This window comes from Euprymna scolopes, chromosome 16, assembly GCF_053919585.1.
Source record: "Euprymna scolopes isolate OS-2025 chromosome 16, ASM5391958v1, whole genome shotgun sequence".
Classification (NCBI taxonomy): Eukaryota; Metazoa; Mollusca; class Cephalopoda; order Sepiida; family Sepiolidae; genus Euprymna; species Euprymna scolopes.
Genome location: NC_136497.1, coordinates 48,486,324 through 48,630,502, shown reverse-complemented (window position 1 = coordinate 48,630,502; position 144,179 = coordinate 48,486,324). Strand labels below are relative to the sequence as shown.

The window sequence follows — 144,179 nt, the reverse complement described above, 5'->3', positions numbered from 1 at the left end:
GACAGATGATCCTTTGACTGTTCATGCTCAATAATTTTGGGATTTAGCTTTCATCAGACTTCAAAACCAGTGACGAAAGTAAATGTTCCAGGAGCATTGCCATCTTTGGCAAACAACCGACAGTAAAAGCAGTACAACTTTCCGTCACGCATCGAGTAAGCAATCCACGATCGTAGCACCCTGTCGCCATTTAACAATGAGGAATAAAACCAGGTTGTAGAAAGTTGACGAAATTCACCTTTAACCTTTAAACCTGGTCTTTTATCCGACTTTAAAAGTCCCTGCTTATTCTGGAGTTGCTCGCTCTCCCTTTTAATGATATCAATTCTTACACTATCATGGATTTGCCACCATGATTTACCGTTGAATGTTGACAAATTACTGGCCATGTTGGCAGCTGATCCTTCAAACTCTTCTTCTGATCGAGTTGCAATTGCTGTATCATAATGATCTTCAATATAAGTTTGTGTGAGACTAACCGTAGCCCTCGGCGCAAGAGGGTCCGTGTGTGCCTGGCGTGTGGGGTGGTGGCTGATCCTGTGGTCGGGGCAGCGGAAGAAAGAGTTTCAAGATGGCGCCTGCCTGCTTTTATTAGAGACGGAATCTCGCAGGATCGTGCGAGATCTCGCGGGGATGCAAATTAGCTAGGCCATCTTGAGTAATAAAAATCGGTCCATTGGAGGTGCGAGGCAGTCGGGTTCTGACGTTTGTGGCGATCAGTACAGTGACCGTTGGGTTCCGTTTCTATTCGTGCAGTCAGCTGAGCTTTGTTAGTTGCCTTCGCGCCGTGGCTGTCATTGTTTGTTGGTTTGCTGTGTGTTGCCGTGGTTCTTCAGTGAAACGCTTCGTCACCCACGACGAGTCTCACCGTCTCCTACACAAGATACTCTTACAAGCTATTTCGGCCTCCCCACTCCGAACTTGGTTTTCTTTTCTTCAATGGCGGATAGGTTCGATCTAAAGTTGATACCGGAATTCGACGGATCCGACCAGGTACTCAGCTGGGTTGAGAAGGTCGAGTTACATTGTCAGTTGTCCGGCGTGAAAAATGTCGAGCGCGTGATTCCTCTGCGGCTGACCGGCGGGGCCTTCGCTGTATATCAGCAACTCAGCGCTGAGGAGAAGTGTGACTACTCGAGTATCAAGGCGGCGTTGTACAGGGCGTTCGCCACTGACCCCGCCACTGCATGGGAGCAGTTTGAGACGAGGTCTATACGCTTGGGCGAAACTGTGGACGTGTATCTCGCCGAACTTAAGAAGCTGACGGTGTTGTTCGGCGGTCTTCCCGAGAGGGCCCTAGCCTACAAATTCCTGTCAGGACTCCCCGCTGGAGCAAAGCAGCTCCTGCGAGCAACCTCTACCATGTCCTCACTACCGCTGAGTGACCTAGTGGACAGAGCCAGGACAATAATGAAGGATGACTCGACGGTGCAGGAACCGGTAGTCGCCGTCGCACAGGCCCCACCAAGTGGCGAAGGACCGTCTCAGGGACCCAGCCCGCAAGGTGATGTCATCTGCTACAGATGCAACGGGCGGGGCCACATGGCAAGAAATTGTAGAAGGCGGTCGACGGCTGTTCGCTGCTACCGCTGTAACAAGACTGGGCACATGGCCCGAGACTGTGCGGGAAACGGGGACGGGGACAAGGTGCCAGTGCCGACCTCTTCCCCGAACAGAAAATAAACAAGGCGCTCCCTGTCATTCAGGTCCGAGTTAATGACACGTTATGTTCAGCCCTCCTTGATTCCGGTTTCTCCCGCACCATAGTGTGTGCGGACTTCTGTCGGGCGTGGAAAAAGAAGAACGTCAGGATAACTACCATCACTGGAAAAATACGAATGTGTTGCGGCGTGGGTGTGGTACACATTCGCACAAGAACTGGGAACTCGTCCAACGTTGAAGCGCTGGTGACACGCGAAAAGCCGCTGAGTTTCGACCTGTTGCTAGGCTACGATGCCATCAAAGCCCTGGGCGGCGTGCGCATAACGCGCGCTGGCGTTGTAGAGTTTCAGGATAGGCCCCCGGTGTGCGCAGCACTAAGAGTCGACCAGCCGGACTTCAGTGCGGAATTCGACGACCAAAAGAAGGCGTGGACCGCCACTTGGAGGTGGTCAGAAGACAAGGAACCGGCCAAACTACAAAACAAAGTGGCAGAGTACCGTATGCCCGACCAGATAAGGCCTGCATACGAAAGCGAGCTCCGTGAATGGATTAAGAACGGTTGGCTGATTCCATACCCCTACGACAAACTTGGACCCCCCAAGGGCCTGATACCGCTGATGGCAGTTGCCCAACCTAACAAGTCAAAGGTGAGGCCGGTAATGGACTACCGTGAGTTGAATGCGCACGTTGATGCGTTCACAGCGGACGCCGACGTCTGTGCCAGCAAGCTGCGAGAGTGGCGCCGGCAGGGGTCCAATGTGTCCCTACTGGACTTGAGAAAAGCATACTTGCAGGTCCGGATCGGCGAGGCGATGTGGCCTTTCCAGACAGTGATGTTTTCCGGGAAGAGATACTGTCTTACGCGACTCGGATTTGGGCTAAACGTAGCACCCCAGATAATGAAGGCTATCGTCAATGCCGTGTTGTCACAAGAAGAATGGATCAGAAAGGGAACATCGGCGTATATTGACGATATATACGTGAACGAAGATATCGTGTCCTCTTCGCGCGTAAGATCCAAACTTGCCGAGTTTGGTCTAAACTGCAAGGACTCTGAGCGGCTTGAGGATGGTGCCCGCGTATTGGGCTTGAGCGTTCAAGAGGAGCGAGGGATCCTGAAGTGGAGGCGTGGAACCGCAGTTCCCGACGTACCCGACGTTTACACAAGACGTGCCGTGTTCTCCCTGTGCGGGAAACTTGTGGGGCACCTTCCAGTATGCGGATGGGTTCGTGCAGCGACAGGCGTCATAAAAAGGAGGGCAAATGCGGTCAGCAAAGGCTGGGACGATGAGATAACCGACGAACTATTGGTTCGAATGTTAAAGGAGACCGTCGCTAGTGTGAAAAAGAATGACCCCGCCACAGGGGACTGGTGCGTGCAGGGAGACGAACTGAGCGTGTGGGTGGACGCAAGTTCTCTAGCGATCGGTGTAGTTTTGGAGAAAGATGGGGCCGTAGTTGAGGATGCCTGCTGGCTGCCCATATCAACCTGGCAGAACTCGACGCTGTAATAAAGGGCATTAACCTGGCACTTCAATGGGAAGTGAAGGAACTGCGTGTGCACACTGACTCACTTTGCGTGCACCACTGGGTGTCGGACACACTCACGAGCAAGGCCAGGGCACGCACCAAGGCAGCCAGCGAAATGCTGATAAGACGGAGGCTCGAGACTGTGAAAAAACTGGTGACGGAGTACAACCTGTCCGTAGACGTAGTGCTCGTCACCTCGGACTACAACCTCGCCGACAGGCTCACTCGGGTACCACGGAGATGGTATGAGGCTATGAAGAAAGTAGCTAAGCCATTGCCTCTGTGTGCTGCCTCCGTCGAGGAGGACGAAATCAGGAAGATACATCACGACAGTGGGCACCCCGGAGTGCAACGGACCTACTACTTTGTGAAGTTGGCTAGACCATCAATACCAAAAAGCGCAGTAAGAGCAGTGGTCAGGGAGTGCCAAACGTGCCAGTCCATCGACCCCGCCCCAGCTAGATGGCGGAAAGGACAGCTGGGAGTGGACGCGACTTGGAGTCGGTTGGGTATGGATATAACCCACTACGGCAGCCAACACTTCCTCACGCTGATAGACTGCGGGCCAACGAGGTTCGCGATTTGGCGCCAATTGGCAAGGCAGGATTCCACCAGTGTCATCCACGAATTGGAATCCATATTCTACGAAAGGGGGCCGCCTGAGGAGATCCTCACGGATAACGACACGGCGTTCTGCAGCAGGGAATTTAGGCATTTTATGGACAACTGGGGGATCCGTCTTCGACACCGATGCGCGTATGTGCCGAGCGGCAACGGCATAGCGGAGCGATGCCACCGAACCGTGAAGAGGATCGCGGCCAGGAAGAAGTGTACGATCGCGGAGGCGGTTTACAGATACAACACAACGCCTAAGGACACCGTGACTGGCGGCAGTGCGCCCGCTGATGCGATTCATCACAACCACGTGCGCGTCAAGGACGTTGAAGTGTGTCTACCCGACCAACGAGAACCCCAGGGGACGTACCAAGTGGGAGACACCGTCTGGGTGAAGCCACCCGGCGGCCGGTGCACCAGCAGCTTTTGGAGGGGGCGGGTCACCGGCGTCATCAGTGAACAGGCCATACTAGTCGATGATACTCCGCGTCACGTAAGGGATGTCCGGCCCGCTCTAAGCGCTGACCAATCGGCAAGCAGTGGAAGTAGCGAGTCATCCGACGATGAGCGATGGATCCAACCCGTGCCCCACGAACCTGGTGACTCAACTGCGAGCAGTGGAAGGAGCGAGTCATCCGACGATGAGCGATGGATCCAACCTGTGCCCCATGGACCTGATGACTCAACTGCGAGCTCTAATGCTGATGCTGATGCTGATGCTTCCGATGCCACTTCTGAGAGCTCCGATGAGGAAGTCCCGGCAATACCCCTCCGCAGGAGTGCTCGAATCAAACGGCCACGTCCGCCGTGTCACGTATGTGATCTGGAGACCAGGGGGGAGTGTGAGACTAACCGTAGCCCTCGGCGCAAGAGGGTCCGTGTGTGCCTGGCGTGTGGGGTGGTGGCTGATCCTGTGGTCGGGGCAGCGGAAGAAAGAGTTTCAAGATGGCGCCTGCCTGCTTTTATTAGAGACGGAATCTCGCAGGATCGTGCGAGATCTCGCGGGGATGCAAATTAGCTAGGCCATCTTGAGTAATAAAAATCGGTCCATTGGAGGTGCGAGGCAGTCGGGTTCTGACGTTTGTGGCGATCAGTACAGTGACCGTTGGGTTCCGTTTCTATTCGTGCAGTCAGCTGAGCTTTGTTAGTTGCCTTCGCGCCGTGGCTGTCATTGTTTGTTGGTTTGCTGTGTGTTGCCGTGGTTCTTCAGTGAAACGCTTCGTCACCCACGACGAGTCTCACCGTCTCCTACACAAGATACTCTTACAGTTTGTTCTGTGGCGCTGTCTCTCGATTGCTCCTAATCACTTGAAAAATGGCTTTCGAACTGTTTTTCGTGCGTTCTACTTTCAGCTACAATAAAATCAGAATTTTTGACAGTTTCTGTTTTTTTTGTATCCATTTCAGCAAAGATCCTTTAATTTTTTAAATAAAATATAATTATTATGACAAAAGCAGTAGTGTTCTCGTCGAGTAGTTCTTTTTTTAAATGATGACATTATTTAGAAAGCCATTCTTGATATGGGGACGGGAGGGTATTGTGTACCTATTCTATACTTTTACCTAACAATTTAGTAAAAACAGGTATCGTAAAACTAAGTTAAACTTAAAAATAATATTTAAAAATAGCGCGGATCAATAAGTGCACTAGTACTAAATAACATTTCACTGATAACATTTTTGTTTATTTTTGTTTATCGCCACAAGTGCTAATCTGAACTTGCACCAATTTTTCTCTTAATAATTACCATAATCTTTGGCAAAAAACGTAACAAAAACAAAGTAACTATCCATCAAACAAACAAACAAGAAAACAGAAAAAAATCACATAACAAAATAATTCGCAAAATAAAAAACATCATTCCTCCCCAAAACAAAAACAATCCGAAAAAGCGCAAAGTTCAAGCCAAAATAAAAATATCTATCCCAAAAAACCAAACAAAATAATCCACACAAGCTAAAATAAAAAGCCATATAATAAATAAGAAAAACTAGGCGTTCCCTGAGTCGAACTGGGTATAACATCGGAGCCGATGCGTATTTCACCAGAGGAGTATCACTCGTGTACGTCCGCCGAATTTATTTACATGAGACTTGAATTAAATTCATTTTCAATTCATGAAACACATTTTGGCTGTTTTTAAAATAGTTTTAAAAGTATACACTTTCATTTTTATCTTGGAAAATTTACACTGTTTTTTGTGTGTCAGTAACTGAGAAACGTGAAAACTAAATTGTCAAACGATTTGAAAGATACCAATTAGCAAAAATAATTTTCATTAGTATTCTGGGATTTATTGCCTTGTATTTCCAGGTAGAGATACATAAAATGAAACCAAAGAAGAAATATCGCCAAAAAGTGTTTTTGCGTAGAGGTGTGAAAAATTTTGAATTCACTAATTCCTTTAATGTCCACTTTACTTGACGCCAACACTTTGAAATTGTTAGAAGATTTTTTCACACTTTATTACCATTGGTTTGCCAATGCTGGCTAGGAGACCCCGGATATATACATATACACACATATATATATATATATATATATATATATAAATTTATAAAATGAATTTAGGAAAACTCGTCCCGGGAAAACTCGTCTCCGGAAAACTCGTCCCTTTTCGCTAGGTAGGAAAACTGGTCCCTTATTGAATAAATATCGATTGAAAACACATTTTATGATCGTTCTTGAAGGAGATATTGTTTTTTAAAATAGACTATAGCCCCCATAATATTTTTTAAAAATATTTTTACTTGTTTAATTTTTTTTTTTTTTAAAATAAAATCGATTTTCTAAGTGTCCGTTTTCTACCTAAGTTCTTAGTGGTTTCACTTCTTTTAAAGAGTTTAATATGTTCATAAACGCACATGTTCATAAACGCATTTTTTTATATTAATATAAAAAGAATTTACTTATTTACTGTTGTTTATAAAAGGGTAAAATCGATTTTTCTACGTCGCCGACTATGTTGTTTAATTTATTTGGAATCGTTTATTCGGTAAAGAAAAAAACACAGGAAACAAACAAAAAACATGTCGAGTGTTACGTGAGAACGAGAAATAATGTCCGGTGTATCACATCTTAGGGGTCTTGATAATCGCTAAAAAATAGAAAATTAAAGAATAAAGAAATTACTGAGGGAGATTTGGTTTTAAAAAGAAAATAATAAATTTTAATATTTTTTAAATATAATTTAGGGAGAGAGAGTGTGTGTGTGTGTGTGGGGGGGTAAAAACTATATCTCCCTCCGAAAAACAACCAACAAAAAATGAAATTAAAAAGATTCTTGATAAACGATAGCGGAGTTTTCAATAAAATTGATTAATAAATTTATTTAGTGATTACCTTTTCTCTTAATGATTGATTTTAGAATTTTGAAGTAAAAATTAAAAAATTTAAAAATTAGTTAACGAGAGATTGTTAGCACATGGCATCTCTTGCGCCAAAAAAATATTTCGTTTTTAATTTATTAGTTAATTTTTGCAAAATTTGACAGGACGACAATAAATGTTGATAATTGATAAAATTATAATTTTAAATAACGCATGAGTGCATTTGGTATGAGAGAAAACAAAAACATAACAAAAAACTATCATAATCAAAAAACCAAAACAAAAAAATAACGAAAAATCGAATCGCCCCCTGTTTTTTAATTTTTTGGTTTTGTTTTTTATTATTGTTTTTATGACTCCAAAAAACATCGTAAAAATAAGAACAAAAATAATTTGTAATTAACTTTAAAAGAAGTGAAACCACTAAGAACTTAGCCAGTAAGGTAGAAAACGGACACTTAGAAAATCGATTTTATTTAAAAAAAAACAAAAAAAAAACATTGAACAAGTAAAAATATTTAAAAAAAATATTATGGGGGGGGGCTATAGTCTATTTTAAAAAACAATATCTCTTTCCGGAGACGAGTTTTCCCGGGACGAGTTTTCCGGGCACCTATAAAATATATATGGTGATTAAGCTACACTGAATATTTCGTGTTTCATCCTCTCTAGAACTCTTCAGGCTTATGTGGATGAAACGCGGAATATTCAGTGTAGCTTAATCGCCATATATATTTTATAAATTACTAACTAACTCTACCTACGTATGGAGCACTTTTGAAGTAAATACTTAAAGTTTACGCATAAATCTATACTTTCGTATATTAATTTTATGTGAGTAAATTAAGTAGTTATATATATATAACTACTTATCTCACATATATGTATATATATGTATATATATGTGCATATATGTGTGTACACATATATATATTTATATATAAACTAACATTAAAAAACCCCTCAAAAACACTAACCTAGATTTAAAACAGATCAAGAAACTAAATATCCAGGCTAAATAGAGTGCACACAAAGGAACAGGTCAACCAGAGGTCAAATAGGCCTTTGTCCGATAAATGCATGCTCATTGGCTGATAGGAAGGGCGCGGCGGATACTAGAAAGCTGATTGGCTAACTAAAATCTCAATAGAAGATGCGCATATAAAAACGACAAACAACCACAAAATTCGCGCATAAGCCTGAAGAATCCTAGAGTGGATGAAACGCGGAATATTCAGTGTAGCTTAATCGCCATATACATTTTATAAATTACTATATATATATATATATATATATATATATATATATATATATATATATATATGATTGCAATGTTTTGTCAGATGAGTGCAACTTCCTCAGGCACTTTAAGTCCATGAGCCCCCAAATGACTTTTTTTTAGTCCTACTGGCGAATTCCCACGCTCAGGCAGACATGACACTGAAGACGGTCAATGGTATACATGCATATATATATACATACACGCACGCATACATATATACACATATATCTATAAACATACATACATATATACATACATACACAATACATAATACACATACATATAAATACACGCATGCATACGCATATACATTCACAATATATACACACATATACAAATGCAAACACACATATACATACATATAAACATACAAATACGTACACATATATGCGCATATACATACATACATTTAGCTACATATACATATACATACATATATATGCATTTATACACATACATACACACATGCATACATACTTATACATATACATACAGACGCACACAAACATATATATATACACACATATATAAATACAAACACACATAAACATATACACACATATGCATATATAAACATATATATATACATATACACATAGATATACATGCATGTGCATACACATGTACATATTTAAACATACATACACATACATATAATGATGGCAGATAAATTATCACATGCTTCCAGCATTTCAAGTCTACTCGTGTCACAACTTTTCTATCGCCATAGTACTATTTTTATCGACAAATGCCCGAGGGAGTATCTCTACAAAGATGATGTTAAAGAGTTTTAGCTTTGTACGACAGCTAAATCTGTCTCTCGATTAAAAATGTTGCGATCCAGCAACAAGCAAGAGCAAGGTAGCCAGCAACAAGATAAAATGCACATCAGCTTAATGCGGGTACTGGTCTCCCGCTGTATGCTTTTTCAAATCAGAGATTTGCTTCTCCTTGAGGGGTTCTCTTCACCACGGCTTACGGGACATGGAAATAAACACATGCATGCAAACAGAATACACACAAACATACATATGCATGTACACACATATGCCAACATACACACAGGGGCACACATATAAGCATACACTTACATGTGCATATATACACGTACACATACATGTAAAATACACATGAAGGAGCGTTCCAAAAGTGATATATTCTCAATGATCAGGTTGAAGGTGATGGGTACAATTCAATGAGTTTGACATGAATAAAGAAAAAAAAGAAAAAGAAAACCAATCCAAAACAAAGTTGAAGAGTAGGAATCAAACGAAAACAAAATCCAACAGATCAGTACTAAAACACCTAAACGTTTTTTTTTTTTATAAATAAAATGTTTGTTTATAAGGCACACATTCTGCTGTAGATAGTGATGAGGAGAGCAAATTTCACACATTATTTTACAAATAAATGGACGTAGAAATCAAACGAAAACAAATATACATATACATACATACATACATACATACATACATATACATGTATATATATACATATATACACACATATATACATATACTAGCATATTTTTTTTTTTTTAAATTTGACCCCTATTATGACCCCATTACCATTTATTGTTTTGGGCTCAAATTAAGTTATTAAGTTAGATCCATGTTCAAGGAACCCATATCTAAAATTGTAAGTGTTTAGGCCCAAAATTGTCGGAGGAGTTTGGTAGAGTTCTTCAAGGTAAACCGTGGAACTATGACCCCTTAACAGCCACATTTCTGACCAAAAACCGATCACAAAGATTTTCCCAAATCTCAGTACCCGGTATTTCAAAGTTCGCGTCTGTAGACTTAAAATTGACAGAGTTCTTGCGTAGAGAAATGTACAAAAAAACAAAACAAAAACAGTTGATTTTTTTAACTGACTCCTATTATGAGCCCTTAACGTTTATTCTTTTGGACTCAAATTAAGTTATTAAGTTAGACCCACGACCAAGGAACCTATATCTCAAATTTAAAGTGTTTAGACCCAAAATTGTCGCAGGATTTGGGTAGAGTTCTCAAAGGTCAAATCGTTGAACTCTGATCCCTTAACAGCCACATTTCTGGCCAAAAACCAATCACAAAGATTTTTCCAAATCTCAGTACCCGGTATATAAAATATCAAGTCTGTAGACTTAAAATTGACAGTTATTGCGTAGTGAAATGTACACATACAGACACACACACACACGTTCACTTATATATATATATATATATATATATATATATATATATATATATATATATATATATATATATATATATATATATACTAGCATTTCCGCCCGGCGTTTCCCGGGTGTTTGTAGGTGTATGTTCAGAAAAAAAAGGTCAATTTTGTAAACTTTGACCCCTCCCCTTAAAATTTATTGTTTTGGGGTCAAATCAAGTTATTAAGTTAGATCCATGTCCAATGAACCTAGATTTAAAATTTCAAGTGTTTAGACCCAAAATTGGCGGAGGAATTTGGTAGAGTTCTCAAAAGTCAAATCGTTGAACTTTGACGCCTTAACAGGCAAATTTTTGGCTGAAAATGGATTACAAAGATTTTCCCAAATCTCAATACCCTATATATCAAATATCGAGTCTGTAGACTGAACATTGACAGAATTATTGCGTAGGGAAATGTACACATCCAACACATACAGACACACAAACACGTTCAATTTTATAGATATACTAGCATTTCAGCCCGGCGTTGTCTGGGTGTTTGAATGTGCCTTTTGAGCAAACAAAAAAAGTGGTAGTAGGAAGGCAGGTTCGAACCCGTACCGTGAAGGAGGAAAGAATGGGAAAAATACCTGACGTCTAAGCTGTTACGACCACCGCCAAACCGGAAGTGACATTTTAAAAAATTCAGGCTAGCCAATCGAAAGGAGAGTATGACTTTCAAAAATATCGATGAAAAAGTTCCCAATTAATGATTTTAGCCAATTTTTCGACATTTGTCGTCTGAAAGGTCTGACTTTAAAACGATACTGATCTTGAGAAAATCCGTCGCCTATGTCAAAAGTGTTAGGCAGACATGCAAACATACATACATACATACATTTATATATTGGTAACTAAAAATTTTCGACCCTAAAAAATTAAAAAGCTTGCCCTATCTCTGAATACCCTTTATGTCAAATTTCAAATGTTTAGAGCAAAAATTGGCTGAGTAATTTGGTAGAGTCCGCAGAGGTCATTTTTAAAAACTTTAACCCCTATCATAACCCCTTAACATTTGTTTTGGGCTCAAATTAAGTTATTAAGTTAGATCCATATCCAAGGAACCCATATCTAAAATTTTAAGTGTTTAGGCCCAAAATTGTCGGAGGAGTTTGGTAGAGTTCTTCAAGGTAAACCGTGGAACTATAGCCCCTTAACAGCTACATTTTTGACCAAAAGCCGATCGCATCGATTTTCCCAAATCTCAGTACCCGGTATATCAAAGTTCGCGTCTGTAGACTTAAAATTGACAGAGTTATTCGTAGAGAAATGTACAAAAACAGACACACACAGACACGTTCACACACACACACACACACACACATATATATATATATATATATATATATATATATATATATATATATATATATAATCATTTCTTTCTAATTTTTATCCAGTTAAAAATGAAATGAATGCCATCAAATGCTTTCAAAAGTACAGGGTTTAGATCTTTCAATAACAATCGTCAAAAAGATTTTTCAATGACTATTTTATGTAAGATTTTGTAATATTCTAAAAATGATTTTTTGTTACTAAAAGTTAAAAATTACATAATATATAATAAATAAATTCTATTTCCGACTATTTTTGAACGTTAGCCTGGCTGAAAAAAAGTTTTTGGGGGGCTAATTTTGTCATCCCCTTATGGGTGTCATCCGGGACGGACCCCTCCTTAACTACGCTAGTGCTTATCATATATTCACGAAATACAGATCAGTCAATGAGTTTTTCCAGTCAACCGGCTAGTGGACGGGGCCGTTCGGAAGAGAGTTGTTCTCTTGCTGTCCATGGAAGTATTTAGAGGGCACAACTATAGAAGATGTAGAAATTAATATAAACGTCTGCAAACTCTGAAAAAAGGCAAATAAAATTGTCTGTGAATTATAACTTAGTGTTATGGCGTTTCTTTGTGAGGAGAAGTATCTCACACCAACTCGACCGCCAGGAAGAAAGTAACTATTCCAGAATGTATATTTTCCTTTTGCCTGGTGCCAAGCAGACGAAGATGTTTACTTGATTACAAGAAAGTATCTTAAACGTGTCTGTCCTGTTTTGTGAACCATCCACTTGAATCTGTATATACACCCGCATACACAAAAAACAAGACAGAAGACGATACGGCCCGGTAACATACAGACGTAATACATATGTTACTGTTCTTTTTGTATAGGCACCTTTTTTTTTATTTTACCCCAAACGAAGTTCTCAGAAATCAAGATGTGATACATGAAAGGGCTGTCTCTTCTCATGTAGGTAAGAAGACATACTAGATAAGTGAAAATGATATTAGCATGAGGTTAGAATCGAACCTTGTAAGCAAGTGTTAAAGATAATAATGGAAAATGGAATGTTAGAAATTCAGTTCATTATTAATTCTATTAGAAATAGTTAAATATTGTTTATGTTGTAAAAAGAGTCGCTTGCCCATTCTTTTAGAAATTTAAATATTAAATATGTCAGTTAAAATAATGGACACTGTAAATTAAAATATAATGTTTAAAAATAGGTTAGAGTTAGAATTGAGGATTCTTTTGTTTGTCAAAGGTGTGTTTGGGCAAACATATATAAAGTCACGGGAAAATTAGTCACGTCTGAAAAACACTTCTGACGTAATAAACAAAGGAGATTTCTCAATATAGGAATCTAAGAGTTCGAAGTTAGAATTCAGTTGATGAGTTATAGTTGGAAGTCAAGAGTTGACGAGAGAGAGAGTCGGTTGAAGAGGAGCATCTTAGAAGTGAAGGGAGAAAAATAGACCATGTAAATCAAGTTGAATTCCTGACGACACCGATCGTTCGGTTGAAAAATAACGAAACCAACTATGTTTGTAACTGTCTGTCTCGTGTAGGCATTCCATCACAACCAGAAAAGGTAAATGTGTTTTTCTCATCATCTTGTAAGAACTCTTATATAACCCCATCACATGTAATGTCTCCCCTCCTCTGTGTTAAGAACTTGCATCGTATCTCCCAGTCCGAATTAATATGAAACCTCCAAGAATTGTCAATCGTTGTCATGATGTAATATATATAAATGTCTTCTCTCCCTCATCATCACTATCGTTATGTCTATTATATGAGTCCTGTTGTATATGTGCCCCAATATGAGCCTCCCCCTATACAACAGAGGCCCACTTCCTGGGGTTAACACTTGAACTCTATATGAGATACATAGATATTCGAATGTTCCATTAAACTTCTTTATCTCTAAAACACTGAGTAAGTAAAGAAATTGGAAAAATAATGTTCTTTTTCCCAATTAACCATTTTCAGATGTTGTATATCTTTCGTCTTGGTCTATTGGTCTTACTGGATTCCAGGACAAGAATTTATCTATTCTGGTAGAGTATCCAGCTTTGTGCTGCTACTTGAGGTAACATCACTTGGAGAAGGTGCATCATTCCTCGTAAAAGCTAGTGTAAGTTAGCCACAGTGAGGTGATCTTATTTGTGCAGCGAATACTATGTGATTCTGAATATTTGGTCAGGGTTTACTTCTAGGGAAAAGTATCCTCTTCTGACAAACCCCTGTACAGAGAGATCTTAGACACTCGAGGATAGTGTCTAGTAGGCATTCAAGTGCTCTCCTGTAGGCATTCAAGTGCTCTCCTTTTTTGTACAGCCACCTTATTTATGTAAACACGTACGAAGGGCGTGCAATAAGTAATGTTCCCGACCATCTTCCCATAGCAGTAGAGCAACGAAACTTGGAACAGTTATTAGTCTCTCTCTACATGGGAACCATGCAGAGGTATGCATTTCTCCAATCGTTTGATGCAGCTCTGGAGACCGTTTTTATAGAACACCACAGGTTCGTCCTCCAACCACGACATGACTTCAGAAATCAAGGCTGCATCATCTGAGAAACGCTTTCCTTTCAAAAACAACTTCATGACTGGGAAGAGGTGAAAGTCAGAGGGTGCAAGATCAAGAGAGTAGGGAGGATGGGGAGGATTTCATAACCACACACCCGTGATTATGATCTGGCGACATGCGAGTTGTGGACCGGAGCGTTGTCCTGCAGAAGGAGGATACCTTTGCTGATTTTGCCCCGACTCTTGATTTTGATAGCCTCCCTTAATTTCCTCAAAAAATGAAGCATAAAAGGCTCCTATAATTGTGGTACCCTTTGCCAGGAAATCTGTCATCACTACTCCGTCCTGGTCCTCCTAGAGGACTGTGAGCATGACCTTGCCAGTGGAGGGCTGCACCCTTGCCTTCTTTGGAGGTGGTGAGTCCAAGTGCTTCCACTGCATTGACTGGGCTTTGGTCTCTGGATCATAGTGATGGACCCAGGTTTCATCCTGTGTAATCAGTCTTTTGAAAAACTTTGACTCATCTTCTTGGCACATTTCCAAATTCATCCTCGAGCACTCGACGCGTTCTCGCTTCTGGAATTGTGTGAGCAACCTGAGAATCCATCTGGCAGACACCTTATGCATATGCAAATGGTCATGAATGATAGTTTCCACAGACCCTGTCCTAATCTTGACATCTTGGGCTATTTGGCGAATAGTAATGCGCCGATCTTCCAAAATGGCAGCCTCAACTTGACGGACCGATGCCTCATCAATAGCAGAAGGGGGCGACCAGGTCTGGGAGCTGTTTTCACAGACTTCCGGCCATGTTTGAATTCACGATACGTTTTACAAGGTCATATGATTGGGCACTATCACCATAAGTTTCTTTCATTTCGTCAAAAGTCTCCTGTGGTGTGCGTCCTTTCAAATACAAAAACCGGATCACTCCCCGACATTCAACAGGCCCCATTTCACACCTGACTAAGTTCAAACACCTGTAAAACAGAAACCACAATTAGTTCAGCGCTGTAATTTGCCACATAACCCGTAGAGATATAAATCATTGCACATGCAAAATTTCAACTAGAACAGACAACTGGGAGTGGGCCAGGGGCATTGTTTATTGCACGCCCCTCGTATGTGCACACATGCATCAGAGACCATACGTATACATGGTTACACGCTACTATGTACATTATAACCGAGATGGAGAAGAATCATAAAGATAAAACAAATATACAGAAACTAATTAATCTAGGGAACATAGGCGAAAATATGAAGTTTTCTTAATGTGTATGTATTAGGTGCCTTCGATAAGTTTCGACTTTTTTTGTACAGGAATTTAAAATTGCGTAGACTCTTAAAAATTCAGTATGTTATTTTTATATAACTTATGAGATGACTGACCAATTCTGACGATGTCAGGTTCAAATCAACAGCTTTATCAGAAATTGAAATACACCCTACTAAAGCCTAATTATCACAACTGGTGAATTTCTAGCATACAATCTGGACGTGAGGACACTTTAGAAGAACCATATGCAATAAAATTCTGTTCTAAATTTGGAAAAATGTCACAGATGTGTATGAAATGCTTCAGACTGCTTTTGGACCATCTTGCATGAATCGAACATGAGTTTTAGAGTGGTATAAGAGATATAAGAAAGGCAGGGAGTCTGTGAGGGATGATGAGAGGTGTGAAAGAAGTAAGAAAGTCAGAGCACCAGAGTTGATTAACCAAATAAAGAATTTCCTGGATAAGGACTGTCGTGTGTCCATTGAGACAATAAGTGCACAGTTTGATGTCAGTGTGGGAACTAGCCACACAATTATTTGCAAGGAACTGAAGATGCGAAAGATTTGCTGGAATGTACCAGTCCCAAACTCCATCCTTGTCACAGACTATTTGATCAAGATGGGCATCAAGCCAGTTCCTCACCCTCCCTATAGTCCAGACCTTGCTCCCTGTGACTTTTGGTTATTCCCTAAGCTCAAGGAAAACTTCCAGATTGTCATTATGAAACAATTGAGGAAATGGAAGATACCGTGACAGAGAGAATCAAGGGTTACTTGTAGTAAGTTTCTCTCGACTAGTAGTATTTATCACTTTTTTGCACTGCTGATTGCATAAGCATGAAACGCTAGTGTCTTTAGGTATAAAAATAATTGTTAATATTTATTTAAAAATATTAACAATAATTGTTAATATTTATTTAAAAATATTAGTTACTAGCGGGGGTACCCGGCGTTGCCCGAGTGTTTGTTTCCGGGACGGGGGGGGAGTTTTAAAAAATGTTATGGTAGGTAAGTAGGAAGGATCAAACCCGGAGTCATGAGTAAAAGTAGGAAAATAAAGTGTGGAAAAAAAAACAAAAAAACATCTGCAACGTTAACAGTTCGGTCACCAAGAAAAGTCCATTCCAGTTGTTTAGGAAAAAAAACAAAAAAAAAAAACGACTACGGTAGGTCGGCGCGAACGTGAAAATATAATGTGAATTGTCCAGCACGCTAACCACTACGCCACAGAGCACTGCAGCTTAGTTTAGTGATTTTAAATAACTTCACATGAAAGAACTACGAAGCCAAACCGGTGTTCTCTTCTCAACTGTTCCTTGTGAACGATCCCCAAACGGTGTTGTGGTGGCAGGGGGAGGAGGAATTTATTAGAGAGAAAATATTTTACCACTTCCATTGATCTCAACCGATTTTGGCCGTGACTTCTCAGCAGAAAAAGTATAGAAATCTAAGATTATCGAGGAATTTGAGAAATAATAAGCCTATAACACACCTCAGATATTGTTCTGCCGTTTGTGCATATTATATTTGCATGAAATATCTTGATTTTTAATCCTATTAATGTCAAAATCATACGGGGAAAAATGAGTTCATTTTATTTATATAGAAGATGATAGAAGAAGAAGATAGAAGAAGATAGATAGAAGAAGAAGATAGAAGAAGATAGATAGAAGAAGAAGATAGATAGAAGAAGATAGAAATAGAAGAATAGAAGAAGATAGAAGATAGATAGAAGATAGATAGATAGAAGAAGATAGATAGAAGAAGAGAAAGAAGAGAAGAGAAGAGATGATGAACTTTTAAGAAATTAAAAATGATCCACTTTATGGAATTAATAAAAAGCGGTCATCTGTTGCGCAAATGAAATATCCCAGCTTCCGTTATTGAATACTCTCTGACTTTTTATTATGTATGTCCGCTGACTGGGCTTCTTAATCCAACAATGTTTTTGAGGGTAATACTACTAAACAAGCTGCTGGAGAAATAAAGAAGCATAAATAAGCAAACTGGCGTGTTTTCGTATACGAACTCTTGTTTCGACTATAGTACACAAATGTTCGCCCGCGTCATTAAAAGAATTTAATGTTTTACGTGGCTAGCTCGTTTTTGAAATGAACGTAATAAAGAAATGATGTAAATGAATGACAAAACATAAATAAAAGAGCGAGAGAGAGGGGGAGAGAGAGACAGAGAGAGAGAGACAGAGAGAGAGAGAGAGAGAGAGAGAGAGAGAGAGAGAGAGAGAGAGAGAGAGAGAGAGAGAGAAGACATTTCAGTTCCATTTTTATTTTAATATTGAAGATTGACGTTTATTTTTCTGGCGTCACGTAATCTTTGTTTTTTTTATTTAAACTAAAATAAAATATAATTTCCTTCTTTTTTTTTTTACATCGATTCCATTTCGAATTAACATTTAAATTCATTCGTGGCTTTTAAGATGGAATGATTGTCGTTCGCAACGCACCGCCTACGTATTTCGACTTCGGATTTTTAAAATCATTTTTCTTTTAACCACCACCACAACCACCACCACCACTACAATTCTCGTCATCATCATCATCATCATCATCATCATCATCATCATCATCATCATCATCATCATCATCATCATCATCAAATCTTTACATTTACAATCTTAGAGAGCACTTTCACCAGAATATTAGCTGGCTCCAGAAATTCATATTTTCTGATGAAGTAATTTTTCGTTGCATTCCCATATCTTTCAAATTACTCAGGCTTTTTTTTGTCGATTGATACAAGAGCTACGACTATCATTTTTGTCTTTTTTTCTGTAGAATCTGAATATTTTTACTCTGAATTTAGAATAACACTGGCTAACATTTTTTTTACTGATTAAATGTCTATTTTTTTCCATTGCTGAATCAGGAAATTGCATTCGCTTCACTCCATCAAGTAATTTTTAGTGCTAAGTTGATTTGAAAAAAATTCAGATCTAATGACAAAATCGATTATAGCTACCCTTATATCTGGTCTCTATCTGCTGTATTTCACTAAGATATAATGACATTTTTGGCCCCTTTCTTTTTGAAGAAGAGATGGTATTCTCAAAATATTAAATACTTCACCCATTCTGGTTGTTTCAAAAAGTAAGTCTATTTTTACTGATTTGTATGTGTGATTATTTTGGGAAAAATGGATATACGAAGATAAAGCAAACTTTACCAGACCTCCTTTCGTTTTGCTCATACGGAACATTATTTCAACACCTGCAATACTATTGCCTTATTATACTCCCCCATACTTATTTACCAGCAATGCTTCATATAAACTTCCTTCCCTTTCCTTTATATATATATTATTAAGTAAACTACCTACCCCTTATATATATATCTAGGGTTATATTCAGGATTCGTTTCTGGGGTTCGGGAAGGAGTGAGTCACTCTCTCGACAACAGCACGTTTCTGCCCTCTTCTTTTCCAATCGACCACACCTGGCCTCTCGCCACCAATGTCACACCGCACAATCCGAACGTCAGCAATACAAAATTCTTTTCAAGAGAAGATGTTCACGACTCTTTTCTCTCTGCCCCGCCCCCGCCAACAGGGAATTTTTCCCTGATTTTATATCCTCCTATCTAGAAAAAAAAGGAAGAGATACGAAAAAAAATAGCTTCTCCCATCATGCTCTGCCTTCCCAAGATGCCCTACGCGTATACAAATGCGCTGGCCATCCTTTCGTTTTTCTTTCCCAAAGAGCGATGCAGATACGCCCGGTACGTTTCTTTTTTTTCCTTCTTTTCTAACTATATACCCCACAATATATAATGAATATGAATAAATCCGGGTTCCTCTGTACAAGAACATCTTGACTGGTTAAGAAGAGACTCTTGGAAGAGATGTCTAACTGTTCCTAGAATCCTCCCGTTAAGCATATTAGCAGCTCCGACCACAAACCCTGTTCAGTAAGGCGACGTACTTGATTATTACAGGAATGCTGTAGTAAAGGCCACTCAGATATTTGATCAAACATATCCCTTTCTTAGAACATATAGATCGCAGAGAAAAATATACTAAAATTTTCTCGTTATTAATGTGAAAATCAAATACGTTCAGCATTTACAATCAGAGAATATACTTTTATTTTATAAAATAACATGCATTAAATTAATTAATATCTGTTTTAGAAAGCTGCCTTTTTGTTCGTATTATTTGGATTCGTCAGAATACTGTTCTCATCTTAAGGGTCATTTTCACAACGTTTCGGTCGATGTAACCTCCGACCTTCGTTAGGTGTATCTTGTTGAACTCCACAAGGACTCGTAGTGCAGTGGTTAGAGTACTTGGAAAAATCAATATTAAAAGTGATATTCTCCTTTCAAGGCTGAAGCTTCAATTCTCATTGTGGGCGACCGAAAAATACAATTGCAAATTACTTAGGACCTCTATCTAGTCATGGCTAATGGAACGATAACATGCTACCTGCGTGAAGCAAATAAAGGGCTCCGTTCGAAAATCCATCCAAATTTCCGAGTTCGGCAAAAAATTCCCGCATTCGACCAGATACACCTGAAGGTTGGACGTTACATCGACCGAAACGTGAAAATGACACTCAAGATAATGAGTAACAAATACTCATCTAAAAATTCAGAGACATAATATCTTTTTGTTGTGACAGAACTACCTTTGTTACCTACGCCTGAACTGATCCATACAAAATAAATACTGGAAGACAAAGTCGTAAGAAGGGAGTCGGTATCTGATGGACTAACTAAGATTGTTCATCGACGAACAACCTTCACTTTTGTATGCTCTTGTTAATACATTTTGCTTCTTTATTCCTGTGTTCTCTTCTTGTAACTCTTTAAACAAGGTTATAACAATGGCGACAAGAATTAGAAGAACTCGCAAAGAAAACTTGAGTTTAAATACCTTAGTGTTCGTATAATAGTGGCGACGAAAATTTGAAGAACTCACGAAGAACACTCGAGGAAACACTCCAGCGTTCGTATAAATCGCAGGAACGAATGTTCTAAAGTGCACAAAACGATATCTTCGTATTAAAACATTTACCAACGAAACAATATTTTGTATTGAAAAACAAAAACAAAAACAAAAAAAGAACAAAACAAAAAAAAAATCTAACAATAACATAAAAAACTAATGACGAAATATGCCTTTGCAATTATAACATGCCCGAAAAAACACAGGGTTTTTTTTTGGTACTGAGTGAACCTTCGCATCAAAACTTAGGCGTTGCCTTTAGCACGAAAGACGATGAAGATGACGTAGCGACATATGCGGTCGTGGTTAATTAGCACTGCGACAAATTTCAACTATCAGGCCTCAGTGTGGACAATTTTAAATATCTAGTATTTGCACAACGATTTACATCAAATCGAGATGCTGAAATCAGAAGACGTATGTTCTAGCAAATTTAGAAAACGAACAGATTTTAACTCTACAAAAATTAATAGAATGCTGATAGAAGGTAGAAGTTATTAAAAAAGATTCGGAAGATATCGATTCTAACATGGTACATATAAAAAGTAGCCAAACAATCAAAAATGCACGTTACAAATAAAAAAGAGACAAAAAAAAATGACCACACAGATCGGCACACATTTAAAAAAGGATTTTCAGGAAAAAAATTCCGTGTCATCAATGTGGAAATATGCATTGGGTCCGGGGACTATATCGGTCAAAAATGTTTGGCATGTAAAAATTAGGATACAGACGTTCCCATTGCAGAAATAATCTATATTTATAAAAGCTAAAATGTGTGTATGTATGCCTGTATGTATGTTTGTATGTTTGTATGTATGTATGTGTGTATGTGTGTATGTATGTGTGTATGTATGTATGTGTGTTTGTATGTCTCGCAAAAACTTTCGACAGACAGAACAAAAATTCACAAATTTGGTCTCATATTAAAGCCTGACTCTCCGGACGACAAATATCGAATTTTTGGCTCAAAAGTTATTCAAAGTTATTCAGAAGACCGTTTTTCTACGGGGGGGGGGCAAAAAGTGACATTTTAACGATATTTATACGTAATTTAATAAACGCTGAGTCATGTCACGTCATATAAAAACATTGCATATAATAAGAGATTCTTATCACTAAAAAGGCGACTATCATACAATTTAAAATATTAACTTGCACATTATGAAAATGTTACCAAAGTTATTAGCAGGTTAAAAATAGTTAGATACGATAGTTAAACGAAAAATAGCAAGCCAAAAATGTGAAGTAAAAAAAAACAAATACGCTTTAAAAATATTAACGATCGGTGTTTTTACAAAACAACAAAGCCAAACACTATATTCTTTTTAGTAACATTATTTGTCTTTAGATTAAGGAAGACGAAGAGAGAGAGAGAGAGATAGAGAGATAGATAGATAGATAGATAGATGTCTAGACAGGAAACGAGATTCCTTTTACTATGTTTTAAAATGTAAACAATGTATCTAAATCATACGTATTACATATACGAAATGTGAGTGAATGGATTTGATCACACCCCAGGCATAAATCCTCCTTATTTTCGAGTAACGTTTGGTTCTCTACAGCTTGAGATCCCTGTTATAACCTCCCCCTTATTTTCTCCGTGAGAGGGAGGATGAAAGATGAGACCGCTTGATTTCTAACAAAAGATACACTTTGATCTTAGCCAAAAGACCAAGTAACCGTCTTATGCAGCTTAATTTTCTACCGAGCATTATCTTCTATTATAAAAAGATGCATAATTTATCGATTACTAAATTGAGACAAGATGTCATATTCCAAAAATCACATCTGAACTAGAAACATTATTATTTAGAAGGTCATCTTTATTTTCGAGTGACGTTTGTTTCTCTAAAGCTTGACATGCAAAGTATGACCTCCTTATTTTCTTAGTGGGGGTGGGGGCGAAAGATGAGACTGCTGGAATTCTAAGAACAAATACTACACTTGATCTTAGCCAAAAGACCAAGTAAGAAAAATGCGTATTATATATTTATCGTATATTATATTGAGACAAGATGTCATATTCCAAACATCACACATCGCTAAACTGCTGATTCCAAATTCTGAAATAAAAAAAATTATTCAGAAAGCCATTCTTAGTATTGGGAGGTTAAATTTTTTTAAATTTAATCTTCAGTTAAGGAGAAATGGTATTAAGGAATTAATATAAAAGTATTATGTACTAGCAGATTACCCGACGTATGTGGAAATACATTGAATGTTTCCTCGCAGAATACCCAGTGTTGCCTGGGATTGGATAAGATTGGTTGATAAATGTACTAGCCTAATACACGGCGTCGCCCGGGATTGTATTACATAGCTGTACTAGCAGAATACCCGGTGTAGCCCAAGATTTGATAAAATTGGTGTATATGTACAAGCAGAATACCATGCGTCGCCCGGGATTGTATGACATAGGTGAAGTATAGGTCCGATTCAACAATTTTGAAGGTGCTTGTACAGTATAGGTCTGATTTGAAAAGTTTTAGGTTGCTTATGCAGTATAGGTTCGACTGGACAATTTTGAAGGTGCTTGTGCAGTATATGTCTGATTTGAAAAATTTTGAAGGTGCTTGTGCAGTTTAGGTTTGATTAAAAAAAAAATTAAGATGCTTGTGCAGTATAGGTCCGATTTGAAACATTTGGAAGGTGCTTGTGTAGTATAGGTCCGGTTTGAAACATTTTGAAGGTGCTTGTGCAGTATAGGTCTGATTTGACAATTTTAAAAGTTGCTTGTGCAGTATGTGTCTGATTTGACAATTTTTAACGTGCTTGTGCAGTATAGGTCTGATTTGGCAATTTTGAAGGTCCTTCTGCAGTATGTGTCCGATTTGACAATTTTAAAGGTACTTGTGCAGTATGGGTCCAATTAGACAATTTTGAAAATGCTTGTGAAGTATAGGTCCGATTTCACAATTGTAAAGGTGCTTGTGCAGTATAGGTCAGATTTGACAATTTTGAAAGTACTTGTGCAGTATAGGTCCGATTTGACAAATTTGAAGGTGCTTGTGCATTATAGGTACGATTTTAAAATTGTGAAGGTGCTTGTGCAGTATTGGTCCGATTTGATAATTTTAAAGTGCTTGTACAGTATACGTCCGATTCGCAAGATTTTGAAGTTGCTTGTGCAGTATAGGCCTGATTTTACAATTTTTAAGATGCGTGTGCCATACATGTCCGATTTGGAAAATTTTATGGTGCTTGTGCAGTATAGGCCTAATTTGAAGGTGCTTGTGCAGTATAGGTCCGATTTTAAAAATTTATTATGTTGCTTGTGCAGTATAAATCTTGTTTGAAATATTTTGAAGGTGCTTGTGCACTATAGGTCCGATTTAACAATTTTGAAGGTGCTTGTGCAGTATAGGTCCGATTTGACAATTTTTAAAGTGCTTATGCACTATTGGTCCGATTTGACAAATTTGAAGGTGCTTGTGCAGTAAAGGTCCGATTTGAAATTTTGAAAGTTCTTGTTCAGTATAAGTCCGATTTGAAAAATACATACGTGCTTGTGCAGTATAGGTCCAATTTGAAAAATTTTATATGTCCGATTTATGAAATTTAGGAGATGCTTGTGCAGTATAGGTCCGATTTGACAATTTTGAAGATGCTAGTGCAGTATAGGTCTAATTTGACAATTTTGAACGTGCTTGTGTATTATGGGTCCGATTTTACAATTTTGAAGGTGCTTGTGCTGTATAGGTTCGATTTTACAATTTTGAAGGTGCTTGTGCAGTATAGGTTCGATTTAACAATTTTGAAGTTGCTTTTGCAGTATAGGTTCGATTTGACAATTTTGAACGTGCTTGTGCAATATGAAAAGTTTTAAGGTGCTTGTGCAGTATAGGTCCGATTTGCAAAAACTTTAAGGAGCTTGTGCAGTATAGGTACCATTTGAAAAAAATGGAAGGTTCTACTTGGGATTACAAAATGCTTTATGTAGATCAACACACTTAAGAAACGTGGAGTCTGGTCATGGATGACTACTTGGGTATGCCAAATGCTTTACGAAGATCAAAGTTAAGCAACATTAGTCTTGTCATTATCAGATCGCTAATTATTTGGGAATAACAAATGCTGTATGTAGTTCAGCAAAGTAAAGCAACATGGAGTCTGATCATTATCAGATGGGTGACTATTTGGGAATACCAAATGTTTTTTGTAGATCACCAAAGTTAAGCAAAATGTAGATTGGTCATTATCCAGCTACTTGGAAATACACAAATGCCTTATGTAGATCAACAGAATTAAGCGACATGGAGTCTGGTCATTATCAGATGGGTGACTGCTTGTGAATACCAAATGCTTTATGTAGAGCACCAAAGTTAAGCAACATGTTCTTGGTCATTATCAGATGGGTGACTACTTGGGAATACCAAATGCTTTATGTATATAACCAAAGTTAAGCAATATTGTCTTCGTCATTATCGGATGGGTGAATGCTTGGGAATAACAAATGCTTTATGTAGATCAGCAAAGTTAAGCAACATTGTCTTGGTCATTATAACATGGGTGACTACTTGGGAATACCAAATGCTTTGTGTAGATCACCAATGTTAAGCAACATTGCCATGGTCATTATAATATGGGTGACTACTTGAGAATACCACATGCTTTATGTCGATCACCAAAGTTAAGCAACATTCTCTTGGTCATTATCAGATGGGTGACTACTGTTGAATACCAAATGCTTTATGTAAATTACCAATGTTAAGCTACATGGAGTCTTGTCATTATCAGATAGGAGACTACTTGGGAATACCAAATGCTTTATGTAGATCAGTAAAGTTAAGCAACATTGTCTTCGTCATATATATATATATATATATATATATATATATATATATATATATATATACTAGCAGAATACCCAGCGTCGCTTGGTGGTAGAATGAAAAGTTTGTCCTGGAAATGGCTTAAACAATTTTCAATCTCAAAATTACTTTATTTGTGAAGTTTATTCCGGATATGGCTGAAACAGTTTACGATCTCAAAATTAGATTAATTCATATATATTGTTGGTTTTTCATGAAAGCTTACTAGGCCAGTTTCTGTAGGGGTGATCCATATTTAAAAAAAAAATGTTTCTATACTTACTTGGAAAACCTGCTCAGTTATGTTCCAGAAATTATATCATTTCACTTAAAAATATGGCATCGGTAGTCGGGAGGAATAGAACACAGTAATGTGGAATTTTGTAGTGAAGCAAGGACTGCCTAATCACTAAACTTAACACATTTGTTATTTGTTTGTAAAACCTACTGAGTAATCTTCAGAAAATCAAGTATTTTTCAAAAAAACATTTGGTGTCAGTAGTGGGGAATCAAAATGAAACACAATAATGTGAAATTTGATAATGAAGCAAGGGTTGTTTAATCACTAACTGTGTCAATATATTTATGCATAAATTTGAAAACCCTACTGAGACATTGTTAAAAAATGTCATAATTTTTCTTACAATTTTAGTGCCGATAGTGACGAAGGAAAAATCCCAGTAATATTGAAATTTATGATGAAGCAATGGTTAGCCAATTCTTAACCAAGATGTATTTATGTACTAATTTGGAAATTCTAATGATCTACTTTCTAAAAATTGTTGCAGTTTTCTAAAAATTATGGTAGCCTTGGTGGTAAGAGAAATTATTTAACATGTTGTACAATACCTGTCGATAGTATGTGAAATTGTTACATGTATTTATTTTAATTACCCGTCCGAGGGTAGGTAAATTATTTTAAATATGTGTTAACTCACAAAGGAAACATTATTTCATATATATAGTATAAATTACTTATCCTAGATAAGGTACAATTATTTGATAGTGTAATACCAGTCCTAGGGTAGGTAAAATATTCTTTTGCTCGAAAAAGCTAATGATACATAGACATTTAAAACTCCTCTATCCGAAGAATAACAAATATGTTCAAAGTCAACTTCAATGTTCTCATTGTTTATACGGTCCCGAGCAACGCCGGGTAGCCCTGCTAGTATTAACATAAAACTGAAAACAAAGACGTACGCAAATGTGTGACGGATAAAGAAATTATAATGAAATTAGACTCGGGATCAGACCATTAAATATTAAATTTAAATACATGAAAAAAATTGAATAGACTCACAATAGAGATCACAAAAAAGTAAAAGCCGTTAATGGCATACAAATTAACTTTGAAGGAGAATTTTTTACTAACGTTACAATATTGGGAAAAAAACTAGAAAAAAATCTGCGTACTAAGAAATACCACAAACCTACTCAACTCGGACTGGGTGCATGAATTTAAATTATGGAACCATCCAATCAATAATTCTTGCAAAAAACTGAAGGTTGGAACGACAAATTAAAAGGAAACTTTCCCTGTTGTAGGCCACGAAAGGCCAAACAGAAGGCGAAAACAAATCAATTCTGTTGTATACCTTACAAAACTCTCCCTAACTAGAACAGCGCCTAACCACAAGCCAAGAAACCAAAAACAGGCAGTGTACTCAATTGTTTACTTTAAAGTAATGACACTCTCTTTAACCGACCAGTCGTTAATGACCATGCGACTTCGGGCGATTTTTTACCGAATACGAAGAGTTCAGTTGCACTACAACAGATATCGATCGCAACTGTTTTCCCAATATTGAAACTTTCTCTACCTACAATCAACGTCAACCAAGAACATTACTTGTAGCAAAGTAATAGTACTAAAAACGGGGTTTCCATAATATGGAAGAACTAACCAACCGTTTTACTCGGCGATAGTTAATCGGGTTACAACACTAGTGGAAACCCCTGGGACAGTATCACCCTTTGACGGATTATTACAAGCGAGGTGGGGGGGTCATAGGTGGGTTCATTGACCCTTATTTAGCAATGTCTGAGTCTACCCACGCAAGTAATCAATTGATTTATCAAATTCTCGTGATTAATTTGAGAAACGGCAATGAAACGTTTCTCTCCTAGGTTAAAAGGAAAAAGAAATTCTCGCTCTTAACAATTAATCCACAAGAAAGTTTATAAACTAACTCATGGTCTATTCAAAGAAACAATGCTGATACATTTTTCGGTGTAATCAGCTTGGGAGGGGGGTGTTGTGGCGGAACTACCTCTGTTACCTAAGAATGAATTTATCCATACACAAGTATTACTGGAAAACAAGGCCGTAAGGCGGGAGTCAATATCCGATGGCCTGACCAAGGTTGTTCGTCGACTAGAAGAACAATCCTCACTTTTGTATGTTCTTGTTAATACATTTTGCTACTCTATTCCCGTATTCTGTTTTCCTTGTAACTCTTTAAACAAGTTTATTACACTTTAACGTTATGAATTAAGCAGCAATATTTGAATACCGTAAATATTGTTTTTCTGTTATATGTGAAAATATTACAAACAAAGAAATAAGGAAAGAAAACAAACACTCTTTTAATAGCGCTTAATATAAAGAGTAAAATTGTTCTATATAAGAACCCTTAGATGAAAAATGCTTGTTTTAACTTGTGACTCACAACTTTGGCCGTAATATACACTTTGTAAAGCTTCCGTTGTTAACTTGATTGCCCCTTCCATGCCCTGAGAATGTACACACAACCCTGGCAAGTCAAACTTGGGTCTATTTAACAATGATTCTCTAAGTTTAGATTCAGCGAAATCTTTCGTAATTAGTGGTTAAAAAATGCCGCATAATGTTCAATCTATCTGATACATTAAAATTAATAGTTGGTATAACTTTTTCATTTGCGGGTATGCACCACGAGTCTATAAACACATGATGCTGATAGCCAAAGTTAACCATTTTGCTTGGTTTAATGGACCAAGAGATATATCTAGAGTCAATTTTACCTCTAGAAATACTTATTGTGTATTCAGATAGGAGTCTCTTGTCAAAACTGAGATAATGTATTTCATCAAATTTCAAAATTGAATCCAGACGACAGCTAAAAGTTGAAAATGAATGTTATGGGACCTTTTACGCAACCATTCATGTTTTATAAAAACGGCTCTCAAAGGTAGTTCATCGTGGTACTAAGAGCAACCAGTTATGTGAAGATTAAATTTCTTTTTCTAAAATTGCAACCATTCCATCTTCACAAACTGTGTTGGCATTAGTGTTATCATTATTAGGAAAAAAAAAACTCCGTGTGTCAGATATTTACTTTCATATGGTTTATCTTTTGAAAAAGTTAAATGTCTTTTAGGTCCCTTAGCTTTTCATAGGTTTTTATCCATTTTTCAATAGAATTTGCTTATATAGCGATATGTCCTCAACCATTCTCCCATCAACTCCAATACATTTTTAACACTTTCGGTATCTCTTTGTTGTTTTCATTTTAGTCTTTACCCTGTTAACTTTACATTTATAAATATTGACTTTAAACCCAAAAACATAGCATTGTCAAGGCTGGTCCAAGATTCGAAAATATGTCCCCTCTGATTAGAGAGCATATCTTGGAAATTTGATTGAACTATAAATTCCTTTTGGATGACTATTTGACTGCATATTTTCTTCTTCTAGTTCTTCATTTGCAGAAGATAAATATGGGCGGGGAGGGAAACATCCTACTGGAGATTTGATGTTGAACTGTTGGTGATGAATGTCAATTTTTACTGAACTTCCTTCTTTCGGTTTTATTTTGTTATTATTTATACTTTTATCTACTGGGGTAAGCTGAAAAGTGCCCGAAACCATATTTTGTCCCAATGATCCTTTAGGTATCGATTTGCATGAAAAATATAATGGAAAAATAGTTTGTATATTAAAAATATGAAAAAGATATAATAGAAAAATGGTTTGTATAATTAAAAATATGAAAAAAATATAATGGAATTTGTATATTAAAAATATGAAAAATTAGTTTTGATATAAAGTACTCTCGCAAAAACATTGGAAAAACAGAAATAGAAAATAACTTACTTTGTATCGTAGAGAACAAGTTCAAATAATGTGGAAAATTTGGCAATTTTCTTTATTGTATTTGGCAATTTTCTTTATTGCATTTTGCACGATAGTCGCCATAACTTAAAACTAATTAATCCAGCTTTTCAATAAATAAAGACTAAAAATTTAACCAGTATTTTGGATAGTTTATTCTACTTTAAGAGACATTCAAGATAATTAAAAACGTAAACAGTAAATACGGGATAAACACGAACGTTTAGGGAAAGATTAACTCATAAACAGGTTTTTAATGAATAAACACTAGCTTTAAAAATATAAACAAATCAGAATAATTATATAATCGATATTCTTTAATAGTGTTAAAACTCGATTGAACACATGGAAATAAATAACTACAACACAAAAGTAAAATAGAACAAATATATTGAATGCAATATTTGCATAGAGCCCATTGGTATAGTCATGGGGAGAGCGTCCATGGAGAAGGTGTCGGCTTGGTGGTTGTCAACTTTCGATCTCGCATCTCTCTGAGTCTCTCGTTGGGTCTCTCTCGTCTTTACGGTACCACCCATATTTATATAGTGGACATTCCACGTATTCTAATTAGGTAGATCCTACCACAACAAATAGTTAAACCTATTTTAATGATAAATTCAACAGATAGTCATGACAATTAAATACGTAAACAGTAAACACAAAACAAAAACGCTTGATTATAGGGAGGTATTTTCAACAAGTGTATACCATAGAAACATCCAATTAATTAAACAACGTATGTAAATAGCTATTTGTACATTAAATTAAATAATATAGTTTTTTTATTTATTCCTTTCTAATTCTGATATTTTCATTTAATTTCTAAAGAAAAGAAATAAACTTAAAAATATATATTTATTTATTTATTGTATTTATTTATTGTATTATTTTCTTTTATTAAAATCCGGATCTTATTTAAGCGACACGTTTTGACATTGAAACGTGTACCGTGATAAAAAAAAAACCTTTTATTTGGTCTTCCGCAAATAAATACAAAGTTCTGAAGAAAAGATATTTCTTGTGGTTACTTTTGATATTAAAATGCGATTCACAAACCTATTTATTTTATGCATACGCTGGATTATTATTATATTACATTGTACACGTTTCATTGAAATATCAGTAAACACCTCTTCAGAGGCAAATAAATAATCTTAAAAATGAACTGATAGAACGTTTATTAGATGGAATGGAAAACTATGTAGTTTGCAAAAACATGAATTAAAAAGCATTTATTTATTGTAATGTTTATAGACATTTAGAAATTTAATTTTGATCTAAAAGAACTTCCTAATGTCTTCTGCTTAATATAATGTCTAACGTCATCATGTTAAATTTTATAAAAATGGAAAACATATTTTTCATATTTCATATTTAGAGTCTAAACTAATAACAAAAATACGAACATTGAAAAAACAATTCCCTCGTTTTCGCAAAGAAAGCAGCATCGAGTTTAAAGAAATAAAACGAAATAATGTTGATGAAAAAAAAAACGCATTAATTTTCGTGTATTTGTATCTATTTTTAAAACGATACACGCGGTGAATTGACCATTATATATTGTCTATTTTCTGGCTGATGAGTTTCTATGTCGAGATAATTATTATCGAACCATATTCCTTACGAAAAACCTTAAAAAAAACAGACCGCTCTCCCGAAATTATTTGCATTTTCAAATGAATGAAACTAACATGTAACAAGGGAGATAATCAGTGGTAATCATACATAACAGACATATGCACGGACTTGGAGTTTACATTCGTAATATCCTTCCCTTGACTAGAGAAACAAACTTAGAAACGGATGATCAAGACTTTATGTGCTTTAGACTAATCATGCAACACAACATTAGCTACTTTTACTTTCTCTACCGCTCTCCCTCGACCCAAGACTGCACCATAATAAACAAAGTATCTGACAGCATAGACACAGCACTCTCCTTCGACACTAGCGCCCAAGTACATGTATTTGGCGACTTTAATGTCCATCACAAAAACTGGCTTGGATTCTCTACTTACACAGATGCAGCAGGCAGCGCAACTCATAGCTTCTCTGTATCTCACTCCCTATCGCAAATTGTTACTTTTCCAACCCGCTTCCCTGATCAGGAAGAACAACACGCATCACTATTAGATCTGTTTTTGACCACAGTTCCTGATGATTGTCTAACGAAAGTCGACAGCCCACTTGGGAACGCTGATCATGCGGTGATAATGGTTGAAATCGCCCTAAACTCTAGACCCAAAACTGAAGAGCCAGTGCTCAAAACAACGAGATATTATAAAAAGGCTGACTGGGAAGCTATCAGAGATCTTATCAGAGACGCCCCATGAGGAAATATTTTTTCTCTTCCTGCTGAACAGTGTGCAACCGAGACCACTGAACGGTTCAAAACTGCAATCGAAGCGCATGTTCCCATGCGGAAATTCTATAGCAAGCCCCACTCTCCCCAATGGTTTACTTCGACTTGCGCAACTGCCATTGCTCAAAGGCAGCATGCATTCCGCAGGTTTAACCGACATAAGTCCAGTTCAAACAGACAGAAGTACATAGAAGCTAGAAGTAACGTTAAGAAAGAAATAGCGACAGCTAAGAGGGAATTTACGGAAACCACTAAAAAACGCATCGTAGCACAAAAATTAGGAATTTGTGACTTCTGGAAAATCTACAACAGTGTAGTAAATAATGGGCAATCAACAATTCCCCCACTAACCAAAAATCACGAGGTTCTTTGCTCAGCAACCGAGAAGGCTAACATGCTTGCCAGTCGGTTTGCCTCAAACTCCACACTGGACCCTCTAAACCACCCCCTACCTCAATTTCCTATGCGGACAGACGCCACGCTAGACGATCTGAAAATCACCCCTGCTCAGGTGCATGCTATCATAAAAAACCTTGACACTTCCAAAGCATGTGGACCCGACCTCATCCCAGCTGTGCTATTAAAAAAGTGCTCAGCCGAAGTAGCTCCAGTTCTCTCCAAACTCTACAACAAATGCCTTAATGAATTTTGCTTTCCGAGCTGTTGGAAAACTGCTTCTGTAGTACCAGTATTCAAGAATTCTGGCGAAAGAACTGACCCATTAAATTATCGCCCTATTAGCCTCCTCCCACTTTTTGCCAAAATATTTGAGACCTTAATTAACCATGCTCTAGTCCATCATCTTACAGATGCTAAACTTCTGACCGACCATCAATATGGATTTAGACAAGCCCGTTCCACGGCAGACATCCTCACTGTAATCTCTGAACGCATATACCATTCACTGGACAAAGCGGGAGAAGGCAGAGTGGTAGCTCTAGATATATCTAAGGCTTTTGACAGGGTATGGCATGAGGGTCTCCTCAGGAAGATTAGATCTTACGGTATCACTGGTAGAATACTTAACATAATTAAATCCTTCTTAGATAAGAGAAAAATCCAGGTTGTCCTCGACGGTCGTACATCTAAACAATATGATATAAATGCGGGAGTGCCCCAGGGATCTATCCTTGGACCTCTGCTGTTCCTGATATTCATAAATGACCTCCCCGACAAGATTGCCTCTGAGATGGGTATATATGCTGATGACACCAAACTCTATAGCAGGCACGACAGGAAAACAAATGAACATATATCTAAAGTAATGGCAGAAACACTAGAGGATGACCTCCAATCAGTAGTGGAATGGGGACAAAAATGGATGGTCACGTTCAATGCCAGCAAGACAAAACGGGTTTCATTCAATAATTACAAGAAACCTTCTCTACCACCTATAGCAATGGCCAACGACTCTTTATCTGAGAGTACGTCTCTCAAGCTCCTTGGCTTAACGTTCACAGGAAACATGAGTTGGAACAATTACATCGAGGGCACTGCCAGGGCCGCTGCAAGGAAAGTGGGCTTTCTCTACCGTGCTAGAAAACTTCTAACACCCGAAAGTATCCTGTACCTCTATAAGGCCACTATTCGCCCATGTATGGAGTATTGCTGTCATATTTGGGCCGGTGCATCGGCTACTAGTCTCTCGCTCCTTGACAGGGTTCAAAAGAGAATCGCAAATCTGATAGGCCCTAAACTGGCATCTAAACTTCAGCCTCTGTCCCATCGTCGAAACGTTGCATCCCTCTGCCTGTTCTACAAGTATTATAATGGTGAATGCTCTGAAGAACTGCAAGCACTTGTGCCCCCACGACGTGAACACCCTCGACAGACCCGACAAGCTGCAAAATCCCACCCCACACTGTAGAGATCCCTAGATGTAAAAGATCCTTCTACTCCAGTAGTTTCTTCCCCAGAACTGCTAGACTTTGGAATTCCATTCCAGGTCACTGCTTCCCCAACTGTACTGACATGCTTAAGTTCAAATGCAACGTTAACCAACATCTCGCTGCCCTAATCCCTACATAGTACCCCAGTAGATGTTTCCCCTGATAGTAGCCCCCTACACCAAAGTGGCAATGTGCCTTGTTTGGGGTGAAAATGTAATAAAAAAAAAAACTAATCTAAGTAGCGTTCCTCCTAAAACTTAAAAAAATGTATAATATTCGATTTTTTAACTGAAATTCAAAACTAATTTCTAAAGCCACACGTTAATTATTCGAAGATACAAACATGCACAAATGAGCGTAATACTTGTTCCTATATTTGTATTTATTTATTTATTTTTTTTTACACAGTGATCACCACTTATCAAGGCCCGGAAGCCACTCAGGGATAAGGGTTATTGCAAGTACATTACGTTAGTGTGGAGATTTGATGAAGTGTTTACTTAAGGGGGCGGTTCATTAGGAATTTGTTAACGTTGGACTTGAACACATCCAAGTTGTAGTCCGGTGGGAAGCAGGCAGACGGAACAGAGTTCCACAGGCGTGCAGTTCTAAGAAAGAAGCTTTGTTCATGGAATCCGCGTTTTGATTTAGGCACAGATATAGAGTGGGGGAAATTTTTTCACAGTGGATTCAGCTAGACGGGTGTTTTTCGTGAAAAATTGGCGAGGGGGGACCAGAGATTGGAGTTCAGACGAGCACCTGCCATGGAAATGACGATAAAACAAGGACAGGCTCGCAACGTCTCTTCTGTGGGAGAGAGGTTGCAGGGTAGAGAAAAGGGCATCCCCCACTAAGCCACGAAGTCTATTTTGTACTCTGTCAAGGCAGGCTTTAGTAGTTATGTAGAATATTTTTATTTCACTTATTTTTTATTAGCATACATGCATATGTTCTCGTGTGTACACACACACACACACACACACACACACACACACACACACACACACACACACACACACATATATATATATATATATATATATATATATATATATATTCATGATGGATATACCCCCACACTAATACATGTTATTGCTTCATAAGGCGCCGAAGAAAATATACTGGAAATAAAATGTAGAAAATAAGAAAAAAAACCTAAATCTTCATAGAATCGATCGTACGCATAATGATTATTAGTTTTGTATTCATGGAACTGAAATAAATAACGTCATACATTTATTTGTCTCAACTTACTCTACTATTGTTCTGTTTGATTTGCGGGTCCAATCGTTGAGCCGATTTTATTACTGCAGTATTAGAGTGTTGAATATGAATATTTTATAACAGATTCTGTTATATTTGAAGGTTTTACAATTGACTATTTATACTCCACTTAAATCTATACTTTCGAATTATGTTTGGAGGTACAACATTTTTAACACATTTGAACATTAGCGGGAATCTCTCTAGCACTCTTTCGTTTATCATCTCATTAGAAGAAAAATCAGTAGCAATGAAAAATAATATTAATGGCGAAAATAAAGAGCAATAAGGAATTTAAAAAAAATATTTTAGGTGTCAAAAAGATGATTAAAATAAACAATTTAATTTTATAAATGAGATAAAATGAGGGAAAACAAGGGAAGTGGTTCAATGTGTCCAAAGAGATTTAACGTTTTTATTGATTCCTTTTGCCTGCACAAAGGTGTTCGAATCGCGATAGAGGCAGATTCCAAAATTTTCAAATGATTTTTGGAATCCGCTCTATGAAGTACCTCAAATCCTTCTATTTCATACTAATTGGCAAGGTTTCTCAATCAAATGCTGGCCAATAGTTTTAAGTTGCAGAGGAAGGGAGACTCACACATCCTACTCAACCCTGTCTAGTCTTGGATGGAACATGCTGGTTTATACGAGTCTATAAATTCAAAGAAGTTCGCCCCGCATAACCAGCATCACACTGACATTTAAATTTATAATATTACTATTTTAGATGTAAGGCAAACTATCTTTGCAATTGATGCAGGCCTTGTAGTATATACAAATGTGAGGAAACAAAGTAGAAGCAATTAATAATATTTCTAACAATCTGACTTGTTAATTTTTCACCATTGTCCCCTATCCATGATAATCTATCATATAAATCTCACCCGTCTGTATGTATGTATGTATGTATGTATGTATGTATGTCTCGTGAAACCTTTCGACAGAGGCGACGGATTTTCACGAGATTGGTATCATTTTGAAGCTCGCCCTTTCGGACGACAAATATCGAAAAATTGGTCAAAACATTAATTCCTTCACCCTCAACTGGGCACTTTTGTTTACATTGTTGAGAGGTGTTTTGGTCACTCGCGGAGGGTACGGGGAAGGGACAACAATGCAATCGCCAGGACTCATTTCTTTTCTTTGGTGACAAGCATGAGGTAAGGATGAACATTTTTGTCTCTTCGTAAAAGTGAGGGGCACCCTCCCTCTTCCTCAATAAAATAAGTAGTTAGTGTTAGTTAAGGATTTTTTGAAAAAAGTTTAATTGTTATGAATTGTTTGTTGTAATTGTCATATATTGTAAATATTTTTGTAAAAAATAAATAGTTAAGATTTTCTTATACATATATATATATATATATATATATATATACACATATATATATATATATATATATATATATATATATATATATATATATATATATATATATATATATATATATATATATATATTACAATTTGTGCTGTGTGTTGTTTAATCTGCTTAAACATCAAGACGAGGTTTGCCACTTCCCGATCCAGAACCCAAACAGAAAGAAGTCATGACCAAGGAATGAAAAACCGTGCGGAAGAATAGTAACACCAAATTCCAGGCATGCATCCACTTTTTGAAGAAGACTTCTAAGTAACTTTACACATAGTTATATAAGGGCGAAAAACACCATTGAACTTTGTTTTCTGGGTTCTCGATAATTCCCAAGGGACATGTATTTGCGAAATTGAAACTTGAAATATTTTGCTGAAATTTTTATAATTTTTAAAGAGAAACTATTTGAACAAATTCCTTATTGAAAGGTTTATTTTGAAATTAAACCGAATTATAAACTTTCCTGAGATGTTGATTGAGGAGAATTTCCGAAAAATTAAATTGATTCTTATGTTAAATTATCCTTTGAGAGGAACAAAGATAAAAAATTTCTCAGTCTGGAAGGAATTCTTCTTCAGTGTAGGTTCAGTGTAGCATGAGAGCTAAAAGATAAATGTTAAATAATTATTTTCTAAATAATTATTTTCTATATAGTAAACGAGTATATATATAGAGAGATTAATAATTGATTTGAATTAATAGAGATTTGACATAGTTCGAAACCTTATGTTTTCCAAGCTGTTAAATTGTACAGAATCATTGACTAATTTGGCTTCCAGATGTGGTGGAAGTAGATTAATTCGAAATGAATTTTTGATGATCTTTTGTGAAGAAAATTATTTCAATAATAAATCAAATACTTTGAAATGTTTTTTTTAATTTTAAGAGAGAGTTAATTATGAATTAAATCACTTGAAATGTTTTCTAAATTTCACGAAAGAAAATAATTGTAACCGAAATGCTTAGAAATAATTCTTTTTGTTCATGCCCCCCCCCCGCAAAAAAAAAAACAACAAAAAAAGAAAAACAAATTGTTAAAATACTACTTCATTGATTTTACGTAAGTCAAGATTCCTGGGTTCATTCATTTTGTAAAAAATTACCCTGATTGAAAATTCCAACTAATTGAATCTGAGAGCCGTTCTCTTTAATCAATCCTTAATAACTATTACTAAACTTAGAAATTAAATATATGTTAATTATATAAAAATTAAATAAACACTTAACAATTATGAAATACTTCGTGGATGGTATTCTATGTTGGTCTCTCTGTAATTAATAAAGATCCATTTTTTGTTTTATTTATCGAAGTTCTCAGAAATCAAGGGGCCCACAACCTGGGGCTAACACTTTAAGTCTATATGAGATACATAAATATTCGAATGTTCCATTAAAGTTCTTTATCTCTCAAGCACTGAGTTAGTAAAGAAATTGAGAACAATTTTCCTCTCCCCAATTAACCATTTTTATACGTTGTAGGATATCTTTCATGTTGGTCACATGGTCTTACTGGATTCCAGGACAAGAATTTATCTAGTGTGGTAGAGTATCCAGCTTCGTACTATTACTCGAGGTAATATCACTTGGAGAAGGTGCATCATTCCTCGGAAAAGCTGTGGGTTAGCCGTAGTGAGATATTATTTGGGCTGCGAATACTATGTGATTTTGAATATTTGGTCAGGGTTTACTTCTATGGAAAAAGTATCCTCATGCCAGATTGTTCTGACAAACCCCTGTACAGAGAGACCTTAGACACTCGAGGATAGTGTCTAGTAGGCATTCAAGTTCTCCCCGTAGGCATTCAAGTTGTGTGGGTCGGCGTGATCATCTAATCCGAAATGAAGTCACGTACCTCCAGCACAATAAAAATAAACTAAAACCAAATTAAACTAGTTGCTGAAGAGGCGTAATCTCAGCTGTAATAAGTGTTTTTTTTTATTTGTCTTTTTTGTCTGTTACAAAATAAATTGATACAAAATAGAACTAGTTGTCTGAAGACGCAATTCCAGCAATAATTTGTACCAAATCGAATTATAGTATCTGAAGACCGAAATACTGGTAGTGAAACAACATAAACCCAGCGAACAACACACCACCTAAGGCGGAAAGAGTGGTGGGAGTGATCTGTATAGAGACCTAGCTAAATCTGTGTGGGTCAACGTGATTATCTAATCCGAGACAAAGTCACGTAATTCTAACCTAATTAAAATAAACTAAAACTAAACAAAGCTGGTTACTGAAGGAACATAATTCCAGCTGTAATAGATGTTTTTATTACTTTTTTGTTGTCTGTTACAAAATAATTGAAGCAAAGTACATCTGTTGCCCCCCCCCCCTCCAAGCGTAATCCCAACGGAAATGCTATGATTAAAAACCAAACCAATGCTGGCAGTAACGAGACGTAAATCCAGTGAATGAACGCATAACAGGTCTTGTTGTGGTGAGGTCTGTTATGTTAGGAGGTGGTTGAAATTCTTTCAGTCCTTTATTCTGGCTCGATGGAGGGTGAGGATGATTACCTTCTCTGGCATAGGAAGCAAGTTCCAACCGTTACACTAGCCCGGCAGAAAATGGAATGGCTTTGCTGAGTTCCTGATGGAACGAAGGAGTATTGGATCATTGGTCGCAGGTGAATGACTGTTGTACCACCCACGGAAATTTAGGGAGTTCTGAAATTTATGAATACTTATAAATTTCAGAGTGGATCGGGAGGAATGTGACAGTATGTTGTAAGTACCATTGTGTTGTCCCCCCCCCCAATAGCCGGGAGGCAATTTTTTAGATATAGGGAAGGGACAGCAATGCAATTCGCCAGGACTCATTCCTTTTCTTTGGCGACAAGCATGGGGTAAGGACGTACATTTTTGTCTCTCTGTAAACGTAACCGTAAAGGGGGATACACCTGATGAGAACCGGTGTATCCTCATGATTATGTTGTATATATATATATATATATATATATATATATATATATATATATGTATATATATATATATATATATATAAAGAGAGAGCTAGCGAGAGAGCGAGATAGATAGATAGATACATAAATAGATAGATAGATAGATAGATAGATAGAGAGAGAGAGAGAGAGAGAGAGAGAGAGGGTGGGAGAGAGATTAGATTGGATTATTTTATTTACTTCCTCTCGAAGAGGTTAGACAGAAAGTTAGGACTGGAATTGATGAAAGTGTTTTTAAAGAATCAATTGGATTCGATCCGATAAAATTCAGTCCGTATCGGTAACTATTTAGTCATCATCACACTTCATCTTCACATAACTAAACGGATGTTACATATCTATCTATCTATCTATCTATCTATCTATCTATCTATCTATCTCCGTATATATATATATATATATATATATATATATATATATATATATATATGCACCGTCTATTATTAATATCTCATTATTTAATCAAACGTATCTTCCTTTTGTCAAAATTTCAATTTATGATTTAGCTTTTAGAAGCCGGATAACCTGAACAGCTCACTTGCCAAAGTCTAATACACAAAGGCGACAATTCTAAAAAAATAATTATATTAGACAACGACCATGTTAGAATCTGTTGGGAAGCAGTCCCGCGATATTGTGTTCCACAAACTGTTAGTTCTACGAAAAACTTATTGTTAAATGTGAATGAAACTAGTTAACACTTTTTTTATATTGTCACTGAATAATTATGATATTCGTATACATTACATCGTTTATGTGTTGTTGAATTGATAATTGTTGAAATTGTAACGTTGTTTTTATGTTTGGTTTTGAAATACTTGTTCCTCATTTTTGTATTTTCTTTTGCTGAATACTCAACCAATCTAATCGATGCCATTATCTCGAAAGTTCAGCGGCAGGAATTCGAACATTGTTCATAGTGAGGGAGGGGGAAGAAAAGTGAGCCGGTGATAGATAGATAGATAGATAGAGAGAGGGAGGGAGGGAGGGAGAGGGGGAGGGAGAGGGAAAGATAGAGAGACTTAGGAATGGAGTAGTGGCTGGGAACTCTGAGTAAGATGCTTTACTTTTCCATTCAAACTAACGGCGTAACTGATATTGTCAGGTATGTCAGAACTGATATGTCATATTCGCCCTCCGCCGACATAAGTTAGCAACTCATATTTGCTTCTCACCCCCCCATTCTGTCTCTCAACCCACTCTCTTCAAGTAACCCTCTGTTTCCTACTAATTCCCCCCCCTATAATCCTCTTTTTCATTGGTCAACATTACTCTCTTTATCGCTCTTCTCTCTCTCACTTCAGTCTCTATTTTACTAACAACACTCCCCCTTAATTTTTGTTCACCCTCTCTCTCCCAATCATCGATCGATCTTACTTTCTCTATCCTTTTTTCTTAACATTTTACTCTCTCTCTCTCTCTTTCTCTCTCTCTCCTTCACACGGTCTCCTCTCTACAATTTCCGCTTCCTGTCAATCTGTCTCCGATAAACATTACTATTTCTCTTTATCTTTGCATTTTGTTGGTAATCAATTTCAACCACCTGTTTCTCTATCCACGCCCTTCTCTCCATTTTCCACTTTTTGTTTACTGTTCTTTGTTTTTCCTTTTTTTTATTCAAAGTTTTTCCATGTTCTGTTTTGGATTTTGCGCGACTTTGTCCATTTTTCGCTTCGTTTGATCGTCCATCCCCTCCCCCATCTGATCCCCTTTTCATTATCTTACCGATGTTGCCTCTTGTTGTGACCAGGTGCCTCCATAACTACACACACGCGCGCGCGTGCCCCCCCCCACACGCGCGCACACACATACAGGCACACACGTGCATATAAATATTCAGCTTTGAATAATCGATCTTAGCCTTTCATATCTATGTATAGATCGATCAATCTATATAACACAATCTTTACTTTTGATCTATTGATTTACTTTAGTCTTTTGATAAATACATTATCTATATATCTATTGATCTATCTATCCTCCTCTCCATTCTCTTAGGCCATGAATATAGAGTTTCTCTTATATAATAGGTACATTGTGTTCATGACATTGAACATTGTTATAATAATATATTGGATGATAATGCCTCTTAGCACTTACCACTGAAGAGCCTTGCTGTCTATGGATGACGATTTTATATATATATATATATATGAATAAAAAGGAAAAAACCTAAAAGAGTAAAAACAAAAATAAAATCAACGTTTCGTCCCTATTTCAGGGGACATCATCAGGATTTCTAGGCGAGGATGTACGGGAAGACGGTCATATATCACATGCGAAAGAGGAGAAGTTCAGTTCTCTTTCTGTTCTGGAGAGAAAAAAATTCATGATAAAAAGAGAATTTATATCTAGTGTGTGTGGAGGGGGGTCGGGTTATATACATATATGCATTTTTTTTTCTTAAAATCCATCCCAGATAGAGCAAAACGGAGACTTATTGAATCTGCTTTAATTTCAAACATTAACACCATCAAACAAAGAAAAGGATTTTATAATGTAGCGCCAATCATAGGTAATATAATAATAAATGAACAAAACAGTAATTTAGATCCTGGTTGATTAAAAAAAAATGCATATATGTATATAACCCGACCCCCCTCCACACACACTAGATATAAATTCTCTTTTCATCATGAATTTTTTTCTCTCCAGAACAGAAAGAGAACTTAACTTCTCCTCTTTCGCATGTGATATATGACCGTCTTCCCGTACACCCTCGCCTAGAAATCCTGATGATGTCCCCTGAAATAGGGACGAAACGTTGATTTTATTTTTGTTTTTACTCTTTTAGGTTTTTTCCTTTTTATTCACATAACGTCTAAAGCATCGTTTATATCTTGCTTTATTCTATTCATATATATATATATATATATATATATATATATATATATATATATATATATATATATATATAAATTACTATAAGTTTAAGGACTATCCACTTATCTTGTGCTTCCTTTTTAAAAGTAAATATATTTTTAACTCTTTTTCAAGATGTTTTTTAACATGTTTTATTAATCATTTGTTCATATATATATATATATATATATATATATATATATATATATATATATATATATATATATACATATATATATATATATAATAGAGAGAATGATATATATATATATATATAATAGAGAGAATGATATATATATATATAATAGAGAGAATGATATATATATAATAGAGAGAATGATATATATATATATAATAGAGAGAATGATATATATATATAGAGAGAGAGAGAGAATGATATATATATAATAGAGAGAATATATATATATATCATTCTCTCTATTATATATATATATATATATATATATATATAATAGAAAGAATGATAGTTTGCTTGAAGCATTGCTGATAAAGAAGTACGTGGTTATTTGTGAAGGCTGAAAGCACTATAATAAAACTGAATGGGACAAGGGAGAATGCACAAAAACAACCGAAGACAATATTTGGTGTATAAATCTTCAGAATTATTTGCTTATTTTTCAATATAGCTTTCATATACCATATCAGTAAATATAAAACTTAATGCAAATAATAATAAAATCTGTGATTGTGTAAGATGTGTAGATATTTCAGATGAAGCACACACTACTCGAAAAAGAAAACAGACGTTGGGTCCGTTTAAGGAAAAGAGACTAATGTCCAATATATATAAGTAAAGTTATATAAACATTAAAAACATATCCCTACGCAAATTAATCTTGGTTTCGACAAGGTTAATCGTCTCAAGTGTTTTTATTATCGAGATGATTAAAGGCGTCGAAACGTAGATCTGTGTAGTTCATACAACTTTACTTATAAAAAGCTCTACACATGTATTGAGCAACTTTGATATATATATATATATATATATATATATATATATATATATATATATATATATATATATATATATATATATTAGGCACCGCCAAAATTGGGGGGGGGGCAGGTAAGTACTTTTTAAAAATCTACCAAAAATCAGGTAATTATCCGATCAATACGAAATTTTCAGCGATTATTAAGAGAAGAATGAACTTTATAACAGTGTACTTATTTTTCATAAACGATATTTATATATATATATCTTTTGCTTACAACCCCCCCTTGTTTTGAGGGGGTACAAATATGCTTAAAATAATCATCTGAAACTGAACACAACATATTGTGTTGTTGTAAGGGACAGAATTATAGATTAAAAAAAAATTGTTTGCATACCTTATTTTGACGTCTGAATATCAGAACTTCGATTGTGTTTAATTATCCCGCTTTTGAGTTTTGAAGTGTGAAATTCGGTGAATATGTTAAGTAAAATAATTAATTTAAGTTAAACAAAACAAAACAAAAAATTTAATATTTATACGAAAAAAGCCATTTCAAAATCTTTGATAATAGATTAACAATTTTTTTTTAGCGAGCCGAATAATGCATGACCATTATTAAACAGGGCATGCTTTGAAGAATCGATACAAAAAAGAATTCGATAAATATTGTGCTTTGTGTTAAAAATAGCATCATTTTTTCGATCCCCTTATGTTACTCAGAAATAATGGATTTTAATAAATGTAATTTCGTTTTAAAAAACAACTTGATTTTTCGGCCATTTTTGGCGGTGCCTAATATATATATATATATATATATATATATATATATATATATATATATATATATAATTAACATTTAGGTGTCGCAAGCAAAATATAATTCATAAAACTCACTATGTCTCTCCGTTTGTCTGTCTGTTTGTCTGTCTGTTTGTCTCCATATTTTCAAACTCTATCTCTTTCGAAACTAAAAGTTACAGAACGGCGCTAGGGGCTTCAAATGATTGTTTTTTTTATGGACCATTCTAATATGGGTCTTTAGTCGATTAAAATAGTTTTTAATGGGCCAAAAAAAAAGAGGTAAAAATTGAAAAAATCGTTATACATTTTGTACATTGATCTTAGTTTATTTTTATTCAATTCACATACGTGGGGAACATCACCAACTTTGAATGCTACAGGTTTGCTTCCGGTTTCTAACTAATGGAAGTCAAATATTATATACCAAATCTGGACAAATTAAAATAGCATATTTAAGCGTATTTTACGACCGGGCAAAGCCTGCTTTCCCCCGCTAGTGATATATATATATATATATATATATATATATATATATATATATATATATATATATATATATATATATGAGAACAGAGATGTAAAGTGGAATTTTACAAAAAGAATGCTATTTCTTCTCATCAGAGGAAAAAATTGTTAGCGAAGTAATCAGAAAGTCACGTTAAAAGTTTTAACATTTCTATGTATTTGCAGACAAAACAAACGAATAAATAACCTACACAAAAAAGCGTACAAGAAACAGTTCATCTGAAAGAAAAACTCTGTCTGTCTGTCTGTCTGTCTGTCTGTCTGTCTCTCTCTCTCTCTCTCTCTATATATATATATATATATATATATATATATATATATATATATATATATACACATACTGTGTGGGAGCTTAGGCCGCATTCTTCTATTAAACCAAGTAGGCTAAGTAGAATAATAGGCAGTTTATAAGCTTGGCTCCATTTTTTTCATTTGTCATATATTCTTGTTATAATGAAAACCAACATTCTGTAAAGGTTCCTATCTCATTGTTAAAAAATATCTTTAAAAATTCCTGTCTTCTAATATAACACACACACACACACACACATACACACACACACACACACACACACACACACACATATAGTTTTTGGTTTAAATTTAATTCAGAGAAATACAGATTTTCAAGACAGAAATTTATTGTTTAAATAAAGAATACAGCTTAGATGTTTTTTCGTTAACCCATGGATTTTCGATGTAGGCTCATCTCCTCAGAGGAAAAGTCGTTAACAAATAATAGATCTAATTCGAAATAATATTGCTATTTAACAAAAAGCAGGCTCCTTCAATCTTTGACAGACTATGGATACCCATGAAGGGGTGCCTGCGCGTGAAATTTTTGTGGCAGGAGGTGCGCAATCTCCAACCACACCTCTCCTGGGTCGACATTGTTGAATACCAGTGGCAAGTGAAGTACAGGACGACAGGAAACAAATGCCGAGATAAGCGGAGAGTACATACAGTGCCTAGAATTCCCAAATGGTCACCCATCTGGTACTAACCAGGCTCAACGTTACTTAACTTCGGTGATCTGACGTGAACTGGTGTGTCAACGCGATGATGCCGTATCTGTTATTTAACAGATACAAAGAATATGTAAATAATTTTAGGGGGTATAGATAAAGAAAATAGATGAAATAAGATTAGATACAATGAAAGGATATTAATTTATGGTGTCCGGCTGTCGTGGTAATCCTTCTATAGAGTGATATATTGTGGTCAGAGTTCGAGTTTGTTGAATAGATCCACATTGTAAGCAGATTCCAATTTATTTTAAGGTATTTTTGGTTCTTTGTAAAAATCCTTTGAGTATGGAAAGTCCAATCAATATTCCTCCTCATTTTTTGTTGTTCCTTTATGAGGTGTCTGCTGGAAGCTATTTTTTGAAGTGTCCACTGGAAGCTATTTTTTGAAGTGTCCACTGGAAGCTATTTTTTGAAGTGTCCACTGGAAGCTAGTTTTTGAAGTGTCCACTGGAAGCTAGTTTTTGAAGTGTCTGCTGGAAGCTAGTTTTTGAAGTGTCTGCTGGAAGCTATTTTTGAAGTGTCCACTGGAAGCTATTTTTTGAAATGTCTGCTGGAAGCTATTTTTTGAAGTGTCCACTGGAAGCTATTTTTTTAAGTGTCCACTGGAAGCTAGTTTTTGAAATGTCTGCTGGAAGCTATTTTTCGTTTGTAGATATGAATTATACATTAAACACTTCCGTAATAGATTTGATAAAAACTCAGGATAGCTGGGGACTGTTCAAGTTAGATATTTTAAGGGTGGTCTTGAAATATGGATACAATAAGATAAAGTCCCAAATAAAGTAAGGCAAACTTATAAAATCTATCATATGTGGTATATTTTGAGCATTTTCTCTTGTGCCCCTAGTTAAGGTGATGTGATGAGAATATATATATATATATATATATATATATATATATATATGTGTGTGTGTATATATATACACATATGTGTATATATACATATGTGTATATAAATATATATATATATATGTATATAAATATATATATGTGTATATAAATATATATGTATATGTATGTATATAAATATATACAGCACAATCACGTTGACACACCAGTTCTCGCCAGATTACTGAAGTTATCCCACGATGAACCTGGCCAATAGCAGAAGGGTGACCATTTAGGAAGGCCAGGCGTTGTGAATACCGCGCCGAGCCGTAGAAATTTCCAGGTTGGTATCTGGGGTGTATTAATTCAATGGGAGAGATTCACTCCCAGATTTTGTTAAGACATGCATCTAAGAGAAGGAGGACTCTGATGTAAAAACCTGTGGTCTACTATATACTCTGTTCTGCGGCAGTCATCTGCACCGACGAAGATTAGCAGTAATACTAAAAAGTGTGGTTCTTTCTATACAAAGCCTTCACCACTATAAACAAATCATCTGTGTGGATTTTCGAACAACTTGGTTGCTGTGATGGAACCTCATACATCGAAATCGACGGGGAATATATATATATATATATATATATATATATATATATATATATATATATATATATATATATATATATATATATATATATATATATATATACATACATACTTCGGAATAGTTTTTATTTAACAATCAGTGGTTATGTAAACGTGAGATTGTAGGTTTATTTTCTCTCCTCTGATGAGATGGTAGACATCGAAACCCTATAGGTTAAGGAGATTAATTTTCTAAAACATTCTTTGTCTTGCTTAGAATAATAAAAATTCTTTGATATGAAACTCAACCACTTTATTTCATTTCAATGAGAGTTTTTTGAAATTCATTGAATTACAATTTAATATATATATATATATATATATATATATATATATATATATATATATACCAAGTTAAAGGTATTCAGAAAGGGAAAATTTGTAAATTTAACGTGGTTATTAAGAGTGCTCAATAAAAAAGCAAGATATATTGTTATTGATATAGACACATTTACATAGTGGCTACTTTCCTTAATTAAGTCGACTGACGAGGACTTGTAGTCTTCATCGACCACTTGTCCGAAACATTAGCTTATCCAGTGTAGAGACTATATAAATTTGTCTATATCAATAAAAATATAATCTATATATCTATAATAGTGAAATTGTGTGTTTGTGTGTGTACATTTCCCTACGAAACTACTCTGTCAATTTTCAGTTTACAGACTCGAGATTGTATAAGAGGTATTTTTAATCTGTTTTCGGCCAGAAATTTGGCAGTCATGGGGCCGAAGTTCAACAATTTGACCTTTGAAAACTCTATCAAAGTCCTCCGCCAATTTTAGGACTATACACTTAAAATTTTAGATGTAGATTACGTGAACATGGATTAAACTTTTTAATTGGATTTGAACCCCAAACAATAAAGGTTTAGGGGTCGAAATTGGGGTCAAGTTAAAATAAATTGACCTCTGCGGTCCCTACCAAATTACTCAGCCAATTTTTGGTCTAAACATTTGAAATTTTACATAAAGTGTGTTCAGACATAGGGAAAGCTTTTTAATCGGTTTTTGGCCGAAAATTTGGCTGCCAAGGGGTGAAGTTCAAAAGGTTTGACCTTTGCAGCTGCTAGCAAACTATTCAGCCAATTTTGGGTCTAAATATTTGAAATTTTACATAAAGGGCATTTAGACATGCAGCAAGTAAGTAATCAGTTTTAGCCGAAAATTTGGCTTCCAAGAGATGAAAGTTCAAAGAGTTGAGCTTTGCAGACTCTACCAAACTCCTCCACCAATTTTGTTTTATATTTAAAATGATGTATTACACAGATAATTCTATACTTGTGGCAACAGTAATAGATTTGTAGCTTAATACCCTCAGCTAAATTATACCTTCCTTATAACATTGAGGTTAGGCGATTACGTTCTGCAAAATAAATTTGAGGAAAAGAAGAAAAACAAACATAGGCAAACATTTTTTTTAAATTCAGAGAGAGGGAGTATATAAACAAAAGGCAAAATGGTTAACTACAATAAAACGCTAGAATAGTCCGGAAATGAAGGATCATCTTTCATTAAATATGTATTTTAACATGATCCCCATTCAAAGTTCTAATTTCATTTTTTTGTTGTTTTTTTTATTCCTTACAAAAGATTTTTTCAATATATTTGTACGTATTTGATTAAACACGAGAATCTCATTATTTTTTTATGGGGTAGCCTAGGTCTGTTGATATCCTTACTCGGATACCGATGTGTAACTTTTAGTAATCGTTTACTGCAAAGAGAGTAACACTCAGGATAAAAAAAAATGTCAGAAATACAGGTTACTTTCGTACATGTGAAGAGAGGACACCAATAAATAGACGCATAGCTGTCCCACAACACCTAGTTACGTTGTGCGCCTCCGCCCCTATTAGGAACGGAATCCTATACATGACTATCCCCCTCGAGGTCTCGGCAGACAAGAGGCCTAAAATAACTGTTCGGACGTCACATGTTTTCGTCGACTTCCATCTTCTAGCGTCACCTCTGGTGTTTAAGGTGTCAGTCAGCTTTTCCTTTCAAGTAGCAGCCCTCGTTATATAACATCCCGCAAAGGAGGACTCTGGAATTGGAAAATATTATTTCTCATATAAACATAGTTTACTTGCTATAACTAATGTATTGACTGTATTGTAAAATCACAGAGGTTGCGCAGGTTTCTGCCGAGAAAGGGCGCTATTCAATCATTTTTTACGCATAAGCAAGAAGAGATAGGATCTTTTCGGGTTCATATGGTAGGAAAGTGATAACTAACCCCACGCACCCGTAGCGTGCAAAATATTACGTATTTAAGGCCCTCTTTTGACTTAATTTCTATTAAAGATTACGCATTTATTTCAATTACTAACTGGACACCCAGTGCTGCTCGGTCGTACAATACGCTTAAACATGATATTTTAATTTATGCAAATTGCGTATGTATTATTATAAAATCAATCTTCTATTGAATATTATATATTACGAAGATTAATTTGCCCAGTGAACTTATTCGAAAAAAAAAATTAAAAGATATATAATGATAAATGTCATTCATCAAATTCTGTGTTTGTTTTCAATATCACGTCAGCTGATATTTGGGCTTGACGATCTTAAAAATAATTCTTTTTCTCTTATAGATAAAAAAGAAGAATTTTTACAGGGGAATATCTTACGTTACACTTGTAACGGTGTAACGTAAAACATTCCCTTGTAAAAATTATTCATTATTTATAAGAGAAGAAAGACTATTTTTAAAATCGGATTTTTTTTTTCGATTTTCGATACTTATCGGTTAAATTTCCGTACAAAACATACCTAAGAACACTGCCAGAAATATAAATTACCTTTTCTGTGAAATTTGCAAAAGATAAGCTCAGCTGTTTCGGAACCTATGAGGAAGGAACTCACAAAGTGACTTTTATATAATAGTAAAGCTAGAGACAGAAACTTTCTATTAAGTATTACGTATTTATTTTCTCATTTTAATTCATTTCTATTACATATGCCTTCTTTCTTTTACATTACAACTCATTTCTATTAAACTTTATGTATTTGCTGCCACATTTTCTATTATTTGATAGGACGATTCCTTGTATTTTTCCGATTCCGATACAGTTACATATTCCGTACTAAATTTCCGATTCGGATTCCGTTTTTTTTAAATCTTTAAATATTTAACTATAAAATGGTTATTTTTTTCCCGACTACCGCAAAACACATGTGCAAATATTTTCTCAAATGAGGCGGTGATCTATAGCTTTTAGTTTTACTGGAAGTTTTTAAATCAATAAATATTTATTTATTTTTATTATTATTATCAGTAGTGGAAGATGTTTCTTAAACCAAAATCAAATAAAAAAGATAATTAAAAGAATCGTTTTTGGCATCGGAAAATCGGCACACATTCTTCTGATTCCGATATCGAATCCGATGCCCTTTTTCCGATTCTTGATTCCGATTCTGAATAATCCCCCCCAACATTATTTTCTGCATTTTGTTGTCACTTTACAATTTATTCCTATTAAAAAATATATATTGACTGTTCCATTGCAATTACTTTCTATGAAGCATAATGAATTAAATAGAATATTATCAGCTTTATTTTAATGATTCTGAGTTTACTTGCCATATATTATGGTGGGTAAAAACCCTTGCCATTATATTTACAATTATCATCATATCATAACGAGATTATAACACTAAAACTTTAATAGAACATGGCGAAACGATAAATTTCTCGCCCTAAAGAAAACAACACTACAGCTTTAATTTAAAACTTTTATTGAAAAATTTTATTAAGGTAACTTGATTATTTAATAGATCTGGCATCTATTCAATGTAACCGCCTTCAGCCTCAGTCATCGCTTCGATACGGGTCCGGAACTGAACGCATACCTTTTCCACAAGCGTCGGTGGGAGTTCGACGAATTCTCAGCGAATAGCAGTGATCAGGCTGGCTTTAGATGGGGGAGATCATGTTGGTGATGTTCTCGACATATGACCAAACGAATTAATTTAGCCAGTTCAGGTTGGGAGAAGAGGGGATACCAGTGAGAGAAAGATACAAAGCCGTAGCACTTCTTCTGAAGTCAAGCGTTGGCCTCTTTGGACTTGTGGGCCGGCGTTGAGTCCTGCTGCCACTCCTAGGGTCTTCCAGCGGTCACCTGATTACACCAGGTGATCACCACACGCTTCAGCGCATCCAGGTACACTTGGAGTTGACTTTCAAGCCGACTTCAAAGATGGGAGGTGGCATGATGTGGCCCTCACTTGAAACTACACCAATGACTATAACCGTGGCTGGAATTTTATTGAGCTGTGCCCCCAAGCGTTGAACTGTCTGTATTTGCATTTTGAGAGTGCTGGCAATGTGTTACCGTTAATGTTTGCTGGCCTGTTTATTATTTATTTAATTAATTAATCGTTTACATTTTACTGTTTCTTGTTACTTTTACTACTAATGGTACTTTTAAGTGTCTGTGTTCTTACATATATAGGTGTGTGTATGGTCTTACATATGTTACGTGCAGTTCACTGTTAAATATGCGTGTGTGTGTTCTTATCCTTACACCGTTTCTTCTATTGGAAGGTCTCGAGACATGTATGTGCAAATAACATAATGCGTACATACCTGTTTGCCTTGGCCAGCGGATAATATCTTCTTGGACGCTGGTCTGCCATCTCGTCACTGCAGACAGATGCATCGATAAACAACAAGATGGATTTGAAGTTTCAATCTTTTATTTCAAGGCAAGCCTATCATCTCGGACCCTGGTCGTCGGAAAGCCGAATCTCCGATCTGCATTCTCTGCTGCCCAAAACCAACTCTCAGCCCATGTGGTCGTCAACCGGAAGCCTACGACCACAATTCCCGTGTCACTCCTAATTTCCGGTGCATTCTCTCTTGGTTGATACCTGTTAAACCTAACCTTTTATGACCCTGCCAACTCGCTGATGGGAAATAAAAATATACTTACATAACTTTCTATTTCTAAAACTACCTATATAGCAATTAAGCTGGGATTCCCAATAGTACAAATGGTCCTGCTGTAATAACTTGAATCGGTAGAGAACATGAGTCGTACAGCGGCGCATCTCCGATTTTGCTCGTTAAATATTGTGTCGCTTTCAGACATGATAGAAGGCTCCTATCGCCCTTGGGATTTGTAAACGACTGGCTAATTAGTAGATGGCTTGCAACAAAAAAGAAAACTCGTTTTCATCAACAGAAAATGGAATCATGTGGCCTTTTCTAGGGCGACAATTTTATCGTTCTACCCTTTAGATGATATGCACATTTAATATTGTAAGATTCAATACGTGTCTACAGTAATTAATAACTTCCATTTTCATGAAGATATTATAAGCTTCCACTATTAATAAAATAGTTACATTATATAGCATGAAATAATTTGTAAAATGTTTTCAGAGATAATCTAACAGAGATTAGTAAAATACAACAAAACTAATTTATTTCAAATTTCAGACATTGCATACCTTTTGATTCTTGTTTTCGTGTTTTTTGATGAGCTACATATTTTTCGTTGATTGTTTAGAAGAGGGACAAAGGCGTAAGCTAAATTTTGTTCGTTTTTGTTTGTTCGATAAAATTAAATTTGGCATCGACTTTATAATAAGTACACGTGCGTTTGGGACTAAATAGATATAAAATATATTTTTCTAAATTATGTTTTCGATTTGTTTGGATATTTTAGTGAGATTTTCCTCAGGAATCATTGTTCTAACCTATTCAAGATGTGATAAACTATTCAAGATTTGCTAAACTATTCAAGATGTGCTTATAACCCTAGATTGTCGGGACAATTGAAAAAGCGGCAGTTAAAAAATTAATATATCGTCGTTTGAATCTACTTAATCTACTTCACACACATACACACACACACATATATATCTATATCTATATATGCGTGTCTTTTAAGTGTGTGTATTTCCCCTTCCTTAGACATAAATATCTTCTTTCAACGTGTTTGGTTTGGTGGCTGCATCTCTCTAAACGTTCAGACAAAAGTTAAAATTTGACTTGGATCTGAGAGTTTCGAATCATGTGATCGGTAGAGCAATCATCATCCACATATATTATTCCCGGTGAAAAGAATGAAACAGGCGTATAAGAATGTATTGCTATTTATCGTAATCTATATATCTATAAAACTGAAAATGTGAATGAGGACATTTCTTAACTTATATACGGAACGAATTTTTTTTTTTTTAAAAGGTGATCACCAATTATCAAGGCCCGGACGCCACTCAGGGATAAGGGTTATTGCATGTACAGTACGTTAGTGTGGGGATGTAATAAAAGTGTCTACTAAAGGGGCGGTTCATAAGGAATTTGTTTACGTTGGACTTGAAGACATCCAGGTTGTAGTCAGGAAGCAGGCAGACGGAACAGAGTTCCACAGGCGTGCAGTTCTAAGAAAGAAGCTTTGTTCATGGAATCTACGTTTTGATTTAGGCACAGATAAAGAGTGGGAAAATTTTTGACAGTGGATTCAGCTAGACGGGTGTTTTTCGTAAAAGACTGGCGATGGGGGACTAGAGATTGGAGCGCTAACGAGAACCTGCCATGGAAATAACGATAAAACAAGGATAGGCTCGCAATGTCTCTTCTGTGGGAGAGAGGTTGCAGGTAAGAGAAAAGGGCATCCCCCACTAAGTCACGAAGCCTATTTTGTACTCTGTCAAGCCAGGATAGGCTGTTTTTTTTTAGCAGCTCCTGCCCAGATATGGCAGCAGTATTCCATCATTGGGCGTACTTGGCTTTTATATAGATAGAGAATTGCATCAGTAATGAGATATCTTCTGGAACGGTAGAAGGATCCCACCATCTTTCCAGCGACCTTGGCAACAGACTTGATGTACGTGTTCCATTTCAGATCAGGAATAAAGGTCAAACCCAGAAGCTTGTCAAAACATGGGGCTTCTCCTTTCAATTGATGCCAGATGGGGATCAGAGCGTTGATGATGTAAAGATAGGAGCTTGGTTTTAGATGCATTAAAGGTAACCAGCCACGTCTCCCCTCCACTGAACCACGCGCTCAAGATTAAAGGAGAGAGAATCAGAGAGAACTTTGCCATTTACTGCCTTTGATGTGTTGCCGTAGATGGTCGTGTCATCCGCATATATGTCAACGAATGATTTAAGTATGTGTTTAGGGAGATCATTGATGTAAATCAGGAAAGGAGTTGGACCCAGGATGGACCCCTGAGGGACTCCAGCATTTATACTGAAGGTTTCTGATTTTTGTCCATCGACCACTACTCTTATGAGCCTATCAGAGAGAAATGATTTAATGATAGAGAAAACATTTCCAGTTATACCGTAGCTGGAAATCTTGTGAAGTAGGCCTTTATGCCATACTTTGTAAAAGGCCTTTGATATGTCAAGAGCAATTGCCCTAGAAAGGAAGCCTTTGTCAAGAGATTCACTAATCCTATGAGATATAACCGTTAGCACATCTGCGGTAGATCTTGCAGAACGGAAACCATATTGTGTGTCATTAAGAAGGTTATTTCTGCTGAGGTGGTTGACTATTTCTCTATTTAATATGGATTCCAGCAACTTACTCATGACGCACAGGAGACTTATTGGTCTGTACTAAGAGGAAGCTGACCTATCACCTGAATTTTTAAATACAGAGAATACTGATGAGGTTTTCCAGGGTGGTGGAAAGCATTTCTCCTAAAGGCAACGCTTAAACAGTTTCGTAAGTATGGGAGCTTTTTTAACACATTGGGATGCCGTCAGGGCCAGTTGCTTTACTGGAATCAAGGTTCTTGATTAGCTTGGCGACCTCATGCACAGATATTTGTATGTTACCTAGCGTGTTCTGTGTTATAGGAGGAAATATGGGGAGTTGATGACCTTCGTCGCATAGGGTAGAGTTAGCTGCAAAGTTCTTGGCAAATAGTTTTGGCCTTGTGTGATGCTGACGAGATGACCTCAGGTCAATTGACAATGCTTGGGATAGAACGCACACTTCTGTTCAGGATCCTATTTGTTATTTGCCAAAACTGGTGGGAACCAAGCCGCTGATCAGCTATTTTGGATTTAACGGGCTCTTGCATTTTTTATTACTCTTTTACAGTGGGCACTGGCGTTCCTGAAAGCAGCTTTAGTCTCAGTGCATCTATTACGTTGGCAGGTATGGAAAAGTGATTTCTGTGCGCGATGGCTGCGGCACATTCTGGGGAGAACCATGGCTGGCTGTTAGGTTTTTGTTGGAATTTTTTAGATGGTATGAATCGGTCTATGCCTACAATTTACCATTCGGTCAGGTCTGATACTATAAAGGACACATCATTTTTAAACATGGAATGCAGAGGTAGATCAGATATGAATGTACGGAAGCTATCCCAGTCAGCCATGGAGTATCGGTATAAGTATGGTGGAGGGGTACGTCTGGGGACTTATTACATTTCATTTTTATCTTAACTGATACGACGGAGTGGTCGGAGGATCCTAGAGGAGAAAGAACGGAACATGAACATAGCTCAGGGGAAGTGGAGATAAAAAAGTCTAGAAGGCTTGCATACTGACCTGTAGTATCGGGCACACGGTTGGGCTCGCGAACAATCTGAGTGAGGTCATAAGCAATGGCAAAATTATGACAGAACCTCCTCTCATCGTCTGTCTTATTTGAGTGGGTAAGCCATTTCACGTTATGGACATTGAAGTCATCACAGATGTGAATGTTAGCCGAGGGATGTGCAGACAGGATGTGGTCTATTTTCTCAGACATACTCTTAAAGATAGTAACTCCGATGTTATGGGTCCGATAGAGGGCAAATATAAATGCAGTGGTGTAAGCAAGTGCAACCCGGAAGCACATATAAGGTAAATTAGGATCTTCTCTAGAGATATCCCTGTCACATGGGAAGCCATCTTTAATGTGGGCACATATTCCATGCCCATGGCGGTCTTGGGGCTCAGATTTAGATGTTAAGTTAGAGTATCCGTTAATTATGAACTCATCTAGGGAAGTGGTCGGCCCTATTCCAGTTTCGCTTAGAAAGACTATGTCCGGTTTCGTCTCCTGTAATTATGGATATCGAATGTTAATGCTTTTTTAGAGCCTAGTAAAAGACATCTGTTATCACTTCTATATGTCTTCAGACTTCGCCATGCAACCTCTGGAAGGTTGGAACGTAGACCCCTGATGTTGGAGAAGGAGACATGGTAGTAGGGATCTACGTTGGAAGATGGGGTTCTAGGTTTATTCGAGTTTTTTTTTTCTGGAGGTATTTCATGTTGAGGTTTTGGGATTTGTGGAACAGGTCGGCATACTTGGTTAGAGCAGGATAGAGAGGGAAAGTAAGAGAGAAAAGGACAGGATTTTTTTTTTATGTAGCACATAATAAGGTAAAGCCGTAACAATTACCCACTAGTATGGCATCGAGAGATATAGGGTATTCACACATGTGGGAAACATTTGAATCGGTTTCCATCCGGAAAAATGGCTACTAAGGGGTCAAAATTTAACAAAAATGGTTCGTAAGTGGCGCCGAGTTTTTATCTGTTTGTTAATTGTTTCACGAACGCGTATGCAGGAACCGTTCAGGTGACAGATTAATTATGTTTAAAATGAATAGGTTTTAAAACACTTTTTCAAGGTCCTGTCCAAGTGGACTAATGGTTTCCGTACTTGACTGGCTTTAGGTTTCTAGTATTTTTTTTTTACTTACAAGAAATAACCTGTTTCGAAAAAGCAATACTCGAATGCACATCCCTTTTTACTTCATTTTTTTTAAAAGGAATTTTACGTTACGTTTAATACCGGGCAACGCTGAGTACATCTAACACGCACGCACACACACACACACACACACACACACACACAAACAAACACACATATGCGTGTGTGTGTGAATCTTGAACTATTTTGGTTTTCTTCATAACAAGATACAACTCATAGAAATTTAACAAACACAAACAATAACAAAATACATCAATAATAGCAAAACACGGCGACTTAAAACGATGAAAGAAAATATAGCAATGCCGGCCGATTATGCCAATATGAAAATGCCGACCTCTTAAGAAACCGACTTATTTAAGAGATGAGGACTGTATTACTTATAAATAAAACAGTAGAAAAAAAAAACAAGAAACAAAAACAAATAAAATAACAACAACAAAAAGAAAATTTCCAAAAAACAAAACAACAAACATGGAATTAAATTTAATAAAAAAGAAAAAAAAAAAAAAAAATGTCTGCTGTGTCTTTTACAATATAAAACGGCGCGCATGCACACTGATCCAGTCAACTCACTGCGCAAAGCGGAAGTATGGAGGACGCCCCCACGGCGAAGACACTGCACGAAACGATGGTGCTAAATGCTTTGAACATTATACCTCAGCGCCACCTGCCGTCAATTCTGGCGAGAGTTCTATTCACTGTGGTTGGAGGGGGGTTGATTGTTAGGCGGATGAGGCCAGGATGGGGGAGCGTATTGAGAGACATGCAGCGTTTCGGGAACAGAGAAGAGAAGAGAAGAGAAGAGAGAGAGAGAGAGAGAGAGAGAGAGAGAGAGAGAGAGAGAGAGAGAGAGAGAGAGAGAGGTGTTTTGTGTCACCTTGGCGTCACCTGGGATTTGAAGAAAGTCTTTTGTGGTGAACAGCCTCGTAGCGCTAGAGATCTTTTGATGGTTGAAAAACATTGTTGGTGAATAGAGGCACACAATCGACAATCATCTCAAAGATCACACACACGATCTTATAAATTCAATTTCTAGCTGCAGTACCCGCCCAGATAAAGTTTCTAAAGCCACACATTTCTCCACACTGAAATCTTAGATAGTGGGTGGATGTCTCGGATTCAGTGAGATGACCCATCCCCAGCTATCAAAAGGAAATTAAAAAGGGAGAAAATCTTATAGGTTTTAGCTATTTAGTTAATCCTTTATTGTTTCTCCTACATTTTGTTTTATTGATTTATATATATATATATATATATATATACATATACATATATATATATATATACGTGGCTGTCTGTGTGTATCTATCTCTACTTATATATAAAAGACAATTAGTGTGTGTGTGTGTGTGAGAGAGAGAGAGAGAGAGAGAGAGAGAGAGAGAGAGAGAGAGAGAGTTTCTGTTGACTCTAAAACAGCTGGGCTCAAATTATTTGGAAATTTAAAACAAATGTACTTTATGTGCTTTATGATATGCTTAGCTTGTTCGTTGAAATATATCTGATAAGTATTGAAATCGATAATCGAAAAACTCCCATTGAAGAGGAACAGTCTGATTTCGATCAAAGTTAAAACTTTTAAACAGCTTAACATTAGAAGTGCATTTGAGTTTTATCATCGGACAGACAAAAGGGGAATATGGCGTTGAATGTACTGATAGTTAACGGTTAGCGTACCTCTTGTAGTGTAAGACTCAGATATGGTTCCTATCATTAATTAATTAAGGCACGGCGTTGCAGGAACTGTAGAAAAAACTTCGCTTGTATGATGCCACGGAAGGCGTTGTAAATTTGTTGGAAGACGGAGAAAGTGGTAATTGTACTATTTCGTTGTAAGGAAAGAGAATTTATGTCTATTTATATCTTTACAGGCGGACATACATAGAAGGCTGTCATAAATAGTGTTCTACGATGCAGACGGAATCAATTTTAACCACACACACGCCCCCCCTGTATATATACATAAAAATGCATAACAATGAATACAGAAAGTATATAAGTTTATAATTTTCTATTGGTGAGGTGAAGGAATACAAAATGTTATCATGAAAATAATTAAAAACACTTTTTACAAGAACATAATTTCGACCGTATTTTCAGTCTTCCTCAGTGTTGTCATATATACATATATATATATATATATATATATATATATATATATATATATATATATGTGTGTGTGTGTGTGTGTGTGTGTGTGCTTTTAAAATTGACTCAGTGATTAAAGAAATCCATTGAGGTTCTGAATATATACCCGTCTTTACGCGTCGGGAGGGTCTTTTAATTTCTCTTGCGGTTGTCATAGTGATTATCGTTCAGTGTCCCTCTGTTTAGGGAACGGCAAGTCGAGGTGTGAAATGCGTTTTACTGACAAGCACCGTCGGCTTATTGCGCACCTTCGAATTCCGGCATCTAAATATTAAAGTCGGCTGGGATTATTACATCAGCGGCGGTTGCTGTACAGAGAAACAAGATGTGCGTCCGCATGGAAGCTGAAATAAACAGGTTATTACCTTTTTTTTTGATAAGAAAACAACGACATTTGGTTCTTCGTTATGGCAGGTGCGCATAAGAAAATTGTTTCAAGTCACCTTTGGAGCACACACAAACCATAATACTTGATTGTTACCGTTAAAATATAATTTAAGGCATAAATATACCGTTCTTACATAAGATGGAGACATGTGGAAAAATGAACGTGCTCATTTGGTTAAGAAGCACAAATGAACCAGGATACTTGTTTTCTTTTATTGTCGTTAATTTATACTCAACGTTATTTTTTCATAGAAAGTTTAAAAACACTCAGAATTAAAGTTCTGGATTTTTTGACATTACTTGATATTACTCTGATTATTGTTCTTATATTTACTGTTATTTGTGCAACGTTTCGGTTGTTTCTTTTCCCAACAACAATAAATATGTCTGATGACGTTTGAAGGCTAATGTGACCGAAACGTTGCACAAATAACACTCAAAGTGATTACAATAGTCCGATCAATACAAGTAATATAAACACTCAGAGTTACTTTTAAAAAATCGATGTTTTGCAATAGTCAACATAAGTCAGCCACTTTACTCTATTATAAATAGATTAGAGATAGCTTATGTATATTTACTGTCGTGACACTTTGAAATTTCTTTGTTCGCGAAGTTGTACTTTTGTACTTTTAATTCTAGAGGATCCACCTGTGTAATTAATTGTTATACACCTTATTTGTCGATGGTGAAGAAACAGATGGAACACATAATAAAACTTTAAAAAATAGCATACTAATATATCATTACACATTCAGAAAAAGGAAAGGTAATTCATGGGACGATGGTATCATGACCGTGGAACAGATACTACAATATATCTCCTCCCCTATAAAAACAAAAGTTAATACCTGGGATTGATGATTGTAGGACACACGTTACCCTAGATAATACCTGGGAGGATACTTTCATGATATATATAACGAGGAAGCTCATACTTGAGATGATTGTGTTATGCCACCAGAACAGAAGCTACTGTACCTGACTAGATTAAAGATAGTGCATTAGTCTGAAATAGTAAACTTAATTGAGTATTAAAAAAGTGTAGCAGTTAAGTATTCCTAAGAAGTAATTAATAAGAAATAATAATATACTTTCGCATTCAGACAGACATATACCAAGTATCCATTAGATGAATGTCTTTTTTTTACTGTTTGTAGTTATACGTTTATGAAGTTAAATTATTTCACATATAATTGTTGATTTTATTAGTAGTTTTCTAGCGTCTGTTTTTTTTTCATTGTGCGCGTTCGTACCTTATTTTATGGACAAGGAATGTTAATGCTTTTGTAGAGCCTGGTAAAAGACATCTGTTATCACTTCTATATGTCTTCAGACTTCGCCATGCAACCATTTATATAAACGATACTGGACTGACAAAATCTATTGGCGCAAAAATAATGTCGTTTTTTATATATATCAATGAACGTCAAACACATTGTTTTGCACCACCCTAATGATAAAATTAAACGGCAATCATCTATTCAGAATTGTGTGATTGAAAAGCTGCAGTAAAGGCTTGTGACATCAATAATTTATACCAAATAGACATTTTTGTGTTCTCTATATGAATATATCTCTTATGCATTACCAGTTTTCTTACGAAAGAATCGGCAAATATCCGAAAAACAATTCGAGGATAAGGATTAATGGTTGTGTCACGTGGACAGTTAAACAGCATCGTTATAATCGGTAACAATGGTTGAAATTGGCCAAAATTTGATTATTTAAGAGGACTGACTGTTGTGGCGGAACTACTTGTCTTACCTAGTTATGAACTTATCCATACACAATAAATACCGGAAAACAAAACCGTAAGACAGAAGTCGATATCCGGTGGACGAACCAAGATTGTTCGTCGGCTGGACGAACAACCCTCATTGTTTTGTGTTCTTGTCGATACATTTTGTTACTCTATTCTTGTGTTTTGGTTTCTTTGTGATCCTTTAAATGGGATTATAACAACGACTCAACAAGAACTTGTTAACATGTGGATTAAAAATGACTATATCAGCTGGGAAACAGCCCTGCGGTATCGTGTCCCACAAGAAGTTCTAGAAAAGAAACTCTGCTTCTAGAAGTACCGTTTTGTTTTAGTTGATCAGCATGAAAATAACGACTGAGACTAGCAAAATCTCCTCGGTGAGAAATTGTCTGTAGGGAAGAAAAGAGAAGAGAACATCCCTCCAACTAGATTTCGAAGTCGGTTTTGTACTTTGTCAAAACAAGAAATGATGTGGCAAGGTTACCCAATTGCCGAGCATATTTGACACTTATAGAGGTAGAGAATTGGTTTAAGTATGAGATATTTTCTGGAGTTATAGAATGATCCAACCTTTTTCAAAGCAAACTTAGCAACTGCGGGCGCTCACTTTTATTTTAAGTCTGAAGTGAAGGAAAGTCTAAGACGCTTATCTAACAAAATGGACTTCCTCAAGAAAAGGGTCATTCATTTTATTCATTACACCATTATGACACAGGCAAAGGAAGAATTAGAATTGTTAGTTTAACAAGAGCCAGGCTATAGGTCAATCTAAAGACGATTTTAATCAGTATCAAATTACCGACAACCTCGGGATTCAACTTTCCACTGTAAATCGGATTATTGTCCAGTTTATTAAAGAGGGAAAATACTAATATCATCGTGCCTATGTCGATCAGGACCCTCTGGTTCAGTCTTTGTTTTTAATGGTAATAGTTTAGTTCTGTCATGCTTGTGTGTATTCTCATGTACAGTGTATCGCATCCTTTACATGCACATATTTAAGTATATCTCTTCATAGGGCAATACTCACAAAATGACACTTTTACAGTACTTGAAAATTACTCTGTATGCAGCTTGTATAACTGTTAATTTATTTCGCCTCAAAATAATTAAAAATTTAACCATTAAAAACTAAACCCCTGCCAACAAAAGTGAGTACACCCCAAAGAAACTACACACCTAAATGTTAAAATTTAGTACACCTGATGATTTTCCCTTCAAAATATCATTAAACCATATGTGCGTGGCGAGCAGGTGTGTTACAATTTGTAGTGCAGCTATCACACTCTTTCATACTCGTCAGTGAAAGTGTTCAACATGACACCGCATGGCTAAGAACTCTATGGGGATCTTAACAGACGTATTGTTGGGCTACATGAAGATGACTAAGATTAAAAGAAGATTGCCAACACCCTGAAACTGAGCTGCAGCACAGTGACTAAGATTATCCAGCGTTTTAAAAAAGCAAGGTCCACTTAGAACATGGATCGGGTAGGTCGTCCAAAGAAGCTGAGCGCACGTGCTGAGCGTCACACCCAAATGATTTCTTTAAAAGATCAGCATAGCATTGCAGCAGAGATTGAAGAAGTTGGGGATCAGCCTGTTAGTGCTCAGACCATACGCCGCACTCTACATCAAATTGGTATGGATGACTGTCACACTAGAAGGCCGCCTCTTTAAAAATGGTACACAAAAAGGGTCGCAAACGCTGAAGACATGTCAACAAAACACATGGATTACTCGAACTATGTCCTATGGTTTGATGAGTGAAGATTAATTTGTTTGATGCCGATTGCTTCAAGCGTGTGTGGCAGCGACCAGATGAGGAGTACAGAGATGAATGTGCTTGATCTACAGTCAAGCATGGTGGTCATAATGTCATCGTCTGGGCTGCATGAGTGCTGCAGGTGTTGGAGAGTTACATTTCATTGAGGGAAACATGAGCTTCAACATGTACTGTGAAATACTGCTGCAGAGCATGATTCCCTCCCCTAAGAAACTGGGTCGCAGGGCAAGGTTCCAGCATCATAATGACCCCAAACTCACCTCCAATACGACCATTGTTTTACCAAAGAGTCTGAGTGTAAAGGTAATGGACTGGCCAAGCATGTCTCCAGACTTGAACCCAATAGAACATCTTTGGGGGATCCTTAAGCGGAAGGTGGAAGTGCGCAAAGTCTCAAATACCCGCCAGATCAGTGACAGCGTCACGGGGGAGTGGAAGAGCATTCCACTGGATACAGGTGAAGCTCTAGTAAATTTCATACCCAGGAGAGTAAAGGCACTTTCGAATAATGATGTTGGCCACACAAAATACTGACAGTTGACATTGTGTTAACAACTTTCCTTAAGGGGTGTACTCACTTTTGTTGGCAGAGGTTTAGCTTTTAATAGTTATATTTTGAGTTATTTTGAAGGGAGAATGTATTCACTCTGTTATATATAAGCGGCAAAAGACTACTTTCCATTCTGTCAAAGTGTCATTTTGTCAGTTTTTTCCCATAACGAGATATACTTAAATATCTGCAGAAATATGAACGGTGTACTCACTTTTGTGATATAATGTATGAGCATACGTATTCACGTATCCTATTAAACGTTTACACGTATACGGTTAAAGATACACCGGCAACATCAATTGGAACAAATACATTGAGGACATTGCCAAAACTGCTGCAAAGAAGGTAGGCTTCCTCTACCATGATAGAAAATTACTCACACTAGAGAGTATTCTATATCTTTACAAAGCTACAATGCGCCTATGCATGGGTACTGTTGTCACATCTGGGCTGGTGCATCTGTCACTAGTCTTACCCTTAAGCAGGGTCAAAACAACGTCTCCAATTTAATAAGCCTCGCACTATCAGTCAAGCCACAATCTCTGTCCCATCGCTGCAAATACTTTAATGGGATGTGCTATAATGTACTCATAGCATTTGTCTCCCTCTCAACGAACATGCTCTCGGCTAACCCGACGAGCAGCAAAATCCCACCTCCTTCGCTGTTGTGGTTCATAGATGCCTGATAAGCTTCTACTTTAATAGTTTCTTCCCTCAAACTGCTAGACTTTGGAATTCCTTCCCTGTTCACTGCTTCCCTAACTGTAGTAATCTGAAGAAGTTTAAATGTAATATGAACATGGACGTCATTGCTCAACTCCTCACATTACCTTATTAGACATGATCGCAGATAATAGCCTTTAATGTCCAAGTGGCCATATCTCTTGCTAGAGATGAAAAAGAGTAAAAAACAGCAAACATACTCATACTTCATATATGCGTATGCAGTTAGACGTCCACGGGACTACCTGTATATGTTACTCTCTGCTGTTGTAGTAATGAAAAAATAATGCGTAGTTATTGATTGTATCAACCAGTTATACTAAAATAAAAGAAATCATCCCTCACGAGTGTATTTTTTACGTTTGCGAAAATATCTGCACTTTTAGCGTACGTTTTTATGGTAATTGGGAAAGGTTCAAAATTTAAGAATTTATAGAGAATCGGAATTGGAATCGGTATGTATCAGAATATAAAATCCATTACGAAATCGGTAATTGTATCGGAATCGGGAAAAATATCAGAATCGTCCCATCACTAATATATTTTAACTTATATTATTAAAAATCACAATATATGTTAACGTCTATTGTTTGACATACATGCTTCTCTCTCTCTCTCTCTCTCTCTCTCTCTCTCTCTCTCTCTATATATATATATATATATATATATATATATATGTGTGTGTATATATATGTATATATATGTATACATATAAACATATGTATATATATACATATATACATACGCACACACACATATATTAAAGAGAAAGAGAGAAAGATAAAAGAAATTTCTAATGTACATAATCGTACGTGCACACATACATATATAACACTACGTATAAAATGTGCATATATAGATGTTTAAAATACATCTGCACGCGTGCGCACAACAACCGGAAATAAAATGCGAATAATGACTCGATGTCAGGTCGGTTAATTAGTTAGTCTTGAACCGGCAGGTGTTATGTTTAGGAGTTGTTTTTTTTTGCGATTTTTGCGAAGCGGCATCATTCACTGAGAATTGGAACGCCACTGATCAGCCCAAATCCAGACAACACTGTACTTTCTAATCAGCAGATTTTAGAAATCGAGGTGGGAAAAAGAACCATTTTTCTAGTCTCAAGTGGACGGTGTAAATGTCTATTTCTGATAGTGACGAAAATGACAATAATTACAAAATGATGAAGGAGTCCCAGCTTTCATAGATCGTTGGATAGAGACGAAATAACTGTAGCCAGGAATGTCCGGATTCTATCTATCTATCTATCTATCTATCTATCTATCTATTCGTCCATTTTCTCTTTCTCTCTCTATCGCTTCTTGCGCCTCTCCGTCTATATCTTTCTCTCGTTCTCTATCTCCCTATATATATTTAGAGAGAGAGAGAGAGAGAGAGAGAGAGAGAGAGAGAGAGAAAGAGGGAGATAAAGAGAGAAAGAGTGAGTGTGTGTGTGTGTGAGACAGTGTGAGAGAGAGAGAGAGAGAGAGAGAAAGGTTGAGGCATAAGTCACTTTACCATTTAAAAATGCAAATTCATTTTTCAATATATTATTTTTTATTTCTTTTTCATACATAAATAAATAAAAAATCTTTAAACTATGTAATAAAAATAATAACGTACATTCATTTACAAAAAACATACATTTTATCTTAAAATGGTAAAGCGATTTATGCTCCACCAAGTGACTTAGACGCCACCCTGTATATGCATATAGTATTATGAAAATATATCTATAGCAATTAAGCTATATAGGGGCGTTAATATATCGTCACGGCAGGAAATAATCAGATTAAGTTTTCATAGCCTGATGATTCCATACATAAATGGAATATGGACTCATCTGTGTAGATAAATTGCCATATATATATTTTAATATCCTACTTACTTGTTGGACACTGTTGACTTAAAATACTGAAATCTATTCACAATATATTATATAGCCGGCGATTCGAAACTATGGGCGACCCTAAATCGGGCCGTACTGATGTAAGGTGTAAACCTAGATTTGAAAAATATAGTCCGAGTATTACGAGGGGCGTGCAATAAGTAATGCTGCTGACCAACCTCCCATAGCAGCAGAGCAACGAAAATTGAGACAGTTATTAGTCTCTCTCTACATAGTAATCACACTGAGTTATGCATTTCTCCTATCGTTTGATGCAGCTCTGGAGACCGTTTTTGTAGAACACCCCAGGTTGGTCCTTCAACCACAACGTGACTTGAGAAATCAAGGCTGCATCATCTGGGAAATGCTTTTCCTTTCAAAAACAACTTCATGGCTGGGAAGAGATGAAAGTCAGAGGGTGCGAGGTCAGGTGAGTAGGGAGGATTGGGATGGATTTCATAACCACACGCCCGTGCTTCTGATCTGTGACATGCGAGTTGTGGACCGGAGGGTTGTCCAGCAGGAGGATGGCAGATTTCCTGGCAAAGAGTACCACAATTACAGGAGCCTATTATGCTTCACTTTTAAGGACATTTTTAAATCAAGAGGCAGGGAAAGATCAGCAAGGTACCCTCCTCCTGCTGGGCAACCCTCCGGTCCACAACTCGCATGTCACAGATCAGAAGCATGGGCGTGTGGTTATGAAATCCCCTCCCCATCCTTCCCACTCACCTGACCTTGCACTGTCTTATTTCACCTCTTCCCAGCCATGAAGTTGTTTTTGAAAGGAAAAGCGTTTTCCAGATGATGCAGCCTTGATTTCTGAAGTCACGTCGTGGTTGGAGGACCAACCTGGGGTGTTCTACAAAAACAGTCTCAAGAGCTGCATCAAACGATGGGAGAAATGCATCTGGGTAGAGAGAGACTAATAACTGTGCCAAGTTTTGTTGCTCTACTGCTATAGGAAGTGGGTCTTATTGCACCCTCTCGTATTTATATATACTTTATATATATATATATATATATATATATATATATATATATATATATATATATATATAGTTTTTTTTAAATAATTCATCAAGTCGAATAAAAATTACATGGACGCTGTGGCAGTTATATTTAATTTTCTATGATTTTGAAAGCGAATAGTTTTGCTTTTGTAAACAGAGAACTAATTCAATATACGTTTGATCATAAATGCATTCGCGATGACGAAACTTGAAAGAATGGAAAATAACAGCACAGCGGCTTTACAGATAAAGAAGTAACGGAAAAGAATCCTAAGACACTTTTCGTGTGAAACGTGTCTCTTCTCCGAAGGAAAACAAATTAAATTTTGCTACTTTGTGGCACACCATAACTTGAGATAGCAAACAAAGACAACCGGCATTTGACAAAAGAAGCGATCAGACACGTTCACCGTAAACTGCGAAATATGCGATTATATATTTACTAGAGTGGCCGTTTACTAAGCAGGAACTGAAAGGGGAAATGTTACGTTGATCGAACCAATACATGAAACACTGAAAAAATAGCACAACTTTTGATATCGCCATGAAATGCATTTTCTTCCAAACAATGAACTCGGTGAACTTAGTGTCACCGCATTATCACTTATTGCTAATTTACATTAATCGACAGTAAACAACTTATACTTTTTATATAGTACATCAATTTTATATACTGAATTGTCTCCCCCTAACTCGCATACTATATATATATATATATATATATATATATATATAGGATGGAGTTCTGTTGCTAGATGAATCTTATTCTGCCTAGACAGTGTTCAAAATAGACTTCGTAACCTAGTGGGAGGGTGCCCTTTTCTCTTCCCTGCAACCTCTTTCTCACAGAAGAGACGTTGCGAACCTGTCTCTGCTTTATGCTTATTTTCATGACAAGTGCTCGTCTGAGCTCCAATCTATGGTGCCCCCAGGCCTGACTTTCACGAAAAACACTCGTCTAACTGAAACCACTATACATGATTTCCCCCACTCTTTATCTGTGCCATAACCTAAACGTAGATTCCATGAACAAAGTTTCTTTTTAAGAACTGCACTCCTATGGCACTTTATTACGTTTTCCTGCTTTCCAACTGTAGTCGTCTTCAAGTCCAACGTAAACAAGTTTTTGATGAGCCGTCCTCTTAAGTAATCCAATTTGCCAAATTTCCACTACTAACAATTAATACGATATTTTCCCACTTAAATCCCTGTGCTTATCAAAGAGAGCTTAATGTAGAACAGAGCAGGTATATAGTTTATTATAGTATGTTTATTATGCAAACAGTATTGGTTACATGTGTGCATACATGTTTCAGTGAAATCTCAATTTTGATACCAACCTTATCAAACCGATAAAAGAAGCGACACTGAAGATAATGTTTGCATAATAAGCATGCTATATATATATATATATATATATATATATATATATATATATATATATATATATATATATATATATTTCGACAATTTCAAGCGTTATGTCGTTTGAAAATTTTCAAAAACCAGCATTTCTTCAGACTTTATGAATAAGCACAACAATTCGGATGAAGTGTTCTTATCTATTTATTATTATTTAATGTTTTAAAATTCATTGTTATTCTACTTGAAAAATGTTTTTATATCATTACTTAGAATAATTATGAAGGGAAATAATTCAATTATGTTGTTAAATACTGCTAGTTAATTCTGTTTGAAACTGGGTCGATTTTTATTTCCTAAAACGGTTAAAGGGAGGTACTTCAGGCCGTTTGATGTTTACAGTTCATTGATTACTTGAAGGAGTCTATGATTTAATAATTAATTTAATCAGATAGGTCCAGAACGTGCTACGATGGCTTATTTAATAAATTAAGTATATAAATTATGTTTTAAAGAATTGGTTTATTACCCATGGGTATGACCCGCATCTGTTATTAATCACTTATGCTGCTCCTGTCATATAATTCATGCGTTGTGTTCTTGGGTTGTCTAAATAAATAAAATATTTTATATCCTCTAATTATTATTCTGACAGCAAAACCACCCATGGCTACAAATGTGTTTCATCCGATGGGAAGATGTCTACTCCTGCATTTATGGGTAAAAAAAATTAGGGTGTCAGATGACAAAATCAATTGAATTAATATTTAAATAAATTTACAGCCCCCAAATTGCTAATTTAATTTTTAATGATAACTAGTTTAATTGCTAAGTTGTTTTATTGATTTGAAGAGGGTATTACTTATTTCACCGCCAATTCTGTTACGACTGAATACAAAAATGCTCGCCGTTATGTAGAAAAAATCCCATTCTTGGATGAGCTATATACTCTATTTATATTCCTTACCCGGTTAAGAAGAAAGGAAGCTATATTCGCATGTTAGATTTGGATCCTTCATTTAGATTGTAACAATTCTAGCTATTTAACTCTACATTAAAATTTAATCCTAGCATCCAATGATGCTTATTGTTGTAAAAAAGTTATGCCTCAGTTACATTTAAGGCGTGATAGTAGAAATATCTTTCTGTGAACGCATCCCTGTATGGCATAAGTCTTTTATTCAAAATTTCCTCTTTGGAATTCACAATGTAGAAGGCTTCCAATAAACATAGATTGCAGCTTTTGATTTCCCAGGGCTGTACTTCATCCCCCTATCCACTACTGACCATTTTAATTCAAAATTTTAATTATTTCTGTTAAGTTCCCTAATCCAATCACCTATTTTTCTTTTTGTTTTTATTTTTAATGCTTATTTTTGTATCCCCCCTGCTGTCGTTTACGCCATCCCTATTAGTTTCTGTCCCAGGTTCATTTTTAAATGATACTACGTGATTTCTGTAGCTGTCCTTAAACACTGTTACTGTGGCTCCCAGATATATCTTATTAGTGTTGTCGATTTTTATCTCGCATTTATACACTATTTTCGAGGTTAGACATTTCCCATCCAACGGACAATTTTCAGGTATTCTGCAATTACATTTTCTGTTTAGGATATTTTCGTTTGATGCTAGTTCGTTGTTATTCCTTATTTTGCTGATTTTTCTATTGTTGAAGCTGATTATAGTGTTAGTTAAGTTTCTGGACGTTGAGAAATATAATTTTACAGAGTTTCTATTTATTATTTTGCTTAATTTATTATCCGGGCGGAAGTTTTGGTTAGGTATTCTATAGAATTCCTTAGGTATATTATTTTTGATATGCTCGCTGAATGGTGGATTGAACCAAACCTGTCTCTTGCGTCTATTTCTCTTATTAATGGTACCACCTTCATCCTTACCTGTTCTGCTGTTATTATTACCCCCGCCGTTTCTATTCTTATGATCACTTTCAACGTTTCCCTGATTGATCTTTGGGGTTTTTCTAGCTTTCATTGCCATGTTGTACGAGATTATGCAGGTTTGTAGTTACTATTATTGTTACTGTTATATTCAATTTTTCCGTTGTATCCTGATCTTCTAAGGGCCTCATGGTAGTATTCCTTGTTTTTTTTCAAAAAGATTTTCATACTTAGAAAGTTCTGAAACTCTTTTAGAAATGTTGGGGATCAGCGCTTTCTTACTTCATTTCGGATGGTTTGATCGGTAATCTATGTAGAAAGTTTTCTGGTTAGGTTTATGGTAAGGTTCGTATGTGCTATTGTTTAAGTTGAGGGTAACGTCCAGGAAATTAACTATCTTGTAATTGCTGTCCATATATATATACACACACACACACACACACACGCACACACACACACACACACACACATATATATATATATATATATATATATATATATATACAGAGAGAGAGAGAGAGAGAGAGAGAGATAAAAAGGAACAAACCGTATTATGTGTTCATCAACGTTTCGTCTTTATTTCGAGACTTCCTCTAGATGAATGAGATAAAGAAACAAAAAATACCAGCACAAAATATTTGAAAATGTTTCACATGCACAGTATGACGCAGTTCTATTTCAGTAAAACGGAAAAACACGTTGGAAATTCAAAAAGGAGGAGGAGGAGGGGGCTGGCGCTGCTAAATAGAGGGAAATTTTAACAGCGCCAGCCCCACTCCTTTTTGAATTTCCAACGTGTTTTTCCGTTTTTCTGAAATAGAACTGCGTCATACTGTGCACGTGAAACATTTTCTAATATATTGTACTAGTATTTTTTGTTTCTTAATCTCATTCATCCAGAGGAAGTCTAGAAATAAAGACGAAACGTTGATGAACACATAATACGGGTTGTTTCTTTTTATTTCTCTATTTTGTCGGAATTCTATTTCCATTATTTTCATCACATATATATATATATATATATAGTAAGTTATAATCCTAGCGTGGATGAAACGCGGAATATTCTGTGTTGCTTAATTGCCATATATATTTTATAACTTACTACCTAGCTCTACCTACGAAGTGAGCACTGTTGAAGTAAATACTTAAAGTTTACGCATAAATTTATACTTTCGTATAAAGATTTATGTGATTAAATTAAGCAATCATATATATATATATATATATATATATATATATATATATATATATATAACTTTGGGTATGTGTGTGTGCGTGAGTTCGGTCCCTATAGACTCGAAAACGGCAGGGCCGATTAAAAAAAATGACACGAAAGTACTTTGTGTCTGGCAGTGTTCTTAAATAGGTTTTGTATGAAAATATCTTCGATAAGTATCGATAATCGAAAAAATCTTATAAACGAAGGAACAAGTGATTTTGTCCAAAGTCAGCACCTTACACAGCCTAAAATCACAAGTGTATTTGAGAAGAGCGGGAAGATCCTAGATATAAAATCAACAGTATGTTCTTTCATATGACAGCGGCGCGTTCGAAATGAATGTTTTGATTTAGAGCACAATTGCAGTATTATACTTGATATATGCATTTTAAACTTAATTCAAGACATTATATATATAAAAATAATTTTATAAAATCAACGGTATGTTCTCTACAGTGCATTGTAAACTACAATGTATTGCGAACTTAGTCAGTGCGAGGAGGTATATGTAACTTTCTCCCGGTGCACTATGATGGGTCCTCAACTAGAGCAGGCAATCAATCGATTTGATTGAAAAATTGCCGATTTCCCGATTTCAATGACGATAAAAATATGGAAGTATGAAGCATTCGTTGATCATCATTCAATTCCGGGCAAAGTCATGTCACCCTTCTAGTATATATTATTTTAGCTTTTTCATCTTGAACAAGAAGTATTGCCATTTGAAGATGAGAGGCTACCAATGGAGTATGAAGTTGAGCAACGAGAGGTCTGTTCGTGTTACATTTACACTTCTGCATATTACTACAGTCATACTAATGGGGAAGGAATTCCAAAGTCTTACCGTCCGACAGAAGAAACTATTAGAGCAGAAAACCTTCCGGCATCTAGCGACCTTAACAGTGAAGGAGTGGTTTTTTTTTCTTGCCATATTAGTCTGGAGTATTTACGTCGAGTGGGCACAAGTGCTACGCATTCATTAAAAAACTTGTAGCACAGAAACAGGGATGCAACATTGCGGAGATGCAATGATGGAGTTGGGACTTGGCCGATAGTACGGGACGAAGAACGAACAAATTCATCATTAATCGTTCATATAGAATGAACCACGCATTGCGATCACCTAAACACTATACAACTCGACCCTTTTACTAGAACTCACACACGCTTTCTTATTGAACTTTATCCTGGAATACTTCTAGTGCCACTCATCGACGTTGACATCGTAAATCGACCCCTTTCTTTTGTACACTGTTTAGCGAGATTGAATGTAATCGTTTTTCTGCTTTTGATCATTTCAATTCAATAGTAGCTAGATTCCTTTCGCACTTCATATCTTATCCTTTTTTTTTGTTCTGTATAATATATCCTTCCAATGATTTTCTCTTAATAAATATTTAAAGCAAAAGTAGTTTTACGTTGTCTCTCGCATGCTTGTTCTGTTTCCTCTTTCTATACATATTAAGTCTTAAACTGGAGAAATTTCTTCTCCCGGTGTTCTGCTATTAACATTAGAACCCAAAGACCTGCCAGCCGATCCGAGGTTTTATCTATGTTTTATTATCATATATGTTACCGTAGTATCCAATGACGGTTGAGCGTGGCAATCTATATATCTATTAATCTAACCCACGATATCTATCTATCTATCTATCTATCTATCTATCTATCTATCTATCTATCTATCTATCTATCTATCTATCTATCTTATCGCCCATCTATATCTACGAATGAAACCATCTATATCTATGTCTTACTATATCTTAGTCTATCTATCTATCTATCTATCTATCTATATCTTTCGCAATGTAGAAAATTATTAGGTTGGAACAAAAATGTGTCGTTTTTGACGTGAAGTTGAACGTCAAAAACGGCATTATTTTGGCACCAACCCAATACATATAAATGTCTCCATTTACCATACTCTCTCGTAACGCCGATCAAAATAATTTGGGGACATTATCTAAGCGCCAATTAAAATCTTTTCAATGATGCTAGATCGCCTTTCAAACCATAATACAGTAGGATGAAAATAACAGGTAGATGTTGTAAACGGGGATTACTTATTTTAAATCAATGTTTATGTCTGCATTTAACCATTAACTAACCCTTCTTATTTAATATATTCGTATGTTCATACTTAAGTGTCCCAGTCTTTATTTCTAGGCATAGATTACACATATGTTAAACTATCTACGAGGGGCGTGCAATAAGTAATGCTCCTGACCCACATCCAGCTGTCTGATCTAGCTGAAATTTTGCATGCGCAATGATTTATATCTCTACGGGTTATGTGGCAAATTGCAGAGCGCTGAACTAATTGTGCTTTCTGTTTTACAGGTGTTTGAACTGAGTCAGCTGTGAAATGGAGCCTGTTGAATGTCGAGCAGTGATCCGGTTTTTGTATTTGAAAGGACACACACCACAGGAGACTTTTGATGAAATGAAAGAAACTTATGGTGATAATGCCCCATCATATGACCTTGTACAACGCTGACATCGTGAATTCAAACATGGTCGGAAGTATGTGGAAACAGCTGCCAGCCCTGGTCGCCCCCCTTCTGCTATTGATGAGGCATCTGTCCGTCAAGTTGAGGCTGCCATGTTTGAAGATCGGCGCATTACTATTCACCAAATAGCCCAAGATGTAAGGAATAATACACGGTCTGATTCATGACCATTTGCATATGCATAAGGTGTCTGCCAGATGGATTCCTAGGTTGCTCACACCATTTCAGAAGCGAGAACGCGTCGAGTGTTCAAGGATGAATTTGGAGATGTGCCAAGAAGATGAGTCAAAGTTTTTCAAAAGACTGATTACACGGAATGAAACTGGGTTCATCACTATGATCCAGAGACCAAGCCCATTGAATGCAGTAGAAGCACTTGGACTCACAACCTTCAAAGAAGGCAAGGGTGCAGCCCTCCGCTGGCAAGGTCATGCTCACAGTCCTCTAGGAGGACCAGGACGGAGTAGTGATGGCAGATTTCCTGGCAAAGGGTACCACAATGACAGGAACCTATTATGCTTCACTTTTGAGGAAATTAAGGGAGACTATCAAAATCAAGAGGCGAAACAAGAACAGCAAAGGTACCCTCCTCCTGCAGGAAAACGCTCCGGTCCACAACTCGCATGTGACAGATCAGAAGCACGGGCGTGTGGTTTTGAAATCCTTCCCCGTCCTCCCTACTCTCCTGACCTCGCACCCTCTGACTTTCATCTCTTCCAAGCCATAAAGTTGTTTTTGAAAGAAAAGCGTTTCCCAGATGATGCAGCCTTAATTTCTGAAGTCACGTCGTGGTTGGAGGACCAACCTGGGGTGTTCTACAAAAACGGTCTCTAGAGCTGCATCAAATGATTGGAGATATGCATAACTCTGGGTGGTTCCTATGTAGAGAGATACTAATAACTGCCAAGTTTCGTTGCTCTACTGCTATAGCAAGTGGGTCAGGGGTATTACTTATTGTACGCCACTCGTATAATTATTAGAATTACATAAAATTGATAAGTTGTCCCCCACCCTCTTTCTCTGTCTGTCTGTCTGTCTGTCTTTCTCTGTCTGTCTGTCTGTCTGTCTGTCTGTCTCTCTCTCTCTCCCTATATATATATATATATATATATATATATATATATAAGAAGAAGAAGAAGAAGAAGAAGAAGGAGAAGAAGAAGTGTTTTCTATATTTATACTCTTATGTTTTTTTTAAACTTTTGTGACTCATAAAACTTTTAGTTTCATCTTATGCGGTAACCGGCAATACGTAGAAATGCTAAAATTTTAGCGTGACTGTTTGATTATTTTGTAACAATTGAGAAGAATTTGCATTCTTTGGAACTCCGCGGATTAAAGCGCACCTAGCTCCCAGCTTTGTAGTATTATGCAGACTAATAAAAACTTTTGTAAATTTCTATTTACAGATTTGTTCTTATTGTTATTTATCGTAAGCTCTACTATCGTCAGTGAATGTATTGGACTTTTTTCATTCTGTTGGGATTAAGATATAAATAAGTATATTTATATTTGTTTTGGAATTTGCTATTTCTTTGATTAGTAAATTCTTCCTCATATATATATATATATATATATATATATATATATATTAGCTGTACCCTGCCACGCGTTGCAGTGGCTCAATTTGGTGTAATGTAAAAATTTAATAAAAAGAGAAAAATGCATGTTTCTTATATTCTTAGTACAGCCATCCACCCCAAAAAGTGAAAAAGAAGGCGAAAATGAAAAAAAAAAAAAAAATGGCACTCTCGCAAAATTTGATCTGGATCCTCGGGAGTTTCTGTCAATCATTCATGGTTTGGACTCAACCAACAATCAGTGGATGAAGCCGAACGTAGCAAAAATGTTGAAACGCTAAATGTTTTTTTTTCTTTTTTTTTCTGTATACAAAAATGTGAGTTAGTAATTAATATTTGGTTGATGGGGGGGGGGGAGGTTACTATACACAGATTCGAAAAAGTTGTCCAAAAATAAATAAATGAAAGCAAAGGTAAGGTAAGTTACGTTTCTACCTAACTGGATAATTGTTTAGTGTTTTTATGTAATGTAAAATGTTTAATCGGCTCGAAAAACAGAAATGGACGCAGACTCTGTTGAATACGTTAAGTTTGGGAAAGTAATTTGAAAACTAAAAACTATACAAAACAGTGTCTGAAACCCCACAAATATATGCTACCATGACATAGGCTGGCATAATCGGTGGGTTTCTGACAGTATTTTGTATAGTTTTTTAGTTTTAACTCACTTTCTCTAACTTAAAGTAATCAACAGTGTCCGCCACCATTTGTAGCTTTCAAATACACCGATAAACACTGTTTTTCAAGCCGACTAAACGTTACATTAAATGAAAAAGGTTCATATTACTAAACACAGATACAAAATGTTGTCAAAAAATAAATATATAACAAATAAATGTTATCAAAGGCAAGAAAAGTAAATGTTCTACCTAACTGGATAAGATTTTAGTGTTTTTATGTAATGTATAATCGGTTCAAAAACATTCAATGTTTATCGGTATATCTGCAAAATACAAATGGCGGCAGACTGTATCGAACACGTTAAGTTTGGGGAAATTTTGGGAAAATGAGTTTAAACTAAAAAAACTATAAAAAATACTGTTAGGAACTCACTCAATATATGTTATCATGACGTAGGCTGGCATATAATCGGTGGTTTTAAACTTTTGCTCGATACAGGTGACGACTTTTAAAAGTCCCTTTTAGTGATTACCTGGTTTGAGGATATTTGTACAACTAAACGGAAAATCTGCTCCAAAAAATCCGGTATTATTTTACTTTAAAGCCCGTTTCACGTTCGTATATAACGAAATATTTTATTGTAGATTCTGGTATGCTAAAAACGAATCTGCAAACCGTTTCCGTAGCAAAAAGAAAGTTTTCATGATATTCATGAAATTACTTTTTTAAAAAGTGGGTGATCACTTTTCAATCTAAATTTAACTTAGAATGAGCACCCACTTTCTGGCCACATGAGAGAGGGGCATTTTTCTGTGTGTTTCTTGGCTAAAAAGTTTTTGTTTGATTTCTTTTGTTTGGTAATAACCCCTGAACTCTGGGACTATTTTTTATTTCACAGCCGTAGCCTTCGTTTACGCTATGCGTGAGCATAAACGAAAGTTGTTTAGCCAATAAACATGGGAAAAAATCCCCCCTCTCTCAGGTGGCTAGGAAGTGGGTGCTCATTTTAAGTTAAATTTACATGGAAAAGTGATCGCCCACTTTCCGAAAAAGTAATTTCTTCATATCATAAAAACTATTTTTTTGCAACGGAAACGGTTTGCAAATTCGTTTTTAGCACACCGAAGTCTACAAAATTTTTTTGTTATATATGAACGTGGATGCACGGCCCTTAATGGAAAATTATATCAAAAATCCGGGGGAAAATATTTTTCAATAAAAACAGCAAATGAATTTGATAGAAAAAAATGGATGCTATGTTTTTTTTTTTTTTTCTGTGTGTTTCTTGGCTAAAAAGTTTTTTGTTTGATTTCTTTTGCATGGTAATAACCCCTGAACTATGGGGCTATTTTCCATTTAAAAGGCGTAGCCTTTGTTTATGCTACGCGTGAGCATAAACGAAAACTGTTAAATATGCACTCGCGTACCAAACTGCCTTGTCAAAAAACCTTTAAGCCAATAAACACGAAAATAAATGCCCCTTCCCCGGGTGGCCAGAAAGTGGGTGCTCATTTTAAGTTAAATTTACATGGAAAAGTGATCACCCACTTTTCGAAAAAAACATTTCTTCATATCATGAAAACTATTTTGGTACTCATTGGGCGTTGATTTCCATGGCGACCCGCAGAATTATTTAATGGTCGTTCCTTTAGTCCCCCCCTAGTCAAGGCTAACGCATGTGCATGTAACATTTTCTATTTATTTACTTACGTGGCGGAGTTATACAACCATCACCCCCATGCGAATTTCTATACTGATAGGTTTTTTGAAATTTTTTCACTGGATTATTATTGATTGGACACTAACCAGATTATGAAAAAAAAATTGAAAAAAAAAAAAATTTCAACATTTGAAAGGGGTACTCACTTTTTAGTTACCACGTTCTGGTAAATCGGTCATCCATTTTTTTTTTTTTGGCTAAATACGGAAGTGTCTTCGGGAGATATAAAATGCTCGCATGTTGACGAAGCAATGTATCGGGAGGCATACGGGATGGAAAATTATTGGTAAATTTTTAGATTAGGTCCACCTCCTCAATTTTCTTTTAAATGACGACTTGTAATGGTTTTCGACTATGCTGAATACGAAAATCGCATTGAAATTTTGCAGAAATAAGTAGTTATCAAGATATAAAAAGTTGTATTATGCATTGTAATCTTTGGCGGCCAATTTTTTTACGCGCGTGCATTTGTTTGCGGCGCGTGCGCGCGTAAAAAGATGGCCGCCAAAGAATACAATGCATAATATAACTTTTTATATCTTGATAACTACTGATTTCCGTAAAAATTTCAATGCGATTTCCGTATTCAGCATACCCGAAAACTTATAAATGTCGTCATTTAAAGGAAAATTGTGGAGGTGGACCTAATCTAAAAAAATACCAAATTATTAAACATTTCGGTACTCATGCAGAGAATGATCCGTGCTGAAATAATAATGTTATTATTTTAAAAGCCATTCTTAACATGGGGATGGGAGGGTGTTTTGTACCTATTCTGTACTTTAACCTTACAATTGAATAAAAAAAAACATATCATAAAACTTTAATTAAACGTGGAAATACGATTTAAAAAATAGCGCGGATCACTCTCTGCATTAGCACCAACATTTCTCCAGCATGTTAGTGAAATTTATAATACTTAAAAAAATTAAAAAAGAAAACAAAAGTTTTGAAAAAAAACAAAAAACCCCCACCTTTCATAAAAACAAATTATTTAAAAAAAAAACAAAAAAACACCCACAAACTGACTTTTAACTAAATAAGTAAAAAAAAAAAAATTTTTAAACTCGAAACTTTATTTTCATAAAAACAATAAAAAAGTCATTTTCAATCTATTTTTTTCTTTGAGAAATAAATGTATTTCTGACTTACAAATGCGGTAGAGACTCATATTATTTTTTACTTTCTATGGTTTTGATATACCGCGTTTTTATTGGTTACAAAATGGGTGACTGATTTATTAGAACGTTGTAACTAAAAAGTGAGCACCACTTTCAAATGTCGAAATACTGATTTCTTTAAAAATTTTTTTTTTTTTAAATAATCTGTTTAATTAGTGTCCAATCAATAATAATCCAGTAAAAAAAATTTCCAAAAACCTATAAGTATAGAAATTACGCATGGGATTACTACGGCAGTTTCGCACTTACTTTTACAAAGATTATTTACGTTAACTTTTTTCATAAATAATTTAAAAAAAAAGTAACTAAACCATTTATTGATAATTTGCCACGTGTACAAACATTTATTTATTTATTTATTTACGTAGGCTTAACTCTTTTCATGAATAAGAAAAGTTTTACTCTTTAAGAATAATAAAAGGAAAAAATGCAGAGAGTGATCCGCGCTATTTTTTAAATCGTATTTCCAAATTAAAGTTTTACGATATGTTTTTTTTTTATTCAATTGTAAGGTTAAAGTACAGAATATGTACAAAACACCCTCCCCTCCCCATGTTAAGAGTGGCTTTTTAAATAATAACGTTATTATTTCAGCACGGATCACTCTCTGCATGAGTATCATAAAAATTAATACAAATAATACTTATCTCAATAAGTGAAAGCCTCATTTTTACCGGAAATGAAATGGGGACAATCTCGCAGTTACGAAAAATATTTTCATTTATAATTTAATATTTTTATAAATCGCAATGTTAAATTATTTTAATAAATGCAAACATTCTTTGACTTTAAAAATAGATTTTCTGAAAATTTCAATTAAATTGGTAACGTAGAAATATAGTTTTATTCACTTTTAACGAACCAAACATTACATTTATATATATATATATATATATATATATATATATATATATATATATATATATATATATATATATATAAATCTTATGTATTTATATGTAATTTAACTACTTTGGATAGTAATTACATGTGAGTAAATTACATAAAGTTCAATTTCAGATGGCCGATAGTGCGATACTAGAGTTGGAAATATTTTCTTAATGTTTTCGAGTTAATAAATATAAGACCAATCTTTGGAAAACATGTAAATACTTTTGTGTTTTAATGTGGGAACTTGAACAAAAAATTTAATGGTTGTATAACTAAATTTCATAGATGTAAATCCACTGAAACCCTGTGTTTATTAAAGAATGCTCAACGAATGAACAGAACATGTACATAAAAGACTATTTAAACAAACATCATTGGCCACATATGTGCATATATGTTTCAGTTGTACCTCTTTTCATAGAGCCTACATTGTAAAGCCTAAACTCATTACCTAGACTAAATCCAAGAACATTTGTTTGTTACCTATTTTCTTTTTTACATGGTAGTCACCACTTATCAAGGCTCGGAGGCTACTCGGGGATAAAGGTTATTGCGTGTACAGTAATCAATGGGATAATATCGTAGTAGATGTTAATAATGGAGATTTGATGAATTGGATCACTTAAGGGGGCGGGTTATCAGGAACTTGTTTATGTTGGACTTGAAGACATTCAAGTTGTAGACGGGTGGGAAATAGGCAAACGGAAGAGAGTTCCACAGGCAAGCACTTCTAAGAAAGAAGCTTTGTTCATGGAATCTACGTTTTGATTTAGACACAGATAAAGAGTGAGGAAAATTATTGACAGTAGTTTCAGCTAGACGGGTGATTTTCGTGAAGATTGGCGAGGGGGGACCAGAGATTAGAGCTCAGACGAGTACCTGACATGGAACTAACGATAAAACAAAGACAGGCTCGCAACGTCTCTTCTGTGGGAGAGAGGTTGCAGGGAAGAGAAAAGGGAATTCCCCCCAAGCTACGAAGTCTATTTTGTAAGATGTCAAGGCAGGGTAAGCTGTTTTTAGCAGCTCCTGCCCAAATGTGGCAGCAATACTCCATCCTTGGATGTACTTGGCTTTTATATAGATAGAGAATTGCATCAGTAGTGAGATATCTACTGAAGCGATAGAAGGATCCCACTGTTTTTTTCAGCGACCTTGGCAACAGATTTGATGTACGTGTTCCATTTCAGATCAGGAGTAAAGGTCTATCCCAGAAGCTTGTCAAAACATGGAGCCTCCCCAAGACTAGAGTCATCCATTTTAATTGATGTCAGATGGGGATCAGAGCGTTGATTGTGTAAAGATAGAAGCTTGGTTTTAGATGCATTAAAAGTAACCAGCCACCTCTTCCCCCATTGTACCACGCGCTCAAGATCAGGGGAGAGAGAATCAGAGAGAACTTTGTCATTTTCGGCCTTTGATGTGTTGCCATAGATGGTTGTGTCATCAGCATAGATGTCAACAAATGATTTAAGTATGTGTTTTGAGAGATCATTAATGTAGATCAGGAAGAGAGTTGGGCCCAGGATGGACACCTGAGGGACTCCGGCATTAATACTGTGGGCTTCTGATTTCTGCCCATCAACCACTACTCTTATGAGCCTATCAGAGAGAAATGATTTAATAATTGAGAAAACATTTCCAGTTATACCGTAGCTGGAAATCTTGTGAAGTAGACCTTTATACCATATTTTATCGAAGACCTTTGATATGTCAAGAGCAATTGCCCTAGAAAGGAAGCCTTTGTCGAGAAAGTCACTAATCCTATGAGATATCATCGTTAGCATATCTGCGGTAGATCTAGCTGAACGGAAATCATATTGCATGCAACTAAGAAGGTTATTTCTGCTGAGGTGGTTGACTACTTCTCTATTTAATATGGATTCCAGTAATTTAGTCATGACGTCCAAGAGACTTATTGATCTGTACTGAGAGGAAGCTGACCTATCACCTGAATTCTTAAATACAGGGAATACTGATGAGGTTTTCCAGGGTGTTGGGAAACAATCCCTCTTAAGACAACGCTTAAACAGTTTTGTAAGTATGGGGCAAGTTCTGGTTGAAGCTTTTTCAACACTATAATGGGAATGCCGTCAGGGCCAGTTGCTTTACTTGAATCAAGGTTCTTGATTAGCTTGGCGACATCACGCACAGATATTTGTATGTTGCATAGCGTGTTATCTGCTATAGAAGGAAATACGGGGAGTTGATGGCCTTGGTTGCAATGGATAGAATTAACTATAATAAATATTATGGTGTCGGTTCAGTGTACATTTACCTATAAGTAAATTTAAAAAAAAAATCAATTATAATAAACAGAGCGACTCATAGAAATCTATCTATATTCTTTTTTCATTTTAATATACTTTCATAGAAATGTTTCTGTTATGTCAAAAAGAACTATTTTCTTTACGTCACAAACATGAATTCCATAGCTGATATAACATACTGACCCAACGGGTCACGGGTAGTCTAGTACTTGTATAAATAAACACTTTCCTTTTCACTCACTCTCTATATAGGTATGTATGTATAATTATGGACATATTTATGTACATATGTATATATATAGCTGTATATATATATGGAGATTATGAGAGAAGTTGGGTGTGCGTAAATATGATGGGTTGTGTTGTTCTAAGGTGATCGTGTCTAGATTCATTGTAAGTAATCCGGTTTGTTTCTAGATGAATTGCAGCAGAAACATGCATGCACATATGTAGCCAACAATTTTTGTATAAAAAAAACCTACTGTATAAATAACCCACTATATATTATCGTAAGACGAATATTGAAATTCCGTCTTCTTTGGAAGTCGTTCATCGATAAACTAACCTCTTCTCAAAGCAAGAAAGTATATCCTGGAAGGTTTTGATTCTCTAGGACTACCAATAACCATTCCTTATTCCGACAGAAGCAAGGCCACTGAAATTACAGTGATCCATAGAAGGACAGATTGTCGAGCACGTATCCTCGTTTGGCATGCATAACGTCTCAATGTCGCTATCTACTAGTTGACATCATTTACTTCTATTCCATCGCGGCAAGGTGGGGAAAATAAGTCAGAGCACATGAGGTAGTGCACTCTTAGCCCCAGCAAAAATGGATTAGTAAATATATTTCGCATTCCCTGATAAGCGTGCCTCAGACGGTTGGTAATGAACTAACGTCTTTTCTAAACCAGAAGGTAAATCCTAGGAAACGGTGACCTCCTATGTCTACCCAGAACTATATTTCAGTCTGACAGAGTAAATTACTCTGAAAGTATTATTACGTATTGGAAGAATAATATTTCCAATGATTCATCAATGTGCTTGCTCATAAAACCTTTTTAATATACAATATTCATACCAACATATAACGACCAACCGGCAACTTTTGACTCACCCTATTCAGGAAGATATCATGTGGCTATTATTTCAACGATGACACCTTATTATGGCAACCAATTTATTATGCTGGTAAATACGTTAAAGACTGCAGGGCTGGATCTTCGTTACTAGATGAATACTAGATCCATAATATATATTAGTCGGATTTGTCCTGAGGCCACTAAGATGTAAATAAGAACAATGCCAAAGATTAAACATACACAAAAGATAGGGCCCACTGCGGGTATCTGGGTGTAAGATATCCCGAATTTTAAGACACTTAATACAGAAGATACAATTCCTGTCTTTTAACGAATGTCCTTGGGAAAATTGTAGGTGTCATTGCATGGAACGGAAAACATTCCTTTGCGGCTGTGGATTGGCTTATTTTATCAAGGTCGTCTGGTTCCAATCATTTTGCGAGGGGTAAGCTTCTTTAAACAAGTGGTGGCGGTTTCTTCTCTCACTTGTATGTGTGTGCGCGTGCATCGTACAGCATTCAATTGAAGACGATGCTCAGGTGAACTACAAGAAACTTATTTGAAGGAGTCAAGGTTGTATATCTTTCTATGCCTGTCTCGTTTCCAAGTGAAATGAGTTTAACCAATGTCATGGCGTTAAAGGACCGAACAGAAATAAGACAACACGGAGCTAGAGTTAACAAAGGCGTGCATTTAGCGAAAGTGCAGATGTAATACGTTGCCAGAGATTGATTGTAGGTTAGTTATAGCCGCTGTCTGTGACGACCATTATCACTCATCATAGTGTTGCGAAGAGTTCATGTAGTGACCTAATCGGCTAGGTACTCATAACATCCTAGGATTAGGATAGTGTGTGAATTTATCAGTTCGAATCGGGTCAAGATCACAGCGTAGCATCTGTTCTGATCCTACACTTTACATCTTCTGTCCTCGGTCAGTGGAGGAGAAATTATTCATAACCGAGACAATTTTTATTTTTGATTCTATCCAGAGTGCCACATTTGGGGGAGCTAAAATTTTCTCCACATAAAAAACTGACCCTGCGTCTAACTCTTCCCTCCTGGGGATGCAAGTAAATAGGAACATATTTGATTGTCGAAAGAGTAAAAAGTTTTGCAATATTTTGGTTACTCATTTGCTTTTGCGTAGTTAACTTTGCAACAAGTAGGCCACCATTTATCAAGACTTTATACGCGCGGAAAAGAGTAAATAGGTTACATTCAAATTTTAATGAATCTGAATACGCTTAAATATTGATGAGGATACGTTGATTAGTAACTGTTAGCGATTACTTATTGTCAAGTTATATGTTGGAAAACAGGATCAGTTTCAGACAAGGGGTCACGGAACGACCAACCATTGGCCCTGCTGAATCCTGAAAACAGGGAGCCGATGATACTGTCGGTTATGATGTCGGATATAATCATTTAGAGGGTGCACCAGTCGAAAGATCGTCAGTCTTGAGAAGGGACACAGTTGAAACAAGATGCTCTAAAATGATAAGCTAACATTTAAGCAATCTACTCAAACTCATGTTTGCTCCCCCCCCCCTTTGAACATTAATGATTTCGCCGAATAAATCTTTACTCATCTGAGTAATTAGTTGAATTAACAGAATATTTATATTAATAACACATGCCAGACAGCTTTCGTTGCGGTTTACGTAATTACCCTAAGTCTTTAGGGGGGGGGAGACAACACACATGCAAATGTGACGACGTCGATAAGTAATGAAGGTATGGACTTATGTTAATTAAAATCGTTAACAGAACTAAATGAGTAAATTAGTGTTATCTTGATGACGCTCATATGACCATATCGCAATACTATGAAATGATTGAAAATTGCCACATACCACCCACTCAAAATAACAGCAGATCAAAAACGCAGCAATTCTTCCTCCTTTGTCGGAAATATAGATTATAGATTTTGAGAACTAACTGACCACAAAAGAGGATAGAGATTTTTGAAACTGCCAAAAGTAAAATGAAGGTCTACTCTACACGAAAATACCGAATCGATGCAGGATTATGACATGTCAGGATCACAGGATTCTTTATGAGCATTACTCGTAAGATTTGTCTCATTGCTAGAAGACCACAATCCACGGCTTAAAGTTTACTTGGCCTTCTCTAATCGTCAATGTTTTGACAATTCGAGCACAATCTTTTCATTATACTGTGATCGATTGAACTTTCACAATACGCACTACATAGAATTTTAGATATTTTAACACAGTCCAATTCTAACTCTTAATGCACACGTTTTCCAATTAATCTAGGTTCACCATTTTAAAACAACACAAAGGTTGGAAAAGAACAAACACGTAACAATTATTCATAAATGGATGGGTGGGAAAAAAGTTGTTGTCTACGCATGCATCTTACGAAAAACTATCAGAGGAAACATATACGAATACGTAAATGGGCGATCGCGCGGTGACTATTGTCTTTTTGTTAATTAATTAGGTGATCGGCTACGCACACATGTTAGAAGTATGTTACTTTTAAACCCATTTCGCCCTTACTTTTTAATCATCCATTCAAAACTAAAATTATTTGTTTTATGTGTAATTATCTGAAAAGCAGTTTCATTTCAATTTCTCACAACATATATTTTGTAAACTTAAATTTATTCTTTAAATTAAGTCGTTTACATTCATTAGAAAGTGTGATTATTCTTAGTAAAGGTTTCTTTTTTGAATTTTGAAGGCAATATAGATATACACTAAAGAAATAGATATAAACTAATGACAACGTTCGCTATTATATTTTTTAAAATAGTTACTTAATTGCACCAGAATTGATAAAACAATTGACGAATTGTATTTAGAAATAAACATAAAAAAAACAACAAAAAAAACGTGACTTATCGTAATGCACAACGTTCTCGAGACTCATAAAAAACTGGAAATTATTGATGAAGAAAACGTTTCTGTCAAGTAAATTTTATTTTAGTAATACACTCAGACGACTTGTAATTGAACAATTGTCAGAGAGCTTATCCCATGAATACACGAGATAATCAAGTAAGAGGTTAAATATAGTTTTTTAGTTGTGGCACAATGATAAAAAACTCTTTGGGGGAGCTCCAACTTCCCAGATTTGTGAGACATGCCATTATCAACATAACGAATACAGATTAACTCAAACTGGTAGTTTGTTGACAAAAGCGGAAGCAGTCAGGTTGAAAAATGTCAGTCCAATGTTGATGACAAGGACTTCTGAAAAGGTTAAAACTCTGTTGGAATTTAATAAGAAAATATATATGCATGTGCTTCGTTGTCTCTCACTCTCTCTTTCTCACTCGTTCTTTCGTTCCCTCTCATTTGATGAGGAAAGTGCAATTCCGTTTGAATCGAGACGCCGTTGCAAACAGGCTGTAATAGTTGGATTTTGTATCCCGGTCGTAGAGGGGCAACTCAGCCCACACTCTAATTCCTATAAAAATTCCGCTTTAATTGTTAAAATAAACAAAATTCTATTCTCACAAAGAAAGCTGTATTGTTAGTTTATTTTACATAGCTTTCAATTTCACCACTGCGGTCTTGCCATTAATGATGCCGACAGAAAACCCGAAGAGAAGACTCAGTAGCAGATGAAGCCGGCGGCATATCAACTGCTTGATCTAAATGGGGATGTGTCTCTCGTTTTATTGTGTCTAACACTGGGGAAGCTGGTTGCCAGGCATAACGTAACAGTTAGTTGCCATGCATAGCATAACATCCGTTCCGGAAATGTCCTCACAATACGGACAAATCAAATAATTTTTTTCTAGCAAGCGATAGTAACGCAACCCAAGTTTCATGCATTGGTGAGAAATACGCTAAATATCACTTTAAAACAATACAATTTTACATCTAATACATACGATGTCATATTTCTTATTATGATGTTCATCTTTACACATACACCATCCCACCACAACGATTCTATTATTTTTCAATTGAAATGCAGTTACTGTGTCGATTACCCTGAACGAATAAATAAACAACTAGATGTTAACCTACACGCGCAAAAAACAATGATGAACGATAAATACACTGCTCAACAAGAAGTTTGTTCAGTTCGCTTTTTAGCTGATTTAGAACGAATCTGATGCGCTAAATCAAAAAAATCACATTGGTTTTGTTCAATCAGATCAAGTTTATTAGCTATGGCTACATGTTGTTTGCGTTTTGTTCACGTATACGTATGTGTAGAACAATTTAGGAAGAAGTGAGTTAGAGTAAAATACCATGTTTTAATTTGAAATGATTAATTTAATGACAAGAAGTATTCAGGTCCGATATTTTTGGGTGATTATGTCGGAAAGAGATCAGTTCAGAAGTAATAAAACTTCAAAATCTTCCAAAAACTGGTGCTAAGCAAAAGAACGGCTGGACTGTGCAGGAGTAATTCGTGCTTTACAAAGAAAAAACGTCATCAACGACCCTCTAGTGGGCAAAGATAGAATACTATTGTCACCGATGCACATCAAGCTCGGCTTAATCAAGCAGTTCACCAAGGCTCTGGACAAGGATGGTGACAGTTTCACTTACTTGTACCAGACTTTTCCAGGATAAACCATGGAGAAGTTGAAAGCTGTCATCTTGGACGATCCTCAGATCCGGCAGCTCATCAGAGATCCAGAGTTCGAAAAATCAATGAACGAAGTGGAACTGGAAGCGTGGAGAGCATTTGTTCTACTAGTAAATAACTTTCTTGGCAACAATAAGCTCAGAAACTACGCAGAACTAGTCAACAACATACTGACAGAGACCTAAGCTTCAACATGAGCGTCAAAACGCACTACTTATTTTAACATATGGACCGGTTTCTTGAAAACCTGGGTCCAATGAGTGACGAGATGAGATTCTATCCAGACCTGAAACAGATGGAGACCAAGTATCAGGGTCGCTGAAAATCAGTCATGTTGGAATTCGAAGATAGAACTCCCTGCAAGGATTTCGAAGAAACAGAAGTTCAAGCCCTGAAGTTTGAACAATGATGAAACAACATGTAATTTACGTGTACTTACCTTTATTAATATCCACCATTCAGTATAAAGTAATCGTTGTTTCTATCAGGTAATAAATATATGTTGTTGGCAAAGCATCTTCCTTCCTTAAAAGCATATTGAGGATGATATGTGTTGACAAATATCAGTTAATAATGTCACAAAAATTTATTTGATTTTGTCAGATCTGATTGTTTTTAAACATCAACTTAGCAAAAAAACAAGAAACAAAAAAAAAAAAAACTTCACAATTGAGCAGCAAGATGTCTGTTCACATTACACCTGAACATCTACATGTCAGTACAGTTGGGAACGCAGAAATCCGGAAGAGAATTCCAGAGTCTAGCAATTGTGGGGAAGAAACTATTAGAGTAGAAAGCTTTCTTATAATTAGAGATCTCTACTGTTTAGGGCTGGAACCTTACTGCTTGTTGAGTTGACGTCAAGGGGGTACAAAGGTTTGTAGTTCGTCAAAGCATCCACCATAAAAATACTTGTAAAACAGGCAGGGGGATGCAACATTTCATCGGTGGGACAGAGATTGAAGCTTAGATGACAATTTAGGTTGGCGACTTTCTTTTGAACACTGGCCAGAAGTAAGAGAACAGTAGCAGATGCACCAACCCAAATGGGCGAATGGTTGCCGTATAGAAGTACAGGATATTTTCTATCATAAGTAACTTTCTAGCACGTTAGAGAGAGCCCACCTTTTTCGCAGTAGCCTTGGCAATGCTCTCGATGTATCTGTCCCAACTCATATTCCATGTGAACGTTAAGTCGAGGAGTTTGAAAGAAGTACTTTCATGTAATGTATCTTTAGCCATAGCTATTGATGGTTGAGAAGGTTTCTTTTAATTATTGAAGGAAACGAGCTTGGTCATGGCAGCATTGAATGTGACCATCAATTTTTGTCCCCATTCTACTACAGAGAAGAGGCTTTTTCTATTGTTTTCGCCATTGCCTTAGATATATATTCATTCGTTCTCTCCCGGTGTCTGTTATAGAGCGTGGTGTCATCAGCAAATATACCTATCTCAGAAAAAATTATCAGGGAGGTCATGTAGGAATATTAGGAATAATAACGGTCCAAGGATAGACTCCAGAGGTAGACCTGCATTTACATTACATTATATTTTTTAGATGTATGATTGTCGAGAACAACCTGGATTCTTCTCTTATTTAAGAATTATATTATGTTAAGTATTCGTCTAGCGATACTGTATGATCTGATTTTCCCGAGAAAACCATCGTGACATACCCTATATAAAACTTAGATATATCTAGGGCTACTGCATTCCCCTCCCCTGCTTTGCCCAGTGTATGGTATATACGTTTGGTGATTACAGTTAGGATATCTGTTGTAGAACAGGCTTGCCTAAATTCATATTGTTGGTCGGTAAGACGTTTAGCAACTGTAAAGTGATGGACTAGAGCTTGATTAATTAAGGGCACAAATATTTTGGCGAAAAGCTGGAGGAAGCTAACGGGACGATAATTTGATGGATCAGTTCTTTTCTCTAGAAGTCTTGTAAACTGGTACCACAGAAGCAGTTTTCCAGCAGCCAGAAAAGCAAGATTCGTTAAGGCATTTGTTATAAAGTTTGGAGAGGACTGGATCAACCTCAACGAGTCATTTTTTTTAATGGCACAGCCGGGATGAGATCGGGTCCACAGATTTTTGAGGTGCCTAGGTTTTTTTATGATATGCATCTGAGAATGGGTAATTTTCTGATTATCTAGTGTTGTATCAGTCCGCAAAGGAAAATCAGGGAGGGAGTGGTTTGCTGGATCCAATATAGAGTTTGAGGCAAACCGATTGGAAAACATGTCAGCCTTCTCGGTTGTCGTGTAAACAGCCTCATGATTATTGCATAGTGGGGGAATTGTTGATTGCCCATTATTTACTACACTGTTGAAGATTTTCCAGAAATCACAAGTTCCTAATTTCTACGCTTCAATGTGTTTTCTCTTGGTTTCAGCATAATCTCTCTTAGCTGTTGTTATTTCTTTCTTACAATTACTTCTAGCTTCAATAAACTTTTGCCTGTTTGTATTGGACTTATGTTGATTAAATCTACGGTATGCATGATGCCTTTGAGCAATAGCAGCTGCACATGTAGAAGTAAACCAATGGAGAAAGTGGGGTTTACTATAGAACTTCCGCGTGCAAACATGAGCTTCAATTGCCGCTTTGAACCATTCAGTGGTCGCCTTTGCGCACTGTTTTGCAGGAAGAAAAAATATATTTCCTCATGAGTAATCTCTGATGAGATCCTTGATGGCCTCCCCGTTAGCCTTCTTATAATACCTTGTCGTTTTGAGTAATGGTTCTTCAGCTTTGGGTCGAGAATTTAGGGCGATTTCTACCATTATCACAGCGTGATCAGCATTCCCGAGTGGTATATGGGCGTTCGTTACACAATCATCGGGAACTCTGGTCAGAAATAGATCTAGAAATGAGGCTTGTTGATCTTGTTGGTTGGGAAACGTGTCGGTAACGTAACTGTCTGTGATAGGGAATGAGACGCAGAGAAGCTATGTGTTATACTACCAGCTGCGCCTGTGTAAATAAAGAAACCAAGCCAATTACTGTAGTTGACATTAAAGTCACTAAATACATGTACTTGCGCGCTAGTATCGAGGGAGATTGCTGTATCTATACTGTCAGAGACTTGATTGATAAGAGTACAATGCTGGGGCGAGGGAGAGCGGTAGACAAAATATAAGTAGCTAACGCTATGTTGCAGGCTAAGTTTAAAGCATATAAAGGTCTGGTCGTCTGATTCTAGTTTTGATTCTCTAGTAAAAGGGAAGGGTGTTTCGAATATAGACCCCATGTCCGTGCATATGTTTGTCTTGTCTTACGGCAATTTTGGAGATAACTAAGCATGTTAAAGTGGTTAGCGGGAGTGGAGGCGTGTAGATTAGTTTCACTTAGCGCCAAGATATCCGGGGTGTTTGCTAGAATAAATGATTCAACATCATCTAAATTAGTTCTAAGCCCGCGGATAATCCTGAATGTATACCCTAAAGGAGGAGGTAAATTGGTATTGTTTGAGTTTACGCCTGGTTTGATCATAATTATTAGCCAGGCGCAGACGTGCGATCACAGGGATCTGCTATTTTTCTCTTTTAATTACAGTTACATTTATCGCGTATCGGAAACCGGTTGGTCAGTTAAAAATTTACATTCACATGCTTTAAAAATAGATAGTATAAAATAAGTCGTCAAGGTTCTGACAAAAATTGATAAATTGTTGAATTCTCGTCTCTTCTTTGATTGCAAGTGACTTCGTCCAACATTAAAAACAAACACATTTGTCTGATATTACTTTTGCTAGACGCGTCCATACATTTATTGTTCTCGTAAAGTGAGAGCACTCAATACGTACGCCCCGAACTCGTTGCTTGCATGTAGCTGACAATCAAATGGTCTCAGACATGAGAGTCTTACAAAACAAACACTGAATACAGACGACGAAAAGGTAAAGACACGTTAGGTTTATTGAGTCGCACGTAGCTTACTCACTTTAACTGGTTAATTATATCGGTATATACGGAAATAATTAAATATGAACGGTTTTTACATTGCTAATTATTTTTACTATATGTAGGTAATACTATTATTTCTAATCGCTTCTATGAGATTAAGGCTGAATCTGATCCCAAGATTAGTCACGTTCGCCCACATCGAATTAATTTTTCACGGTCTAATTTCCCATCATAGTTTAGCTTTGTTGACCCGTCTGAAACACGTCCTGTATCCTAGCTTAACTGAATAGATATAATAACTAATATATATTCTAATTAACCTAGCTCAAATACTGATTCAGCAAAACCCACTCAATAGTATTTTAGGTTTAATCATCCATCGTCAGACGGAAGTGTGGAAAGTTTAAAAGGTTACATTCTCCATACTCATATAGATAGCATAGGCTGATCTTCCCCCCCCAAAAAAAACAAGCAAAAAAAAAAAAAAACCCAAAAAACGGAACACGCGAGTAACGTGACGTGACTAACATTTTTATATGGGATTTTTAATAAATTTATCGCACGAAGCCAGTACAGGAATATCTGTTTAAATCAATTGTAAAGATATAGCAACATAACTGACACAATAATTGGCAACACAATTGGCACTTTAACTCACCGGAAGTATATTTTTGTTTTCATTATTCGGGAAACCGAAAAGGGAGGACCGTCCAAAATAAATAGTTTTTTTTCTAAATATTATGAAATGATTGTTCAAATTATTTAAGACTTTTATTTTATTTAATTAAAAAAATTATCTTTTTTAAAATAAACGTTGTATAAAAATACATTCTAACGTGTCATTTTATTCTAAGCTGAATGTTGTATTTTATTTGTGTATTAAAACATATTTTTAAAAAATGGTGCATTTTATTTGTAAATTAAAAAATAATTTATTTTGAAGTATTATTGCTAAATTAAAAAAATCATTGACGTCAACTTATATTTTATTATTTTATTAAAGAAATATACTAGAACACACTAAAATGAATTTTATATATTTTATACCCAATTTTGAATGTAAGATGTATGATGTAAAATTGAGGCGAAGGGCAACAGGTTTAACTGAAGACAAAACAGAGTTGAACGATGACGAATGTTTTCACGCTAGGAGAACTAAAGGTTTTCAAACCAGTCGCTGGGTGAAAGCCATACGAATGAGACACCACCAATAATGTAGAAATAATCTAATCGGAATGGTGTATTAAGTCTCTCTGTGCGCCTTAATCATTTTAGTAAGTTAGATAGTTAAGAAATTAATAATTATCTAAGAGAACATTAGTCTCTCTCTTTCTCTCTCTTTCTCTCTCTCTCTCTCTCTTAAGTCAATTCTCTCCAAATAAAGTCGTTAATGAAAATTTTTAGCTAACGTCTTCTTGTGCCCTCTTTCTTTATGAAAAGAAGCTTATTTCTATACCAACCATTAGATGAAATGGCGACAATGAAGAGCAGTGTCAGTGTAAGACAACCACGTATAAACATTCCCACGTATATTTAAAGAATTATATTTTGTTATGGAAAATGTTACAGACAGGATTCGAATACGCGCCGTCGCTGTTCTGCGTCCGTATTCATTTTTATCATCGTTAGTTTTGAATCAAGTTCGATTGTTAAAAAAAAAAAAAGCAACGACAGAAATGTTTTATTTATATATGGATCCTTACTTGAGTAATAATATCTAATCAACAGTTTCCTTCGGCCAATCAAAGCTTTCCAGCGCGTATTATAAAAGCTTTAACGCACGGGTTGTTTCATTTGCGTCCGTTATAATTCAGTTTAAACCCTTTCGGGAAGCTAAGGGTCTAGGCAGACGAACGAGAGACTTTCACAGCTTTCTAACAAATACATGAGACATTATTAGACAGAAGCGGGTACGCAGTTTATAAACGCACATGGCACTAGCCGAAATGAAGACAAATTCTCGCTCTAATAAGACAGACACGCTAATAGACACACATTTTTATACGATTATAATCTTAACGCACACGTAAATCCGCATGGCGCCAGTCGAAATGAACGCACATTCTATAACTAACAAAATAAACATGCATTTTATACGATTATGCTATTTACACCCGCGTAAATGCACATGCTGCAAGGAGAATTAACACAATAAGTTCTCTAATCAAGAAAAAAGACAGTTACATACAAGTAAATGCATGCGGCACCAGCCGAAACAAACATGTGTGCACAATTTCTCCTTACACTTAAAACAACTCTTCTTTCACCAAGAACGTTCTGGGACTCTTTGAATTCTTAGTATTTGTGATCTTTTTATTCGGCCTTGTCTTAAATAATTTTCGAATAATATTCATTAATTTTGTATGGATACCCTATGTCATACTTTCATTTGATAATGTCTTTTCCTCGACACGTTCAATGTACACTGTAACATATGTGCATTATGCATTTTCGGACAAACTGGATATATAATGCAAACTCTTACTCTAACACGACTTTGCAGGTATTTCCGAAGTTTTTATAAAATCAGGTAGAAGGCCATTAAAGGCGGAGGGCGTCTAACATAGAATGAACTTCTCCGTGTACAGTCATAAATGGGTCAGCCACTCGACAACAAAACAATATATGCAAAGCCTTTATCAATCTTCACTTTGTCTAAGAGAGGAACAATGTTTCCCAGATCCGCAAACAACTATTTTAAGAAAACAATAAATATATACACACGTTTTAGCACGCACGCGCCCTCGACACATTCATTGACAAGTGCGCGAAGACTGAGAGATCGGCGAGTTTGATCCGATGAATAGATATTGTCTAGCGACTTGTCACGGCCATTATCGGTGTTCTTCTAGACGCATGACAACTAGCAAACACACAATACAAGCCTTTTGGCGCTGGGGGCTATCTGGATTCAGCGACAGTTCTTTTGCGTTGGCGCCCATCCACTACCCTACCATCGTCTTCCTTACGCCCTTGCAAGGGCCGTGTATTGAAAACATCCCCTTTTCTTTTGTCGCATGAAGTATTCAGCTTCCATGTTGGGCGCTCTTCTGAAAGTGAACAAAGATAGATAGCTAGCTAGCTAGATAGATAGATAGATAAAAAGAGAGAACGAGAAAGAAATATATGCTCTTCTATTTATATATTTCTATATGAAAATGAGAAGAAAAGAGGAAGAGATAGAGGAAGGCTGGTAGATAGAGAGTACATACATAGTAAGGACAAGTTAGATTAAAGCCAAAAAGATCAACAGAAAAGATAGATAGATAGATAGATAGATTGATATGTAAAGGAAATATATTAAGCGAGAATGATAACAAAAGTTAAAACCGAAGAAAGAGAGAAAGAGAGAAAAAGAAAGGAAGGGAGAGAAAGATATGTATAAACTAAAGAGAGGGAAAGAGAAGTGTAATAAGGTGAAAGCCGGTAATAGACTGAGAGCAAGGAAGTGCATATATATATATATATATATATATATATATATATATATATATATATATATATAGAGAGAGAGAGAGAGAGAGAGAGAGAGAGGGAGATAGATAGATACAGAAATAGAAAAATAGATAGAGAGAGTGCATCAGAGTGAGATAGATAGATAGATAGATAGATAGATAGAGAGAGAGAGAGAGAGAGAGAGAGAGAGAGAGAGAGAGAGAGAGAGAGAGAGAGAGAGAGAGCTAGTTGGACACGCCTTTCAACCGTTTTTGCCAAAGAACCTGAGATAATCTGCACACAAAAAAAGGCGGGAGAAAGAACGTGTTTTTTTCTGATCGTGACAAAATTCGCCTCCATTAAAGAGACACGGAGAACATCTTGCGATCCTGAAATAAAGATAAAATCAAAAATATGTTTACACTGCTACACCTTTATATATATATATATATATATATATATATATATATATATTTGTGTATTGCGCGCGCGCGCGTGTGTGTGTTTGTGTGTGTGTGTGTGATATGAATAAATCAAAGATTGCTTTTTGCACTTCCCAAACGTCGGACATGGATCAAAGTACAGTATCTGTTGTCTTCATGCATACTCTACTGGAGCGATTTTCATTATTTGTGTCTTATTCAGTGTTCAATTTTGGTGAGTTGGATAATTCAGAACTGTGCCTAAATTTTCGCTTATGCGGGGAGGTTAGTAAGCCGAGGCAATATTTTATGTATCGTTTCTAATGACGTCATAAAAGTAAATATTTAAACCGAAAACATTGTACATTATTGTTGTAATATTACTTTAAGCCTATGAAGTTCCGAATCTAAACTGTTAGGAGGAAATATAAGATAAGTCTATGTAACAATATATAAATTAAACCTGTAGATGTCGGTACAAAAAAACAAAAAAACAAAACAAAAAACAAACAAACAATTTACATACACAACAATAAGCCTGCAGATTCTAACTAGAAAACCGCTTCTCGAACGTACAACAAGATCGTTCATAAAAGGACGACATTTATTTTTCTCGCTTTCTGTGGTAAATTTCAAAGCCGCATGAGAAGGAATTAAACTTAGTAATGTACGAGGTGTCTTCAATAAGTTTTCAGACTTTGTACAGGCTTTTAAAATTGTAGACTCTTGAAAATTCAGTATGTTATTGCTTATACATCTTATAAGATGACTGACCGATTTTCATAATTTCAGGTTCAACTGAACAGCTACAGCAGGAATTGGAATATACTCTACTTATGCTTGATTGTCACAGCAGATGAATTTCAAAAATGCAATTTAGACGTGAGGACACTTTAGAAAAACAAAATGTAATTAAATTCTATTTTAAACTCGGAAAAACAGAAACGTATGGACTGCTTTAAACTTCTTTTAGACCATCTTGCATGACTCGAGCATCAGTTTCTGAGTGGCATAAAATATTCAAGGAAGGAAGGGAGTCTGTGAGAGATGAAAGGTGGGGGAGGAGTGAAGAAGCCAGAACACCAGAATTGATTCGAAAAATAAAGAAATTTTATGGATTAGGACCGTTGTGTGTGTTTATAGAGGCAAGAAGTGCACAGTTTGATGTCAGTTTGGGAAGTGTATACACAAGCATTCGCAAGTAACTGAAGATGCAGAAGATTTTCACGAATTCACCAGTCCACAACTACATCCTTGTGAATGACTATTTGACCAAGATTGGCACCAAGACAGTTCCTCACCCTCTCTATAGACTAGATCTTGCTCCCTGTGACTTTTGGTTATTGCATAAGCTAAAGGAAAACCTTAGAGGCTGTCATTATGAGAGTTGAAGAAATGAAAGAGGCTTCGGCAAGGGTCATTGACACACCTACATAAGAGAATATCTATGGGGTCTTTTTCTGAATGGCCCATGTTGTTGGAACGGTACAAATGCATTGCAGCCGAAAGAGATTACTTCGAAGGAGACTCGAGTTTTATATGTGTACTATCAATAAAAGTGCCCACACGAAAAAGTTTGGAAACATATTAAAGACATTTGTATGTCAACGCTTTACTCTGTGATTAAAATGTGGCAAAAATTCCGTTAAGGTATATAAACTTAATATTAACATTTGTAATATGAAATAATAAAAAAAAATGTTATCGCGATAGTGTTTCCCTGGTATTATTCTACTTCGCCATTTGTTTAAAACTATTCGACTTAATAAATAGGATTTTGAAAGTTAAATTTAATCAGCACGATATTGTATGGACATTAAATTATCGAACAAATGTGTTTTAAATTATAATTTTTGTTAAGGTAATGTTTTAATCCCAATAAAATGTTTGGATCTACATAGCTTTCAAAATTTTCAATCTTTTAATGCAAGAGAATTTGCCAAGAATTTTAACGCCAGTTTAAATTTGAATGCTTCGAACTGTAATATATATATTTAAATTGTTTATAATTTATAATTATTTCATTTATTCACATAATATACTGTTATAAAGATACGTACTAGAATATTTACGATTTTCAATATATACGGCAAATAACCTACGCAGAGGCGTACATGTTTTAAACCTTGTAGGGAATCGCCAGGCTAATTGCACAGATTTGTGTTACTGGTTGTATATACATATATGTATCAACTTGGTGCTTTGTTTAGCTAATTAATCAGTCAGATTCGTTATATTCCATTTCACAGGTTAATGTTGTCATTGGACAATAACAGTCTTTATCATACTAAGATTAAATTGACATTTAAATGGCATTAACAAAAAAAAAGAAACCTCGTTATGTCATATCTTATATATCATACCAACTTTTAATATTTCTTGATTATTTTTTACCATATTATCCTATTCCTTCATAAGCATTTCATATCTAAATGTTATTAAGCTAGTTTTTACCTATATTTGCATTTGTATAATTATGACAGTTCTCCTCATCAGATGAGAAGCATTTAGCTTCGAAATGCAATTATCCAAAGATATTTTTTTTTTCTTTATTCCCCCCCTTTCCTTTCCTTATCATTCTGATTATATGATAAAGTTTTATACAACTTTCTTTTCTCATATTTCATTTAATATATTTGTTTACTCTTAATGGTTAAGCTTTCTAATTTTGATAAGTTTTGCTTTGTTAAACATATATTCTTTGATAACATAATTGTATTATACGTCTATTAATGATATAAACAATAAATGTAACACTAGGTTTAAATTTTAATGTTTTTTTCTGTCTTTTGGAATATCGTCCAGCTTTAGTAGCATCTCCTTTATAGTACAGATAGTAAATAATTATATGCACATATTCCGCACACTGTTGTCTGGAATATATATTCTATAATTCAAAATGATGAATTAAGTAGTGTATAGTTTTACCACGAATATTCAAATTATTGGCGCTGATCTTCACGTACTGCCAGTTTAAAATATATTACTTAATATTACTTAAAATTTGATTGAGAACAATTGTTTTTTTCTATTATTTTTTGTATCTAATTTCTTTTGAAAGTTTTTTAGGTTCGAGCTTAGGTGGATGCATCACTTGAATTGTGAAGTTTACCAAAAACTACACTACCCATGATACTAATCTATTTCAGCATTCATAATAATCGATTCATAAAAATGAATGAGTTATAAACCTATCCAAACTACGATTTCTCTCGTTAGACTGTCGAACTCAGATAGTTATAAAGTTCTTGGCAACCCCTATGGGTCGCCGACTCCTAATAAGACCCAAAGTCCACAACTCGGGCAATTCCAAATGAAATCTAGTCAGCGTCTAGTGTCTCATGGAAGAATATGTACATTATTTTTCTGTTTTAGGGAATGTCGGCATACCAACGGTCTTTTAGTAGCAGTCGCTGTTGTTGTTATTAGGAGGGATATGGAGATAAACGATAAAGTAAGCATCCAGTAATGCTAGCACCCTCGCATCTAAATTACGGGTTGAGATGTCGGTTTCATTTCTGTAAGCTCTTTCCTTTTGTTTTTTAAATCTCAAGTGAAAATTGTCGTTCTGGAACACAAATCGCGATTCAGTTTTTACGGGAATTAGTTACTCGGCCGGAATATTCTGATCTGCTGAGTATCTCTTGAGGAGCGAGTTCCAATTAGACACATTGAACCTCTGGTTCGTTCTCTCATTCTCCCGTTCTTTTTTTCTTCAGTTGTCTTGATTTTTAGCTGAGTCGCGCCCTTTATACTAAGGTAAGTGAAATGTTTTGAGCAAAAACAATTGTTGGTTCGCACCTATTGGAAAGATTTAAAAGACATGAAAATCAGTGTGAAGTGTTAACATTTACGAAATGAATAATGTTTCTTGCTATATTTTTAAAAATAAATATCCAAAACCCATATGGATTCGTTTATTGTCACATTTAGGCAAGTGCATCTACTGCTAGTCTCTCCCTCTTGGACAGTGCCCAAATAAGGGTCTCCAATCTAATATGTCTGCACTACTAAGCCCCAATCCTTTCCTATCGTCACAGTGTTGCATTCCTGTGCCTCTTTTACAAGTATTTTAATGGAATGTGCTTTGAGGAACTCATCGCACTCGTGCGCCTTGGACAACAAACTCGCAACAAAATCACACCCTTTCACTGTGAATGCTTCTGCTCTAACAGTTTCTGTTGTCGGACAGGTAGACTGGAATTCCCTTTTAGTTACCTGATCCCCTTACTGTACTGATTTGCAGGATTTTAACTGTAACACAAACCGGCGTCTTGCTAATCTCCAAGTAAAACATGAGAAAACATTGCTATTAAATGTTTTAAAGCAGGTTTAAATGAACACACTTCTTATATTGTAATGTTTACAAAATAAATAATGTATCCATATTACTATTCAGGTTGCCGACAATATATATTCAAAATTCATATTGAATGGTTCATAAAAATATAAACGATTAAAACAAAATATTATGTATGTGCACATCCTAAATGTTAAAATTTAGAAAATAATGCTATCGTATGTTTTAGAATATGCATACCAACATCCATAATGGTTCATCTATTGTTTGAGTGGATATATATATATATATATATATATATATATATATATATATATATATATATATATATATATATATACACACAAGCATTTCAGCCCGGCGTTGCCCGGGTGATTGGAGTTCTATGTTGAGCCAAAAGGAAAGCGGTCAATTTTTTTAAAACTTTGACCCCTATTATGACCCCTTAACATTTAGTGTTTTGGGCTGAAATCTAGTCATTAAGTTAGATCCATGTCCAAGGAACCTATATCTAAAATTTCAAGTGTTTAGATCCGAAATTGGCGGAGGAGTTTGGTAGAGTTCTCAAAGGTTCAATCGTTGAACTTTGACTCCTTAACAGCTAAATTTTTTACCAACCACGGATTACAAAGATTTTCCCAAATCTCAGTACCCTCTATATCAAATTTCGAGTTTGTAGACTTAAAATTGACAGAGTTATTGCGTAGGGAAATGTACACAGACACACACACAGACACACAAACACAGACACGTTAACTTTTATAGATATACTAGCATGTGTGCCCGCCGTTGCCCGGGTGTTTGGAGGTGTATGCTGAGCAGAAAAAAACGGTTAATTTTTTAAAATTTGCCCCCTATTATGACCCCTCAACATTTATTGTTTTAGGCTCAAATCAAGTTAAGTTAGATCCATAATCAAGGAGCATATATCTTCCCTGAGCAAATAAAAAAAAAAAGAAAAAAGAAAAAGAAAGCTGTCAATTTTTTTAACTTTGACCCCCATTATGACCCCTTAATATTTATTTTTGGGCTCAAATCAAGTTATTAATTTAGATCCATGTCCAAGGAACCTATATCTAAAATCTCAAGTGTTTAGACCAAAAATTGTCGGATGAGTTTGGTAGAGTTCTCAAAGATCCAATCGTTGAACTTTGACCCCTTAACAGCCAAATTTCTGACCGAAAACCGATCACATCGATTTTTCCAAATCTCAGTACCCTGTATATAAAATTTCGAGTCTGTAGACTAAAAATTGACATAGTTATTGCGTAGGGAAATGTACACAGACACACAGACACGTTCACTTTTATAGATATATAGATAGATAGATAGATAGATATTGAAAGAGACATAGAGAGATTAGTAAGAACAGAATTTCGCTGATATCGAGGCGTTCTTTTTCTGTCAATTGTGGGCGATATTATTATCAAAGACATAATTAGCCAATCGAGTTAAAAAGTTCTTTTAAATCCTTTTCGTCAATGTACTTTTGGAGTGATGATTCCTGTTTTACTCAGCCTCTCTGAACAACACCGAAACACGGATACTGTTGGTATATATATATATATATATATATATATATATATATATATATATATATGTGTGTGTGTGTGTGTGTGTGTGTGTGTGTGTGTGTGTGTGTGTGTTTATAAAAAGAAAAGAGAATGGGACAGAGACGGTTTGCAATTACGAGGTTAGCTAAGACCCCCATTCATTGACTAAGAGCTATGCACAAATAATTAAAATGCCGTAAAAGTTAAATCAAGAAGTAAAATATAAAAAAAAAAAACATACAACATGTTGTTGAAGTGCAGCCATTGAAATCGCGTGATGGACGTACCCAGCTTCCAGTAGAAATACTAGCAAGCATCGAAAAAATTATCATCCAACAAAATCCAATTTCTCGAAAACGATTTTACGATGAAGAAGAGAAGATAAAGAAAACAATGGCGGTTTCAAATGCTTTATGGTGATGCGTGTGGTGGCGGGGGTGGAGAGGGTGCATAGTGGAAATCTAATTAGACAATAAGATCATCTCGAATATGGAAGAAGGAAAAGAAATCAATGACAGACAAAAGTGGGTCAAAGATTAATGAGATGGAATTCGGTTTTAGGAAAAAAGAATCTAGGAAAATTAAGAAAAGCGAGGAAATGATTATTTGCTTATAAAAGATAAGGTGGCAAATTGTTGTTCACACACACACACACACACACACACACACACACACACACACACACACACACACACACCACACGTGCATATTTGTATATCTCCCTTTCCATTTTTTTTAGATCTCAGAAACCATTGGGTCTTTTCTTGAAGCCAACATTTTATATTTCACCCCGCTTTATTTTTAATCTATATATATATATATATATATATATATATATATATATATATATATATATATATATATATATATATATATATATATATTAGGGGAGACCGATTTTGGAACCACGGTTACGTCTACCCAGGGAAAGATGTAAATTAACCTAAAAAGTAAAAGTGCGAAATATTTTTCTCTAAAACTTTACTGTTTTATGAGCAAATGAATTTAAACATTGAAATAATCGTATATTTTGATTTTACACCGGTGTTAAGTGATAGAAGTAATAGATCAAATTATGACCGGAGTTGAAAAAAAATCTGAAGCAAATATGTATAATAATGTATATATTAGTCCTCGCGCGAAAGAGCAGGACACAAAATGTTTTAAATAATAATAATAATAATAATAATAATAATAATAATAATAATAATAATAGAATAACAATAACAAAGACTTTCGCTGGCGAGGACTACTATTGACCGTAACCAGTTCTACAGTCCTTTTGAAATTTTCATTTCTATTTTTCTCGTTATGTACTGAATATTTGTTAATGAAACCTCTATGAAATATGTTCCTTATTAAATTTTAAACATCTTCTATTCTGAAAGAAGTTAAAAAAATTTAATCTAAAAAAAGTTATTTTAAAGTTTTTGTTAAAAAAATCAGATTTTCTCATTATTCTGACCTGTATTACAAAGAGGGGGTTGCAAAAATGAGTTGTGGTGCGAGGAGAAATACAAACTGAAACAGAGAGAATATTCAGACCTGTAATAATACAAAGAGGGGTTGCAAAAATGAGTTGTGGTGTTAGGAGAAATAAAAACTGAAATAGAGAAAAGTAGAGTTTAAAAATAAAATCTTAAAAAGATAAGATACAAGTTAGAAAAGCATTTTATCCAAGGCATGAAAATTGTTAAACAAAATGAGTTTACTATAGGCTTTAAAAATTAAGGTACAAGATCTAATTTGAAATTTATTTATCTCCAAAGTGCACTTTTATAAATTTTACAAAGTAAGGTATAAAAATTTGATTAAAATTGAATAAAAAATTACCTTGGATTTATTTTATGTAATGTACATTTTGTTGTAATTTAAAAACATTATTTTTCATCTAGCAATTAGTGATATAGATATAAAATTTTCAATGATTTTTTAAAAAGAAGTTTGACATATTTTTTATAAATCTGTTTTAAAATTAGTGTATAAATTTGAAACTACGATTACCTATGATGAATGTAATGATCCGAATTAGGCATTTTCCTGGAAAATGCCTAATTCGGATTAATACATTGTGATGTGGATTACTCAAAATACAGTTTGGATATTTTTACTACACTGCTTTCAAAGACATTCACTTCGGATTTTACCATGCAATTTGGATGTTAACTTTTATATCCTTTTCTTTAACTTCCCTTACTCTTTGACTTTTAATGACTCAATCAATTTTTAATTGTGATTTTCCATGTCTTACTGATATATAAGACAAATAATTATTTGCTAATATTTTCTCCTCTGATGGTAGACATCGAAATCCTATAGGATAAGGAGTTAAAATATTTCAAATGTATTCTTTGTCTTACATAGAATAATAAAAATCTTTTGATCTGAAACTCCAACATTTCTCGTTATAAATTTTTAAATTCATTGAATGACTACATTTATTTGCTCTGTCTTGTATATCAAGCAATTTTTATTTAGGTGGGATAATACTTATAGAATATTAGTGCTAGTAATATCTTGTAAATTTTATTATCACAGATTTCCATACCAGCTGATTGTTAAATAATTTTATTCTGAAGTATATATATATATATATATATATATATATATATATATATATATATATATATATATATATATATAATAAAATAATATGGAGACAATACCTGTCTAGATATTTTGATTCGCATCCTTTCAAGTCTTTTGTTTTTGTCAAGAACTGGAGGATGTAACAGTTATAGTCACTTTGACCCAAGTACTTTAAGATACATCCGAGATGATTACCTGAACAAATTATCAATGTCAATCATAGATATCACTGGCTAACAACAAGTTTTTTATTTGCATTTTTTTCTGCTGATTTAGGACGAATCTGATGCGCTGAATCCAAAACTCACATTGGCTTTGCTCAATCAGGTCATTTTTTTTTTTGTAGATATTGTCACATGTCTTTTACGTTTATGTTCACATGTACACATATGGAGCATTTTAGAAGTTGGGGTGGGTAAAATGCCATGTTGAAAAATTGTCTTAATTGGAAATAATTATTTTAATGACAAGAAGTATTCAATTTCGATAGTTTTGGGTGATTAGGTGTAAAAGGTATCAGCTTGGAGTAATAAAAGCTCAAAATCTTTAAAAGAATTATTGTCCAATATACACGAAGATGGATTGGACTGTGCGGGAGGAATTGATTTACAAAACAAAGGAACGTCATAAAAAATTCTCTGGTGGACAGGTACAAAATACTATTCCCACCGCTGCGGCGCTGCACATCAAGCTCATTTTAATCCAGAAGTTCACCGATGCCCTGGAAAACGATGGTGATTGCGTCTATTACTTGTGCCAGGCTTTTCTAGGATTGACGATGGAAAAGTTGAAACCTGGCATCTTTGAAGATCCGTCAGCTCATGAAAGATTCGGAGTTCGAAAACTCAATGATCGAAATGAGACTGAAAGCATGGGAAGCATTTGTTCTGATAGTGAAGAACTTTCTTGGCAACAGTAAAACCTGAAATTATGCAGAACTTGTCAACAACATGCTGACTGCTTCCAGAAACCTGAGCTGCAACATGAGCATCAAGATGCAATACCTATTTTCACATGTGGACTGAGATTCTATCAAGACCTGAAAGAGATGAACACTAGGCATCAGGGTCGCTGGACTGCAGTCAAGATAGCTGACGAATGTTAAAATCTGAAAAGAGACCTGTCTGTTACTGACGTTCGTAGAAACGGAAGTTTAAGCCCTGAAGTTTTAACAATGGTGAAGCGCTGTGTGTACTTACTTTTTCAGTGCCCACTATTCAGTTTACAGTAATCGATGTTTCTATCAGGTAATCAATATATGTTGTTGGTAAAACATTTTTTGAAAATATATTTTGAATGACATGTGTTGACAAAATCACCTGATAAAAATGTAATCGATTTTGTCCGAAGATCTGATTTTTTTTTCAAATAACCTGACTAGACAGAAAAACAAGTTCCTGATTCAGCAGCGCAAAATATCCTAAATAAGTTGAAGAAATCTAGGAAATATTCAAAAAGTAAAACATTGTTGCCCAGTGTAATTACATAGATTGATTTGGACGGATCTAAAAGGATTCGGCTTGCAAATCTATGCCAGTTACATCAGCCAGCTTTGTTGCCAGAAACAAAGAAACCGATCGAGCCAAGATAAAAGTGTAGTATCTGTTCTTCAGGTGCTGCATTTCAATTTCTTGTTCTCTCTCAGTGGAGGGGCAATCATTCACGACTGAGACATTTTTAATTTTTGTTCCTTTTCCCCACGTTAAAAATCGCCCCAAGTGTCTAACTTTATCCCGTGCGGAGGCATTAAATATACAAACAAACCAAGCACTGTAAAAGTGATAGGCAAACGTTGATATAAATAGACATTTGGTGATATCTCATGGGCCAGAAAATAGGACTGCCGACTATCAACAAGATGGTTGAAGGTTCACTCCATGTTTCAGGATGAATGCTAGTCTAGCCGCTTTGAAGATCTGTGATACAGCGAAATATGATATGGATTATGTTTTGTCGTTGAATAAATCACATTTTATTAACTACATTGCCTGTCACGAGAAAGTTTGATCGCATATTCGCCCCAAAACGTGCAGATCGAATGGGCGCCTTTGTAGAAAATCCGTGTGTATTTATAATCAATCTATGGTCTTTATGGTCATTGTTTCTTCCTATTTCTACGATCCAAACATTCTTCATTCTTTCTAATCATCAGTCCGTCTTTCCATTTTCCAGTGATTTCCATTGTCCAGTATAATTCTTCTCTTCTATTACTATGCACAACCGATTCTTATCCCATGGTCACTGTCTGCCCAAAGATATGAAACTCTTCCAATACGCCTTTATCTTCTTAAGTTCTATTTGACACTTCCATCTTCAGTGAAGAATTCTTAGATAATTCCTCCTATTTTTCCTCTGGCGGCATTCGGCCAAGAAAAGTGCATGGGAATAACTGCCTGCTTCTCAAAAGATCTGGAGATGTGGAATTGCATAAGCGTGCATCTGTTTGTTGGGTAAAACATCCCCCTGTCCTCTGTCCGTTTCTCCTCTATCTTTATATTATAAGAAACCTGAGCGAATCGAGCTAAGGTTTGTTCCTTACGTATTTAATCACGCAAAATACATGCTAATATATTCCTCAATTTCAAGATTAAGTTATGTTTGAAAAAATTCCACTTGTGTGTGTGTCTGTGTGTGTGTGTCTGTGTGTGTCTGTGTGTGCGAACGCGTGTGTGTATGGTGTAGCTGTGATGCAGTGAAAGTTAAATTAAAATAATTTGCCAAAAATTATTTATATTATATAAATATGGGGTTTATTCAAAAGATCAAGTTTTACCATTTATAATTTAAATAAAATTTCGGCTGGCGCATATATGGCGTTATGTAGACTATATTTCGACAATAACCCGTCGAATATTGTCTTCCAAGTAGTATATTGTGTCTGGTTTGTCAGCGTAGACATGGGACTTTACATAGCCCATAAGAAAATAATCAATAGAGTTTAATTGCTTGAACGAGGTGACCAGTTTACATGTCCGTTTCTTGAAATTATTCGTTTCTCTTAATAAATCGATTATATCATTTTCAATTTACAAACGCGACTTGGATTGCAGTCTTTTCATGATAAATTGCAAAAACGAAGCTCTACGCAAAATAACGGATAGTCGCCAAATTTGCAATTAAAGGAAATAGAGTTGTCAATTTAAAGTTATCCGCCTTTCAAGACCACCATATATATATATATATATATATATATATATATATATATATATATATATATATATATATATATATATATATATATATCCGCAGACTTGTGTTGTGTAGCCTTTACGGATCATAAATGGTGACTACATTCAGCGAGATTTGAATACTTGACCTATGTGATTGTCATGCAGTACTCTAGCACCTAACCCACAAACTACTACTATTACTACTACTATTATTATTATTATTATTAGTAGTAGTAGTAGTACATGTATGTCTATGGATGACTTTTATGAATGTAATAATATATATATATATATATATATATATATATACATATATACATATATATGTATAGTTTGGAAGCTTCTTTAACATTGAAAACTATATGATTTTTTTAATTTAAGTTTTAGTCCGTCGTAGTGAAATTATTGTCAGTAAGTTATTTAATCTCTTGCAATCGTTGAATCACCTTGCTTTCTCGAACTCACAATAGTCTAATTTTTCAGGGACCATATGTTATATCACTGTTTCGAGGATTAAATAAATAGTATATTAAATCATGCCCTCCCCCCTGTTGATGTAAAAATATATATAACGTAGCATTTACATGCAAACAAGAGGAAAGAAACAAATAAAAATCCGTGTCGATATTTTTGTCTTTTTAACATAAGTTTTTATTACCGTTATTTGAAAATGTCTCTCACTGACACATGTTCATTTTACCAGTCTGCGTTTCTCCTCCTTCTGTTTGCATGCCGGCCAAAGATGGCTCATCATCGTCCATTTTCTTCGACGTTCACTTTGCTTCTGTCTAGCACGTGGTGTATTTTTATCTCCTTTTTTTATTTCTCTTTCCGCGCACACTTCTTTATTTGTATGTGGTTTTTCGATTACTGCTGCTGGCCATCCTTAGTTGAAGATACTTTCCCATGCGCTTATATCAACTCTGCTACAGTGAGGAAACATCACCCCCTTGAACAAGAATGTTTTGGATATTGGATTCAGTTGTTTTGCTCAGATTAATTAGGCTAACCAATTTATGTTATCAAATCTTTTTCTTATCTGTGTTATTCATCCTTATCTCCAATATATATATATATATATATATATATATATATATATATATATATATATATATATATATATATATATATATAAAGGTTTAATGCCAGATCAAGGATAACTTTGTGGCTGCATTCAAATCCCGCGGCTGCAGTCATTATAACTTCCTACTTCGATGAGAACTTCAAAATACAAGTATCTGTGTCGCATAGGTGACGGACAACGCCGTAAAATATCGGATTCGAGCAAAACCAGATGCAAATCGGATTGCTGGTGATGACGTCAACCCTACATTCCGATCGAAGAATCGAGATTAGGAAACAATGAAAGAGATATTTAATTCTAGATTGAAATTGCTAAAAGAACAACGTATAATAAAAGAATAATATAAAAATAATGAACAGTAATTCCAACCAACAAATTCTTATTATAAAAGCAAGTCAAAGCAAAGACCATGAGAAAGAGAGAGAGAGAGAGAGAGAGAGAGAGAGAGAGAGAGAGAGAGAGAGAGAGAGAGAGAGAGAGAGGCTAGCGACATATTTCTACCGTGGCCCGGCCGACCAACTACACCATCGCCCCATACTGGCTCGAACTACGGCCACCGAGAGTAAGAAGAAGGACTGTTAACTGAAAATGTCTGCAGGCAATGTAGGTAAGATTTGTCAGACTATCAGTACTATATGAGGGCCATTTGAAAAAGAGTAATAAAACATTTTTAAAAAGAAAAAAGAACACAGTTCGATTACTACTTAAACTGAACTTTATTCAATATCAAATACAAACATTATCTATGTAAAATTAAGTAATTTTAAAGCAATATACAATTTAATACTGATAAAACTGAATTATGAATTTAGGAACAAACAATTAAAGAAACATTAAACAAATATTTTTGGCCTGCGGAACAAGATCACAGTGTAGTATCTGTTTTTATGCTACACTTTACCTTTTCAGTCTTCGGTCGGTGGAGGAGAAATCTTTCATGACTGAGATTATTTTTGTTCATATCCAGAGTGCCCCTTATTGGGAAGCTGGATTTTCTCCACGAGATTATATGTTGAAATATTTAAATAACTATTACTTTAAATACAGAAATTATATTTGAAGTTTTGGTTTTCGGTTCTTCTATGTCCATTTTCCCCCCATGTTTTTCATCAAAATGTGTAGCGTATTAGTTGTCTCACAAACCATCATCAGTGATTACTCACTGGCAGTAACCTGTGGTGTTCCCTGGAGACCAAGTGACAAGTCTTCCCAGATTTCCAGTGTTCTCCACCGTTTGAACACTTGTGCAGATGATTGCATGTTATCGCAACAGCCGTTGTCACTGATTTCTCGTTGGCATCGGCCATTGGTGTTTCCTGGGGTTTGGGTGACAAAATGCCTCCCCAAGGTACCAGATTTGAACTGCAAACTTCCAGTGGAGATTTGGTCAGGACTCTCTCACCTCGGTCTTTCCATCCTCCCTGACAACACAACTAGTCAGTGTCATCTACACCTGTTTTTTTTATTATTATTACTATTATTATTATGATAATAAGGGTGCTTGTGCAGTGTACGCACGTGTATTTTAAATATTATTTTCAAGTTAAATTAAATTTTAGGTTTGTATTATTGTACACATAGATTCGAAAAAGTTGTCAAAAACAAATATATCACAAATAAATGTTATCAAAGGCAAGATAAGTTACTCTTCTACCTATCTGGGAAGGGTTTTAGTGGTTTTACTCACTTTAAAACGTGTAATCGCTTCGAAAATCATAAATGTTTATCAATATATTTTAAAAAGAAAAATATCGGCATGTTTATAACTTATCTTGCCTTTGATAACATTTATTTGTTATATATTTGTTTTTTGACAACTTTTTCGAATCTATGTGTACAGTAAAACAAACTCGTCATGTAAATTATTTACAGTTAAAATGTTATAAAAAAACAAAAAATTTAAGTTTTAAATATATTTCAAAGAAATGAATTACGCCCCGTGCTAAAATATTGATAATTCACCAATCGTAAAAAAAAACAAACACTACCGTGAAAAATGCTTGCTTTAAAAGGGTTTGTATTACTGTACACAGATTCGAAAAAGTTGTCAAAAAAACAAATATATAACAAATAAATGTTATGAAAGGCAAGATAAGTTACTTTTCTACCTAACTGGATATGTTTTCAGTGTTTTTATTTAATGTAACATGTTTATTCAGCTCGAAAAACATACTGTGTTTACCGATGTATTAGAAAATTCAAAATGGCGCCCGACTCTCTCTTTAACACGGTAAGTTTGGGAAAAGGTGCTATAAATATAAAACTAGACAAAATAATGTTAGAAACCCGCTCAATATATATTCCCGTGACATAGGTTGACATATATTCGGTAGTTTTTTAATAGTATTTTACCTAGTTTATTATTTATAACACCTTTTCCTGAACTTACCGTGTTAAAGAGAGAGTCGGGTGCCATTTTGAATTTTCCAATGTGTACAGTAATACAAACCCAAAAATTGTTTGTTTTGCAGTAAAAATAAATAAATAAATAAAATAAAATATTCAACTTTCTCCAATAAAAATAAAAGTTCAAACAAATTCACTTACGATATTTTGATTAAAATTATCCCAAATGTGCAATTATAATAATTATTTTCCGAATGGAGAATTGTTCTTTTTCTTTAGAACATACATGGACAATCGGTAATACATATTGGTAGCCATATTTTTTTTATGCCTGTTATCATGATCACGTGGTTGAATACCGGAAGCTGTCTATACCTACAACTTAATTAGGAAGTGACGTTACGCTGTCATATGCATCGGCCTTCTTTCTCGGTAGCCACGCTCGAACCCTCTTGCTTGTCAGATTATTATTTGTAAAATAAAAAAAATAAAAACTTTGTTGATTTAAGAAGTTATTGTTTGATTAGAAAAAAAAAAAAACTCCGGTCATCAGAGTGTATATACTTTGGCACGCATTTCCTAAAAATGAGTCTATAAAATATATAGACGACAATATAACATTTGTATAATAAAAAAAAAAAAAAATTATTAATTGTTTTTCTTTTTTATTAATAGCGTTGTATATAGATATAGTGTTGCAGTTTTCGGGTCATAATATATTCATTAGATAAGATTTCCAGTAAAATTAAATTTCTACAGTATTTTTTTTTCATTAAAAATCGTAAAATACTTAGGTAAAAGGACAGATTAGTTTACAAAACCCCCTCCTCCAGTGTTAACGATGAGTTTTTAAATATTATTATTATTTCAACACAATCTGTAAACTGCACAAGTACTTACGAGTCTCTCTCTCTCTCTCTTATATATATATATATATATATATATATATATATATATATATATATATATATATATATATATATTGGAGATAAGGATGAATAACACAGATAAGAAAAAAATTGATAACATAAATTGGTTAGCCTAATTAATCTGAGCAGTACATACTTTTACAGTTTACACACCGTGGTATTATATATATATATATATATATATATGTATATATATACATGTATATATATACATACATGTATATATATATATATATATATATATATATATATATATATATATATATATATATATATATAAAGATCGATGATGGTTTTCTCTGTATGTGTCAGTAATATTCTTCATTTGATATCCATTCTCTTCTTTTTTGTCTTTCCCTTCAGTTCGTGTCACATTCTTCTTTGAGGCTTTTGTGTTGGTTTTTCGAGTCCGATTCAACGACAGAAGTGCCGCCACCTTTACCTTCGCATCACTCAACAACAAAAGAACCGGACGCCACAACAACAACAACAACTACTACAATAACAACAACAATGGACACATGGCGGCGGCGATGACGAGGCTAAAAACAAAACTAACATAAAAGATGGGACAAGTGTTTAAAAGAAAAGCAATATCGAAGAAAAGAAAAAATGAGAATAAAGATGAAGAGAATTTTTTTTTTTATATATATTTTCCGTAAGGAAGTCTTTATTTCTATCTATCTGTCGATCTATTCTGCTTCGCTATTTTTTCTATGCTCCTGCATGTCTGTCTGTCTGTCTGCCTTCCCCCTTATATTGTTTTCTCCCCCTCTCTCGATCTCTACGTATTAATAACTATTATGTTACAGATTTTCTTGGGAGAAAGATGGACTATATGGATTACTTTTCTAATCTTAGATGTTATTTTGACAACATTTAATATAATCTCCGGTCTTCTTTATGTGCATCTTGTAAAACCTGGCAATCTTTGTTGAATTTGGGCATTTAGTACGAAAATTGTATTTACTAATAGTATATTTGCTCTCGTTCCGGCAGCCATTACCGGGTGGAAGTCTTCATAATTTGTAATTGTAATCTTCATCATGCCTGCATTGAAAATTAGACAAGCAATCTTCAGAAGACTATAGACTATAATTGATTAACGTAGTACGTGTATTCGTAGCACCACGTGTCCTTCGGAGGAGGGACTCTAATATAAATGTTAAGAACCTTAAACATTCTGTTTTTTTGTCGCGTAGTTTTAACATTGACACTGCTTATCTATCTATCTATCTATCTATCTATCTATCTATCTATCTCTATTTTATAAAAGGCACTTTGTGTATGTGGGTGCGAGTTCGTTCATTATGGACTCCTAAGCGGCTGGCCCAATTATTTTGAAATTTCACACAAATGCACTTTATGTATCTGGCAGTGCTCTTAGATAGATTGCGGATCCGAATGTCTTAGATAATTATGAATGATTAATAATCGAAAAGATTCGATGAAAGAAAGAACAGGCGATTTTGACCAAAGTTAAAACTTTATAAAGCATAATAAAACACCTGCATCTGAGAAAACTTTTACCGCACAAGAAGAAATGGTCAGCATCTAAAATAAGGAATAAGTTCTTTGGCATAACAGAGGCTCGTTCGAAATGAATTTTACTGTTTAGAGCACAATTTTACCATGATAATTGACTTTTGCATTTTTAACTTAAATTATCATCGCACACGCAGAAAGGCACAACGTATAAAATCAACAGTAGGTTCTTTTATATGGCAGGTGTGCGTCCGAGATGAATGCTTCTGTTTAAAACACAATTGAAGCATAATATTTTGCTTTTGTATTTAAAACTTTAATTAAAGCCGTCATGTAAAGGTAATTTGATAAAATCAACCGTGCGTTCTCTACAGTGAAATGTAGACTACAATGTATTGTGGACTATATCACTGCGGGGAGACACGCGAAGCTTCCCCCCAATGCATCTCCGTAGGTCCCCAACTAGAGCAGGCAATCAATCGATTTGATTTCTTTAAAATATTTTATTGTGCATCTCAGTTATTTTGTATGTATTTTCCAATTTCAATTTATGAGTAATGATTACTATATTGTACTAAATTCTATGTGCGGTCCATCGTCGCTCAACATATATGCCTTTTTTATATATCTTTAATTTCCCACCAAATGTAATAGTCGTTCAGTTTCTAAGAGCAGACATGTAATGTTGTCTGGGAATCAACACGTGGTAGCATCAGTTGGAAAGCAGACAAAAATAGAAAATAACTTCAACTCGCTTTTTTGTTGTTGTTGTTGTTGTTGTACAACGGCATTTATTTACTCATCTTCTCGTTACCGCTGTGATGTCCCTCACGTAATCGTCTTTTTGCACGTGCTCTCAAACGTTATCCCCGTCTCTAACGTAATTGTTCCTCTTACAATATCTTTTTTTAAAGCCTTTATTTTTCCCTACTGGTGACGTCATTTCGCGCTATGTTACAGACATTTGCTCCTGTCTTTCTCTTCATGGTCAACTTATATCCAACTTTTCAATATCTTCATCCATTACTGCTTGTTCTTCTCACTCTATTTTTAGTGGTAGGCATGCCCTGCATTTATATATTTCCCAACACTTAAATGTAATTGCATACACACTGTTCTTATGATTGTTTTATGCTAGGAGACTTTACTAGCACGAGATGCTTTCGCTCCTGGATACTGTTCTGGTGTCATATGGATTACATATTTTCTGACATTTTCAGACAAAAAATTGTAGACATAGTGTGGTGAGTATGCGACCATACCTTTCAACTGGCAATATACGCCTGCTAGTATCCGAATTTTATGGCACATAAAACAGTGTAAATAAAAGTCAATCTGTATCTATAAATATATTAAAAAAAAACTATTAGAATTAGAATTATATGCGTTTTATTTTGTCTTATCTCTTACAAAGGAAACTAATTAACAGAAAACATAGCGTTATACAATACGGCAAAGTTGAAGGTCCGTACGAAACAACACAGGGTAACATTACTTAGACTTGGCAACTTTCGCGTCCCGTGACGCATGAATTAATAAAACTATACTATCGTTTTTGATCTAAAGATAATAAGTCTCTTAAGCTTCTTCCCATTACAATAAAATCATTCTCGATTTTCTACTTCATTTTAGTCTTTCGATATCCTATTAAAGCACTTGGTTGCAATTCTCTCTCGGACCCATCTTAGGGTATATTATTTACTGTGAATCGGTGTTTGTTGAAGTATACATGTTAAGGGAATAAAAGTGCTATGAGTTCATCGGAGCACATTCCATTCAAGTACTTGTAAAACAGACACAGGGATGCAAATTGCAGCGATGGGACAGAGGCTTTCCCTTTTCTTACGTTTTATGTACTATTTGTATTTTTGCAATAATTATTTGTTTATTTCCTTTCATTCTTTCGTGTGTAGTGTTTTCTGGTTTCCTCTGTTTTCTTTTCTTTAGTTCTGTTATGCTTTTAATCTTTCTTTCCTTCTTTCTTTCTCTCCTTTTCAATTTGCCATTTTTTTACAATTGTTTCCATCGACCTTTGTCTGTCCCTTGCTTCTCTTCTTTTCCTCCTCTATGATAACATTACTTATAACCAGAAAGAAAGGTAGATAGATAAATAGAGAGATAGATAGAGAAAGAAAGACAAAGAGAAAGAGTGCGACTAATCTTTTTTATTTCCACATATTTCCTGTTTTCTGACATCACTTCCTATGAAACCAGGTCGGCATCAATTTTTGAGGTTACTATAAAACAAACCGCAATATATTTTTGTTTATTTCTCCCTTTCTTTTCTTTTCTTTATTTTTTTATTCACTTAATTATTTTCTTGACTTAATTTCCCATTTATACATTAATTTTTAGTCGCCTGCAAGCGACTCTATAAGTCACTTCGTCGGTCCGTCGCCCGGTCGGTCGGTCTGTCGGTCGGTCAGTCAGTTTGTAACACTTTTGTGCTTGGCCTTTTTGGTTAAGATCAAAGGTCTGTTGTAAATAATGCTGTTCTTAGCTTTTCAAACTTTGGTTGGCCTTTTGGCCAAGATCAAAGTGTTGTAATTGGAATTTTACTTTTAATTTATTTTGATTTTACATTGAATTATCTTGATTGTAATTTTCATTTTCACGAAATAAATTATATATGAAGATCAAAGTGTAGTATCTGTTCCGGCAGATACTGCAAGGAAAGACGATATGTGGGGGCAACCACACATATAAGACCTTGGTCAATGTAGGGGCAACCCTTCATACCAATTGTCACTATCCAGCTCCCCTACTCCTCGGGGAGTTGGTCCCCATTTCCCCTTCACTCCTCACTTTAAAAATCGGCCTTGTGCCTAATTTGCTCAGGCAAATAAATACCCCTTTTCTTTGACTTTTGGCCAAGATCAAAGTGTAGTATATGTTCTGGCAGATACTGCAAGCAAAGACCATATGTGGGGACAACCCCACATATAAGACCTTGGTCAATGTAGGGGCAACCATTCATATCAATTGTCACTATCCAGCTCCCCTACTCCCCAGGGAGTTGGTCCCCATTTCCCCTTCCCTCTTCACATTAAAAATCGGCCTTGTGCCTAATTTGTCCGGTGGGTGAGCAAATAAATACCCTTTTTCTTGGCCTTTTGGCCAAGATCAAAGTGTAGTATCTGTACTTATGTTTGTAACTTTGTGATATAAAGTGGGGGATCACTTTTCTGTATCAATTTAGTGTAAAATGATTACCCACTTTAAAGCAGTCAGTCTCACAGCCATTCAAGTCATTCTCCAGATCATTCAAGTGGTTTTTGTAGGATTCTATTTATTTTTTTAAGCATTCAAGTCATTCTCAAGGTCATTCAAAGCATCCATAAGTTCATTAAAATCATTCTAAGTCATTTACTTTTTATTTATTTAAGTCATTTCAGCCCATTTTTCGCTCATTTTAGTCTATTTTTAAGAATTCCATGTCAATCCTACATTCACGCATTCATTTATTACTCGAGATCAAGCGACTAATGGCTATCGGACTTGTTTTTTTACCATCTACTTTTTAAAATTCCTTTTACAATTCCCGTTTAATTTCAGAAACTATTAAATTTTCAGTTTTGTTTCGTTTATCAATAATCTGTATCTTTCGTATCTCTACATTATTCATCTTCCACTCTTTGTTTTTCATTTTTATTCATTAATATCATTTTCCATTCGTTTTCCTTTGTCTTTTTCTCCTGCATTCGCATATTCTTTTCATTATCCAACGACGCTATTTAAGTTGATTCAGATCGCATTAATGTTTATGCAATGGACCTGGCATCCATTTACGTCGTAATTCACATAAAGATTAAAAAAAATGGGAATGATATGTAGTTTAAGAAGAAGAAAGATTTATAGACAAATAGAAAAATAAAACAAAAAACTACGATGTTAGGAGAATGAAAGCGAGGCAACGAAAGACGAAACCGAGGCTAAGACGGATGAAATCGAGGCTAAGAAAAATGAATAACTCCACTAAGAGAGAAAATATTGCTCGTGACAATGAGAATTGCTATCATTATTAATAAATATTGTTGTTCCACAAATACAATGCGATAGAACAAGGAAGAAGGAGAGAAAAGGAATTACGATCAAATAAAAGATAAAGAAAAACACCAGACTAGTTACCGCCACTAGCAACAATTTCCCCATTTTCTATATGTGCCAAAATCTAAACACAGATTCCATGAACAAATCTTCTTTCCTAGAAATGCCCGCCCGTGAAACTCCTCGGCCTGCTTTCCAGTTGACTATAATATGGTAGCCTTCAAGTCTAATGTAAACAAGTTTTTGTTGCATCGTCTCCTTCAATAACCCAAATTATAGTCAGTTTTCACCATTAAAGATTATTTCACGACTATATGACATTCCTAAACTCTTATCCTCGAGTGGTCTTCGGGCCTTGATAAATGATGACTCCCTTGTAAAATATATCGATGAGATATAGTCTGAGAATTTGACTATGAAGTGTAAAATAATAAAGTAATAACGAGACTGTAATAATACTCGTGATTTATCTATTTAACTAATGCGAAATATAATTGCAATGGTGCACACACGTTGTTTAAATAAGGACCAAGTTTCGTTCGTTTTCTTAATATTTTTACAGCATATCAAAACGTTTACGTTTGTTAAACATCGAACAGCATTGAATATTGTAAACGATTTTATTGGATAAGCTTGATAAAACCGCCGTTTCTATTTCAACAGTAAATGGGAAACTACGAATTCATGCATTTAGCAACCCAATAGTACTTACGGGAGTTTGCTAACGCGTGGGCAGCACTCTCCTTTTATGGCGACTGCATTCTTTCTTTCGAGTGATAGACTATAGCCACCCATTGTAAGAGTGCCTGCGCATATAATAGCGAAACAAGGGTTGCTCAATCACCAACCATACCTTTCCTGAGTCGGCATTGCTTCATTCCAGTGACAAAGAGAAATCCAGGACGATTGAAATAAATCCGAGATCACATACATCACCCAGTATTCCCAAATTGTCAATCATTTTAATACTGACTAGGTTTATCGTAATTTAACTTCGGTGATCTAACAGAAACCGGTGTTTCGATGTGATTATCCCGTCCATATGCACCCTTTTATATGTATTCAAGTACAATCATTTACAAATGAAACAAAAGAAAACATACTGGAACGATAATGTATGACAAACAAACAAACAAACAAAAACATTTATACCCTGTTAAACCCTACGGGATTTGCTTTGGTTTGTGTCTATAAAAATGTATACAATAAAGTTTGAAAAGACTGTGTACAGGTGTGCGCACGCGCACATATGTGTGCGTGTGGTTGGTGTGTGTGTGTGTGTGTGTGTGTATGTGTTCAGAGAAATGTCTTACAAACTGTGAAATATGTGTGCGTAGCGAACGTGTGCTGGTGACGGTGTTTAACACTGCCGTTTACTCTGTCGAAAGAGAAGATAATTCAAGTCTAAAACGCCCTCCTGGTGGATGTATGCGTAATCTGTAGAAAAGAATAAGGCATACTACAGATTAATCCGTAAATTACCACAACCGAATTCGTTTGGATTTGAACTCAGTATATCGGATTCCGTAGTTAACTACCTCCTTGCAGAAAACACTACGGAATCCATTACATGTTCAAGAGAATTATTAGTATTGTTTGCAACAAGAAAACTCTTTATTTCGAACTGAATGCAATCATAAAAGCTTAGTAACTAATATTTGTAAAGGAAAGCGGAGTTTGGTTTTGCTTCACAATGATTACAAAACAATTGCTAAATATATTCGGAGACAAGAAGAAAAAATGTAATCTCGGACGAGAGCAAAAACATATAAAAGAATTCCGAGAACAGAGAGTTCAAGAAACAACTACATTTCGAAGAAGAAGAGAAAAACATTAAGATTGATCAAAAACCCAATAAATAGGAAGTAAATCGAAGAATCTTCTCACACCTCCCATACAACACCAGTAAGATAATGGTAGGTCGAATACGTTGTTGCTAGGCAATGCGATTGAAACATGCGAGTCTTTTATATTTCTACCAAGCAGTAACAGTACGCAAGAACGCTGTCGGGTTTGCGATCATCCCATCGCCAGAATCAACGAGAAAAATACATCTGCGACTTGGCCTCTACAATCACCATCCAATTTTCTTTTCTTTTCTTTTCCATGAATGTATATCCCTCCTCCACTCGATATATATATATATATATATATATATATATATATATATATATATATATATATATATATATATATATATTACATACAAATCGTTTGTTTAACTATATTTGTATCTCTAAATACAGCAACAAAAAACACAGTGCAGTCACAGACAAAAAAACATGCCCCCATGAAAAAAATTTAATTTACTATTATTCTCTCCCTGATATATATATATATATATATATATATATATATATATATATATATATATATATATATATATATATATAACAAATTCAACTTAAAGTCTGTAAATTAGAATTTACAACAACAATTTATTCAATAAGAAAACAATTTGAAAACTTAAAAATGCCTTCATTCCATGGAGTCTCAAAGAATGACTCTTATCCTCAGAGGAAAATAGTTAGCAAAATAATATTCATGGGCAAGCTATAATTTTTCTAGTTAGCAAATACATTGAAAAGTATAAATTATAAGAGATGTGTGTATAAAAGTTGATAATGATGCAGAAATGTATAGGTTAAAAGAATATTCCATCGAGATTCAGGCTTGATAAAGAAAAAGTTGCAAAATGTGGTACAATCTTTTCTTTTTCCTCAATGTTTTTTATTTTATTTTTTTTTCTATTTTATATAAACCTTATCCCCCGCTTTTCTGTCTTCTTAGCACATGTTATAGGCCGTTATCTTTTTTATTCTTAATGTAACGTGGTGTGACTTCTTGATATATTTTTGTGCAATTGTGAATCCCTGAATAATTTTCATTACGGATTAAACATTGTATCAGTAATATCGCTTGAAGAAGTTTCCAATTGCATGTAACTGAGTGACCGACATACGCTCATGAATTTGTAGCGCCATATTCATGCTTATAGAAAACAAATAAAAAGGATACCTTGCCCTGTTTCGCTATTGAGCACTCTTGTATTAACCTCGTTAAAACTACATTGGTTGTTTTACCTCTGGAAAATATTAGCCAGAAATTATATATACTAGCAATTCTGCCCGGCTTTGCTTGGACCCTATGTACTGTCCTAAAATTCACGTGCATATGTATGTATATGTATATTTACAAGTTTGACTCATGTCCAGGTAACCTACCTTTTTAAGTGTTTGGACCCAAAATTGACGGAGGAGTTTGGTAGAGTCTGCAAAGGTCAACTTTTCCAACATTGACCTCTTGGCAGCCAAATTTTCGCACCAAAACTGATTTAAAAGCTTGCTGCATATCTAAATACACTTTATGAAAAATTTACAAATGTTTAGACCCCAAATTTGCTGAATAGCTTGAGTTTGACTGTAAATGTCAATTTTTTAAAACTTTGACCCCTTGGCAACCGAGCTTTTGGCCAAAAAACGATTAAAAAAATTGTCCTATGTCCGAATACCCTTTATGTAAAATTTCAAATGTTAGACCGAAAATTGGCTGAGAGGTCAATATTTTAAAAACTTTGACCCCTATTACTATCCCTTAAAATTTATTGGTTTGGACTCAAATCAAGTTAAACAGTTTGATCAATTTCCAAGTAACCTAAATCTAAAATTTCAAGTGTTTAGACCCAAACTTGGCGGAGGAGTTTGGTAGAGTTCTCAAAAGTGAAATCGTTGAACTTTGACCCATTGACAGCCAAATTTCTGGTCGAAAATCGATTAAAAAGATAATCCCAAATCTCAATACCCTTTATGTAAAATCTCAGGTCTGTAGACTGAAAATTGACAGAGTAGTTTGTTAGTGAAATGTAACTACACAGACATACACACAGACAGACAATTTCACTTACTAGCAGTTCTGCCCGACTTTGCTCGGGCTCTATGTGGTGCTCATAACTTCATGTGCATATGTATATATTAAAAGGTGTGAATATGCACGGTAATGCCTTTCTAGGCTTCCTTAACTACCATAGAGAAAAGTTCGTAGAGACCGCTGACGTCAATTTTTAAAAAACTTTGATCCCAATTTTGACCCCTTTTAACATTTATTGTTTTGGGCTAAAATAAAATTAAAATGTTAGACTCATGTCCAATTAACCTACATCTAAAATTTCAAGTGTTAAACCGAAAATTGGCGGAGGAGTTTGATAGAGATTGCAAAGGTTCACTCTGTAAAGCTTGACGTCTTTCCAGCCAAATTTTTACCCAAAAACTGATTAAAAAGCTTGGTGCATGTCTGAATACCCTTTATATAAAATTTCAAATGTTTAGACCCAAAATTTGATGAATAGTTTGCTAGATACCACAAAAGTTAAAATCTTTGAAACTTTGACCCCTTGGAAGCAAAATTTTCAGCAACAAAAATGATTAAAATATTTGCCCTATGTCTGAATATAGTTTATGTAAAATTTAAAATGCTTAGATAAAAAAAATTGGCTGAGTAATTCGGTAGAGACTGCAGAAGTATGTTTTAAAACTTTTACCCCAATTATTACCCCTTTACATTTATTGTTTTGGGCTGAAATTGAATCATAAAGTTAGACCCATGTCCAAGTAATCTATACCTAAAATTTCAAGTGTTTAGACCCAAAATTGGCGGAGGAGTTTGGAAGACTTCTCAAAAGTCAAATCGTTGAACTTTGACTTATTAACAGTAAAATTTCTGACCGAAAACTGATTAGAAAGGTTTTCCCAAATCTCAATACCCGTATGTTAAATTTCGAGTCTGTAGACGGAAAATTGCGTAGGGAAATGCACACACACACACACACACACACACACACACACACACACACACACACACACACACATTTTCAATCTTATAGATATACTAGCAGCTCAGTCCTATTTTGCTCGGGTCCTAGGTACTGTTCATAACTTTATGTGCATATGTATATATTAAAAGTGTGCATATATACGGTAATACCTTTCTATATAAAAGGTTTTCTTAACTACCATGGGGGAAAGTAGGTAGAGACAGAAGGGGTCAATTTTTTTAAAACTTTGATCCTAATTTTGACCCCTTAGCATTTATTGTTTTGGCTCAAAATATATTAAAATGTTTGACTCATGTCAAAGAAACCTACATCTAAAATTTCAAGTTTTTAGACCCAAAATTGGCGAAGGGATTTGGTAGAGCCTTCAAATGTCAACTCTTTCAAATGTGCCCCCTTCGCAGCCAAATTTCCGCACCAAAACTTATTAAAAAGCTTGCTGCATGTCTGAATACTCTTTATCTAAAATTTCAAATGTTTAGACCAAAAATTAGCTGAATAGTTTGGTAGAGACCGAAAAGGACAAATCTTTTGAACTTTGAATCCTTGTTAGCCGAGATTTCAGCCAAAAACCGATTAAAAAACCTGCTCTATATCTGAATACACTTTATGTAAATTTTCAAATGTTTAGACCAAAAATTGGCTTAGTAATTTGGTAGAGACCAGAGGTAAGATTTTTATAACTCCAATTATGACCCCGTAGCATTTATTGTTTTGGGCTCAAATCGAATTATGAAGTTAGATATATGTCCAAGTTACGTATATCTAAGATGTCAAGTATTTAGACTCAAAATTGGCGGAAGAGTTCTCAAAGATCAAATCGTTGAACATTGACCCCTTCACAGCAACATTTCTGGCCGAAAACCAATTAAAAAGATTTTCCCAATTCTCAATACTCCGTATGTCAAATTTCGAGTCTGCGGACCGAACATTGACAGAGTTATATTGTAGGGAAATGTAGACACACACACACACACACACACACACACACACACACATTTTATTTTTATAGATATACTAGCAGTTTCGCCCGGCTTTGCTCGGGCCCTATGTACTGTTCATAACTTTATGTGCATATGTATATATTAAAAAGTGTGAATATGTACGGTAATGCCTGTCTATATAATAGGCTTCCTTAACTATCATAGAGAAAAGTTTGACCCCTTAACATTCATTGTTCTGGGTTAAAATAAAATTATAATGTTTGACTCATGTCTAAGTAACGTACATCTAAAATTTAAAGTGCTTAGACTCAAAATTGGCGGAGGAGTTTGGTAGAGTCTGCAAAGGTCCACTCTGTAAACTTTGACATCTTGCCAGAAAAGTTTTCGCTCAAAAACTGATTAAAAACTTGCTGCATCTCTGAATACTCTTTATGTAAACTTTCAAATGTTTAGACCCAAATTTATTGGCAGAGAGCGCAAAGGTAGAATTTTTTGAACGTTGACCTCTTGAAAGGAAAATATCAGCAAAATCCGATTAAAAAGCTTTCAATATGTCTGAATACACTTTATGTACAATTTCAAATGTTTAAACCAAAAATTGGCTGAGTAATTTGGTAGTGACCGCAGAGGTCAATTAAAAAAACAAACTTTTATCCCAATTATGATCCCTTAACATTTATTGTTTTAGGCTCAAATAAAATCATAAAGTTAGATCCATGTTCAAGTAACGCAAATAAAAAAAATTCAAGTGTTTAAACCCAAAATTGGCGGAGGACTTTGGTAGAGTTCTCTAAGGTCAAATCGTTGAACTTTGACCCATAACAGCCAAATTTCTGGCCGAAAACCGATTAAAAAAATTTCCCCAAATCTCAATACCCCTATGTCAAATTTCGAGTCTATAGACTGAAAATTGACAGAGTTATTGTGTAGGGAAGTGTACAAGACAGACAGACAGACAGACACATTCATTTTCACTTACATATGTATATATATATATATATATTGATAGATAACTAGATATATTTTTCCTTAAGATCTCTGATCTTGATGGAGGAGAGACTAAAATTGCAGCTATAATTTCAAATGACCATAAATAACAGCAAAGAAAGACTTGATTCCAAATATTTCTCATATGTTATATTTCCACTCTTTTGGAAATACAGTACGATTATGAATATCTCCAGTATAAAAAATCCTTATACACTGTGAAATTTACTTTATGTATGAAAACCAAAGAGGGGAGATAGGACATATTAGAAATATTTGGAATCAAGTCGTCTCTTGCTGTTATTTCAGATCATTTGAAACAACAATAGCAAGAAGTTTTATCTCCCCTCCATCAAGTCCAGATGTTTTGGGGGAAATATCAGATATTTTGTAATTCATATGCAAAACTAGGAAAATAAATTAATATGATTGAAACATTTTATGGCTATAATAGAAGTACTAAAAATAGGGTTTTTGGTGATTAATGATTTTCTTAATGTGCGAACTTAAGGGCAAATATCACATAGCCCATTACACAATTCAGGTAATTAGTTTTCTAATGAACTTTCTTTTGTTAAATTTTGATAAATATTCGCTGAGACTTTGAACTTATAAAATTGCCCAAAACAGGTGGCCTCTCTCTCTCTCTTTCTCTCCCTTCTCTCTCTCTCTCTCTCTCTCTCTCTCTCTCTCTCTATATATATATATATATATATATATATATATACTAGCATTTCAGCCCGGCGTTTCCCGGGTGTTTGGATTTGTATGTTGAGCAAAAAAAAAAAATAAAAAGTGGTAGTGGGAAGTCAGGCTCGAACCCGTATTGTGAAGGTGGAAAAGACTGGAGAAAACCTGACGTCATTACTGCTACGACCACCGTCAAACCGGAAGAGAACTATGTTTTAATTAAGGCTAAACAATCGAAAGGAGAGGATGACTTTAAAAAATATCGGCGAAATAGCGACCCCCCCCCGTAGAAAACTGCCCAGTTGAAGGTGAAGATATTAACATTTTTAGCCAATTTTTCGATATTTGTCGTCTGAAAGGTCGGGCTTCAAAACGATACTAATCTTGTAAAGATCCGCCGCCTCAGTCGAAAGGTTTAGGCAGACATGCAAACATACATACATAAATTTATATATTGGTAACTAAAAATTTCCGGCCCAAACCGATTAAAAAGCTTGCTCTATGTCTTAATACCCTTTATGTAAAATTTCAAATGTTTAGACCAGAAATTATCTGAGTAATTTGGTAGAGACCGCAGAGGTAAATTTTTTTTAAAAAACTTTGACTCCTATTATGACCGCTTAACATTTATTGTTTTGGGCTCAAATAAAGTTAGATCCATGTCCAAGGAACGTATATCTAAAATCTCAAGTGTTTAGACCCAAAATTGGCGGATGAGTTTGGTAGATTTTTAAAGTTAAATTGTTGAACTTTGACCCCTTAACAGCCAAATGTCTTGCAGAAAATGGATCACGAAGATTTTCCAAAATCTCAGTACCCTGTATATAAAATTTCGAATCTGTAGACTAAAAATTAACAGAGTTATTACGTAAGGAAATGTACACAGACACAGACACACACACACACACACACACACACACACACACACACACACACACACACACACACACACACAGACCCTTTCACTTTTATAGATATAATACCATGGGTGTCCGGTGTTGCCCGAGTGTTTGAAGGTATATGCTGAGCAAAAAAACAAAAAACAAAAAACAACAACAAAAAAGGTCAATTTTTTTAACTTTGACCCCTATTATAACCCCTGTAAATTTTTTGTTTTGGTCTCAAATAAAGTTATTAAGTTAGATGCATGTCCAAAGAACCTTTTTCTAAAATTTCAAGTGTTTAGACCCAAAATTGTTGGAGGAGTTTGGTAGAGTTCTCTAGGGTCAAATCGTTGAACTTTGACCCTTTAATCGCCAAATTTCTGGCCGAAAACCAATCAAATCGATTTTCCTAAATCTCAGTACCCTGTCTATCAAATTTCGAGTCTGTAGACTTAAAATTAACAGAATTATTGCGATGGAAAAATGTACAAAGACAGACACACAGACACGTTTACCTTTATATACATACTAGCGTGGGTACCCGGCGTTGCCCGGGTATTTGGAGGTGTATGTTGAGGAAAAAAAAGAATAAAAACGGTTATTTCTTTTTAAAACTTTGACCCCTATTATGACCCCTTAAAATTTATTGTTTTGGGCTCAAATCAAGTTGTTAAGTTAGATCCATGTCCAAGGAAACTATATCTAAAATTTCAAGTGCGTAGACCCAACATTGTCGGAGGAGTTTGGTAGAGTTCTCAAAGGTCAAATCGTTTAATTTGACCCCTTAATCGACAAATTTTTAGCCAATACCCGATCACATCGATTTCCTCAAATCTCAGTAACCTGTATATCAAATTTCGAGTCTGTAGACTAAAAATTGACAGAGTTATTGCGTAGTGAAATGTACACAGACATACAGATACAGACACGTTCACTTTTATAGATATACTAGCATGGGCGCCCGGCGTTGCCCGGGTGTTTTGATGTGGATGCTAAGCAGAAAAAAAAAAAGAAAATTTGTAGTAGGAAGGCAGGCTCGAACAGGAGGAAAAGAACAGTGTAAAACCTAACGTTTATGCTGTTACGACCACCATCAAACCGGAAGCGACATTTTTTTTTAAATTAAGGCTAGACAATCTAAAGGTGAGTATAACTTTCAAAAATATCGCCGAAAAAGTACCCCCCCCCTGTAGAAAAGTGTCTAGTTGAAGAGGAAGATATTAATGTTTTTACCCAATTTTTCGATATTTGTCATACGAAAAGTCGACTTGAAAACGATACTGATCTTGGTAAAATCCGTCGCCTCTATTGAAAGTTTAAGGCAGACATGCAAACAGACATACATACATACATTTGTATATGTGTAAGATTATTTACGACAGTGCTCTACCCAAAGGGGGGGGGGCTTAAAATATATTTGTAGTCATCGACATACAGTCCTGTTTCATTGTATCACAACTCATCAGTGCCGCTCAATATATATATAGTAGTAAGTTATATGCTTGATGAATCCTAGCATGGATGAAACGCGGAATATTCTATGTAGCTTAATTGCCATATTTTATAACTTACTACCTAGCTCTACCTACGTATTGAGCACTGTTGAAGTAAATACTTAAAGTTTACGCATAAATTTATACTTTCGCATATTAATTTATGTGATTAAATTAAGTAATCACACACACACACATACCTGCTCTGTTTACTCATTAAGCACTTTTTGGTAGACACATGTTGTTCCATTGGATGTAATTCTAGGGAACTAAACTCTACTGCCATAATATATATATACAAGCAAAAGTACCCGTCGTTGACTGGGTTCAAAAACAACGAACGGAAAATGGACTCTGATTTATGAAAGTATGATAGGTTATGAAAAGGAAGGGCTGTAATGAGATAGCTTCGAATTTGGGGGTATCAAAACCAAAGCAAAATATGATGAAAGTAAAAATAAATAGATAAACCCCATAATTTATTATACCATACCTGTTCACACTGAAACACTTATCACAATATTCTGTGGATCTATATTAAAAAAACCTAGTTAAACTTTGTGACATATTTCCATTCTATGGAGGTCAGGCGCGAACGAACACCCAATAATTTTATTATACCATATTTCTTAAAACTGAAACATAATTATCAAAGTATATTTACGCAGATAGATATGAACAGTCTTTATTAAAGTTTGTGCCTATTTCCATTCTATGGGGGCCAGGCGCGGACCCACAATTTTATTATACCATCTCTATTTAAGTTAAAACATACTTATCAAAGTATTATTATGTACATCTATATCAAAAACACTTGTAAACGTTTTTTTTAATTTTAAATTTTTTTATTTCCATACTTTGTGGACTAGGCGCGAACGCAGACCCCACAATTTTAATGAACCACAGTTCTGCCAGACCAAACATACCCATTCCTGTGTCTCAATACATCTTCTATCATTATATGTAATCAGACACACATACACACACAGACATTCAGCTTTATATTATATATATATATATATATATATATATATATATATATATATATATATATATATATATATATATATATATATATATATATATATTATAAGTTGTACATCGCTCGTATTGGCTTCTTTTTTCTATATGTATACGTGTATAATAAAATGTATCTATTCAACTCGATATAGAAATATATAAACGCACTACTTCTTGTCAATTCTATGCAAACAGTATACAACAAAAAAGACTTTCAATGATGAAGACTCAAGTTATTCCCCGGTTCGAAATAATTCTAAAACTACGGCAATACCATATAAAAACTACAACGAAGAAACATGGACTAAAAACGATGGTCTCTGTCCAAGTCCTCAAGGGTGTGACACCTGTCAACCACTTATATCTGTCCCAAGACACTTGAATTCTTCATACCTATGTGTGGATCCATCGTTTACACACCTGATCATCATCTGTGACAGTCGAAATAAACCATTTTCAATTCATCCAGATCGCCCAAAAAGTTGTTTTTCTGAAGTTTCATCCGTTGCCACACAAACACGTCAACGGGAAAAGATCTTTTTAGAACGCCAATAATAATAATAATAATAATAATAATAATAATAATAATAATAATAATAATAATAATAAGAACAAGAACAAGAACAAGAACAAGAAGAAGAACAAGAAGAAGAAGATAGAGAATAAGAATGGATATCATTAATATACGTCCATTCACTACCCTCTTAAGATATGTCTATTTTATCTACGCGTTTAGCAATGCAAATAATATTTCAAAATGATTTATCCCTCTTCAAATGGATCATTCAATGCAGATCTGGATTTCTCTTTCAAAGGAAGTTTTAAAGAAATATTAAATTCACAAAAGCTCCCTGGCCGCATGTATATCCTGGTCAGGGATGCTGATGTTCATTTTGCATATTTTTTTTTTTTTGCAGCGAAATGTCGCTCAGCATCCATACAGCATCTGATACAGACAAGGCTACACATTTGGTACTACCAGTGATTATACCGTACATAACTGAACCATCACCGACAGCTAGGTGACGGTGGCTAACTGGTTAACTACACGGATCGACAATCTGGGTGTGCCAAGTTCGACTTCAGTTCATTAGAGATGTTGGCAATTTTTAAGTGGTCCTTTTAATTAATACCGATGTTTTTGTAGAACGACAACTAGAAAGAAATGAATCAAGGAATTTTAACAAAATAAACTACAAAATACAGCATCAGGTATTCCCAAATTATCTGATACTGATTAATCTAAACATATGATACTGATAAATCTCAACATCTGATACTGATTAATCTCAACATCTGATACTGATTAATTTCAACATCTGATACTGATTAATATCAACATCTGATACTGATTAATCTCACAATCTGATACTGATTAATCTCAACATCGTATACTGATTAATTTCAACATCTGATACTGATTAATCTACACATCTGATACTGATTAACCTCAACATCTGATACTGATTAATCTCAACATCTAATACTGATTAATCTCAACATCTGATACTGATTAATTTCAACATCTGATACTGATTAATTTCAACATCTGATACTGATTAATCTCAACATCTGATACTGATTAATCTCAACATCTGATACTGATTAATTTCACAATCTGATACTGATTAATCTCAACATCTGATACTGATTAATCTCAACATCTGATACTGATTAATCTCAACATCTGATACTGATTAATCTCAACATCTGATACTGATTAATCTCAACATCTGATACTGATTAATTTCAACATCTGATACTGATTAATCTCAACATCTGATACTGATTAATCTCAACATCTGATACTGATTAATTTCAACATCTGATACTGGTTAATCTCAACATCTGATACTGATTAATCTAAACATCTGATACTGATTAATCTCAACATCTGATACTGATTAATCTCAACATCTGATACTGATTAATCTCAACATCTGATACTGATTAATCTCAACATCTGATACTGATTAATCTCAACATCTGATACTTATTAATCTCAACATTTGATACCAATTAATCTCAACATATGATACTGATTAATCTCAACATCTGATACTGATTAATCTCAACATCAGATACTGATTAATTTCAACATCTGATACTGATTAATCTCAACATCTGATACTGATTAATCTCAACATCTGAGACTGATTAATTTCAAAATCTGATACTGATATATCTCAACATCTGATACTGATTAATTTCAACATCTGATACTGATTAATTTCAACATCTGATACTGATTCCTCTCAGCTACTGATACTGATTAATTTCAACATCTGATACTGATTAATCTCAACATCTGGTACTGATTAATCTCAACATTTGATACTGATTAATCTCAACATATGATACTTATTAATCTCAACATCTGATACTGATTAATTTCAACATCTGATACTGATTAATTTCAACATCTCATACTGATTAATTTCAACATCTGATACTGATTAATCTCAACATCTGATACTGATTAATCTCAACATTTGGTACTGATTAATCTCAACATATGATACTTATTAATCTCAACATCTGATACTGATTAATTTCAACATCTGATACTGGTTAATCTCAACATCTGATACTGATTAATCTCAACATCTGATACTGATTAATCTCACCATCTGATACTGAATTATTTCAACATCTGATACTGATTAATTTCAACATCTGATACTGATTAATCTCAACATCTGATACTGATTAATCTCAACATCTGATACTGATTAATCTCAACATCTGATACTGATTAATCTCAACATCTGATACTGATTAATTTCAACTGTTACATAAGGGAGAGAGAAGAAGAGGATTTGAGTTGGACACTTTACTTGAGGGATACTTGTACCCTGGTGATGACGTGTCCATTTTACTAATGAAGAGAAGAAGTTTAAGACGATGAGAGAGAGAGATTACAAGTGTTAAGAGACGAGAGAACGGGACCCAAGATCCCTTAAACCTTTGGCTAGTGGTTAGGACACTTGTTGTGGATGTATGTGTTTATATATAGAAGTTCATACCTGGTTTTGCTGCTCTGGGAGAGTCTTCATCTTGGTGGAGCTCTCTTGCTGTTTTCGCCGGAATACACAAGATGAAGACAGATGTTGGGTTTTCAACCTTTTATTCTCCCAGGCATGATCTGCAGATGTCGCCATCGATGGTCTCCACTGTGGGTACCTACCACGTCCCACGTCTGGGGCGCGCATCTCCCCCTTACTTAGGAGAGAACCATTTTAGACTTCTGCTCGGCTCGGCTTTTTCTGAGAGACTCAACGTTTCACCAACCTTGCCACGTAGCATCACATTACATCTGGTTAGATGAAACGTCACTTCCTGCAACGTGGATTAACTACAAAAATATCTCTCTGACCTCCTCTCACCCTCTCCCTCTCTCTCTCGATCTACTATCTAATAGAGACACAGAGAGAGAAGATAGAGAGAGTATGAAAGAGCCAGAGAGAGAGAGAGAGAGAGAGAGAGAGAGAGAGAGAGAGGAGAGATGCTCTTTAACACAACATCTGATACTGATTAATTTCAACATCTGATACTGATTAATTTCAACATCTGATACTGATTAATCTCAACATCTGATACTGATTAATCTCAACATCTGATACTGATTAATTTCAACATCTGATACTGATTAATTTCAACATCTGATACTGATTAATTTCAACATCTGATACTGATTCATCTCAACATCCGATACTGATTAATCTCAACATCTGATACTGATTAATCTCAACATCTGATACTGATTAATCTCAACATCTGATACTGATTAATTTCAACATCTGATACTGATTAATTTCAACATCTGATACTGATTAATCTCAACATCTGATACTGATTAATCTCAATATCTGATACTGATTAATCTCAACATCTGATACTGATCAATCTCAACATCTGATACTGATTAACCTCAACATCTGATACTGATTAATCTCAACATCTGATGGTGATTAATCTCAACATCTGATACTGATTAATTTAAACATCTGATACTGATTAATCTCAACGTCTTATACTGATTAATTTCAACATCTGATACTGATTAATTTAAACATCTGATACTGATTCATCTCAACATATGATACTTATTAATCTCAACATCTGATACTGATTAATCTCAACATCTGATACTAATTAATCTCAACATCTGATACTGATTAATCTCAACATCTGATACTGATTAATCTCAACATCTGATACTGATTAATTTAAACATCTGATACTGATTAATTTAAACATCTGATACTGATTAATCCCAACATTTGATACTGATTAATTTCAACATCTGATACTGATTAATCTCAACATCTGATACTGATTAATCTCAACATCTGATACTGTCAGCCCTTTACTTAGGTGATCTCATGAGACATGCTTTGCCAATGTGATCATATATACCTGAAGCATCATCGATGAACATATACTCTTATTCAAATCTTCAACCCAATGGTGGCCAACAGATGGACCAAGCTCTCCTTAGACATGGAAAGGCACCATAAAAAATCAGTTTAAGTTCTAAATTAATAAAGTGCAAATTAATCGTTTTTATAAATATCTGTTAATGTTGCACGTTAATGCATTTACTCACTTTTTGTTTTACTATTTTTTTTATTAAACTAACACGTTTTTAATTTGGAATTAAATTGAAATATAATGTGCGTTGTATTCGTTAACTTACACATTCCAATTCATGTTTACATGACGTTTTTACACCGAGAAAAAATCTAATTCATTTCACTCGAAACATGTGCGATCCTCCTAATTAGAAAGTTAGAAAAAGACACACTCCAATCGCCAGAAACACCCACACACACAATTTGCAGGACACTGCCGACTCGTCTCTAGCCTCCTGCTTTTATAGTGGCCGGGAATTATCCATTTGCATAATCACATGAGAAAGAAATGTGATTTTCCGAGAGTTGCATGGGGTAAACGCTAATAAAAACCCCCGGACGCCATCTTGGAATTCTCTTTTTCCCCCAACCGATGACACAACAGACGTACCCGAGGTAAGCTCTTTTTCCCCTCATTTTAGTTATTGCTACTTCTGCTACACTCCCCCCTGATCTCATGATCACAAATGGGGCAGGGGGGCAGTCGTCTCTGTCTGGTACTTCTCTGAAGAACCGGAGGCAGCACTTCCTCCTTGCCATCCTCCTCATCGCCATTATTGCCACCAGTCTGCTCCATAGGCGGTGTTTCACAATCAGGGTAGGGGGGCAGTATTTGTCTCTGTCGAGTACTCCTTCGTAAAGGCAAGATGGGTGGTCCTTCCTCCGCTTCTTCAGTATGTACATTATATGGCTCAAAATCCTCTCCGTCGTCCTGCATCATACTCTCTGTCTTTTCAGAAGACATCATACTGTCTGAGTCTCCCTCTTCCTCCGATGTAACAACATAATGGCGAGGGTGCAAATCCTTCACGTGACGAGGCACACCGTCCACCAAAATCGACTGAGGGCTGATCACCTTGGTCACCTCACCCTTGCCGAACCTCGTGGTACATCGATTTTGCGGTCTTTTGACCCATACGCGATCTCCAACCTGGTAAAAGCTGTTCTTGGGACCTGGGGACGCAGTTGCGAGATTGGTCTCCTTTACTCGAATTTCGTATTGATAAATCCTGTTGGCAGGCGCAGTGGAGGGAGATGTGTCGTCTCTTGGTGTGATGTTATACCAGTAGACAGCCTCCTGTATGGGACAACACATTCTAGCCGCTATTCGTTTCACTGTACGGTGACATCGCTCCGCTATGCCATTCCCGGCTGGAGCGTATGCACAACGGAATCGCAAGTGAACTCCCCATTTACATGCAAATGCTTGGAACATATTGCTGCAGAAAGCTGTGTCATTGTCTAAAAGGAGTTCATGCGGCGTGCCACGCTCGAGGAACACTGCCTCCAACTGATGAATCACGCTTGCCGAGTCCTGCCTTGCCAATTTCCTCCAAATGGAGAAACGCGATGGACCACAGTCTGTTAAAGTTAAAAAATGGAAGGTGCCATAATGCGTGATATCCATTCCAATTCTCTGCCAATTCTCGTTAACTTCCAGCTTTCCCTTTTCCCACCTGACTGGCGCTGGGTCAATGGACTGACATTCCTCGCATTTCTGTATGACCGTTCTGACAGTTGCTTTTGTCGTGGTTGGACATCTTCTCCTGACAAAGTAGGTAGTGCGTCGCACCCCCGGATGTCCACTATCTTTGTGAATAGCCATGATTTAACTCTCATCCAGCTCGTCTGTGTGGACCGCGCCTATCACTGGGTCAAGACCATTTTTCTTTTTCATTGCCTCAAACCACCGCTGTGGCACTCGTGTCAGTCGGTCAGCAATGTTTTGTGCTGATGGAACCAGCGTCACATCCACTGTCAGCCCGTACTCTTTCACGAGCTCCTTAAGAGTGCTTAATCGCCTCCTAATAAGCATCTCGCTTGCTGCTTTGGTGCGTACTCGTGCCTTTCCAGTTAGCGTGTCCGAGACCCAATGGTATACGCAAACAGAATCTGTCTTTATGTGTAGCACCTTGCTCTGCCACTGGAGAGCCAAATTGATGCCTTTCAATACGGCATCCAGTTCAGCCAAGTGTATATGTTGAGAGTCATCTTCAGGTCGCAGCCAACATGCATCTTCCAACACAGTTTCACACATCTCCAAGGCTGCCCCAATTACTAGGGAGCTAGCATCGACCCATACATTCAGCTCTTTGCCGTCCACACACCAATTTCCCTGTGCCGGATCGTTCTGCTGCGCAGATTTTAAGGTTTCGAACATCATATGATGTAGTACGGCGTCCCTTGCTTCATCATCCCAGCCCTTCGTTACCGAACTTACTCTCCTTCTGAGTATTCGCAAGCTACACGAAGCCAACCGCACACCGGAAAGTGCCCGACAAGTCGACCACACAGGGAAAAGATTGTTCGTCGCGTAACAATACTGGGAGCCTCCGGAATTGCATTTTCTCGCTTCCACCGCAGTTCATTGCATTCCATCCTGACTGCCAATCCCAGCACCCGTGCACCGTCCTTCAACTGCTCCGGGTTCTTGCACTCCAACCCGAACTGCGCGAGGTGTTCTCTCACACGGGTCGCGGGCACCACGTCTTCATTGACAAAAATGTCATCAATGTAAGCAGATGCTGCGCGGCTTATAACTTCTTCCTGAGATAGTACTTCGCTGACAATTGCTCTCATTATCAAGGGAGCCACATTCAAACCAAACCCCAGACGGGTAAGACAGTGTTTTTTCCCATCGATTTCCACAGTCTGGTATGGCCACAGTGTCTCATGGACCCGGACTTGTAGGTATGCTCTTCTGAGGTCCAGTAGAGACACGTTGGGAGCCACATTCAAACCAAACCCCAGACGGGTCAGACAGTGTTTTTTCCCATCGATTTCCACAGTCTGGTATGGCCACAGTGTCTCATGGACCCGGACTTGTAGGTATGCTCTTCTGAGGTCCAGTAGAGACACGTTAGCACCTTTTTGTCTCCACTCACGCAGCTTAGCCGCACAAACATCTGCGTTGGTCGTAAATGCATCTACGTAATGATTTAGCTCCTGGTAGTCCATCACCAGGCGCACTTTGGCTTTGTTCTGCTGTATCACAGCCATCAGGGGAATTAGACCTTTGGGGGGTCCCAATTTATCCTCTGGGTATGGCACGAGCCAACCATTATCTATCCAGGTGTGGAGCTCCTGCGTGTATTCTTCACGAATTTCTGCTGGCACTGGGTACTCTGACACTCGATTATGCAGCCTTTCAGGGGGGTGGTCCACAGACCATTTCTACGATGCGGTCCACGTTCGGTTTTGATGGTCAAAGGTAGCAGTGAAATCTGGTTCATTGATAGAAATGGCTGCGCATTTAATACTTTTCCTGGCGCCCAGCCGCACTGATCCTGTAGGCTTGACAACGACACCTCCTAGAGCTTTTATGGCGTCGATCCCTAGAAGCAAGTCAAATCCCAGTGGCTTGCCATGCACCACCAACACATCGACTCTGACAGACACACCTTCATCAGTGGATACAGAGACCGTTCCAACACCGCAGCACGCATGGGACATTCCACCAATTGTGTTGACATTTACGTTTGTTTTTCTCCAAGACCGGCACCGGTCTGCATGTAAAATTGTCCTGGAGCATCCTGTATCAATAAGCGCCAAACATCGCGTCCCGTCAACATGGATGCTTATCACCGGGAGCGTCGTGTTCACATCTTGGTTGGGAAGGAGACTGGCGCTTATGCGTCCTCCCCTTGCTCATTTCCCGAGCAGTTCCGAGCCCAGTGTCCACTCTCACCGCAACGGTAACACCGTGTTCCACGTTTTCGACAGTCCCTTGCAAGGTGGCCTTTAGCATTGCATTTGAAACAGGTCACGTTAACAGGATTATTCTGGGCCCTGTTGTTGGGTGAGCGTGTGGCCGCAACCACATCCTGATTTTGTTCGCCAGTCGTCGTAAAAATTATCGCTCTCGACATTAGCTCCCCCATGGTCAGGGCTTTGATGTTCGGCACCTGTTGAAGAGCAGTTGAGATGGTGTCAGGGAATCCAGTGACAAAAATTAATTTTGTGAGTCTCTCTGAGCTTTCTCCTGTGAATCCGGCCAATCCAACCAACTGCCTGATTTTGTTGGTGTACACATCCACACGTTCACCAGCCCATCTAACCATAGTTATTTTTCTATATGCTGCAAACGCGTCATCAGTAAATGCCTCCTTTAATCGAGCCTCAATCTGGTCTATTTTCTTTTGATCGTCCTCCTCCATTTCCATGTAGAGGGCCAGCGCATCGCCTTCCAGGTATAAAGGTAGCAGACTCGCTACGTCATCCACCTGCTGAAGTTGTGCGACAAGTCTCACTTTTTTCAGCTATGCTACAACGTCTCCCTCGCCAGAGAACGGCTTGATAATATCACTGCTTATCTGCACCTTCGCCATATTCGGGCCGAAATAGCTTGAAACAAAAATGTAGTAGGCAAAAAAAAATAAATGTTCTGTCAGCAACAGTACAACTTCAAAATAGTCAATATCGCCCACCTCCAGAAGAGAGGGAATTCCTGTCTGTGATAACCGTGGTAAAAGAAGACACACTCCAATCGCCAGAAACACCCACACACACAATTTGCAGGACACTGCCGACTCGTCTCTAGCCTCCTGCTTTTATAGTGGCCGGGAATTATCCATTTGCATAATCACATGAGAAAGAAACGTGATTTTCCGAGAGTTGCATCGGGTAAACGCTAATAAAAACCCCCGGACGCCATCTTGGAATTCTCTTTTCCCCCCAACAGGTGACACAACAGACGTACCCGAGGTAAGCTCTTTTTCCCCTCAGTTTAGTTATTGCTACTTCTGCTACAATTATATTTCAAATTAAAGCATATCAAAGAAACTGTTATTTAAAATTGAGGAGCGATATACGAAAAACGAATGCTCTTAGTTGAAATATGCAGTTAATCTAGAAGTTGACTTCAATTGTAACTTGTGGTATGGAATGACTTGTTTCGTTTAACAATGTTGAGATTCAGCTCATGCCTTTCAGTTGTAGGCGTGTACCTTTTATTCTTGTGATTCCTATGGATGGCTCTACTGTTGAAAGAGGAATCAACTTTTAAAGTTTTTGATCGTTCTTTATCTCTAAATATTTCTTGGAGTCTACATATTAAATCAGGGGCTCTTTCTGCTTCTCTTAAAGTCTGCTCTTTCTATCGCTCTGAATATTTTCTAATACCTGAGGCTATTCTCTATATCTACAAATCCATTGTCAAACTATGTATGGAGTATTGATGCCATATTTGAGATGGTGAATCTTTTTTTTTACAAGGAATTCACCACTTATCAAGGCCCGGAGGCCACTCGGGGATAAGGGTTATTGTCCTATTTGAGGTTTCTTGATAAGATGCAGAAACGTTCATAAATTTCGATTGGCTCAAAGCTCTCTTCATCTTTGAAACCCCTCTCACAAACGTAATGTTTCTGGTGTCATTTTATTTCATGAATGTATTGTATATATATATACTAGCATGGGTGCCCGGCGTTGCCCGGGTGTTTGGAGGGGTATATTGAGCAAAAAAAAAAGGTCAATTTTTTTACTTTGACCCCTATTATGACCCCTTAAATTTATTGTTTTGGGCTCAAATCCAGTTATTAAGTTAGATCCATGTCCAAGGAACGTATATCTAAAATTTCAAGTGTGTAGACCCCAAATTATCGAGGCAGTTTGGTAGAGTTCTCAAAGGTCAAATCGTTGAACTTTGACCCGTTTACAGCCAAATTTCTGGCTGAAAACCGATCACATCGATTTTACAAAATCCAAGTACCCTGTATATCAACTTTCGAGTCTGTAGACTAAAAATTAACAGAGCTATGTCAAAGTAAAATGTACACATACACATAGACAAACAGACACATTCACTTTTATACACACACACACACACACACACACACACACACACACACACACACACACACACACACACACACACATATATATATGTATATAAGAAATAAATTAATTACTGATATAGTCATCCATATACAGCCAAGAAAAAAAATTCCGAAAATTGGAAGAGAAGCTGTAAATACCTTATAATATGTTTCTATTACGTCATTTGACTGAATTAAAAGAATAAATTATAAGATGGTCAACATTACAAACTTTTGGATTTTGTCTTTTGTCATTTATTCACGATATATATATATATATATATATATATATATATATATATACATGCGTGTGTGTATATGTGAGTGTATTTATTACATAAGTCTAAATGTATGTATTTAAAAACAATAATATTTAAAAAACATGCGAAATACATATGAAAAATTATTGTAAGTGAAATTATACATATATATATGTGTGTGTGTATATATATATACATATATATGTATATATATATTACGTATTCTATTTTTCAAATAAATATTAATCATTTTTATACAAGTATTTTTAATTTATATATATATATATATATATATATATATATATATATATATATATATATATATATATGTATATATATATATATAGTGCGAGAGACAAAGAGACAGGGACAGAGAGCGATAATATTATATTCATCGCAAATGACAGCCAAGAGGGCTGTATGCCAACACTTGTGCACAGATCTGAATAGCCACTTGAAATACAAAAAGGAAATCAATGTCAAAATGAGCCTATAGTATCACCTTCGATGAAATGGCCGCCAAGAACGAGAGCGGTCGTGCGGATACTAACTCAATCCGCCTCGAGAAGCACGATCGATTAATTGTATTTCAAATATGACAAACCTAGTTACCTTCCGGCCATAACATATCACTATCTTTGTCTTTAATATTGACATTATTATTATTATTATTATTATTATTATTATTATTATTATTATTATTATTATTAATTCTGTTTTTGTTGCTGTTCCTCTTCTTATTCATGTTATGCTTATAGAAAATATACTATTTTTTGTTATTTTCTTAAACTTTTTCAATAGCAAATTTTTTTTATCCCAGAATTGCAAAGAGGTTATTATCTATCAACAAATGAGTATCCATAAAATCTTTTACACGGATTAAAAAAAAAAATAATAATCAATTTTGAAGTTTAAAATTCCAATATGCTATTCTCCCAAGTTCAAGTGCAGATGCACCTTGAGATACCAAACGACATTTAGGAAGACATCTTGGTAAGCGATTTGTAGAGATTCGTCATCGCAAGCGTAACTTGTGTACATGCCAAAGAAACTGAAGAAAATTTCAACTACTTATCAAGTTTCAATTAAAAACATGGATGTTATTTATATATTCGCTAGAACGAAAAAAAGAGAGAGTCAACGCTATTCATTACGTATAATGAACTCACAAAAATGTAAGTTTCATTGTAATTGCTGAATCCATGGTATTTGAGATGTGTCAAATTATTTACCAGGCAGTTTGTTTCGTCATTAAAATGGGTCGTAAAGGTGGTTTGAGAAGTTCTGAAAAGAGTACTATTACAGAACAGGTCGCAAAAGGTAAAGCTACCCTCGAAATATAAAAAAATGATAGGAAGGTAACATCAAACTGTGAAGAACTTTGCCAAGGACCCTACAAAGGTACATAAGAGAGCTGATAAAGGTACATCTAGAGTTGTTTCATACCGTTCTCTACTCCAAATTAAACGTGAAGTTGTTAAGAACCCTGAACACACAAGTCGAGAAGTCTTTGACCAAGCTGGATTGAAAAAATTCTCAAAAAGTACTCGGTGTCGACTTCTGAAAAAAGTGTCGAAGCCTCCATTAAAGCAACATCACATACAAAACCGATTGAAATGGACAGAGGACAAGATAAAAACGGATTTTTCCAAAGTTTTGCTCACGGATGAAGTGTGTGTCACTCTTGATAGCCCAGACGGCTGGAGCAAGGGATGCGTCCTAAATGCACGATATCGTCATCAGCGTTTAAGGCGCCAACAAGGTGGTGGTGGGATAATGATTTGGGCTGGGATTATCGGAGGTACTTTAGTTCGCCCATAGGAAGTCTCAGAAGGCGTAAAAATGACGTTAAATACTTACATAGCTTTTCTGAGGGAGAATTTGACCATGACTGAAAAAGCAAAGGTTGAAGTTCAGAAGAACCATTATTTTTATGCAGGATAATGCTTCCTCGCATGCAGCAAACAAAAGCAAAGAGTATCTGCAACAACTTGGGCTCTCTGGCCTATGTAAGATGGAGTGGCCTGCGAATTCACCAGATTTTAACCCAATTGAGAACCTTTGGTGTATCAATAAGCGACGGCTCTATGCAATTCAAAAGTAAAGATGAGTTGTGGGATGTTCTCCAAGAGGTATCGCGAGGAATAACTGTTGATTAAATCACAAATTTGACTAATTCTGTGGACCAACATCTTTTACAAGTCATTCATAAAACAGGATCGCATATCCCCTACTAACTATGTCAACGTGAAAATTGCTATGTAGTTATTGTGTTTTAAGTATTTTTCCTAATTCATTTAATGTTTGAAAATTATTTCAATAAACAAGTTATAGGTATATTGTGCTTTTTTCTCAACCTCGTTAATAACTTGACACACTGAAATCAACAGATATTCCTATCTTCTGCCATAGTTTCGCTAATACTGCTATAAATACTTTTATTTTTGCACTGGAGTAGCTGAATAGTATTGTAAGCACTTTCTTAAAGTTTCATGGATTTTTATTTACTCGTACCTTAAATATTTAAAAAAATGTAAACTCCTTAATAATTTGATACGCAGTATATATAAATATAAATGAATATATAGGCATTAATACCAAACAGTTATCAATAATACAGTGGGAGCCATCACCTTACTATACGAGGTGCCTTCAATAAGTTTTCGTGACTGAAGTTTTCCAGGCATTTAAAAATGTCGTAGACTCTGGAAAATTCAGTAAGTTATTGCTAGACATCTTATTGGATGACTGGCCAATTTTTATCATTTCAGTTTCAAATAAATAGCTACAGCAGGAATTGAAATATACTCTACTAAAGCGTGATTGTCACAGCTAGTGAATTTCCAAAGTGTAATCTGGATGTGAGAACATTTCAGAAGAATGCAATACAATTGTATTAAACCTGAGAAAATGCTCCAGAAACATATGGAATGCTTCAGACTGATTTTGGACCATTTTGCATAAATCGAGTATCAGTTTTCCAGTGGCATAAGAGATTCAAGGAAGGCAGAGAATCAGTGAGGGAAGATGAGAGATCTGGGAGGAGTAAGGTAGTCAGAACACCAGAGTTGATTGGCCAAATTAAAAATTTCACCGAGAAGGACCGTTGTGTGTTTATAGAGATAATAAATGCACAGTTTGGCGTCAGTGTGGGAACTGTACGCACAATTATTAGCGAGAAACTGAAAATGCGGAAGATTTGCGTGAAGTTTGTCTGAAGGGTGCAGTCCATGACTCTATATTTCTCACAGACTACTTGACAAAGATAGGAATCAAGACAGTTCCTTATCCCCCATAATTTCATATCTGATACTGCCTAGACTAAACTTCGGTGATCAAACGAAAAATGGTTTGCTTATGTGATCATACCGTATATAACTGAATCATCATTGATGGACATATACTCGTATTGAAATCTTAAACCCAATCTCAAGACCTTGCCTTCTGTGACTTTTAGTTATTCCCTAAGCTCCAGCGAAACCGTACAGGCTGCCGTTATAAGACGGTTTTGGAGATGAAAGAGGCTCTGACGAGGGTTACAATGTGAAGTACACGCAGTGTTTCTCTACTGAACGGCAAAGAAAAGCTTTTGGGCATTTATTATTGGATGTTTTAAGTTTATATTTATAGTTACAAACGGCAAAAATTTATATATATTTAATTGTAAAATATTTCCAAAATTTTACAATTCTTTTACTTATCCTTGTTTATCCCTTATGTTATGATTTAATTTGTTGTTAAGAGTTATCCCCCTTGGGATTGACATTCATAATAAAAGCGCCCTCTGTTTCATTTTCCCGCTCGATCCTTTCAAGAGCGTACGTGTATTTTACAGTTAATAAAACCTTTCTAAAAGGCAATTCTTTACTTACTGATACTATTCACTTCAATTTTATTAACTGTAAAAAAAAAAATAATGGATCGAATCTTACGTCCCGACAGATTCGAGGTGGAACCTACATGCCCTAATTCCGAAAAATCCTATAGGCATTGGAAATTAACCCTCCAGAATTATATCCGCTCACATAATAACGGATTAATCGAAAACACTTCAGATAATTTCTTTGCCTTGATCAATTGTATTTCAGCCTCTGTTTTCGATTTAATAAGCGATAAAACCGACTACGATAGTGCATTAAGAACATTGGACGCCGCTTATTTAAAACCTGAAAATATTGTTTATAATAGATATCGATTGATGACGACGAAGTAACAAACAACACAAAATATAGATGCCTTCATACTACAATTGGAAATGCTTGCCAAAACATGTAACTTCGAAGCGGTTTCTGCTGAAGAAAACAAAAATCAATACATTCGGGAAGCTTTCATCGGTGGAATTTCTTCTTCGTCCATCCGACAACGACTGTTAGAAAAACCCATCCTGACTTTACAAGACACATATGCCACGGCCAGATCTCTTGAACAAGCAGAAAAGCATTCGATAAGCTACGCAAATAACTTTACTGTAGCAGCTACAAATAATCCTTCGGGCTACAATCGTATAGCTGTGACTAAAGAAAATATGCATCCGAAAGGGGTTTGTTTTTTCTGTGGAAAATCACGTCATCCTCGATATTTATGTCCTGCACGAAACGCCGAATGTAAAAAATGCAAAAAAAATGGTCATTGGGCTAAAGTGTGTAAATCTTCTATTTCTAACACTCATACTGCTGTTCTTTATGACGACTCTGACTACCCCTCACCTTCTCTATCCTGACTAGGAACTAACTCCAAAGATGTCACATTCACTCAATGCCAAATTAACGGGCACTTCGTGAACGCTATGGTGGACTCCGGCAGTGTAAAAACATTCATTAATGAAAATACTGCTAAAAAACTTAAACTCTTCACAATACCTAAAAACAAAACTATAGCTCTGGCTGCTTCCGATCAACATGCTAAAATAACTGGCGAAGCTGTCGTGGATTTAATACTGAAAGATAAAACCCATTCTGGAATAACAATTGAAATCATTGAAAACCTTTTCATTGATTTAATAATCGGAAAAGATATTTAAAAAAATATAAAAAAGTAACACTTAAATTCGACTGTCCTAGAGACAAACTTATAATTGGAGCTATAAACACGAATAATTTTTTTCCTACCATAAACGTTCCACCCCCTCCTCTGTTTTCTAATCTTTCTCCTCATACTACTCCTATTGCGACAAAATCCCGACGTTACACTTTTGCCGCCAACAAATTCATAAAAGAAGAGACTGCTAGAATGTTGAAAGAAGGCATAATTGAACCTTCGATATCTCCGTGGCGAGCGCAAGTTCTTGTAACTTCGAATGAGAATCATAAGAAAAGAATGGTAGTCGACTACAGCGATACCATTAATAGATTCACGGAACTAGACGCTTACCCAATGCCTAATATCAATAAGATGGTAGAC

General features: G+C 35.8%; 1 long non-coding RNA gene and 2 pseudogenes across 1 annotated transcript; 2 read left to right on the top strand and 1 right to left on the bottom strand.

Moving 5' to 3' along the window:
• The first annotated feature begins 38,885 nt into the window (after positions 1-38,885).
• LOC145296261 (uncharacterized) lies at positions 38,886-112,334 on the top strand. Its single transcript, XR_013869985.1, has 2 exons — positions 38,886-39,213; positions 112,055-112,334. It is a non-coding gene; the product is annotated as an uncharacterized LOC145296261 (long non-coding RNA).
• On the bottom strand, positions 45,550-45,666 carry LOC145296590 (5S ribosomal RNA; annotated as a pseudogene).
• A 3,939-nt stretch (positions 112,335-116,273) lies between the features above and the next one.
• LOC145296409 (U2 spliceosomal RNA) lies at positions 116,274-116,394 on the top strand (annotated as a pseudogene).
• Positions 116,395-144,179: the final 27,785 nt, after the last annotated feature.